The 122,158-nt window shown below is 38.0% G+C and overlaps 6 protein-coding genes across 8 annotated transcripts in view; 4 read left to right on the forward strand and 2 right to left on the reverse strand.

Moving 5' to 3' along the window:
* LOC139121683 (aldehyde dehydrogenase 1A1-like) overlaps positions 1 to 11,937 on the forward strand; it is a 12,876-nt gene extending 939 nt beyond the window's left edge. The window contains exons 2-13 of the mRNA XM_070686765.1: positions 1,559 to 1,663; positions 4,557 to 4,697; positions 5,083 to 5,209; positions 5,936 to 6,126; positions 6,489 to 6,602; positions 7,429 to 7,531; positions 7,795 to 7,979; positions 8,379 to 8,543; positions 8,739 to 8,896; positions 9,855 to 9,929; positions 10,341 to 10,380; positions 10,920 to 11,937. Of these exons, the coding sequence (XP_070542866.1) occupies positions 1,559 to 1,663; positions 4,557 to 4,697; positions 5,083 to 5,209; positions 5,936 to 6,126; positions 6,489 to 6,602; positions 7,429 to 7,531; positions 7,795 to 7,979; positions 8,379 to 8,543; positions 8,739 to 8,896; positions 9,855 to 9,929; positions 10,341 to 10,380; positions 10,920 to 10,949 (1,434 nt within the window). The 3' untranslated portion in view covers positions 10,950 to 11,937. The remainder of the gene's footprint in view (positions 1 to 1,558; positions 1,664 to 4,556; positions 4,698 to 5,082; positions 5,210 to 5,935; positions 6,127 to 6,488; positions 6,603 to 7,428; positions 7,532 to 7,794; positions 7,980 to 8,378; positions 8,544 to 8,738; positions 8,897 to 9,854; positions 9,930 to 10,340; positions 10,381 to 10,919) is intronic.
* Positions 11,938 to 18,678: 6,741 nt separating this feature from the next.
* Positions 18,679 to 24,965, forward strand: LOC139121686 (uncharacterized). The gene is made up of 3 exons (XM_070686767.1): positions 18,679 to 18,762; positions 20,370 to 20,568; positions 22,214 to 24,965. Exons 2-3 carry the CDS (start codon positions 20,380 to 20,382, stop codon positions 22,448 to 22,450), a joined length of 426 nt encoding a protein of 141 aa, XP_070542868.1. The 5' UTR covers positions 18,679 to 18,762; positions 20,370 to 20,379; the 3' UTR covers positions 22,451 to 24,965.
* A 3,756-nt stretch (positions 24,966 to 28,721) lies between these two features.
* On the reverse strand, positions 28,722 to 38,171 carry LOC139121684 (G patch domain-containing protein 3-like). Its single transcript, XM_070686766.1, has 7 exons — positions 37,735 to 38,171; positions 34,618 to 35,156; positions 33,135 to 33,342; positions 32,161 to 32,220; positions 31,738 to 31,856; positions 30,331 to 30,458; positions 28,722 to 29,354 (listed from the first exon to the last, which is right to left on the reverse strand). The coding sequence occupies exons 1-7, from the start codon at positions 38,147 to 38,149 to the stop codon at positions 29,135 to 29,137; spliced, it is 1,689 nt and encodes a 562-aa protein (XP_070542867.1). The 5' UTR covers positions 38,150 to 38,171; the 3' UTR covers positions 28,722 to 29,134.
* Positions 38,172 to 39,167: 996 nt separating this feature from the next.
* On the forward strand, positions 39,168 to 43,052 carry LOC139121687 (cAMP-regulated D2 protein-like). The gene is made up of 4 exons (XM_070686768.1): positions 39,168 to 39,643; positions 40,119 to 40,308; positions 40,506 to 40,636; positions 41,724 to 43,052. Exons 1-4 carry the CDS (start codon positions 39,287 to 39,289, stop codon positions 42,753 to 42,755), a joined length of 1,710 nt encoding a protein of 569 aa, XP_070542869.1. The 5' UTR covers positions 39,168 to 39,286; the 3' UTR covers positions 42,756 to 43,052.
* A 1,433-nt stretch (positions 43,053 to 44,485) lies between these two features.
* On the forward strand, positions 44,486 to 87,056 carry LOC139121688 (stimulated by retinoic acid gene 6 protein-like). The gene is made up of 17 exons (XM_070686769.1): positions 44,486 to 44,884; positions 51,785 to 51,848; positions 52,304 to 52,389; positions 53,095 to 53,231; positions 53,928 to 54,106; positions 72,715 to 72,840; positions 73,584 to 73,666; positions 73,849 to 74,020; positions 75,575 to 75,719; positions 76,241 to 76,316; positions 77,286 to 77,361; positions 77,644 to 77,692; positions 78,397 to 78,514; positions 80,583 to 80,684; positions 81,823 to 81,986; positions 82,913 to 83,089; positions 83,727 to 87,056. The coding sequence occupies exons 1-17, from the start codon at positions 44,649 to 44,651 to the stop codon at positions 83,906 to 83,908; spliced, it is 2,172 nt and encodes a 723-aa protein (XP_070542870.1). The 5' UTR covers positions 44,486 to 44,648; the 3' UTR covers positions 83,909 to 87,056.
* A 1,877-nt stretch (positions 87,057 to 88,933) lies between these two features.
* On the reverse strand, positions 88,934 to 109,404 carry LOC139121689 (major facilitator superfamily domain-containing protein 12-like). 3 transcript variants are annotated; one of them, XM_070686772.1, is made up of 13 exons: positions 109,214 to 109,353; positions 108,810 to 108,961; positions 107,680 to 107,894; positions 107,338 to 107,471; positions 106,092 to 106,299; positions 104,665 to 104,797; positions 102,279 to 102,449; positions 100,459 to 100,551; positions 99,712 to 99,804; positions 98,287 to 98,454; positions 97,137 to 97,231; positions 96,585 to 96,712; positions 88,934 to 92,903 (listed from the first exon to the last, which is right to left on the reverse strand). In XM_070686772.1, the coding sequence occupies exons 3-13, from the start codon at positions 107,826 to 107,828 to the stop codon at positions 92,797 to 92,799; spliced, it is 1,479 nt and encodes a 492-aa protein (XP_070542873.1). In that variant the 5' UTR covers positions 107,829 to 107,894; positions 108,810 to 108,961; positions 109,214 to 109,353; the 3' UTR covers positions 88,934 to 92,796. The 3 variants fall into 3 exon arrangements, with proteins under 3 accessions (XP_070542873.1, XP_070542872.1, XP_070542874.1); XM_070686771.1 differs by lacking the exon at positions 108,810 to 108,961 and having other exon boundaries at positions 109,214 to 109,404; XM_070686773.1 differs by lacking the exons at positions 107,680 to 107,894; positions 108,810 to 108,961.
* Positions 109,405 to 122,158: the final 12,754 nt, after the last annotated feature.

Genomic DNA, 122,158 nt, shown 5'->3' on the forward strand with positions numbered 1-122,158 from the left:
AGGCCTACATGTATATGATATAAACCGTGCCTAAAACGTCTGTATTGCAACGCTGCATTCGAAAATCTGAACACATTTACATAAGGATCTTACTGCACCGGTAGCATGGAGGCATATGATAAAATCTGTATACTTTAAAATATTCGCATTTTCGATATCGAATTAGAAGAAAAGCAGATAGCCACCAAATGCTCAATGAAATGTACAGTAGTCACGGTCATCAACCCACTTAAATGTGAAAAATTGTAATCAAATGATTTTATGAATGATTGGTGGTTGATCATTTGATTTTAGCTGAAAGGGACCTTCCGTACATGTATGTGGTGTTCAGAGTAGTCTTACTAATTAATATCGGTGATCAATTCTGTTACATGGTAATCGATATAAGAAAAATGTACAAGTTGCAACAGAATGAAGATATTAACCCTTATTCAAGGAAATGGGGCCAGAGAGGATGTGGTGGTTCCTGTTTGGCGAATTGGACGAACACTCTGGAGATATCACGTGGAAAATAATTTGAGTTTTTTCTAGCAGTTTGAAGGAGAACTGTTTCCATGTCCGGCAGCATTTTACAAGTGTTATAGCCACAAACTGATGACGTCAAATCGCCGTACACAAAACACAGACGCCTTGTGTGTTTTATGGACTTATTTTTAAAGCGTTTTGAATATTTCAAAGCATATGCTCAAATAATTAACTCCTATATTAAGGGAGGTAGAAAGAAAGATATTTCTTTCTACCTCCATACTATGTTGAAAGTACAGAAACAGCAATAGCTCATTCTATCTTAAGACCCAATGATCGTACCTTTCATCTTACTCCTTGAACCAACGTGAGTAGTCAGAATATTCTGACCTTTGACCGCTGTAATCATGAATTGTTTTGTATTTTATCTCTCCACCTTGACGTGCTGGAGATCACGAGGCAAGGGTCACAACAACAACCAAGCCACGGAAAATTTGCATCTATCGATACCTTCGACCATGGACCTAAAAATAGATTTTACGTCCATACTTCGACACACGTACTGAAAAGCCATCTTTGAGTGAATTCTTGAATTTCTTAACAGCTGTGCTCCGTAATGACACAGTTATAATGCCATTTTCAGATAAGTATAGCACTTAGCTATGTATTCAGGCTGGCGATCGAGTACTTTGTAAGAGTCAAGTAGTAAAGGTAGAGACAAAGTATCGCGGTTGTAGTCCAAGTGTTATTGTATCTTCTTGATCCTTTGGTCCCCGTGGAGGGGTTCTTTATATTTAGCAAAATGCTATATTCATCTTTGAAGCGAAATAAAGCACAGAGCTATCTATGTAAATAGAAGTGCACCCGCCGGGACTATTTGTTCTCGATTTTCAACACACGTGATCCAGGTTCTTTATTTTCACATGGAGTTTCTCATCGACTGTTTTCACCCAGCTGATTTCAAGTGCATGCTCTCTCTCTCTCTCTCTCTCTCTCTCTCTCTCTCTCTCTCTCTCTCTCTCTCTCTCTCTCTCTCTCTCTCTCTCTCTCTCTCTCTACATATGTGCATTATACGATTTCCTTGTTCCACTAGATTTTCATTAACAACGAATTCGTAAATTCTGTGAGTGGAAAGACTTTCCCTACGATCAATCCTGTAACTGGAGATAAGATCTGCGATGTTCAGGAAGGCGACAAGGTGAGTATTTATCGCGACTTTGCACCGCTTCCAGTTAATTTAGTTTTTGGGGTTGGGATTTATGCCCAGTATGGTCTAGACGCCCTCTTCGTTGCTATATAGGCAAGTTAGTTTAGTATTGTTATTTTGTAACTTTTCGTGTATTAATTTTATTTTCTATCTCTTTTGTTTCACATTTTCGAAAAATAATCAAATGTAAGGAAAATAATAAAATACATCACTGCACGCATGAAAATCATGAATGTGCCTGCATTAGTGCACGTGTGATTCAAAATATCCATATGGAAACCAAATGCGCAAACAACCATTATCCATGCTCGCCATTCATACCGAGATATTCAACAGAGTGGGCATGGCCGATAAAGGCCTCACAGTGGGATCATGGGAACAGAATTAGTTACTTTAAAATATCGTAGTTTTTTAACTTCTTGCTAATTTATCACAAGCAGCACCTGCCTTATTTATGTTTACTCAAGTGCTCTGTCACGGCCACGTCCTTGGAAGACTTCAGTCAGTCCTGGCCGCTAAACCTGTCAGGACTTTTATCGCAGAGATTGAACCACAAGTGACACTTTTAAACGTATTTCCCTTTGCGAGACTCGTTCGATGTTATTGATGTGGACTATCATCAATCAATCAATCTTTTATTACTCGACGCACACTAACAGAGAGTGTAGAATGGTACATTTCAGATGAAATAACAGCATGTTCAAAACTGAACACCATCAAATGGATAAATCCAACAGGCGCGTGTGAACTGGGTAGTTTTAATAGCATTAACAGTGAAGTGTATAGTTTATGCTACATTCTGACGTTCTGATACGTAGATTTCCCGTTGGGATTCTTAAAGCTTAATATTTAGATTCTCACTAACGTTCATTCGGGCCTTTCAAATTATCCAGTCACCTCTCACGTGACGTGTGAGTTTGTACAGTAACTTGTGTAGCCACAGGGAAATGTCTAAATGTCCGTCCCCAGGGGTGGGTAGGTGTTTCGTTGTATCGCTAATAAAGATATATTCTACCAACCCTTGGTGTTTCGGTCTTAACTTTAGCACTGCCCTTGACAATCTTGCGTATACGTTTTATCAACATGCTGCGTCTATTATCTGATGAGTTTGAGTGCCTAATTAGCCAAAGTAATCAAGGGTAAATTACTAATCTGTGGACGCTCTCACCAGATTATCACCGGATTAAATATGACAAAGTCAATAACGAACGCACCAGCAAGGTATAATCTTCAGTTATACCTTGCTGGTGCGTTCGTTGTTGACTTTGTCAAATTTAATCCGGTGATAATCTGGTGAGAGCGTCCACAGATTAGTAATTTACCCTTGGTTACTTTGGCTAATTAGGCACTCAAACTCATCAGATAGGCCTAATAGACGCAGCATGTTGATAAAACGTATACGCAAGATTGTCAAGGGCAGTGCTAAGTTAAGACCGAAACACCAAAGGTTGGTAGAATATATCTTTATTAGCGATACAACGAAACACCTACCCACCCCTGGGGACGGACATTTAGACAGTCCCCTGTGGTGTAGCCGAACAGAAATGTAAATACGCGTTGTCGTGTGCTCGGGTCGTCTTGGTTCATGAGCTGTAGTTTAGATCCAAGAACGCAACTAAACACAGTGCCAACTGTTTATATCTCTATTTCTCTTTCGTACCCGATTATAGTCCTGATAGTCTCTACTTTGCTGAATGTCAATACAACGCATTTCCTTCCAGTGTTACAATCACCCTTCTGTGACACAGCCGATCGATCATTACCAATATAACATTTTGGGGTTTTTTTTTACTGAGCTTTTACAGCCAGCCTCGTCTTTCCCGTAGAACTATAAGCTTACTAGGCCTATATAGCTTACGATCCGACCACAGACAGGTTAGAGTTACGTACACTGTGCGCGGTCGACCCATGTGTCGTGACCTAGATTTTAGCTTGGTCACAGGGGCCGGGCCGGGCCGTCGTGTACATAACCCACAGGTTATCGTAACGTTGCTTTGATAGTCGTTCGAGGCCCGCCTCGAACGACTATCCCAGCAACGTTACGATAACCTGTGACATAACCCACCCCACAAGCGACTGTGCCATGTTTGTGCACGTTATTGGGTTGTGTTAGAGAGTAGAGCATTCCACCTAGGCTACGGATCACAGAAACCAGACAATGTAGTTACCCAGTGAAAGTGTTTGACCCAGGCTATGACTTTTTGTTCATAGAGAAAAAGAAAGTACATGGGATAGTATATGAAACTTGATCGATTGACGCTCGCTGCAACCGCAGTAGCCAGTCGACAATTGTCAAGCTTTCGACCTCGTTTCCTCAGATATCATTATCATCATGTCGTAAAGAAACGGGGGGCGAAAAGGACAGCTGTTGATTAAAAGAGAAGTAATATTAGAACTAACTGCGAGAGAGAGAGAGAGAGAGAGAGAGAGAGAGAGAGAGAGAGAGAGAGAGAGAGAGAGAGAGAGAGAGAGAGAGAGAGAGAGAGAGAGAGAGAGAGAGAGGACTGTGAAATCCAATTTTAGATATCAATAAACTAGCGCTTTATGCGTTGAGTGATTAATCCAAATTAACACAATTATGGTCCAGTAGACGTGTGTGTGTGTGTGTGTGTGTGAGAGAGAGGAGAGAGAGAGAGAGAGGAGAGAGAGAGAGAGAGAGAGAGAGAGAGAGAGAGAGAGAGGGGGGGGGAAGGGGAACTGAGCGTTTGTGAAACCTTTTTGTGTTAAAAAACCTATTACGTCATGTTGAGTGATTGATACGTCACCATTCACTACCACTATTGGAGATGAGTCGAATTTCATTTGACGTGGAAGTTCTACATATATCCCCAGGAATATTCCTAACACTTGTCCAAGTTTTCATTCTGTTGTATCGTAATTCCAGGCTGATGTCGACGTGGCCGTGAAAGCGGCCAGGGCAGCATTCAAGCTCGGGTCTCCGTGGCGATCGTTGGATGCGTCGGCCAGGGGAAGCCTACTGTACAAGCTGTCGGAGTTATTCCTGAGAGATGCTGAATACATGGCCGTGAGTGAAACGATTGATGTGCAATCATATACCGATACTTGACCTAGAGTTGTGACTATCAACTCGAGTGTGATTTAATCGTTTATCGGCTGACAAGATATTACTCATAAGTTTATCTCTTTCCCAGCGAGGTTGAAAGGCAGTGCACGTACTCTTTGCAGTCATCCAATGAAACACGAATTAAATTCAGACGCGGAGATTTCCCATGGTATCATTATATTGGTTTGTAGTACCTTAGATTTAATAAACAATTTCGAAGAAAAGAAAATTCGAGTGAAAATATTCTTGATTGACTGCTAGAGTTTGGTAGATTAATTGCTGTTCGGAAAAAAAAGAGAAACCATTTTGATCACACAAAAACTTTGTAACTTTTCCGTTTTCACAGAAATTGGAAACACTTGACAACGGAAAACCATACAAGTCTTCCTTTAGCAGTGTAAACGGCGCCGCTAAAGTATTGAGATACTACGCTGGATTTGCAGACAAGATCCATGGCAAGACAATTCCCGTTGGTATGTGTCAGTTCGCATCCGAACACTAATCATAATCAATGTGACATCCGCGACGGAAAGTCGAGACAAACAAATTTTGCTTGCGCAGGACTGCTTAATTGGCCGCAGACACCTGTGTTTTAGGGTTTCATTTATTTGACTCAGGCTTGAGAAGGGGATTTTTGGTTTTAATCATTGTTTTCATTAATGCTCAGACAACTCCTGTTTTTGCCGTAGCTGGTGTATAACAAACACACAAATAAACAAACAAACAAACAAACAAACTGGCAGCGATCGCAGCCAGACGAACAAGAAGACACAAACTGGACAGTCGCACTGAAAAGTTGGACACAAATGACAGAGTAATAGGTAGACCCGTCAACCACCATGTTGAAGACCCTTTGTATAAACAGTTAGCAGAGTGCGTGTCCGCAACGGTAGAAAAACATTCATCACCAAAGAGTTGCCTCGTCTCCTTTTATATGCTGTTATTATTTGATAATTTGAATTTGCTGCTACCTTCTGTTGTATAACTATTAGCTGTAGTATTTTTGTTACTTATTCATCACGTTGTTTGTTTTCTGCAGAGAAGACATCGCACCCCCAAGCCTGACAAGCACCATAAAAGCGCCCTCGATTTGCTTTATCCACTTTTCCGTAGGTTAAAGATTGCAACTTCTTAAATACTTACCTGCCTTTACATCATAATTGATTTATCAATACTAATCAACGTTTGCGTTCCGTCAGACGGACCATTCTTTTGCTATACGCGTCACGAACCTGTCGGGGTATGTGGTCAGATCATCCCGTGGAACTACCCGATTTCACTCCTGACTTGGAAGATAGGACCAGCGTTAGCCTGTGGATGCACCTGTGTCGTCAAACCAGCCGAACAAACGCCGCTCACGGCGCTCTATGTCGCAAAGCTTATCAAAGAGGTAGGCTACTCGACAACAGCTGTTCATTTGCTAGTTTTACCAAGGTACTAATTAATGAGTAGGAAGGATAAGACTATTGTCAGTCAGAATTATTACAATAATAGGAGACAGAATGATGAAAAATTTTTGAAAGGAGAGAAACGTACCTTTTATTTACAATATTTTTCTCTCTTGTTCACATGTGTTTGTTTAGCTTATTTTCTTCGCAAACCAAAAGTGTCACGAACAGTCATCGTCTGATGTATGAATATGAATATGAGATATTTCAAACTTAAAGGCTGGAATTACAAAATAATTTTGCTGTAACTAAGCCCAGCATGGATTAATCTGCAGTGAAACTTTCGTTATTTCCTTTCACCAAGGCTGGGTTCCCGCCAGGTGTTGTCAATATCATCCCTGGGTACGGACCAACCGCCGGAGCCGCAATCTCCGAACACATGGACATCGATAAAATTGCCTTCACCGGATCCACTGAGGTCAGTTGACAACAATGGCAGTCGATTCCAACTTTCCCCTGCTCCTGCTCCTCCTCCTCAGCATCATCACAACCATTACCACCACCATATCATTATCAGTACCACAAGTTTTATTCCTATGTTGCATTTTCACATAAAATGTCTGCATTTATGTTAAACATTAGTATACAATTATGGCGACATTTCAGGGTATCAATTGACCGCAAATTATTGGGAACAATTTCCAGTTTGCCGTAATTGCCTACATGCTCTCAAACTTAGTGATTCCTCTTTTGCAAGTCTTTTGCAAACGATGGACAAAGAAACAAACAGATATCAAAGTTTGTGTTTCCAATGCATTGGTGAGGCATGCCCTCTATACTTTGACGACGAGAAAGCCGATGTCTATCACATGGTTGATTACAGGTATGACCGTATGACGGGACTGGTTGTCGGAATTCCTTTGTTGCGATGTTTGCCCTGGAAAATTGGCCAATATACTGGCATTATTTTATCTTCCACTTTCAAATTGACAAATCCAACCTGACAAGCGCAGTAGTACACAGTTATCGATAAGAGTTTGACACCACTCTTCTGTTGTAAATGCGACAAGAGTTCTAACGATGTCATAGTGTATAGCATCTTCGCTAGCCAAACCATATTTATTCGGGGATCTCACTTAAACTGTACCACGCTGACCTAACAATCCCATGAGGATCGGACGGTTAGCATTGGGGTGAAATGACGGCCAAAACCGACAGCTTTCATTTAAATACACCTATTTTTACCCATGACAATGTTGACAATATAATTGAGACTAATTCTCATTTGGTTTCGTCGTTTCAAGGTCGGCCGCCTGATTCAAGAAGCCTCCGGCAAGTCAAACTTAAAGCGAGTTTCCTTGGAATTGGGCGGAAAGAGTCCACTCATTGTTCTGACCGACGCAGACAGTGAGTATTATAACCCAACTTTAATATCATAATTAGAAAACAATGATATTTTAACAGAAGGTCATGGTGCATTCGGTTAATGGCCATGTGCAATGCTATTACAATTCACCCTTAGTGTTCCAAATGCAATTACAATTCTCATGGAACTCGTCCTTATGGATAACCATAATGTACACGCTATTACTTTCTGTTTCCAAGTGGTTGTTGCTTACATTTTCCTGGTCAAGCCTTTCTTACTTATAAAACGACTACTTTTTACACAGTCGATTTTGCTGTTGACATTGGTCACGACGGGCTTTTCGCCAACATGGGTCAAATTTGCTGCGCTGCGTCGAGGATATTCGTCCATGAGGACATCTACGACGACTACGTGAAAAAGAGTGTAGCCAGGGCCAAACGACGTACGATTGGTGATCCCTATGATCCAAAAACTGAATCTGGTCCACAGGTTTGTTGGGTCCCACACTACCATCGAATAGCTTTCCTTTTTCATCTGATGTCAGCGCCCTCTACCAAAATGTTGAAAGGTGGCAACTGATGATGTACTCTTTGGACTTGTTGGGGGATTGAGCCAGGTGGAAAGCCACCATTAACAATACCTGGCGTATATAATGTTGAAGAAAACGGTCATTTTTAATGACAACTTGTTCCTAAAAGCGCATCATAATTAGTGCCAAATGACGCCTTTTGTGTCTAAGATTATGCTAACCAACTATGTGAAATATCTTAGTTCTCGTTGTCATCTGTAACGTTGACAAAACTCAGTCGAAGTACCCAACATTGTGCCCACGGGGGCATATGTGAACCAAAACTGCTCTCACTTAATACTTCACATTCTGTCTGCCAGATAAGTCAAGAACAGTTCGACAAAATCATGGAGTTGATCGATAGCGGCAAAAAAGACGGCGCTAAACTGGAATGTGGCGGCGGTCGTTTTGGCGACAAAGGGTACTTTGTCCAGAGTACTGTCTTCTCCGACGTTACAGACGAGATGCGCATTGCAAAGGAAGAGGTAAGCTATTAGTCCCGACAAAGCTGAGCGTCCCTTGCTAGTATGCTCGTTAGGGAAGTGATATTGATAAAGAAACCATGAATATTGACCATCCGTCATTTTTCCAGCTAAAATTCTAATCAGAGGAAAACAGCGAGCTATTCTTCCTTCACTAAATCTAAAATCATCTGGCCTTGGAATTTTCGTACCCGACAGATTTTCGGACCAGTCCAGCAAATTTTAAAATTCAAGACCATTGAAGAAGCCGTGGAAAGGGCCAACAGGACGACCTACGGCCTTTCAGCTGGAGTGATCACCAAGGACATCGACAAAGCCTTGTCAATCGCCAACAAAATTGAAGCGGGAACAGTATGGTAAGAGCTCATCTTTTAAAAGTTGAAACAAAGTTATTTAGTACGACGTCGACTGCTCCGCTATCGCCGGGTCATTGGTTTTCGACCCAACTTTCCACATCGGTACTTCGCATAGGGGGCCTATTGGATCCCACGTCAGTAGTGGTATACATCTGTACAAGCTGTCCCGGCCTCGTTCAGTGTGGATAGGTGAATGTGGTTGTAGTAGTGGTGGTGGTATTATGCGTTGGCGATGGTGGTGTGTGTTAAATGTATATATAATGGTCTGATGGTTTTAAAGGCCTTAAATTCAATATGGCATAAAAGTCTTAAGTTAAATCGGAGTTACGACTTCCCTGCATCACTGACTTTTTTGGACATCGGTTGGAAATGGATGATTTGTTTGATGAAGAAATATAATCGATGTTAGTACGCACCTCAAAAGCGAAATCGTAAACATCAGCAAACGCTTTACCCCGAAAAAATTTTAAATTAGTTTTTACTTGATTTAAGGTGGGATTTGGGATTACCATGACAATTTGGTAAAGAGAACTAAACTGTTACAAATTTACAAGTTGATTCTAATTTTAATCATAATCTATTCAAATCAGCTGCCACTTCCTGTGTGAGACATACGAGGTCATGAGAAATTGAAGTGGGAGGCCTAATTTTCTGTAACGAAGTGATCAGCACCCTAATTTGCAGATCAATCCCCAAATCTCATGTTTAAAGGACCTTCCATACTATCCTCCAGGTGTTTCATACCCGGATTGACAAGCAATCGATGAGATACACTGAGTGAGAGTTGTTCTTACACTACTTATTATGGATATCTTATTTTGAGTTTATCGAGTAAATTTTTCAAATTCAGCATTACAACAACATAAACAAGTTACAAACACACTGACCTGTGAGAACACTCAGTCTTTGTCATACAAGCAAAATATCTGTTAACCCTCGTGTTTCTTTGTTCGCACAGGGTGAACACTTTCACAGTCATTCCCTGCCAAGGTGCCTTTGGTGGATTCAAAATGTCCGGCCAAGGACGTGAACTGTAAGTTTATGATTGTTGTGCTTTCCATTCCACGGAAATAGCCAAAAATTTATGGCCTATGCATTGTCCTGTAACAATATATGGTACATGTAGTTTGAACATTTTCAAATACACAGAATGGATTGCCAAGTTCCCAGTAGAGAAGCTGTAATTGATCATTTTAAATCTTGTGGTTAAATTGAATTCATCTTGCCAGCCCTTAAAGCATATTTTTTCAAGTCTTTTGCATCGATCGTTACTTTGATCACAGGATTAAGTTTGTTCTACCTATCGAGATGGAAAGAGATATTTACGCAATAACTTTAATCTCTGGTTATTTTTCTGTCTGTCTGTCTGCCTCTCTCTCTCTCTCTCTCTCTCTCTCTCTCTCTCTCTCTCTCTCTCTCTCTCTCTCTCTCTCAACCACCACAGAGGAGAGTATGGCCTCCAGGAATACACTGAAATTAAAACGGTAAAAATGTTTGCAAACTACCCAGTAGTGAAATTAATTATAAATGATCTGTCCATTTGTAAATTATATCGACAATAGCGCTGTAAAAGGAGAAGGACCATGGGAAAGTTTAACAACCATACTCTTTTCTCACAGCTATTAGTAAGTTAAGGCAGGTAGAATCATGGGATATGGAGTTCTGCTCTTGTTGTTCTACGATGTATTTACATCTGAACGACAGTCCTGTTTGTCAACATTACTTGATGCAAATATCCGTGGAATTTCTTCGAAATGCAACCACACTTGGTCGTTTTTATCGTGAAATTTATCATGAAATCAATGTTGACGTCAATTTTAATAGTTCTGAAGAAATCTCCATCAATCTATCATATGACGAAGCCTTTGAATAATAATGGTAGTATTGACTTTACATGACTGGGCCATGTACTCTTCAAGGTGATGCAAGTGAATATAGAGTTACGCACCGTAGCTCATAGGAAACCGTCAGCTGTATTCACGATTAAACGCTTTTCTAATTTTCAAACATGGTTTCGTTCCAGGTGACCGTGAAAGTGGACGGAAACTTGTAGAAGTTCGTAATAATCAACTCGGCGAGTGGCTACCAGCCAACCAATCTAATTAAGTCGTTTAATTTCCTTCATCGGTAGAGAAACAGTAACAATAGTCGGACCAGTCTCTGAGTTTAATGTTCTCATGGTTGCTTTTGAACAGTAGTACTTGACGTTAATGCGATTGTTTTGACTATTACCAGTTCTGCGCAGTATAACAAGGCTTTCCTTCTACTCAAATTCATGTAATGTTTAAACCTGTTTAAATTTTGATCTTAGTTGTTTTCATGATCATTTTAGGTTTTTACTTCAGCTGGGGATTATTTCCCAAATTTCAGGAATGTATCCAAACCATATTTTCTAGGGAAAATGTTGTTGGGAAGGTGGATTTATACACTTGAATGTGTATAGTTGTTGACCACCAGGATGAGTCTTGTGCTCTACGCATTGCAGACCGATCAGTTTATTTGAACGATGTAAATGATGAAAAGACCCTGTTCCCGTTTAGTCTGGTTCCTGACCCATTTCCCCGGTAGAGGGCGTTGGGAAATATTTTTATCCATGCCCTCTACCGGGGAAATGGGTCAGGGAACCAGACTGTTCCCGTTGTGAATTTTCAACGTTTGGTGGCCAGTTTAGAGTGACTGGAATCTTGTTCTGCTCACCAAGTGAACCGAACAACTTTTGAAGGCGCACACAAGTACCCACTGACAGTGGGTTCAGTATAGAAATAACTTTTCGAACCCACTCTGTTGCAATCCATCTCTTCTGCAGACATATCGTCCCACATGCTGATATTAAGGTCCTTACATTTTTGATCTATTCGTCAGACCTCGCTCTATTCCGTGATCGGTCGCATCGTATATTGCCACCATCAAAGCTTGGTTAATATTGTCTCTAATTTCAGCCGTTAATTGATACCAAGTTTAAATATTTTTGCATACATTTGCATAAATCCGTACTTCTTTCTTACCAACTTGCAACTGAAGTAATAAAGGAATAAAGGAAAGTTGTGCCTAATTTGTGTCTCAAGGTTGTTTGAGCATGTTTAACAGTGTGAAAATTCTCACCAGTATACCTCCATAATTTCTATCGTACACTTGTGGCTTCTGCAGGTAGCATCTACCTTCAACACGATCGGAACTAATTTGGGATAATTGAAAAGTGAAGAAGTGTTGGTATAATCTGCAAATGTAAGCTCATCTGCTTTCCTTTTTAGGTTATACACTTGTTTTTATAAGTTATTTGTAATATTGCAAGATTCAGCTATAGCGCACCTAACACTTTTGAGAAATTTGAACAACATGAAGATCCAATTATCCCAAATTAGTTCCAATCGTGTTCTCCGCGATCACATTTGATGAACAATGTATGCGTGTACAGTTTACTACAGAGAAAGTGCTACGTATACTATGGAGCAAAAAAAAAAACAAAAAAAAAAACCCTCCAAAATGAACAAAAACAAAACAAAAACAAGCTTACGAGCTTTCATTGACAATAGTGAGAACAGTTTCTTTTCAAAAGGTACCAGGCGACTGCATTTTCATTTCTACCTTGAAAAGAGGACACTTTCTCTTCATCGGAGATGCATGATTATAATTTCAGTGAAATTTACCGGTGCCCTTTGATTGAACAACCGCCACGCGTGAATCATTTTTTTGCTCAAGTGTTGACACACGTGAGCATATGTCGCAGCGATGTTTGTCTGTCTGTGTGTCTGTCTGTGTGTCTGTCTGTCTGTCTATCTGTCTGTGTGCTCAATATCTCAAAAACGGCTTATCAGATCAGAATCAAATCTGGTACATAGATTCAGTTTGCAAATGGCAAGAACTGATTAGTTTTTGGTGAGTGTGGCTTGCTTACTTTTTGCTCATTTGCATAATGAATGATTTTAGAAAAAATGGATATATATTGACAACGACGGCACACAATTTGATGAGATTTGCTACAAATGTTGATCTTACCAAGATATATCAGCTGTGAAAGATATTAAGGGGTGACATAAAAGATAATGGATAATTTGCATATTTAATGAACTTTCCTAATTAGGGATATATATCTGATTTGACTTGATCAAAATTGACAAAACTTGGTATGTGTATATTGAAGATACTATGATTTAACATTATTGAAAGTCATTAAGCATTTTTACTTCATCAAACTCTTAATTTGCATATTTAATGAACTTTTGAAATTAGGGATATTTATTTGACCAAAATTGATGAAACTTGCTATGTACTGTTTGTGTGCTCAATATCTCAATATCGAGCATATGAACTGTAAATGCTCACGTGTTTCATTATATATTGCAGTTATGTGTAAATTTGAACATTTGCCACATGTTTGCAACTTCATTGAAAGTATTATGATCAACATAATAAACAATATTCACCATAGATTAACTCTATAGGTCATTAAGTATTAAAATATGTAATTAGCTGAAATGAAAATAATTAATTTCTTTGACTGCTATAATTGTATCACCACTTATATAGCAAGGGTAATTGCCTTTGGTCAAGTCCTTCAAACTATATATTCCAAACTTTGAAAGCTCATTAGATATGCAAACTATTAATTAGCTGACATGAAAACTTAAGTGCGATATGACTTCCAATATTGGTATAACCTGGTATAATCATCAATGTCATACCGTGTTATGCCAACTTTGATCAAATAAATCCAAGTATATATCCCTAATTAGGAACGTTAATTAAATACACACATTAGGAATTGGCTGAAGCAAAAATGCTTAATGCCTTTCAATAATGTTAGCCTACATAATAGTATCTTTAATGTACATAGCAAGTTTCATCAATTTTGGTCATGTAAATTCAAACATATATTCCTAACTTTAAAAATTCATTAAATATGCAAATTAGGAGCTGGATGAAGTAAAAATGCTTAATGACTTTCAATAATGTCGTATCGTAGCGTCTTTAATGTACATAGCAAGTTTTGTCAACTTTTGATCAGTCAATACAGATAAATATCCCTGATTATGAAAGTTCATTAAATATGCAAATAAGGAATTGGCTAAAGTTCAAACGCTTAATGATTTTCAATAATGTTCTATCATAGTATCTTTAATGTACATAGCCAGTTTCATGAACTGTGGTCTTGTTAATTCAAATAAATACCCCTAAAGTTCATAAAATATGCAAATTAGGAATTGGCTGATGTAAAAATGCTGAATGACATTTAATAATTTTCTATCATAGTATCTTTAATGTACATGGCAAGTTTCATCAATTTTGGTCATGTAACTTCAAATAGATATCCTTAATTTCAAAAATTCATTAAATATGCAAATTAGGATTTGCATGAAGTAAAAGTGCTTAATGACTTTCAATAAGGTTAAATCATAGTATCTTCAATATGCATACCAAGTTTCGTCAATTTTGATCGAGTAAATTCAGATATATACTCCTAATTAGGAAATTTCATTAAACATGCAAATTAGTAATTATCTTTCACGTCACCCCTTAATATCTTTCAAAGCTGATATATCTTGGTGTGATCAACATTTGTAGCGAATCTCATCAAATTGAGTGCAGTCGTTGTCAATATATATCAGTTTTTTTCTAAAATCATTAATTATGCAAATGAGCAAAAAGTAAGCAAGCCACACCCACCAAAAGCTAATCAGTTCTTGCCATTTGCAAACTAAATCTATGTACCAGATTTGATTCTGATCTGATGAGCCGTTTTTGAGATATTGAGTACACAGACAGACAGACAGACAGACAGACAGACAGACAGACAGACAGACAGACAGACAGACAGACATCGCTGCGACATATGCTCACGTGTGTCAACACGTGAGCAAAAAATCAGACCTCTAGCTCTATTGGCTCGCTCAAAATTAGATATGCGCATAATTAATGAGGTACAATATGTGGCGTTATAAGGTGTTTCATCATACCATACATGAAGGCTGTAGCACTTGTGGTTACTGAGTTATGGACAAATATGTATATTTGAGGTCAAAGGTCACCGAGGTCACGTGACATTTTGTCAAAAAAATTGTATTGCTAAGTTATCCCTATATACCAAAAATCAGACCTCTAGCTCTATTGGCTCGCTCAGAATGAGATATGCGCATAATTCATGAGGTACAATATGTGGCGTCATAAGCTGTCCCATCATACCATACATGAAGGCTGTAGCACTTGTGGTTACTGAGTTATGGACAAATATGTATATTTGAGGTCAAAGGTCACCGAGGTCACCTGACATTTTGTCAAAAAAATTGTATTGCTAAGTTATCCCTATATACCAAAAATCAGACCTCTAGCTCTATTGGCTGGCTCAAAATTTGATATGCGCATAATTAATGAGGTGCAATATGTGGCATCATAAGGTGTCCCATCATACCATACATGAAGGCTGTAGCACTTGGGGTTACTTAGTTATGGCCATATATGTATATTTGAGGTCAAAGGTCATTGGGGTCACATGACATTTTGTCAAAAAAATTGTATTGCTAAGTTATACCTATATACCAAAAATCAGACCTCTAGCTCTATTGCTGGCTCACAATTAGATATGCACATAATTAATAAGGTACAGGATGTGATGTCATAAGGTCTCCCATCATACCAAATATGAAGGGTGTAGCACTTGTGGTTACTGAGTTATGGACATATACTCATATTTAAGGTCAAAGGTCATCGAGATCACATGACATTTTGTCAAAAAATTTGTATTGCTAAGTTATCCCTATATACTTATTTTCACTTTGTTCAGTGTGATTAGATATTATTTTAGCTGAAAAAAGGGTCCAGGGAAAGTAAGGAAAATCCAGTATTCCACAGTGTAACAATTGGCTGAAAATATAAAATTTCTTTCAGTCTCTAGAATCCGAAACCGAATCCGAAACCGAATCCTAAAACCGAGTCTAATTTCAGCATCGTCTAGCCAGAGTGTAACGTGGGGATAGCGCCCTCAAACCACAGATACCGGCTTCCCATAGACTACCATGTATCAGAAAAATTAAAACTGTGATAACTTCATTAATATGCAAGCCACGCCCACCAAAACCTTTTCAGTTCTAGCCATTTGAATTCTGAAGATGTCTACCAAATTTGACTGAAATACGTTCAGCCGTTTTTGAGAAAATGACCAACAGACAGACAGACAGACAGACAGACACACAGACGGACAGACAGACAGACATCGCTGCGACATATGCCCACGTGTGTCAACACGTGAGCAAAAACGGCTCATCAGATCAGAATCAAATCTGGTACATAGATTCAGTTTGCAAATGGCAAGAACTGATTAGTTTTGGTGGGTGTGGCTTGCTTACTTTTTGCTCATTTGCATAATTAATGATTTTAGAAAAAACGGCTATACATTGAGAACGACAGCACACAATCTGATGAGATTTGCTACAAATGTTGATCACATCAAGATATATCAGCTGTGCAAGTTATTAAGGGGTGACGTGAAAGATAATGACTAATTTGCATATTTAATGAAATCTACTAATTAGGCATATATATCTGAATTTACTCAATCAAAATTGACGAAACTTGGTATGCATATTGAGGATACTATGATTTAACATTACTGAAAGTCAATAAGCATTTTTACTTCATCCAAATCCTAATTTGCATGTTTAATGACCTTTTGAAATTAAGGATATATATTTGAATTTACATGACCAAAATTGATGAAACTTGCTATGTACATTAAAGATACTATGATAGAACATTATTAAATGTCATTAAGCATTTTTACTTCAGCCAATTTCTAATTTGCATATTTTATGAACTTTCCTAATTAGGGGTATTTATCTGAATTGACGAGACCACAGTTGACGAAACTGGCTATGTACATTAAAGATACTATGATAGAACATTATTGAAAGTCATTAAGCATTTGAATATTAGCCAATTCCCTTTTTGCATATTTAATGAACTTTCATAATCAGGGATATTTATCTGTATTGACTAGACCAAAGTTGACGAATAAAACAACTTAAATACCAAAAAAAAAGTTGACGAAACTTGCTATGTACATAAAGATACTATGATACGACGTTACTGAAAGTCATTAAGCATTTTTACTTCATCCAGCTCCTAATTTGCATATTTAATGAATTTTTGAAATTAGGGATATATATTTGAATTTACATGACCAAAATTGATGAAACTTGCTATGTACATTAAAGATACTATTATGTAGGCTAACATTATTGAAAGGCATTAAGCATTTTTGCTTCAGCCAATTCCTTTGTGTATTTAATGAACTTTCCTAATTAGGGCTATATACTTAGATTTATTTGATCAAAATTGGCATAACATGCTATGCATATTGATGATTATACCAGGTTATACCAATATTGATAGTCATTTCACACTTAAGTTTTCGTGTCAGCTAATTTATAGTTTGCATATCTAATGAGCTTTCAAATTGGAATACCGGTATATAGTTTGAAGGACTTGACAAAAGGTATGCAATTACACTTGCTATATAAAGTGGTGATACAATGACAGCAGTCAAAGAAATTAACTATTTCTATTTCAGCTAATTGCGTATTTGAATACTTAATGACCTATAAAGTTAATCTGTGGTGAATATTGTTCATTATGTTGATCATAATACTTTCAATGAAGTTGCAAACATGTGGCAAAGGTTCAAATTTACACATAACTTCAATATATAATGAAACACGTGAGCATTTACAGTTCATATCTGGTATTTGTACGGGTTTTTGGAGGCCGCTCAAAAGTCCACGAAAACACATGACGATTCATTAATACGAATGGTACTTTATTTGGCCTTTTCTTGTCACAACAGCGAGAAAAATAAGCTCACCATCATCGTCAACAGTTGAAGATGGTTGCAAGTTTATTTTTCTCTGACGTGATGTGTACATTGCGAAAACACTGATCATCAACATCTTGATGTACCTTACTTGTCAGTAACTTTTATTGTCGAACGAACCATGATGGCCCAAGATATACGAAGAAACAACGTTACCCTCTGCAGTATTCATTATTCCCTTGGAGGGAGGGGCGGACTGTGAACAAAATATTAAACGACAAAACCTATTACTTTTAGGGTGAGGTTTTTTTTTAAAGCGGCAACAACTTTCTTGATCTATCGTTCAGAATTCCTTAATTGCATCACGACCTTTCCATCGAAGGACCATGATTCAACGCGGCACGGGAGATACCTCGCGATATAATTTTCAACTCTATGAAAGGGCCGTGAGAAGAAGCATGTTTTACCGTTTGAAGTTTCAAACACTACGTGATTGTGCAAAAGAAAATCCGTCGGCCCCCCGATCCCGGCTGAAGAAAGTGCAAGTGTCGACCGGTTCTACAATTCGGGGAAGTGTTTGCCAGTGTTCCAAACATTCCGATTGTCTTTGTAATCTATCAGAGACTAGACTCAGTTTTGTTCGATATTCGTAGACTGAATAATTAATAAGGTGTTTACCATTTACATTTGTATATAGCATCAATTAGCATATTATTAGTTTATTTCACACTTTCTTATTAGTAGGATTATTCTTACCATCTTTATAATCATCATTTGTCCCACTCATGTGATATGATATGATATTATGACATTAAATGATATGATATGAAGTGATATGACATGATATGATATAATGTGATATAATATAGTAATTATAAAATGACACAGATCACAATATCTGTAGAATTCAAGGCTCATCTCCGGGGCTCCAATCGCATCCGGCAACTGTAGGGCGCCCTCATACATAAAGTTGTGAGGCCACAGGGGTCAAGCTTGAGGTCAAGAAGGTTTAGGATGATGTGAACATTCACCAGAGAGGTGGATTATACTATGCAGGAAGAAGGTAAGAGAATATTACACTTGCTCCACAAGATGATGTAGGATATACGAGTTCCATTTCTATCATGGGGCAACTTCGAATGAGAAGGCGATCGTTTGCTTGCTGCACGTCCAAGGCAACTGCAGGTCCGCTTGTCTGCAGTTCTAAACTCACGGTTACTCTACCCCCGGCTACCCCACAGACCGTGTGTGTAACTCGAAGTTTTTCCTGGCCATGTGTGGATTGGAGGGTAAAACCAGATCTGGTTTTGCTGTGCAACTCACATACCCAGGCAAAACCCCGAGCTACACAGTACTGCCGCTACAGCCCGCTCAAAGCTGCATTGATGTTGCCCAAGGCAGGATTATTGCTCTACCCATGGAGCCTGGAGGTATAAAGTTTATGCCTCCATTCTCTACCCCACTACTAACCATTAACCGGGACTGACTGACTGACTGTGCTCCAAATCGCAGGACCGCAGTGCAGCCAGATACAAGTTGAACTCTGAATGCAGAGCTACTTTAAAGCTACATAAGCTGTATCTTTTGGCTATATTTTCAGAACTTTTGTTTTGTGGTTTCCCTACACTTTCTGCATTGAATCCCTAAACTGTAATTTAATGCCAAGTATTTAGCATATGTACACAACCTATATGAGTATAATCTATATTGTTATTGTTGAAAATTTAATTCAAGTCCGGACTAGAATTCATTTGTAGACAATAAACAATGATCACTACACACATACAAGCTGTCAAAAAGAATACTCAAAATTTCAGCATGACAAACGGATTAGGGTCAGACATGGTAGTTGATGTTACAGAAGCAGAATACTGAAAAACTTCAAGTTGCCGCAAGTTACAGCTTATGTCCCTTTAATATGGACCGTATGTATGCATCAATTGGCATGGTCAGTGGAGCAGAAGATGGAAAAATTTGTTCTCCTTGTCATTTGGTCAAGTGTATGCCGCTCTTATGTTTGTAGTTATGATTGATGTCGGAGGTGCAGCCGGTAACAATACATAGCCCCTGCCACACAGAGCTTTATCATGGAGCTACATGTGAAATGGTACTTTAAACCCCTTTCCTGCCATCACTTCCCCATCTCCAGCGACTCAGACTGAAAGGACAGAGAGCACAGAACACTGAAGTGAAAGACAAGAAATTGCAGTGACTGAATAAACAGAACATTGAACTGAAACAAATACACATTTTTTTGTACTTAAAAATTGTAGAGACTGAATGGACAGAACATTGAACTGAAACAAATACAGGTTTTTTTTTTGGTACTTGTTTTTTTTTTATTTCGACTGCCCACCCTGCCCGAGTATTCCTTTGGAGATGAGAAACAAAAAAATAAAAGGGTCACCCTAAGGGGTGTGTTTCACTAGTTTTAACCAACTTGACCTGATGTGAAAACTGAACTTGGCAGGATAAGGGATACAAGGTAGCTTATGCAGAGTAATGTCTGTATAGTTGAATGGAAGATTTGTCACTTTGGGCCAATCCTTCTGTTCTCTCCATCTCACTTTAGGAGGGAGGGAGTACATGCACTGTCTGTGACTAAAAGACAGGTCTTTCAGTCTACAAGTTATCTTCTAATTTTATCAGTGTTTTTCATTTCAATTTCAGTGCTAGAACAATGACAACTGACAGCGTTCATTCAGCTGGTGGTATGGCATTTGAAGTCTCATTTGATGACGACCATGAGAGGCCCAAATCAGCAGTCCCTAAGAGGTTATCAAAGCTGATGGACAAAAAAGACTGCAAAAGACAAATCAGTTCTGAAAGCTTGGATGCAAAACAGAAACAAGCAGAGGAGAGAAGAAAGGTTAGATTTCCGGCATTTTAATTATTATTAGTTGTTGGAAAAGGTGTAATTATCTTTTTCTTCCGAGCATTTTCTTTCTGCGGATTGATGACTGTTTCATCCTGTTTTACATAGAGCACATTGAAACATTAAGAATAAGCCCTGTTTGTTTGTGGTTTGTGGCTGTCTACAACCTTAAACCAGTTTTGTAGGCATACTCAGAGGGGTAATAAGCATTGAGATTTTCATGGCAGTCTTTCAAAACTGGCTTGCTTAAAGGGACAAAGTCGGTCAATTTTCATGAATTTTGTTTGGTGCAAGATACTAATATTGTTTGACATGTTGGAAGATACTGAATGAATGGGGGACCATGCATATATTCAACCCCAGTTTTAGACAAATTTATTGAAACCATGGCGAAAATGAATTACCAGTAATGGTCGTGACCATTAATTCATTTTCGCAACGGTTTCATGTAATGTATCTAAAACTGGGGTCGAATATATGCATGGTCACCCATTCATTCAGTATCTTTCAACATGTCAAGCAATTACCTAAGTAGTATCTCGTATCAAACAAAATTCATGAAAAATGGCCGACTTTGTCCCTTTAACAATACTATTGTAATACCCAATCACAAAGTTCCTGTAAGTTTAGACATTCTTTGGTATAACTTATATAGGTGTACATTGGCATGGCTGATGATCAAGTCCTGACACTGAGTCAGTATATACACACATATTGACTGGCCATGAGAGCAAATGCATACATCTGTACCCCGAGGGACTGTGAGTAAACCTGTTTCCAGAGGCGAGGGAAACAGTCTGTTTCCTTGTGGGCAGTCAGTACATGTGTTTTATAACACACCTCATCCGCAGTCATGGGTAAGAATGTACCACACACAAAACTTGTCACATGTAATACATTGGAGTGGTTTAGCAAGAATAACGAGTTTTTCCCACCAGCGTCGCAATACTTCTGCAAAACGTTCAATGCACCTTTGATTATCGTTTTCGTCTGTTTCAAGTCCTTGTTCAAAACCAGAGCATTCAGTCCTTCAGAATGTAGGATAAAGGACGTACATGGATCAGCGCAAAAAGAACGCATCCCACCTGACTATTAATTTACGAATTAGGACACTGACTGGGGTCAGAAGTGTGTTATAATGTAAATGATCGATACAGGCTGTGTTGATCAGCGGAGTACTGTGAACATTTCAACTTGCTTCAGCGAGTTGACTGAGAAAGTATTGATGAAACACAAAATAAAAGCACTGGAAAAAGAAAATCAAAAGTCACAATAAAGCCTATGGACAACAGCTGTACTGTTTCCATTGTTTTTCCCTGGAAGCAGGTTCATATTTTGCTTATTTTACCCAAAAACATGTTGAAATACAAAATATTAGCCTTACAAACACATTGTATGCAATAAGAAAATTGAATGTTACGGTACTCATTGTTGACAAATGAATTCCAGCGCAGACAAGATTCAGCTGTCATCAATGACATATTATTCTTACAGGCTTTGCTTGTATGTTGAACACCTGATTATTGGAGCAGAACAAAAAGCTGTATTTTACAGACAGAATGAAAATAACAGAATGTTATATGTACACCTGAAGTGAACCGCTAATCATTTCTGTTTTATCTATGAACTCAACATACAGGAGCTAGAAAAATGCCGGCTGGAAAGGATACATGCAAGGCAGGAGGACTGCCGCAAACTGGCACAGCAGGTAGAGCTATTGCTTGATCAGGATGCCAAGAGACATGGAGTTGAAGGAACTGAAAATATCAAGGCAATGTCGAAGAAAGAAGCAGCCAGAGTTATACATAATGTAGCGGAGGATTTCAGCAAGCTAGGTTGCGATGTAAAACAAGATTTCAAGCAGTTATCCAAGTAGAAGTGGCTGACCGGTGCTGATCGTATGTGCTGGTGTTGAATATTCCATCGACTCACAGGTTTGGATTGGTAGAGTAACCTCTTTAGTTTGGCAAATGTGTTTCTTTGGTAAACAGGGTATGTCCGTTGTTTCCTTTTACTTTTCATTTTTAATCGGATGCAGCCAATTACAAAGTAGCAAAGTTTGGCAAAGTCATGCATAATTTTTTGAAATTGCAACAAAAAAGTTTACGTTTTGATAGTTTCAAATAAAGCTGTTACCAGAAACACATATTTTTTATTTGGCCATACCGTCCTTATTGTAAAAGATATTATTTTACAATTTTATAAATATATGTATTATCTACAGTAACAATGTCTGTAAGAGAAACTTTAAATACGTTTTGCCAGCCAGGTTCATCTATCACACTGAATCCAGTTGATTAAGACCAGTAAAGCATAATATGTCCCACGCAATGCATTTTGAAAGACTTTACTGTTTGAAGACTCCTCAAAACCCACATTGACATTGACTTTCACGGACTTGCTAAGACATGTGGATAAACATGATCACATTTTCTGTCTTGATCTTATAGAGTTAGTGTATGTGACTGTCATCTTCTGTGTAATAGTTGTGCTGATTTTGAATGACTAGATCTCAAAACAGATCAATTAAACTGCAGAGAATTTTCCTGCGGATTTGATATCAATCACATTTTGAACTATTTATTTATTCAAAGCACATATTTGTCGACTCTTGCCTGTGAAAGAGGGTTCTAAGATGGTAAAATTATTTCCATCAGGAATTCCATACAATGTCAGTTTTGACATGGTAGTGACATTTTTCATGTTGCATGCTTGCATTAGGAGTATACAATACTTATTGATTGGTACATTGTTTGAGTCAATGATTGAAATTCTTCATTAACCCTTTCACAACCATGGTTTGGCCTGAACCCATTGTTCTCATGGCGATTGTGGATCTCTTCACAGGGAAAGGGGGAGGGCAGGTTAAGAAAGAAACCTGCAATGTCTGAGATAGACTGCACCCACAAATGCACTTTTCACACTGTCATGGGCCATCAAGAGAAGTTTGAAGAAACACCCTTTGTTTTTCTTCTCTGCACAGCTGGATATTGCCAGTGCTGTGAATACTCTAAGGTCATCATTGCCTGTGATCTGCTTTTGGTCATACAGGGCATTGAATTTTCAACTTGTTCTAAAATACAACTTTGCAATGCATTACTTCATACTCTGTACAATCTTTCATCACTGGAAACTTGGAAGTTCATAGGAGTCCTGGTTGTCTATTCAATGCTGACAATATCAGCTCCCTTTTAATGTTTGTGTTCAAGGATAATACCCATGCACCTCTGCTTCCCTGTAAACATGTCCACACTTACCTTGGGTAACAATAAGTTTGGGCAAAACCAAGATTGTGAGAGGGTTACAGAAGAGGCAACAATTTTGTACTTTTTCCAGAACCTAAATAGATCATCTTTATTCTCAGATAGCTTTGTGGAATTTTAACACAAAATCCACAGTACTGGTAGTTCTCTTAAAGATTGAGTACTATAAATCCAGATGGTAAACCATAAAACTTCTCCTCATATTTATTGCATCTTAGCAAGAAAATGTCCAATGCACTCATGTAATCTCATCACCCCATCATTGTATGGTACGCTTCCTTCACCTCTATGCTGTGGATGGACTTCTGCACTGGCGTGAAAGTCGATAGGTTAAAATTACTGCTGGTAGTGGGATAAATTTTTCCATCATTCCTCTTCCTGTAATTATACACAGTATGCAGTGCAAATTATGGTGGCATTTTTGAATGCTTTCTATGTGTTGAAGTTTCTGTATATTTTAAATTTATGCTTATGTACATGCTATGGCTGTCCTTACGATTTCTGTACATATACATGAGTAAGTAATGTTAGGGTCCTTGGATAGTTAAAACGTGTGCAGAAGACAAAACTCATTGCATTTGCCCTAAAGCCCCTTCCCCCTGGGTCTAATGGAAAGTTTGCGACTAGGAAAATCCTACAATAAATTTATGATTTTAACTCCCCCCCCTTCCCCCCATGATAACTTTCCTGAAACATGATACAGTGCTAATATGTTTTTGATAAAATATGTCAAAACAAATCCGATTATATACCTGGACTACATGGTGATAGTGTGGCATGTATGGTAATTTGTACAAATTTGCATAAACAAAAATCAAAAACTGAGCTACACCCAGTCCTCCTGTACGCAATAAGTTCTGTCGTGTGCGTATTTTTGATATCCAGTGCCCCTTATATAGTAATATTCTGTGAGATCTACATTGCAAGCTGTACTGGCATTGTTGAAAATTTCATCTATTTATGTGAGTTGAAGTGTTTGTATATTTTGTAATTTTCTTAAACATTTTGTATATATTTCTCACTTCATGATTGATATTCCTGCCAGTAATAACCACTTGTACATTGAAGAAAGTTTTTTTTCAAATTTCGTATATGTGTTTGGAAATAAAATCTGAAGCATGCATCACACATTTCTTTGTGTAGTATGTCCATAATATATCTCTGGAGTTAAATTAGGACAGATGTCTTGTGGAGACATGCCGCTTGCATAACTGTTCATTTTATGAACACTTTTAGCAGTGCAATTGTCGGCTTCATTGATGAGAGCTACTTTATCCCTCACTCAATACGTTTTGAGGGCCAACCACACCGCGGTGAAATAATGGGAGTTGGGAAGGCAGGGTCAAAAGAAGCCTGGCCTTTGAAGAGACACTTAGTTCACACACCTTTCAATGATTGAGTCACTTGTCATGTGACTCTGTTTTGGCTCTCGTTGTGTGTGTGAGACATGATGGTGTACAACAGCTGATGGCTGATTATATTTCAGTTAGCATGACAACAAAATTATGCAAAAACTACATGTGAAACATGTCTCTGAGGTTAAATGATAATTTTGTTCATTTACTGGAAAAGCAATCAATCTTCTGATGCTATTTAAAGTGCACATTTTTTACTTGCATATGAGAGAGTACATAAGTTCCCACTCACTGCAATACATCCAAGTCAGTAATAATAATAATAATAATAATAATTAGTAATTAATAATTTAGGTAGACATAAAAAAATTCAAAAATAATACAAAATAACTCCGTGAAAAGAGTATAATTTAAACCAATCAATAAAAATAAGCTAGCTAAAAGCTACAAAGAAGTCCAACCCAAAAACGGCAAAGAAAGTATTTTAAAAAATCTCACTAAAAATGATAAAAAATATAAAATGCAGGGAAAATTACATCCATGTCAGCAGTAGCATTGATGAAAAATAACGGTTTAAGAGACTTCTTAAAAAGAACGAATTTCTTAATCATCTGAAGCTCGGGTGGTAAACTATTCCACAGTTTAGGGGCATACACACTAAAAGCTCTGTCACCATATGTTCTAGAAAGTTGTTCCCCGTGATCGTTGACAGAAAAGGGATTCAATCTTACACTGACACACCTCGAATTATGTACTAGATGATCAGTTGTTACTATTTCTGATAAGTAATTAGGGACTAATTCACCTTTATGGACAATTTTTAAAAAAATAGCGTCAATGACACTGTAGTTCCCATCCTGGACTATTTAGTGTTTGTTCTCTGGTCAGATATTTGAACATGTGTGAAAGGGATAAAGTGCATGAAGTGAAAATACTTAAATGTAATGTACTTGAGACAGTGAAATATGTTTAATGTATTTATTCAGAATATAAAATGGAAAAAATACAGAATTAGAAATATCGAATACTGTGATACAACCATTAACTCAACAAGTCATTGACAATGACATAGTCCCCACTTGTAATAGGAGTATTAGTCTTGATGGGGCAGGGATGTGTGGTCATTAAGAAGTATCACTGGAGTGTATATGTTGAGATCTATGGGCACATAGATCTTTGGGCACATGTCGTTGTTCCCAATTTGAAACACATGAGGCATGTCTAAGTTGTGGTTCTAAATCGGGAAAAAAGATCAGACCTCTAGCAGTATTGGCCAGCCAAGAAATACATATGTGCATAATAAATGAGGTACAAGATGTGACATCTTAAGGTCTAATATCCTATCAAAATTGGAGGGTATAGAACTTGTGGTTACTGAGATATGCATATATATGTATAATCAAGGTCAAAGGTCATTGAGGTCACATGACATTTTGAAAAAAAAAATTATATTGCTAATTAATCCCTATATGCCAAAAAATCAGACCTCTAGCTCTATTCGCTTGCCCAGAATTAGATGTGTGCATAATTAATCACGTAAAGCGTGTGTTGTCATAAGGTCTCCCATCCTACTAAATACAAAGGACATAGCACTTGTGGTTACTTATTTATTGACATAAACATATATTTTAGGTAAAAGGTCATCGAGGTCACATGACATTTGGTCAAAAATTTCTCTCCTATAGTTATCCCTATATACCAAAAATCAGACATAGGCTCTATTGGCTTGCTCAGAATAAGATATGTGCATAATTAATGAGGTACAGTATGTGGTGTCATAAGGTGTCCAATCATACTAAATATGAAGGGTGTAGCACTTGTGGTTACTGAGTTATGGACAAATATGTATATTTGAGGTCAAAGATCATTGAGGTCACGTGACATTTTGTCAAAAAAATTGTATTGCTAAGTTATCCCTATATACCAAAAATCAGACCTCTAGCTCTATTGGCTTGCTCAAAATTAGATATGTGCATAATTAATGAGGTACAGTATGTGGCGTCATAAGGTGTCCCATCATACCATACATGAAGGGTGTGGCACTTGTGGTTACTGAGTTATGGACAAATATGTATATTTGAGGTCAAAGGTCATCAAGGTCATGTGACATTTTGTCAAAATATCCGAGATACTGCGTGAACGGATGGACTCACGGATGGATGAACAGACAGACATGACCCAATCTATAAGCCCACTGGACTTCATCCGTGGGGACTAAAAATTGTGTCACTGCATCCTTTTTGCAATATGAATACGATGAGAAACTAAATTTTTATTTTTCGTGGCCTTATACATGGGATTCTACGGAGATCTGCCTTATACATGGGAGTCTATGGACGTGTAAACTAAAAATATGCAAATTTCACCACGATTTGCCCAAATTTGGGAAAGGTCACTCCTATGCACTTCCATACCAAGTTTCAAATCAATCGGACTTGTGGTTTCAGAGAAGAAGATTTTTTGACCAAAAATGGGAGAAAATTACAAAAAAATTCATGAAAAATAGCAAGTCCAAGATACTGACCCAAGATGTGCACAATCAGGTCAGCCAAAAGTACTTACATGCTAATTTTTCATGTAATCTGCTCAGTGGTTATTGAGTTTTTCAATTTCGACTGTTTTTACTTTTTTTCACTTAATTTGCATATTTTTGGCAATGACAACTTCATTTGAACAAAATCTCATCTACAGCCCATCATCCATGTACACAACAAATATCAAGATGAAATGTGCAGCGGTTTTGGAGTTTTTGATGTTGACGGACAGACATACAGACATACAGAAAGTTCCCTAGCCTATAAGAATAGCTTCCATTGCCATATATACATATGGCTATGGGAGCTAACCAGACAAAGAATTTTAAAACGGATTCGTTCTTCTACTGGGTGCTAATGTAACTCCTTTAGTATTGGTGTCATATCAATCTGACGGCCTATGTTCTGTCCAGTTACCAAACGAGCAGCAGAGTTCTGAATGTGTTGACGCGTGCTCAATTTATATGCAGGTAGACAATACAATAATCCAACTTTGACATGAAAGTAGCATGAACTGTGTTTTGACGACTAAGTATTATGCACAAGCTTCAACATTTTGTACACTTGCTCATATAAATAGGTTGGGAAAACTTGTCTGAAGACCAACCACTCAAGCGAGTATGACAACGTATCATACAATGTACAAGAAAAGAATTCAAGCAACTATTACATGTACCTGTTCACTCCCAATTTCCTATAAACAGGTCCATAATCACCATTGAAAACAATATGTTTGGGCCAAACCATTGTGGTGAAAGGGTTAAATTATCTACTATGAAAAATGAACCATACCTGTAAATTGTAGAGATTTGTTCAGGACGTAAAGGCAATGGAAAGAATGTACCTACTGATCTCTCTTAGTGGAAGGGCATGTAAGAAAGAAAACAATTTGAAAAACATACAGACGCCACTCAGACTCATCATATAAGCTCTTTTTGGTATTTATATATAAAACCAAATATGAGCTAAAAATTGAAAATTGAGTGAGGAAGATCTTTATATTGGTATATAAATTATTTTATTGTTCACAAAGTACGATAAAATTCACAAGGTACAGGTAATTCAAGAAAATAATATCTGGCTTGGATCGTGTATGATAAAAAGATAAAATGTCACCTTGTTGTCACCAGGACAATCTCAGTTGTAATCGTTGAATAATTTGTCACAATATCAAAGCCGAGAGTTGTTGAAGAAATGGGTGTTTAAAGCTGTATCTTCATATATACCTCTCTCTTCTAGCCTCTTCATTGCAAAGGATAGGAAAATCTGGTAAATGTGTTTTTGAGACTCTGGTAGCATTCTTCCAGTGTCCATAGTTGACTGCTAGCATACATAAATGGGGAACACTGGTAAAATTTACCAGCCCTACTTGTAAATGTGATCTCTACCCTTAAAGTTATCTCCAGTTTCATAACACAGAGGAAGATGGGCCAGATTCATTCTGCTCATCATCCGTGTTTGCTTTCAAAAATTGGATTTCTGGTCTGTATTTGAGAGTCCATGGGTTCTGTGATCTGTAGAGAGGTTCTCCTGGACCCGGTTCATCGGGTTTGTCATAGACTGTAGTGATAATGCCACGCTCTGTTTTCCTTTTCTTGACATTCCTGTTGAGTTTCTCTCCGTAGTACCTGCAAAATGAAAATACAGACACACACAGTGAATCTTGGGTTGTAATCGTAATTAGGCTTAGCTAAACAATAGCATGGATGTGTCATGTTATGAATGGCAAAGTAACAAACATAAAAAGTAAACAAAAAAAAAAGGAAAACCAGATAAATGTTGAAAAATATAATTATGAAACTATTAAAAAAAGGATGCAATGTGGATAGACAAATCCGAAACTCAGAAAATGTTATCAGCCTGGATGGGCTAAATTTTTGCATTTTCTGCTTTTCAAAGATATCATTCACTTTTATGCTTACTTCTACTCAAGCAACACACAATGTAGGCATGTCTCATTTATCTGTACAGGTGTTGTAACATTACATGGTAAGAAATTAAGTTTGAACTGTCAGTTTCAAAAATGTCAACTTCACAGCTACAAAGCTGTAATGAACATCATCATAAATGAAACTTTTACTGTAGATTTGTTAGTGAATATAGAAAGGTAACTTAATCATACTTATTTTGTATTGGTTTCACTGACCATATTTATTATGTCCAAATTTCTGAAAATGATGTACAATGCAGAGATACTCTGGGGTGTATCTGCAGAATTTATAAATTCATTTCAAATTTAGCCAGACATTCTTTGTACACAAGTATTATGTTGTCCATATACAAATCTCTAAGTGAGTACAACAAGAAACTTTCGATTGGAGCCAAAGTTGTGAGAAGTTATAGCTACTAGGTTTCATAACGACTAACGAGACACATGTCTTTATGTGGGAAGGAAATAACCCATTTGTATCTGAATAGCTCCGGCACTGGAATGCTAACAAACTAAATGCTCACAGCAAAACATACTGTGCATATTGCATATTTGTCTCTCATTCAATGCATAGATTTGAGAGGCCTTACCCTAATCCTGTCCTTTGAGAGGCCTTACCCTAATCCTGTCCTTTGAGAGGCCTTACCCTAATCCTGTCCTTTGAGAGGCCTTACCCTAATCCTGTCCTTTGTCGTGGATTCTGACCCTCGTTGGTCAAGGCTTCTGCCTGACCCTTCACACTACTTCCAAGTCCTTCTCCGTCTGTCCATCCTTGCTTCTCTAGGACTTTTCGGCCGATTCCCTGAATGAAAATATATGATGTAAATCATTAATTGCCTCAGAGATATATAAATATATATATATATATATATATATATATATATATATATATATATATATATATATATATATATATATATATATATATATATATATATAATATATATATATATATATATATAATATATATAGATATATATATATATATATATATATACACACACACACACTACAGCCATTTTCAATAAAAGTTTTCATGATGAGATGCACAAATACCTAACCTGATCACCTACCATAGATATATACTTTGTACATGTACACCAAAGTGATTGAAAGCTCAGACAGAATGTCATGGGTTATGGAACAATGTGAGTAAAAGCAACTTCTTGTTATATGTATACAATCAGAGAGCACGGTAAATAAGATACACATTTTGACAGCCATGGTAAATCAGACAACAACGACTACATCATTACAGTTATTATACATTTACTGTACATACAGTACTACTCTGATGTGTAAAGATTTCTTGTGTCATAGACAACTCTCATCAGTCTGATGCATGTAAATTTTTCTTCAGCTAAGATGCACTTTGAAAATCTGAGAATTAATCTCTTTCTCAAATTTTTCTCAAAGGAAACTTTAAACCATTTCCATGCAAATCCTGGTACTAGAAAAAACAAATTACATTCAATTTACAAACATTTGAATCCTAAATGACTACTATCCCTGTGTCAACTCCATTGGGAAAAAATCATAGTTTTTGTTTTCATGAAAAGAAGTTGGTACAAACTTCATTCACTCCATACACAAGCAAAGTATTGTAAAAATTTAGGAGCTTGACTATCTATCCCCCAGAGGTGCACCCTACACTAGTTGACCCTATTATTGTGTTACAGTGCCCTACATTAATTGAAAAAGTGAAACTTCACCAAGCTTGGTCATTTTTAAAACTTATTGCTTATGTAGAGTTAATTGTGCCAACTTGTATGAAAACAGTATTGTCACTTCATTTCAATAAAACTCAGCATTTCAATTTTGATCTCACGTAGGGGCAATACACAGAGAGCATTAGTGCTCTGTTGAATTTCAAAGATCACACAGTCCACACACACAGCAGTTACAATTTTGAATTTCATAGGTCAGTAAATTCTAGGCATTTTGATTCTTTCATTCAAAATTTTGCACAAAAACTAATCTATCTTTCCCTCAGTTTATATACTTTCCTTGATTAAAGTACATACATATATTTGATAACACAAGATATGTAGATACACGATTTGTTACAAATGTTCACGTACCTTGGTGTATGATTCAAATTGTCCAATTTTGTCAAAGTTACGACTGTCTTCGCCTTCTCCCCTTCTGAACTGATGAAGTCTCATTTCCATTAGGTCTCTAGCATCTTTATCTCCACCATCTGCGATACAAAAAAATGTCTGAATAACTAAAATTTTGATGACTGCGGCCATAATACTGTCTTCTCAAACGTATTCCAAGCATTCACAGACCAGTTCAACCACACAAATCTGACAACACATTACAAAACAGGAGCTGCAGTCATTATGGGTAAAATTCACCATCTGCAGCATGTTCATTAATTGCAGCTGCTTCAATATATAATATTTCTTATGAAGGATGTCCCAAAACCATCAGCGATTTGACAACTTTGTAAAAGTAATAGTTGATAAAATTACAAATACAACGTGTACATATTTTATTACCTGGTTCGTAGTATATGCTCATGTCGACGTCCCAGTCATCAGCAGTTCTTTCATCAAAATCTGAAAAGTGGACAAAAGACAACAGAATCCAATATGATGACCTGCATATTGAACATGATGTACTGACAGATGTCATTTAATCAATGCGGAGTACCAAATAACTGTCTTCCAATGTGCTAAGCGCAGAAAATTTTTATTCTGGCAGGTGAAATTTTGTAATTAACTGCCTAATGGATGGATTTCTGATTCTTAGTTTGTAAAGATTAGAGGTGGGGTAAATCAGGTATACAGTGTATTATACATAATTATGAGAGCAGGTACATGTACTGTTTAGCTAGTAGCTCAGGTAACTTTTCAAAGTTACCTATCTGGATGTCTGGTTACTATTCTCTACAAATTTACTGCACTGCTGAATGCATTGATACTTTAGAGTATTTTGGGAAATATGACAAGAATGTAAAGTACTCATGTGATAAGCCATGTTGATCTTGTTAACATGACTTCCTTTGACTGTCAGAAATTTAACCAACTTCCATGGCTGTTTTGAGTGTAATTTGATCAACATACAGATATCAAGAGATGGTGAAAATTATAGTCAAATACTTGTAATTAGATCTAATCTTGCGCTTTCTTGTCAATGTAGAAGTACATATATGCATGATCGGAAATGAACAACTTGTATGAAAATATTATCGCTCTATTTCAAAAGATATCTGCATGGCATACATGTATGTGATACTGTGAGGTTGGATTATTGTGTCCTTTCAACTGTTACATACATTCATGGGCCCAGAAACAATGGAAGCTGTATCAGTTTATAGTTGTTGATCCAAATACTGACAGTTTAGCTCGTTGTCAATTGACAATGCTTCCCGTTTGTGGCAAAATGTTTTCACCAACTGTTGTGAGACCGATCTGAAAAATATTTCTAATGCAGATTTTATACAGAAGTCCAATGTTTGGCCGTGACTTACCCCCTTCTTGTTCATCCCAGTAATTTGCATCTGTATAAAAGACCAACCCTGAGCCTCCCTTTTCCCACTTGAGTTCAATCTCCTCTTCATATAGTCTTTCCTTGGTTCTACCTTGCTCTGTAACATCGTCGTGTAACGCTTCATGACGCTCCCAGTCTTCACAGGTGTCATTGTCACCATCATCATCATCATCATCGTCATCATCACTCTGCAATCAAAGAGCATTTCAATGTCAGGGATGGACCATTATATCTCGAGGGGTGGTCAGAATGCCAACATGCAAATTTGTGCTTGCCTTCAAAAGTATCACAAATTTTTTAGACTTGCATCACGTGCATGCTTTTTTCCAAAAACCTTCAAGGATTATGTATAAATGAAAATCAGCATGACCACGACATCCTTTTCAGGAATTTTTCCAAAAGTTTTGTCAAGCCCTCTTCAAAGACCTTGGACTATCTAATTATTGTCTTTGCTTTACAACTGACGGACAAAACAATGCTAGAAAATCTGTCTGAGAATAGGAATGGAAGAATTCTGTTTCCCACAACCACTACTGGTATTTGCAGACTGGAAAACAGGCTCCTAAACATGAACCACCATATTATCGTACAACGCTATTATTGCATTGGCAAACATTGATTTTTGCAGTGGGAAAGATGATAGGGTTTTAGTAATTGATGAAATCACCATGGTAATTGGCAATTCAGATATTGGGTGCTTCCTTGCTCTTACTCATATTCTACAGAAAGCTTGGTTCAGAATCACAGAAAAGTTGGATTGATGGAAATGAGGATGGTTACCCCTTGATATTTACCACCCAGTCATAGTTGGAGCTGGGGTTAGGGTTAGGTTTTGGGAAAGTGTCCAGGGAGGAAATGTCAATGGGGTGACTGTCCTAGAATCCACTGATGATCAGGGCCTGCTTTTGGGAAAGTGTCCAGGGAGGAAATGTCAAGGGGTGACTATCCTAGAATCCACTGATGATCAGGGCCTGCTTTTGGGAAAGTGTCCAGGGAGGAAATGTCAAGGGGGTGACTATCCTAGAATCCACTGATGATCAGGGCCTGCTTTTGGGAAAGTGTCCAGGGAGGAAATGTCAAGGGGTGACTATCCTAGAATCCACTGACGATCAGGGCCTGCTTTTGGGAAATTGTCCAGGGAGGAAATGTCAAGGGGGTGACTATCCTAGAATCCACTGATCAAGGCCTGCTTCTCAGAATGTTAATACTGTCTTCTCTGTACAATACTTGACTCCATGATAGAGCAGCCAATGTGTATGCATGTCTCCAGGTACCTGGAAGAATGGAGGGACTGTGTAACCTTCGAAGTCAGTTGGATCATAGATAGCTCTGCGTGGTAGGGCTGTGTGTTACTGGCTATAGGTCTCTCATAGCTGGTAGCACACAGCCCTACCATGCAGAGCTAGGTCAAAAAGACAGTAGAAGTAAGATGGTTGGGTAAAGTTTGAAAACTACAGACTTACCTCTGTCTTCTTTGATTCAGAGATTCTAGTACTGTACATCTTTTCACTTTTCTTGCTCCAAAGCATTGACTGCTTTTTCATCTTTCCTGAGCCCCATGTTCTACCGGTACATGAAATATTTGATGTTTTGGTTTGATTGTCATTCTCTACTTGTGATTCGTCTGACACACCGTCTGACACGTCTGACCTTTCCTGTGAATCAAAAGACACCGGCAAATCTTCTTCTGAACAGTTCACACCTCCTTCCTCCCCTTCAAAGTGAAGTCTTCCCCCATAATCAAAGGGCACATTTCCATACCTCCTCATGGATCGTGACTTCGGAAAAACCAGTCCCAGCTTTTTGATGAGCGAAGGTGGCATCCGACAGGTACGGATTAGTTTCAGGAAAAAAGACGTGGGTGTTCCAACATTGCCATTGGGCATGACAGCCGGAGGAGACAATTCCGGAAGACCACGTAAGTCTGTTTCAGTAAATTTCTCTCTATTAGTCGGTATCTGCTGCACCTCTTCTCTGGTCTGATATCTTTTATTTTGAATTTCTGGAATGCAAATATTGGAAAAAATTAATATAAAGTTAAATTTTCAATTACAGTAATTAGGAGTATACAAACTTTCCAGCTGCTGTAAAGTATGTTAGCCTTCTTTTTTATTCCAACAAACATAGCATGTCCGTAAATATGCTTCTTTTCAATATACACAACAATCAATTTCTTGAACACAAATTTTTCATGTTATAATTTGAATGTAATATCATGTTTGTACAAACAACACTTGTTTTTACATTCCAAAAGTTATCCTCAACAGAATACTTTTAGACTTACAGTACTGTAAAATAATTTATAAGGACAATTATAATATGCTTAGCTGGAATCTGATGTCTTGATTGTTAAATGATGTCTTGGAATCTGATGTCTTGATTGTGCAGCTCAATGAACTCACAAATGATGAGTTTGTACAAGCAGTAACAGAGATGAAACAACAACATAATAAACTTTCATTTCTTTTCGAGTATTTTTAAGTAATATTCTTCAAGTTCGACATGAAATTGTTGCTTTACTGTATTGCATGGAATCAATTCTGCATGCATGTGCATTTTGACACCTTTTTGCAGTTTGTGTTGAGACTTAGGCTCCTGAACCCTCATCCCAGCTTTGTGTCCTAAATAAAGACATTATTGTCCACTTTGTAACTTTATCATATTATAATGAGGTTATAAATGGCAAGTAAGGGTATTTGGTTGGGGATATAAGACCTCACCGGTGAAAATTAGCATATTTGACGGATAATAATCATCAAGCGAAGCAAGGTGATTATTTCACCCAAATATTTCACCCTTCTTTCACTGTGACTTGGTAATTTTCATGAAATACACTAATTTTCACCCAGTGATATTATATCCGCAACCAAATACCCTCAATTGCCATTTATGATGTCTTAATATAAATTTAGAAATCATCAGGGTAATTTCATTCATACATGCTTAAGAAAAACTATGTTTCAGCATACCGGTACATGTACCTCTTTGAATGTACACGCATGTGGGCATTTGTGCAGTTTCTGGTAAAGCATGCTTTACATGTGCGTCGGGCATGCTGGGTGTGTGGGTAACTGCATGTTTGTGCATTTATGTACTCATCTATTTACGGGCAGCCTATATACTCTGCACACCTCATCTTTGATGCCATGCTGGAAGTGAGTGGTTTAAATGGTTGAAGAATAGAGGTACAGTCAAACCTGTGTACAATGGTCACAAATGGGACCAAGTGACCACTACACAGAGGTGACCTTTCTACAGAGGGTGGATGTGGCTTTACTTTTAGTGTAGCTGTAGACTAGAACCTTTCCAAAATTTCGGTGTATACTAACCTAAAAAACTTACAAACGTTTTGGGGGCAGCATACACCAAAACTAAGTGGAGAGGGTCTAGATTACTGTACTTAGTGTGCTGAAAGGTGAATTTCGGAAAAGATAACAGAAACAATAAAATTCAATATTCAATTCTCCTTAAATCATGCATGATCCTTGTTTCATATACAAATTGTGATGTAGATAAAGTTAGTCAAAATAGACTCATTTCTTGCTATTCGTTAAAGGTTATGAGTCAGTGTATGTTGAACATTATGAACAGGGTTTTGTGCCGAATTTGAGCATCGAACGATTACATTGATCACATAGGAGAGAGGTGACTATTGTGTGGAGGGCCTTTAACTTGTAAAATATTACAGGACTGCCGCAAGGTGACCACAATACAGAGTGACCATTCTGTAAGGGTCACCACAATGACAGGTTACCTCCATGGTCAGCGCTGACCTTAGCTGCAAAATTGTAGCTCTACGATGAGGCGGTCGGTGAGTTTTGGTTTTTGCGACCTCGCTGCAGTAGAGCTACAATGCCGAAGGCCCTGAAGCATACAAAATAAGCACGCTGCACATGGCACGGCATTTTGATGTAAAATCCCATATATTTACTGCATTTGGTCATACTGATTTATCACTACTGAAGATTAAACACTATACTACACTTACCTTGTCTTGCATTGGGTTTGGTATTTGTTCAAATACGTCGATCGCGTTCCAAAAACATTTCTTGGAGCCGCCATTGCCAACTTCCGGTAATGGCGGCTCCCAGAAACACGCTCAATGTTTATGGAACGCGATCGACGTGTCTGTGCTAATACCAAACCCCATAAACGACAAGGTTAGTGCAGTATAGTGTTTAGTCTTCAGTAGTGATAAATCGGTACGACCAAATGCAGTAAATATGTGGGATTTTACATGAAAATGCCGCGCCATGTGTGGCGCGCTTATTTTGTATGCTACAGGGCCTTCGGCATTGTAGCTCTACTGGTGAGCGATGTCGCAAAAACCAAAACTCACCGACCGCCTCACCGTAGAGCTACAATCTTGCAGCTACGCTGACCTATATACTAGCCCGGCCTATAGCTATGATAGCTACAGTACATTAGCTCGAGGTTTTGCCTGGAGTTGTGGGTCGGACGACACAACAAATTTTGACTGCACTGTACTGCAGCTAGGCCTAGATTTGATCATTGAGGTAGTCTTTCTTTCTACCTCCATGGTTTTACCATTGTCTATGGTTTGACGACTGATTACGTACCAGTGACGTTTTGTCCAAATTTAATCCTCGAAATTGCACATCTGGAGGACATTGAAGAACCGTCACGGCCAACCCAAAAATTTCTATTATACATTTTCATAAACTGTTCCATTTTCGATTCACTCAGTCTCACAATACAGCACAAAGTTTTTTGTTTTTTCCTGGGCGACTCGGGCCGTGTCTGTGAACTGTTGCTGTCGCTGCTGTCGACGGTCAGAGTTGACGATTGCAGGTTTTCCTCCGCATGCTTGGATTTCACTTCTGGACGGTGTTTGAAGTGGAAACATTCGAATCCCCTTGCCTCTACGAATTGAGAGAAATAGTTTCGTAAGTCCGCTGAGTGAAAATTTGGAGGAATATTGCCAACTATACCGTACACGGAACTTGTAGAACTCCCTTCACTGGAAGCAGCCATTTTTCCTCTGACGTCAAAGTATACAACCTCGATCTGAAAACGAAACGCAAAACTTCCGGTCTACATGACTAACTTCATCTTTCTGGTTGGACCCCTGTGGAGGGACCGTGGTTGGACGTAGAACTTTGGTTTTTGACCAATGTTCAGGTTTTGTTTTTTGTTTTGAGAACTTACGTGCGTTACATTACTTCACTCTACACATGGCATCATGAACTTTATGTTTGCTTCTCCTATAGTCCTAATATTTTGAACGCAGAATGTTGTCCGGTAAAAGTGTTTCGCGTTTCAAGCGGTACGCTGCAAACTTACAAGTTTTAATGCGGCATAGGCTAACCATAATCATTATGTTTCAGTTGGTAACAACAGTGTGAAGAAAATTCCACATCAAAAAAGTCAAATGCATACGAAGGGCGCTTCCTTGTCCCCATAGAATGATCGGGTGGCCGCCTCTGGTTCACTGTCCCTTGAGTTACTTTGCTGGTCGATCCAAACATGGATTTATCATAATGAATTAGGGAAAACGTTTATATGTTATGATGCGAATTAATTTCACGACAAAGAAGACATGGAAGGCATTCCAGAGCAATAACTACTGCTCTACATGCTATTTTGTTCAAGCTAAAATGTCACTTTTCCTTGTTACCTGCAATCCTTTGAGGATACAGTCCTTCAAAATTGTCCAAAATCCCGACTTAGGTTCAAATCATTTGTGAAACAAATTTTACCCTAACAAATATTTGACATTGACATGTGTTTACGCTTGATCCGTTGATACGACAACGGAGGAATCATGCGACCTAAATAATAGTGCTCAGGCCTAAAGGGCGTTTGTGTGTCCAAAGTCGGAAGTCAACAAACTTTTCAATTTTTTTTGTCTATTGAGAGTGACCGATTGTAATCTGACAGTTTTGGTGTGTCATTTTTTTTGCCCGTCAAGTACAGGCAAAATACAAAATGATGAAGTAGGCCTATAACTCTAGAATTTGTGGTTTTAAGAAGTCATGTGGGATGTATATGTAATTAGAGCTGGCCGCACATACTTTGTCTGCATGCTAGCTGTCATCGCAATGGACATTGATCGCTTAAAAGGTCAAATCAATGTATTTTGAATAATTAAACCGTTTCTCTGAAGTATTTATGCTTAGGTCTAAGCCGTCTGTTGCTAGTATGTTCAGTTTGGCGCTCCGGTCTGAAATGTTTCCATTGATTGTCATATTCACGGTGACGTGTCTGGGATTGCCGGCCAGCGAGGCTGGGGTTGTCCGTGGAGATGGACCTACTGTGGTAACGCCGAACGGACCTATTGAGGGATTGTACCTGGATGAAGCAAATGTCTTTTTCGGTATTCCCTACGCCGTGCCACCGGTTGGCGACAGGCGGTGGCGCGATCCTGTTCCCGCGAAGAGCTGGAAGCCAGACGTGTACAAAGCCGTCAAACCACCCCCGGGGTGTTACCAACATTGTGGCACACCTCCACATACCTGTCCTGCAACGGTATGTGATGTCATTTTCATTATATGAAGTGTAGCAGTCTCTTTGACACTGTTCTCTGTTAAAGTCACCGTTGATATTACAGCCTATTTTCAAAGTATGACCGACGACACCCCTTGAAAGATTGACGTCACAATCTACGTAAATATGACTGCGTATTTGTTATGTCAATTTTATGTTGAAAAGACAATAACCTTCGGCGAAAATCACAAAATACAGTCAATGGTATAATATCAATTTAATCAAAGTATTTTTGCTTTGAAACTCTTCGCAGATCATCGCAGTTCAGGGTGGTCGGACACACCCACCGCAGAGTTTTGACCCCTTGCTAAACGGTACCAAATTGTTTTGCTTGTATAATTTCTGTCACAACGATTGATGTAACAATTGTAAATGAATTTTTGTGATGGAAAAAAACTATATGGATTTTTTTTTTTTCAGTCGTGGTAGTTGAAAATGATTTTTTTTTAAACTTTAGGTTAGTGAGGACTGCCTGTACTTGACTGTCTTCACGCCTCGCAGCGCCACCACAGGTTCAAACTTTCCAGTCATGTTGTTTTTACACGGAGGTAACTTTGTGGAAGGCAGTGGTTACTCCGATCTGACCGATGGCAGATACTATGCAAATAAAACTGATACGATATCAGTTCTTATAAACTACAGGCTTGGTAGGTGAACGCTTAAATAACGAGAGAGAGAGAGAGAGAGAGAGAGAGAGAGAGAGAGAGAGAGAGAGAGAGAGAGAGAGAGAGAGAGAGAGAGAGAGAGAGAGAGAGAGATGAGGAAGGGAGGGAGGGAGGGAGATAGAGAGAGAAGTCTGTGCAAGAGCTAGTAAAAAATTAATATCAACAATTTGAATTTACAGGTGCTTTTGGTTTCCTTGTGACCGGAAACGGAAGTGAAGACGCCACCGGTAACTATGGGATACTGGATCAGCGGTTGGCGCTTGAATGGGTGCAGACAAACATCGCTTCATTTGGAGGAGATCCAAACAGAGTAATAACATATTTCAAAACTTTCCAAGATATTATTAAGTTCGATTAAGCACATGAACAATTTACACTAATGTGAACTTCTCTCAACGGGACCAATGCCTCGAATTTAGAAAGTAGCAACTTGATTTGAGACACACAGAGAGTGTCAAATCCCTCTCCTCTAATTTTCATGCAGCCTCTGGTGGTTAAACAAAGTTAAGCCTTTGTAGACTAGAATGGGACTGATGTGGTTTTAAAATCCGTCAGTCATACACTGCGCCAGATATCGACCAGCGCATATAGCACCCTCTTGCTGTGTGAGCCTAGTTATGGTGTGACACATAAGAAAAACTAAATGCAGCTATTGTTTTTAAACAGCATATCAGTATACCACAGATAATCTGTGCGATCAGTTCAAAAAGGGTTGGATCACTGATCAAAGCAGAACTTCATTGGAATACATCCCAAACTTAGTTGTTCCTCATTACTATGAATACCTCAACTATGTCCCTTTCTTGATATATACACATAACTTAGTGACATGTGACTGTTCACCTGTAAAATATATTTATAGTGCTGTTAAGAGAAATATGTTCGTTGATATTTGCTGTTAATTGCTATTAAAGGTACACTGTCACCTGTTCCAATTTTGCCACAGTTACCATGGAAAGAGAAAATCTAACCAATCACAGATTTTAAGCGGATGGCCACTTTTTAAAAACAGCACCCTCACATGGACATTTTGAATACCAAGGAACGCCCCTTTGACCATATATGGGCATATTTAGATTACAGGTGACTGTATACCTTTAAGGTGACATTACAAATTAAGACTCTCTGACTCTGTAGGTTGTGTGTTTAAACTAATTTCTATCACTACACTACGCATGGCGGAGATAAAATATCAGTAATATGAATCGGTGTAATTTGGCCTTTGGCATGCCAAGCACCAACGGATAACGCTGTGCACCATGTTACTCGCGATTCAGGCAATAACATGGCTAAATATACAATTGAGGCGCAATGATAGAATAAAAGTGGTACATGTTCTTTTCAGATCTTTCAGCAGATTTGTTTCAAGTTCTCAATTTTCTTCCACCCGTATACAGGTGACACTGTTCGGACAGAGCGCCGGCTCCCAATCTGTGGCCGTTCATGTGACTTCGAAAAGGAGCCAGAATCTCTTCCACAGGGCTATCATTGAAAGTTTCCCGTTCTCTGTACCTTTCAAGAAATACTTCGAAGCTGTCATACTGGGCAACGATTTCGCGGAAGCTCTGAACTGTTCTCACGGCGACCTGAAATGCATGCGTACGAAATCTCCAGCGGATGTGAAAGGCGCCCAAGACAAAGTTGGCGGGGTAATCATAAACCCGCTGCGACTGTTTGAGATGTTCGAGCAATGGGGACCATACATAGACGGAAGAGATATTACCAAACAGTCTGTCGACGCTTTCATGTCGGGGGATTTCCAGAAAATGCCGATAATAATTGGTAGCACATCTGATGAAGCGCGCATCAATGTCATAGGAGCGTTTCCGAAACCGATGGACGTTCTCCAAGTTTATGAATACCTTTTGGCTTTGTTTCCGACGCATTTCTTCCAAGTAATGGCAGAGTATCCTCCTGATCCACCGGGAAGCGACCAGCGAGAGCCAATGATCGTCGCTGCCAACCACGTAGTATTTGTCTGCCCCGAACGGGCAGCCTTGCGCGGTATCGCCAAATACGGAGATGGAAACGTCTGGATGTACCTATTTGATCATATCCTGTCATTCGACGCCTGGGGTCCCCACTGGCAGTTCTGTGTCAACCACTCGTGCCACGGAGCAGAGCTGGCTTTCCTTTTTCACTCTGCGCCTCTCGGTGGATTTAAGTATACCGCGGACGAGGATGTTCTGTCGAGAAGTATGGTGTACTATTGGTCCAACATGGCGCATACTGGCAACCCGAATGACGACACCTGGCGGCGAAATAATCCACGGAGTGATTCAGTGGGTGAGTTCGTCGAATGGCCGAAGTACGGAAACTCAACGGGTTGGAGCTATATGCATTTAATGACTCCGCGTGACCGAGCAGATAAAAATTATCTTCAAGAAAAGTGCGATTTTTGGGACTCGTTGGATGTATATCCACGATGAACTGAGTCACGTGACATTAATTTGCCGATTAATCTCACTGATCCAAATATCCCACTAATTAAACTGAGATCATAAATGAAAGATGTAGGCTAATTTATCGCTAAGTTCGTGATCGGTAGATAATGTGATAATCGATACTGAAATAGGCGGAGATCCTCGATACCATCATACCGAAAATAGAATTATTCTTCTTATTAATGATTAATGCACGACAATAACTTGACAAAATTACCCTTAGCTAAATATTGCTTTCAATAAAAGGTGGAAAGACGGTACCTTTTCATCAACGAAATCGCATTGAAGACAGCAAGATGTCCTTTGTTCGATTGTATGTATGTATGTATGTATGTATGTATGTATGTATGTATGTATGTATGTATGTATGTATGTATGTATGTATGTATGTATGTATGTATGTATGTATGTATGTATGTATGTATGTATGTACAGAAAAGCTACTATGGTTGATTGCTTAGGAAAATACACAGAGTAGAATTATATGTTTTCTGCATTGTATATTTTCTTAAACAATTCAACCATTGTAAGTATTCTGTTCGTATTTTGCATTGTAAAAAACGCCTGAAGAAGCTCTTATTTTAGGGTGAAACGCTGTGTTTGAGGTATAATAAATACGTTTGAACCTAACAACCAGGTTTGACAATGTGCTTCACGCATGTATATATAATACAGAGTAAATCATAAAAACACGTATATCTATTCGTCATACGCATGCAGAATAGGCGCTTACAGTAATCAAACAAATGAACAGACAAAGTATGCCACTTGATATTCTTCGTGGCTGCCCTGGGTCACGCGACAAGAAAAGAAACAAACAGGCTGTACATGTCAATCCCTTTACGTGTAAAAATGAGAAGATTAAATGATCAGACATCTCTTTTTATGCACACAACATAATTTGACAAAGAAAGAATGTAAAGTTTCACTAATTGGCGTTCTTCGACAAAATTAATCGACGTGTTTTCCGTTTTAAGGGCGTAGGGTAGACAAATACTCGGTGCCAATCACCATTAATTCTCTGAGGAGCTATTTCGATCGCTTGCAAAACATCGCTCACGATAATTTTTCGCTCGACGCCATTGTGTGTCCAAAAATTAATTACAGAGAACAAAGGGATGGGCTTATCTTTTTAAAACGATATTAAATGAAAATTGAGTCGCAATGTGTTAGCCTTTAGCAACTGTTGTATGTACCCCGTACTTTACCATTGTAAAAATACAAAAAAGCTTGATTTTAACATTTTCAGTCGTTAAAGGGATATACATGTAATACGGACATGTTCAGATGTCGTCTGCGAGAAACATGCATAAACAATGGTCTTGCTACAGATAAAGGTTTCAAGTGACGAACTGCACCCAGTGTAATTTTTTCACAAACTGGCGAATCGTTGCGAATTTCGGCATCGTTGAAATTTTCAAGATGACGTTTTCGCAGTTTTGTTTCTGAAAGAACAAACGTTTTCAAGTTGGAGTATAAATTGTGTATTTTTTTAAATTGTGAATTTTCACATCTTTTATTTTCGTGCGCATTTCCACATTTTTCATTACCTTTATTGACCGACATGGGTCAGTCCATTTTCATATGATTACAAAGCGCCGCTCATCAAATTAATATGTTTTCTATTCGGCGGCAGAGCATTATCATAATAAATATATGTACACGTCACCGGTTGCCAGGAGATCGGAGGAATTCAAGCGAAACTTTTTTTTCGCCTGTTGAATATTTTTTTCCATTTTCGCCATAGATCAGCAAGTGAAGAGCGCGAAAGGGTATTTTCGTCGGCTCCCTTCAAATTATCCGCGAAAGAGGAAGACAAATCGTCGCGAGACGACGTATGCGAGATCAAGTAGAGTTTGAAAAGCTTCTCGGGTAACCATGGTGAACGTCATCAAGGTTTTGTGGAAAGGAGTGTTCCAGCTTCTGCTTAACTATGGCTTCATCGTCATGGTGTACGCTATCTTTTGGGGGATTTGGGATTTTCTATCCAGCGTAGGGAGCTTATTCGTCAAAGCTCTGGAAGACGAGACCCTTTGGACTGCCGATCTCACCAAGCAGCTCTCAGAGGAAATCAAGAAATGGAAGAGTGATGATGGCTCCGCAGATAGTGATGAGTAAGTTTCATGATATACGATGACGCAGTCGTTTTCACGGCTCGAAATCATGGCAACCCTGGCTTTTCAGGCGACTTGTGAAAATACCTTCAGTGTTTCTGGTTAACTTATTTCGCTGTGTGTTTTTTTTTATGCTTCAGACCAACCTCTCTCATAGAAAGCTCTCGACAAATGTACTTCCCCACCTTTCACAAACATCCGTGATTGACATTTCACAGTTCATCCAACAACTACATGGGTTGATCGAGCTTAAAACTTGCACTATTGCAAAAGGTTCATCATTTTGTAAATTTATTCGATAACTTTGATAACATGAAGCGAAAATGATACAGCATTTGCATTTCTATTCGCTCTTATTGATTCACGGCGAAATATGAAATCTACACTGTCGTTTTTTGATTGGGTCATTTTTTCCGATGTATGGCCTGGTGAGTAAGGCTGTTTATAACGTTGATTGGTGGCTTAAACAATGTCGTCATACACATTGCGATGCCTTATCATACTGTGTCGTCAAGTCAACCAGGATATTTTTTTCTGTTTGCGACCAACCTGTTTTAAAACATTTCTACCTTATTTTCTTCGTTTTACAAAAATAAAGAACTCGATTTTATTAAATTGTCAGTTTCTATTTGGCTGACAATTTGTAAAAGACGGATGGACAGGTGGGGAGATAGATAAATAGATAGATAGATAAATAAATAAATAGATAGATAGATAGATAGATAGATAGATAGATAAATAAATAGATAGATAGATAGATAGATAGATAGATAGATAGATAGATAGATAGATAGAATGATGTTTTCGCACGAGATACCTATTTTTCGGCAGCACGCTACGAGGGAACAAATATTTTTTGTATGTGCTGACTTTTTTCTTTTCCAACACTTCCGAAACGTGATGTTAATTCGTGTATATGCTGCAAAATATTATTTTATGATGAGCTAATATGTCTTTCATGGGAAGAAAGATAGAGCAAGTTCTTCGGTGCAATACTTCCAAAATGTGTTTCAGTCCTAGGTTCCTTGGGAGTTTTGTTTAAGTGTGCAAATCTTGGGTTATCTTCATAATCATCAAACCTCTTACTTCGACGTAATTGATTCCCCATTTCTTGTGTTTCTCTCCGACCGGAGTCTCAGATTGGCATTCTCGCCCGTGTAGCGTGAACTATTTGATTTCGTTCGCGATAACGCAAGTAATCTCTTTGGTTGTACGCCCTCGTACAAGCGTTACCAATGTGTGCGTACTGTGAGACGATATTTACCAAGTTTTCGAAAACGTACCGGCATAACATATCGGCAAACAAGGCATAGAGAATAGCTCTACCACAAACCAGGCAGCACGGCCCTTTGCAGATACCCGACGTCGACCACAGATATTGACAGCGCCAATAATCCACCATCGCAAATTTCATTAAAGAAATTTATGCGATCTCGGACTTAACTACTTTGTTTTGCCAATATAAGTGTTTAGACAAGCGCATCACGACTACAGGAAACAAATTTATAAAATCATAACTGTACAGGGAAGTCTCTTGACTAGGGAATTCATCGGCACAGAAACTGAACAGACCGAGTCTTGTTGCCATGGTGACTTGAACGACCTCTGTTATGCAAATAAAATCATTTTAATTTGAAAAGTGGTTCCTTATTATTTTTACACTCATGCATGTTTACTTATTCCAATTACATAAATAATTTCGCGATTCGCATGGCACAACACTAATTTCTGTTTCTGTATATTCCAAGTAAACTGAAAGACAGGAGTGTTCGAATTCAAGTATCCAATTTCATATTCTATATTCATCGACTTGTACAACTTCATGAACAATAGTGAAGGTGCTTGTTTCTCGCTAATTGCTTTTTTGCTCGTCAATTATTCATCCGGACTGCAGACATGCTCTGTCAATCGCTGAAGGAGAACCAATTGTCGCTAATGGGTTGGCTAGCAGCATTCTTCATCTTCTGTAAGCTCAGAGGTAAACGATCTGTAAACCAGCTACATCCTTAATAAGTTGTTCATGCCACTTTAATATTTACATATTCTTGCAATGTGTTTATCAATTTTTACGTGTTTGTGTATATATTTATTTCATTCTCAGACTAAATTAATAATAAAAGCCGCATAGTTAGACAGATAGATAAATATATCGATAGATAGACGGATAGATAAATACAGAACAACACGATTGGAACTAATTTGGTTTAATTTGATGGTGAAGTAATGTCTGTTTAATCTGCAATTGTAATCTCATCTGCTTTTCTTGTTACATTACACACTTGTTTTTATGAGTAATTTGTAATATTGCAACATTCAGCTATATGGCACCGACACTTTTGAGAAATTTGAAAAATATGAAAATCCAATTATCCCAAATTAGTTCCAATCGTGTTGAACGGTAGAGGCAGAACAAGAACATGCTTTTGATTTTAAGACGTGTTTTATTACAAAAACCTGTACAAAAAAGGACCTATCAAACAAATAGGATAAAATACGCTACGGTGCGGACGAAAATTTGACTTTTCGTGGAATGATCAGGAATGATCGGAAAAATAGCAGTGGTCTCGAGTAAGGGGAGGTACTTAGTGACTTCTGAGAAGACGGCGTTGGGTAAACACTCGACGCCGACGAGGGGAAACAATCCTGATGATTTCTTGAAATAAACACAATATAAATCCCTGTCACCTTCACGCCGATCATGCAGGAGGAGACCGGCCTTGAACAACGACGGTGCTGGTACGAGATACAAAGATCACATCATTTTCATATGCTGGTTTTGACTCGGGCGACTTTACACGCCGAAGACGAAAATCCACCAGAAATATCCGCCATAGCTGTGGACCCACATTTAGCAGAACTTCAAATATCTCGCACGGAGTACGGTGCCCAGGGCATATATTGGGCGGTAAAAGCAGAGGGTGCATGTGTGTTAGTACAAGGGGAAAAAAAGGAGGGGAGCGGGGGGGGGGGGGGGGGTTAGAACAGAATAGTTATCAATCATCAGTTTTCCATTGGTGTCAACTAAAACGATGACATTTACACTCCAAATATTTGTGAAAGCACGGAAGATATTTCAATGCGAGTTAAAGTAGTCGTATTCGTCTAAACTATATGAACACACTCGAAGTTTAAACATCAGAACAAGAGCATTACTAGCAACCGGATTACTATCAATTATTGCATTTTCGCATTAACTGTAAATTATATATTTTTGGTAACAATATGAGTTTGAAAGCGCATGTGTTCGTTTGTTTGAGTTATTTGTACACGATTTATCCTATGGTGTTTGAAAACTCGTCTCTGGCACTACAGCAAAAACCAGCAGGAGATTTAGGTACACCGGGTAACGAGAATCGAACATAAAAGAGCCTATTGCGATGGCACAACAGGCTAATTAGACATTATTTATGTTGATTTTTCCAGTTATGATCAAAAATTAATTATTAATATATACACTGTGTTGTAACTTTCGCCGTAGACTGAACACGGGTAATGGTGTCACTTGTATATTTTTGCATAGATTGTGAACTAAATAAGGGTTTCCAGAGGGTTATAGAAGATTACAATGTGTAAAATATGATTTTATTACTCATATAGTAATTTTTAATAATCATAATTTTAACAACGATTGTGTTTCCAGAAGGTATTTACACAAAATAGACGTCATTTTTTGCAAAAAAGCAAGATTTTATTATTCTGTAACATTCATATTAATAATTTATCAATATTCATAATTAATTTTTGATCATAACTGGAAAAATTAACACAAATAATGTCTAATTAGCCTGTTGGCCGATGTAGTTACACTTGAACGTACGAGGTTTTTTACTTTCAGGAAGGAAAAGAAGATACCTGTGAACTGCTTTCCAACGCTTGTTATGAGGTTTGCGCCCTCGCGCGCCAGGGTTTTTAGATGCTTCCATGAAAAATCGTTACACAGAATACCTAAATAAGACTTTACCGTGTGGCTTTCCTGCGTATTAATCTATGTTTGCAAACATTGTAATATGTATTTAAAACAAGCGAGGCGGTCAAAATGAAGTTTCTGCGATGATTCTTTAATAGGCACTCATATCACATTAATCAAGTAAATCCATAACTTACAGGTGTAAACATTTCTGTGTGTGTTTTTGAACCGCCTATCCAGGCCACAATTTTGAGCAGACGCGAAACAAAATTTTATCTTTCTGTCTAGGAGGAATGGAATGGATTGATGATGATGATGATGATTGATGATAATGATGATGATTGATCATGATGATGATGATGATGATGATGATGATGATGATGATAATGATGATGATGATGATGATGATGATGATGATGATGATGATGATGATGATGGATGATGATGATGATGATGATGGTTGCCATCTTTGTTATTGTAATTATTGTTGCTTCATGGTCAAAATAGGCCTATGATTGTATTGCTGTAATTCATTTATTAATTCATTATTGTCGAAACAGTATCTGCTCAAGTGTAACTTGTTGGTTTTTCTGGGGTCAAAGCAGCTCATTAGGGAGCGTTCACTTATTATGACCGGGGGTGGGCCGGCAAAATCCAGGGGGGGGGGTTCACCTTAAATTTGAAAACTGCAAATGGGGTCATGTATTTTTCAAACAGCTCAGAGGGGGGGTCACTTAATTTTCATAAGTATCCGTCCCGTCAAAAAGCAGTTTCAGTGTTCAGAAATATTCTGGGAGATAAAAATGATTTGCTCCATGATTTCATTCTCTGGAGTCAGTTAACTAAATCTGAACAAAAGTATAATTATCTGTCACATGAACATCTTGACTTGGCAATTCCGAGGCTTGTCTTATTGTAAATCAAGCTCACTGAGGGCAATGAATAATTCCTATTACTTACATATTAGAGATATAGCAAGTTTTGTCAGGGAAATTATTTAACAGTTACCTGTAGACTAATAGTACCATGAAAAGTGAAATTATACTTTTAGGTGAAATTCCAATATCATACTTGTTGTCAACATCTGAACTTTCAAATACCCAATTTGAATCAAGTACATTTATATCAATTATCAAACACCTATAAATGCACAAATTAATTTAGTTTAGCATTGTAAAAAATTATTCATAGTTTTCTCATAGACTCCAATGTATAGTGAATCTACATTTTGGTGAAATTCCAAAATCCAATTTCTGGCGAACAAATCCATTTGTTACCACCCTAGTCTAATCAAGTACATTAATATTAATAATGGAGAGTACATAAATACACAGGTTTACCTATATTTGTATTTGAAAAAATTGTTCATAGTTTCCTCATTGATTCCCTTATATAGTGGATGAACATTTTCAGTGAAATTCCAAAATTAGATTTCTTGTACACATAACATGCACCTTCATATTCTAATCAAGTAAAATTAAGTTAACTATTAAACATCTGTACATGCAAAACTATAGCAAGTCTTCAATTGGAAAAAAATTATTCACAATTTTATCATAGACTCCCATGTATAGTGGATGAACATTGTTTGTGAAATTCTACAGTCAACAGCAAATTTTTGTCCACATACCAGTTGTAACAACCCTATTCCAATTATCAATAAGTACAATTAGGTCAATTATCAAATATCTATAAATGGTAGATATAGTTTTGTATTGAAAAAGTATTACTTAGTTTTCTCATAGACTACTATGTATCGTGAATCAACATTGTCAACAGCTGATAATCAATTAAATCGAAATATCAAAATTTTGTACATATATGCTTGCGCAAAAATATAATGCGATCCACCAGTAATTTCTGTACGAGCCCTCTGAGGGGTAATTTCAAATTTATAGCAAGTCAGAAGGGGAAATTTGAACATTAATAACTTGTGAGCTTGCAAGGAGGGTCATTTGAAAAAAATCTGAGTATCTTTTTTTTTTTATTCTATCATGCCCCCAGAGGTGTTTTTTGTGCAGCTTTACTCAAGCGATTGGGGGGGAGGGTCATCATTTTTTTGGTGCAATGGGTCGGGGGGGGGGGTTCACTTATTTTGACCGATGCGCTGGAAATATTTGCCGGCCCACCCCCGGCCATAATAACTGAATGCTCCCTAAGATGTACTGTTTTTGTATTCAGCGAATAATTAGCAACATCGTGAGCTACAGAAGGGTCTCATGTACCTTACATCAATTTGGGTTTTTGTGGGAGTTCGAGATGAGATATTAAAACGTTTGGTTACTTTTTAAATTCAAGCGTGAATTCCCAAAAATAAATAGGTGTTTTTATGTCGTCTATGAAACGTGTTCTTTTCTCATGCACGATATGCATATCGTCATATATGATTTTGAACAGCGACCTCAACGGTAAAATGATCGCAGCAGAAATTTTAGAAACATAGCAGACTTCATGATGAATTGTATTTCATGCACTAGTTTCGAATTCATCGGTCAACTAAATTCGAACATTTTCAGTTATCACAAAGGTTTGTTTATTATCTTAATAAGGTAGAATGCGCCTCGGGGGACAGATATTCGGATTTTTAATTTCGATCTACCACATGCGGGTGATCATTTTAAAGCTTTTAGATGAAGAAAATCACCGTCTTAGTTTTTGGAAATTGAACGTTTTTTTTCTTTTCCTCATAGAGTTTACTCAAGGCTAACGGACATTTTGAATTGCAAATATCGGTAAATGTTGGAAAATTTGTTTCCCTAGTACTAAACTGTGCACGACGACCCCGTAATTTTATTTTTGATTTTGTAAGAGAATGGTTTGAAGGTTTCATTTAGGAAAGTTAGAGCAAAACTGAAGTCTTTCATAATCGAGGTGCATACTACTTAAGGCATAGTTGGAGCAGTAAAAACACTTGAGCCCCAAAAGGATCATTAGTAGACAGCACAACCATATACACCATCTTTATAAAATCTTGTGTTATTTTTGTTTCACAGAACTGCGTCGGATTTCTGTAGTCTATCGTTCGGTGATATGGTCCGCTATCTTCTTGCGCCGGCGGTAAGGTCACCACTTGAGTTTTTACCAGTTACAATGAGAACATCTACCATCTCTGTGCGACGTGAGAGAGAGAGAGAGAGAGAGAGAGAGAGAGAGAGAGAGAGAGAGAGAGAGAGAGAGCGCTGGAGTGGAGAAGGGCGCAAGCACCGGATAACTTCCATCAAATGATGTAATTCTTTTCATCAACCTTTAACAAAATTTTTGAAAAGACTTGTATTGTAACATATCCTTAGATTATACGGTTTCTTCCCTCTAGGCTTTCAAAGATTGGTAGGTTTCAAATGCATTTCCATCACATTTTTTCTGCATTAAAGGGGGTTTAATTTAATAAATCAATGAAAGGTTATAATGCTTATCTCAAGGATGGAACGGTGTACATTTCTTCCATCCATTCTTTGCGTTTTCACAATCACACGACCAAACACCAATGCCTATTTGTTTAATTTATCTTGCAGGCACTGATCGTAATTCTACTAGGATTTCTGACCAAACGCAAAAACAAGTTTCCCAATTTATTCGGGGGACGACCCGGATTACCTATGTAAGTAAAGTTAAAGGTCCATGTATTATCTTAGCGAATACAACATCCAATATTTTAATATTTTGCAGTGTGCTAAAAAGAGAAAGGTTTTGTTTGTCAATCTAAGCCTATTAGAAAAATGATGCGGTGACGCGGTTTTAAAAAGATATTTTCAAGATCAAGCTGTCGACATCAAAATAACAAAAGCAGAAATGTGTACATGCAGCGGTAATAATTTTACTCTCCAGGACTGTACAATGCGCACAGTTCTGCGTCAATATGTGTAAAATGCACTGATGTTGTTTACATTAAATTCTTGTGTGGACCAGAATTCATACGTCAACAACGACAATGCAGTATGCACATGTGCAAGTACTGTATATCTCAACATGCTTTGAGGATTATAACAAGAAAGTGTACTTGACAGAGACTCGCTCCAAGTCTGTAGTCATGTAGATATAAAAATAGAGTAAATTGAAGGAATGAACTTTAGCAGACTGTCACGTTAGTGGTAGGCTGTTGCATGAATCATGGAGTGAACGCAATGGCCCACTGGCCAGCCAGTAACTGATGCCGAGAAAAACCATTGGGACCAGTCTAGGCTTATAGTTGACATTAAAAAGCGTTCGGACAAAGAGTCTGAAGCTACCCTTTCAGTGGAGATCCCCCGTCTGAAAGACAAAGGAGGAGAGAGCAGAACAGAAATTTCACTTTGTACGCTTCCAGAACCGTCAACTTATTGGACGAGACAAGCAACAGGCTGTCCTTTGTTGCCGCATTCGGTGCGACCACCACAAGCGTCATCGATCTATTCAAGGGTGACTACTACTTCAAAATTGACACAACGCAGTCATGGGTCACGGGTGAGTAGCCATCATCATGTCCATCAGATATCCCATCCAAAATGCCATGACCGACGGGTTAATAAAAGAACTCACTGACCATTGCCATTTTGTGATTTTGTTCACCTTACAAGCTTTTGGGACCGCATTTTCATAGGTCTTTGAATGTTTGAGTACACTCCGACCTGTATTTTTCAAACCCTCCTATTATGAGAGGTTGAAAAATTCGGGTTGGAGTGTTCCCAAACATTCCAAAGGGTAAAGACAGGATGACTTAGGCTTCATCCGGGTAACTTACTTCAGTGGGAGAATACGCAATTTTATGTACAGGACGAAAAGTAAAGTTACTGAATTTACGGCTAAGTTTCCCAGAGGTGAATTCTAAAGGGAAGACTCTCAATACCTTGGGCTGAACCCGGATGTGAGCATTCTTCACTTACTAAGGAAGTTTTTCAATGGTCAGTTTGTCTTTTCAATTGCAAAACTGGGCACCGGCAGTACTTTGAATTCTCTTAAGCTTACAATAAGCCATACCTTCAGTTATTATATATGCAATATTATCAGAAGCCATGTAATAATATAAAACTTTCCTGAAAACAAAATTTAGCCATATTGTAAGGATATTTAAGGTTAAATGTGCCAAAGTATTTTTAAAAAAGACTTGAGTTCGTTGTGATCTGTGTCATACCTGTGAACGTCTCTCACATCAACCAACAGTTTTCGTCGGTATGATCAACGTCGCGGGCATTGGCTTGGTCTTCTACCCTATATTCGCTTGCATAGCGACCAAGGCCAAGGTTGTCGGCTCGTTCATCGGGTTTTTCTACACAGCTACTTGGGTTGTGTTCTGGTTGTGGCAGAGGATATCATGCAGCATAACGCCTGGTAATGTGCCGGTGAGTAGGTCACGACAGAACGTCAACTACAATAATTAAGGTAGAATGCGCCTCGGGGACAGATACTTTGACTCTCAAACTTATACAATTCTTTTCTGATCTACCACTTGTTAGGGTTCATTTTAAAGCTCATGGTGTAAGAAAACTTTTTATTGGCTTAGTTTTTCGGAATTCGAAAATTTTATTTTTCTCCATAGAGTTAACACAAAGATGGCGGTCATTTTGAATTTCAAATATCGGTAAATCTTGGGTAATTTGTTTCTTTAGCACCAAAATTTGCTCGATGACCCCAATTTTTATTCTTGATTTTGAAAGAATATGGTTGAAATATTCCTTGAGGAAATTTTGAGCAAAACTTTACGTCTTCCACTTTCGAGGCGCAAACTACCCAAAAAATAAACTCCAGTCGCTGAAATTCAATACGCATTGGAACTGGTTCACTCGATCGTCTTGAATATATAATGATTAGTTAAGCATGAATTAGCATAAATATAGGCATAAATAACTTGATCGTGCATTCAGCAAATACAAAACAGATAAATTGATAGGTAAAAATATATATAAATTAAAGCTGCAAGCAGTCTTACCGGGACCTAAGCTGTTGCCATGGTTGACAGTAATTGCATCGATGACACTAAGGGCACAATTTGAGCTGAAATGGTCTTTTTGTTCTCGTAAAGAAGAATTTTGAATATATCTGGTGGTTATTGTTGATTTTTACGAAAACCAATATTGCCGCCAAACCACGTGACCAATCCATACACCTTTGGCAAAACTGGAACGTGCTCACCCTTAGGGAGATATGAGCAAAGTTTCAGTTCAAATGGTGCATTGGTCTGGAGAAGATGATTTTTTGACATTATTCGCTGGTTATCATAGCTTTTTCGCAAAAACCAATATGGCCGCCAAACCACGTGACCGATCAATGTGCCTTTCGCAAACTTCATAGTACCTACACCAGTTACGATATGAGTAAAATTTCATTTCAAATGGTGTGTTGGTTCTGGAGTTTAAGATTTTTGTAGATACAACTGGATTTTACGAAAAATCCAATATGGCGGCAAAACAACGTGACCGATCCAAAAGTCTTTCACAAGCATGATAGTACTCGCAGTAGTACTCACTCAACTTTGTATTAGAAACTCTGTATTGTATTTAGTATCAGATTTTTGTAAGGTACCAATTATTGACTATATTTGTAAACAAACAAACAAAAAAATCATAAACAAACAAACAAACAAACACCATTCCACCTGACGGAAATGCAATCCGTTGAGCCACGAGAAGGATTCTTCTTCTAGATCTTCTATTAATCTACTCACCCCGATTCCCTGTGAACAGGTCAGTAGTAAAGTAAACGTGGACAACTGGGATGAAGTAAGAATTTTACACCCCATTTTATTCATTTATCTACATGGAGCGAAGGAAAATTTAACCATCCATGTAACTAAAGTGTAACCCTGACCTATATATGAACTCACGCGCAGCAGCTTGCGCAGCAGTGCATTGTCCTGAACTAAGCAGGGAATTTCCCTGCTGAGTCAGGCGTGGACTTGCGCAATACACTCACTGGGAACCACTGATGCTGGTAGTGATCCGTGACATGTAGAAACTCGTTCTGTCTGACCTAAATACATAACATGTTTATACATGTACGGGAAATTCCGTGTGAGTCATCACCATCAAACTAGCCTATATAAAGGACCTGTGTTGTCAGTCCGGCCGGCCGGTCGCGGAGTCTAGCTGATGTTGAACACGAAGTTCCTATCGGTGCGAACTTGTTCACCCGATAGATAAAATTTTAGTAATTTCCTCTGAACTTAAAATATGTCGGAAGACCATTACTTCAAATAATATGAGACGTTTCAGATGAATGGTACTGATATCTAAAGTGTTCACTCTTTTATCTCTACGTACAAATGTAGTTCCTAAGTCGTTCTCTATTCTATTCCCACCAACAAAACATTCAATACTCATTTCCCCTCCCCGATCTTTATCAATACTTATGATAATATCACAAGTTGTTCTGTTATCTGTTTTCATAGCATAATATCCAACCAAATCGTCAATTCATCTCCAGTAGCTAACTTTACACATCTAATGAGAACTGTACCATGTTGAAGTATTTTCATATTATCAGTCATCTGTTGATTTACAGTCTGTAAAGTGAGAACAGCTGCCTCATCACCGACACTTTTAAGACCCAGTTTCTTTAAAGTTGTGTCCCAAAATAATCTAACTGGAACTCCGCTAGCTGTATACGAGCAATAATTCTCCCCCTCGTTTATCCACCTTCTTAGTGTATTATCTGCCTTCATTATTGTATTAAGAGGACTAATTTAAGGTGAATCGGTATACCAAGAAGTGCAATGTATGGATTCGTAGGAGTAAGCCAACTACGAAAATCTAACAATTTATATTTGTTTACATTGCTATCAAAATAAATCACATTCGGAGTTCCTGGTGGTTCAGCAACACCTCCTGCAATTTCACTATCCAATATATCTAAGATGTTACGCGGCACATTATAAGGCATGAATTTCTGACTAGCCGAATCCCATGTCAGAGCAAAAGGAGTAGAATCATTCGAAGCCTTTGTGGCGTCAATTACAGTTTCATCAATGTCTTTAAGTTCGGAAAATTCTACAGCATGCTCGTGGGGTGGCGCCGCAGCATTGGCTAAAACGAAATATTTTTCGCGGTCTTTATAACGAAGGACGTAATCCTTATTATGATTAGCAGCCATCTTAGTATTATTGTTAACTTTAACATCACTCAGATCTTCAAGCTCAAGATTTTGCATACGAATTGTACCTAGACCGAAGCCACTTGGATCAGACATACTCCGTAGGGACCTATATACAGTGAAAATTAAATAATACCTTGTAATATACAATACACAGTCATGGCTTCAGCTATAGGAATGACAGTTCTCGGTGCTGTATTAAATGCAACGGCATTCACAGGAGGAAATATTATCGGACAAAAGCTTTCTGGGAATGGTGACGCTCTTATTGAAGAAAAGGTCCGACATGATAAAGCATTAGAAAAATTTGAACATGATCGCAACGTCTGGTCAGAAAAAAGATTACTACAGGCTGACTGGGAAAGAGAAAATCAGGCAAAGGATGCGCATGCTGCGGCAGAATTAAGAGATACAGATGCAGAAATCCTGGAAGAAGCAGAAGCGGTGCAAAGCCGTTCCGAAGGGGCAGTTCAATTCTCAGATTATTATCAACCCAGCCCTGAGCAAAAGAAATATGAGATGATCTATATTGCTGGAGGATTAGTCGTGGGATGGTTTATCTTCCGATAGGGTTCCTTCGGAACGCACCGGCCCCGCTTCGGGACTACTACAGCAATTCAATACAAAAGCTAATTGGCCAGTTATTGAAATCGATCATGTTCCCATCCTGATCTGTTATCCAGATACGCATTGAATTCATGTAATCTCCCCCTTTTCTCAATGGCATAGAAATTGCTCCGTTTTTAAAATCGTAAGTAACCTTTTCACTTATTTCTCTCGTATCCCGGATGGGAAGTATTTGTAAACAGTTCGATACTTTCCCCTGTATGTATCCTCCGGAGGCACCCGAACCAAATGAAACATAATTTCCAGTAACATCGACTACATCTGAATGAACTATATATTTAGTGACTGTTAAGAAATCCACTTTCTTCGGACTCATAGTACTTTTTATAACTGGGTTGTCCTCTGGCTTATCTGAAAAGCCAACGACGTTGGCGAAGCTACCTGTAGGCATTGAAATAAACTTTAACATCTTTAGCCAAAGTTAGAAGAACATGGTTTGTCGGCAGATGTTTTTCAAAATTAATTTTTGCTTCAACCCGATTGCTTTGTTTAACGTATCGATATTGTAGTTACCTGGACGTATTGATTTAGTCTTCTTCGGTTGGTCACCTTCTTGATATTTTATTACATTATTCGTCGATGTTATGTTATGCCATGAATTATATAGTCCGCACTCTAGCAGTCTTATCTTCGTAAACTGTGTCGTGTCAATGCAAGGGTAAAAATTAACAGTGACTGGTTCACCTGTTTGGCTTTCAATCCAAATGATCATTGTTGTACGTTGTATATATTACTAAGTATAAATGTTCGATGAATATTATTATTCCGAAGTATAAGGTTCTGCAGGAATAATATTTTTCTGTTCAAGGAGATCTTTGGTTGCACCGCAGCAGCAGTCGCACCGCCTAATTTTGCCAATCGAGTCAAATTTGGTCGACTTGGATCGCCAACCTCTATTTTCAGAAATTTGCTGGAGATCATAAGATATCCCATCGCAAGTCCTGCGATTACAATACCATCGTACATTGTGTTTACAACTGTTTTAATATCCATGATTGCTGACTAGTATATAAAATAAAAAATAAAAATAAAAATATGGGGAGTTAATCCATCTCATACAATGTAGAGGAGCTGGAAACCTCTTCCCTCCCCCTCCCCTGTCGGAACTGTTCCGGAGGGAGCTGCTACGTGCTCTGTTTTTTTCGCTTTCTGGGGAGGATCTTTCGAATGGGACAGGGGGTATGTCGAGCACGCCCCCAATATAACCCTAATGCAGTCAATGAAACTCCCACAATTCCTAAAACAAGATAACATTTATTATACCAGCGTGAATTATTATCACACTGTTCTTTCATTGTAGGCGGTAGGTCTGCTACCGCATCATTCCCCTCCCCCTCCATTGCTTTTAGTTTCTTCTCCCTGTTTTGCCTGTTCCATTCCGCTAATTTCTTGCCCGCAGCAACTCTCCCTGGATGCTTCGGCGGTAACGTCACTTTCTCTATGTTGCGCTGTGTCGGTGGTAGAGTCGTCCCTGACGGAGTCGTTTGCGGTGTGGGCTCCGTCGGCGGGGATTCTGACGGAGTCGTTTGCTGAGTCGGCGAAGTTGAATCCATTTATTTCAGGTACTATATTAAACCCGATTTTTTTAAAATTTAAATGTTTACCCGTAATTAAACCGGTGGAAATTAGAGCAATCAGGGGCCCCCATGTGTACCCTATCCGTCCTGATAATCGTTTTATTTCACTGTTTAGAATAAAATCCTTTTTAAGATCAGTGGCATAGTTATCTCGGTCATCGATTGGAACTACCTGACTGATTGCACGGGCTCCTAGATCTATGAAACTTTGAGTGAGGTATCACTTATAAGAGAACTGTATTTCGCTTCGTACATTTTGAAGGCTTTAACCACCGTTTCATCTTTCCATTTTTCTACGTCAGCAACTGTAATCTCCTTACCAAAAATAACTTGCTTTGACCACTTGCGATGACACAGAGTATTTTTTCACGTTTTGTCTCTATTATGGATTGATTATTGTCCGAAGGCGCCGAAGCCCCTTCGGAACCGTTCCGGTAGGGCGCTGCCATATTTGCCGCTGCCGATGACTTTATTAAATTCTCCATTGTTTGCAGTATGTTATCTATTCTTAGTAAAAAATAAAAAATTCGTTTAAACCTGAATCCGAAATAAAGTATTAACATAGTCTGGAATGTTAGTACCCCTAACAGAACCGTACCGACAGGGATTCCGGGAAAATTCTCCTCCATTTAAATCTATCTGTATATAGAAACACGAATAATGAGTACAGACCTATTCCCAGTTGCTTTTCAATTGAATAAGACGAGCGTACCGACAGTACAGCATGCTGATACCCCCCCTTCCAAACCGGACGGGGGAATAAAACCTATTCTCATGGACTTAGAAATATATGTAACGCCGACAGATAAATTTACTTTTCATCCACGGGATATATTTAAAGATAACGTAATCACTCATCGATCAGCGAAAGAAAGTAATGTCTGGCTGGGCGGTCCAAACATGAAATATTGGGACCAGCAACTGAATTTCGCTGTATGGTGCAGCACTACTGGTTGTGGTATATCATTCGCCCATCTCTTTGATAAGAAATTTCCTCCGCAAATACGATCATTCTGCCGTTTCCATGTATACTTTACAATACGTCGGATCCTTCATGAAATGGGCGTTGCACTTCCAGACGATACCCCCACCTTCAAAGCGGGCGACAATCCGTACAATCTCGTCCAATATGAACTTCTATGTACAGAATTTGGAAATATAAGTCCAACGAAGTCCGACTTTCGTTATCGAAAAGGTCAAAATAAAGGTCTTGGTTATGGTTATGAATATTACACTAATCGTGGTCCCGTTCGACAGCCAAAAGCGATATACAACGGTCATGACTTTTTCCTCTCCGCCGACGGAGGCGTTTTCTATACACATACAATTTTGAAAGAAAAAACATGTACTGTCCGACAAAGACAGACCACACTATTATTTCTTCCGAAATGATGGATCGGAGGGACAATACAATAGTTTCATTCCTCTGAAGGGAGACTCGGGACTAACAAAGGCCGGTCTCGCCCGCCTCAATGAAAGCCTTGAAGCCTACGTATATTGCATACTCGGCGCACAAGCGAATATTCGTAGTACCATTGTGGGTGATACTGGCAGTGCACAGCAAGTAAGAAAAGAATTCGGCGTTCTCCTCGAAGATGAAATTCGCAATACCGACAAAGTAATCAGTTATCGGCGATATCAAGACACAATAATGAATACTGGTGTCAAACTTGATATGGCAGTTTCACCCAATTTACTTCTCTTACCGTCTGAGATGGTCATTCTTTCGGGCCCGGCAATCTCGGGTTATAATAATGAATTGCAATACGCAACAGAATCTATGGTCTTCGGGGTGAATGGTGATATAAACACGGAAGTTCGAGAAAGTGCTGTACACGAGATGGAAGGAGGGGAGGAGGGGAGGGATCCTGTGAAGTGGCAAGACGAGCCCGGAGAGTCACCTCACAATGACACGACTCGGATTCGGTCCCCTCCACTCCCCTCCCCGGAACGGGCAGCAGCCGTGACCAGCGTAGACCCTATTCACGAATATGGTAAAATTGGTTTGTTATCTTTAGCATATTCATTACTATTGTAGGTACTGGAATAAAGTCACTAACTATATAGTTCATTCAGATGCTGTCGATGTGACTGGGTTTTCATCTAACTCGAACCAGTAACTTAAAAGAACTAGAAGAGATTCATTAATTTACAGTATATAGATCCAGAGGAAATGTCAATATACGTAACCCCACCATTCAACATGATTATAACTGGACCGACATATTCTGGCAAAACAGAATTTATGTTGGACCTCCTCACCGTCCGTACTTAAGGAAATTCGAATATGTGATATTCATTTGCCCAACATTCATGAATAATAAAGCGTATAATAGAAGATTCATTTTCACCGATGATAATGTGTTTATATTTCCAGTCGGACTCGATGCAGTGGATGATACATTAACCTACGTGCATAAAGAATGGGCTGGAACGAACACTTTAATAATCCTCGATGACTGCGCCTCGTCCAAAGATATGAAGAAGCGCAGTAACATTTTAGTTCAACTTGGTTTCAGCGCAAGGCACGACGGATTATCTGTCTGGGTTCTGACTCAACAATATACTAGTATTAGTAAACCATTCAGGGAAAACATACAGATGTTAGTACTATTTTACACACCGAACAAGATAGACAACAAAACTATTATAAAAGAATATGGAATGGAGGTGTCAGAACGGGAAGCCGTGGGCCTAATCAAGCAATTGAAAAGTAGGCCATTCAGTAAACTAGTATTTCGTTTACGGAATCCGTACGACATAAAATTATTCGTATAATATAGCAATTATGGAAGCTGAAGCCGAAGGTGACAACACCGAAGGTACTCTTAGAGAATTATATTACAACCCGAAAACTGGTTTTGGAGGTGTACAAAAATTGTATGACGCAGCACGGGCCAGCGGACTCCACGTCACTAAGAAAGAGGTGAAGGACTGGTTAAAAACTCAGCTAACTTATAATCTACATAAACCGGTACCTCGTTCTCATGCTACGGGCGGCCGACGCGTTTTTGTAACATCGATAGACTCTCAATGGCAAGCGGATCTCGTGGAATTCCCTCCCCCGTTCGCAAAAGAGAATCATAACATTCGATACATGCTAACAGTAATCGATGTGCTCAGCAAATATGCATGGGCCAGGCCGATACAGTCAAAAACAGCGGATGATACGTTGCAGGCGCTACAAGACGTGATTAAGAAATCCGGGAGAAGGCCCGACAAACTTCAGACAGATGAGGGACGGGAATTTACTAATCAGAAATGCAGGGGTGGCTCCAGGAGTCAGGCATTCATTGGTTTCACACCTACAGTGACAAAAAGCTAGCGTCGTTGAACGTTTTAATCGGACCCTCAAGACGATGATGTGGAAATACTTTACATATAAACAGACACGTTCCTGGCTCCCCATTCTACCCCACCTTCTCGAGAATTACAATAACACCGTTCATGGAAGTATCAAAATGAAACCCAGGGACGTAACAGAGGAGAACGATTGGCAGGCATTTTATACACTATTCGGTCCTGAGTTGGCAGCCGGGGGAGTTGACCCTGAATTCAAGCCGGGAGAACGGGTTCGAATTACAAAATACAAGACCACTTTTAAGAAAGGATATTTACCAAATTGGACAGAGGAGATTTTCGTAGTTTCAAAAGTTGTGTACGCAGCTGGCTGGGAACGCCACCAGTTTACAAAATAAAAGATCTGAATGGAGAGGAAATACTCGGCACTTTCTATTCTGATGAACTTCAGAGCGCCCGGGGAGCCGACGAGCTGTACAGAGTAGAACGAATTTTGAAGACGAAAAAAATTAGAGGAAAGAAATATTATCTGATAAAATGGAAAGGTTATCCAGAAAGTTTCAATAGTTGGGAGCCGGAGGAAAATGTTATTAGTACTACGTAAGTACTTCGTAAGTTCCTGTGCTGGTACTTACAGTACTTCGTAAGTTCCTGTCCATGGTACTTGTCAAGTACTACGTAAGTACTAACGTAAGTATTTACGAAAGTTATTCAATAAGTACCATGGAAAAAGTCTTAATTTCTTGAAAGCCGAAAGTGTCAGTTTACCACCCCACTTCCACCCCCCACCTGGCCAAGTATTTATCATGTACTGTCGTAAGTAATGTTCACTTACTGCATCTTTTCGGCCGTATGTGGATGAGGTGGGGGCCCCTCAGTTCCTCCGGAGGCACATATTAAGTTTGCAAGATCTTCAAAACGACTTCTCATGTTACCACAGTCCGTTCTTTCGAGTCCCCCTTTTTCAGCTTTATCGATAAGTTCTGGTTGAAGTATAATGTACACAACTGACATGAGCCATAGACAAGTAACTTCAAAGTCCGGTGTTACAGAACCGTAGGGTTTCATAATGTCAAGTGCTCGTAGGTCAAACGAAGCATTATAAGCACACACAGATTCACAAGCGTTAAGAAGTTTGTGTAGGTTCTTTAGTGAGACTCGAGGTTGTTCTAGTTGTTCTTGACCAGGTGGGAAGTACGCTTTTTCAAGTTCCTCCTCCTTGAAACCGTCTATTAAAAATCCCTGGCTGCCGCTATCGCGTGAGCTGCCCCATGCAATTCCAAAGTCAAAAGCTCGTGGATATTCTACTGGTCCGACTGTCTCGGTATCAATTGTTGGATTAAGTATATTCTTGAGAACGAGGGGGTAAGAGCGTTCCGAATTACCAAACATGGAAGTCTGTAGTCGTGGCAAATTTCTAAGAAAGTCTGTTTGAACTTATTGTGAATCTCTTCTAGTTCTTCTAAGGCGGTGATTTCGTACGACCTGGCTCGAGTCAACACATTCCGCCTGCAATAATCCCAAGGCATATCTTTGAATATGATAATGAAACTGGGTAAATGGTCAAATGCTCTAGAAACAATCTTTTTTTCTTCCCACTCCGTGGAAACGCCCCGGATTCGAGAAAAAGTCAGATGTTGAATTATGGAAGAGTCACAAATAATGTATTGTTCTGAAGGGCCGCCCCCTCCTCCCTCACCCAAGCCTGATATTGTAAATTAAGAGTATGTTCTATAAACTGTTTCTGAAAATCGGCAATCGAAACAACGACACGCCCATTATAAAAGTCGGCAATGTTGCTGGAAAAACTAGTGTCAAATTCTGGTACGTGATACGGATCCAAATTTATTGCATCGTAACTCTTACCACTTCCAGTTGTCCATTTATGAATATGTATGACATTTTGGGATACTATATCATAGAAAATTTTTTTTAAAATTATTTTTTATTAAGATATATACGATAATACAATGACAATCCTTTCTATTTCAACTGCAATAAAAATACTTGAAACCGGAGAAAACATCAAAATTGATGATGGAGGCAAATTAGTATTTGGTGAATATGTAGATCCTTTCATATACGTAGACAGTGAGCTAGAAGTAGTTTTCAACATCGGACCTAAATATGGTTCGGGAGGAGATCCAGCTACATGTGATGGGGTGTGTGTCAGTTGGCAACTGAGTCTTCAAAAGTTTACTGATTTAATAATATTCCGTACCCTAGGTGAAAGTTTCGATGCATCTACTGCTAAAAGTTATGCTCTAAGCCTGGCCGCTCACTCCAAGAATCCTATCGGAACGACCTGTGGATTTTACAATCCATCTAAAGTGTATCAGAAGCGAGGGAGCGAGGCACAGCCGGGCATGAGGTATTTTAAATTTCAGTTTAAAAGCGCTACATGTATTGATATGGTTCAAGAAATTGACTGCGGTTTTAAAACAGTGAGTCCGTTACTACCAGTCCGAGAAAATCCTGCTATTGTACCTCGTAATATCCGAAAAGGTAGTAAGATAGAATTCTTAGCATTTAAACCGCGCTTAAGTAAGCGTGGCCTTTCTTTCACTGTTGAGAGATTAATATTTTGTGCTGCGCCTAATAAACCAGAAATTCAAGATGTGGAAGAACTAGTCGACTTAGAAAGATTAGGTGAGATATATAAACAAATAAATGCTGACAAAAATATTATAGTGGATTTTTGATGACCTATCATAGAATAATTATTTTTCATTTTAAAATTTTTAGGATAGTATATATCATAAAGATTATTATGGCCCGTCGATTACATACAGCATTCAAGGGAGCAGTTTTACAAAAAAAATTTCCTGAAGTCAAGCGAGTCAAGGATATCGGGGAGCTGGTTGATATTGAAGGTATGGTCAAAGAAACGGAACGAAAGATGTACTCTGTTTTTACCGAAATGGAAGTCAAATTATCGGATCCGAAAACTGGTAATACACAAAATCGTACATTGCCTGTTAAATTAAAAGATACATACACAAAAGATGTAAGAGGATCGGGATCGGATGTGGGGCAACAATTAATAGATCGCTACGATCGTATGCTTGATACAATTGAAAATGTTGAGGGTTCTGGTCTCGTTCTCGAGGAGATACTTAATTTTGAAGTAATTCTAGTAGAAGTTTTACTCGGGGCTGGGGCTGGCGCAGTCCAACTTCCCAGATGGTTAAAAAATAAGCATTGTGTGAGCGATCTGGTGCTACCTTCGGGCAGCGAGAACTGTTTTCAATACGCCATCGTAGCAAGTTTAAAGTTGGCCGACCCCGAGTTTCGTGAAAAGAAATGTGGTCAGGTAAGGAGAAAATGGAATACGTACGCCCCATTTATGGCTGACTACTGTTGGGAAGGTATTCCCACGCCCACGCCCGCCGATATGACTGTATTCAGGCGCTTCGAGCAGCAAAATCCAGGGTCAAACTTCAAGTATTTCAGATCTACGAAAATGATCCCGCTCCCCCGTCTGACATAACTGTGTTATATAGTGCCCCTGGCGGAACGGAAGGTGAAGCCCGTTCCGAAGGCGGAGCCGATAGGAATCAAATAGCAAATATCTTACTGATAGTTGGCGAAGACGGCGGCCGTTCTCACTTCGTACCAATTACTGCGGAAAATCGCCTTCGTAATTCTCGTACTAATCGAAAGAATGAGCGCAGACGGAAGTGTATTTGTATGGTTTGTAAAAGAGGTTTTAAGTCAACAGAAGAATTAGAAAAACATCAGGTATACTGTGGAACAGACACTGCCCAGCCAGATTTTCCTAAGGAAGTGTGTCAATTTGAAGGACATCGGAAGAAGTTCCTTCTCCCTACGTCGTCTATGCAGATACTGAGGCAATTATTGAGAAGGGGACCGGCCGACACATTCCAATTTGTCTTTCGTATGTTATGGTGGAACGGGGGTGGGGGGACCCACTGTTTATGGTAAAAGAACATTCACGGGTCTCTCCTGTGTTACAGACTTTCTAAAGGATATGAAAGAACGGGCCGAGTATTATTCTAAATCGTATTATTGGAAATAATACCGATGAGGGATCCTTCTAATTACCGGCGCGACGGATGTGATCCAGTCTGTATTGCATGTGGAGAGCCGGCAGGATACCGAGTAGTGAAGGAGGAGGCGACCTTCTATTGCGAAGGATGCCGGCCGTCGAGAACCATTCCTATCTACTTTCACAACCTCAAGGGATACGATGGTTCTTTTATTTTGAAAGAATTACATGAAATCGACGCCGGAGGGGACCAGAGCCTAAAATTATAGCTAAGACGAGCAATGGAGGAATTATGGGTCTCTCGAAAACATTTATTTTTCACGCCTCAATTGTTGTTTCCGGAGGGAAGAGGGAGATAAAGAGACGTTTCTTTTCTATAAGTTTATGGACAGTGCTCAGTTGATGATGGGGTCATTGGCGAAGTTGGCAACGACTGTGCCGGACCACGGATGGACGGCAGTACCACTTACGTACCCGGACATTCAAAGGGCGAAAGGTTTCTTCCCTACGAATATTTAGACTCGGTTGACAGACTGGGAGAGAACCAGCTCCCGGAGAGGGGGAATTTTATAGCGAATTGACGGAAGAGGGGATTTCTGAGTCTGATTACGAACATGCATTAAGAGTATGGGACGAAGTTGAATGTAAGACGATTCGTGATTATATGGAATTCTATTGTGAGACTGACGTTCTACTTCTTGCAAATATATTTGAAAATTTTCGCGACACATGTTTAGAAGCATATAAGTTAGATCCGGCCCATTACATGTCAGCGCCTGGCTTGACATGGGATGCTATGTTACTTTACACGGGTAATAAATTGGGCTCATTCAAGATGCTGAGCAGATGACTTTCGTACAACGGGGAATTCGAGGCGGCATCAGCCAGTGTAATATTCATTATTTACAGACAAATCATCCGGCTTACGCTGGCCCCGCCGGCGGAATTACGATCCGGAGAAACCGGTGACCGAAATAAAATATCTCGATGCAAACAATCTCTACGGCTGGGCAATGAGTCAGGCAATGCCTACGGGCGGACTTCATTGGATGACGATGGAAGAGTGGGAGGAATGGGAAAAAGGGGGCGGAGCCGAGGGGGGAGCGGGGGGCGGAGCCGGCGGAGCGTGGGGACCTGGTTCCACCTTTCCACCAAGTTTTCTAGAAGTAGACTTAGAATATCCCCCCGAATTACATGAAGAACACAGCGATTTGCCATTAGCGCCGCATCACTATGAATTTCCGAGGCAGGGCGGTCGACTGATTACAAGTGTGATGGATAGAGAGTCCTATGTCTTACACTACAAGTTGCTGGAATTCTATCTTCGGATGGGAATGCGGTTGAAAAAGATTTATCGGGTGCTTGCTTTCGATGAAGCTCCATGTCTCGCGAAATATATCGACTTTAACACTAAAAGAGGGCAAAGGGGAGGACAGATTTCGAAAAGAATTTCTATAAGCTGATGAATAATGCAATGTTCGGTAAGACAATAGAAGATGTTCGAAGTACAGAGACTTTAAATTTGTTTCGGACTGGAACGGCACGGATAGTGGACGTAAAAGATTCAGAAGTATAATCCAAAGATGAAACATATAACTTTCATAACTTCCGAAGAGGATGGCGATTCCTGCGACAGTGCCCTACTGGAACTGAAAACGGATGAGCATAGATATGTAAAACCAGTTTTCATCGGCGCCGCAGTACTGGAACTTTCTAAGCTGCTTATGTATGAGACGCATTACAATTACTTTCGAGCCCAGTTCCCTGGAATACGATTAGCCTACATGGATACTGACAGTTTTGTTTACAGTGTACCAATACCCTCCCCGGACGTAACTTTCAATGATATAGTTCGGGAAGATGTGGAAAAGAATGGTGAGAAGTCTATATATGATACTAGTGGGATGAGTGGACCCAACTTTCCGAAGATTAATAAAAAGTGATAGGTAAATTTAAAGATGAGTTGAATGGTGAACCTATTCTTGATTTTGTTGGCATACGCTCGAAAGTGTATGCTTTTCGAACTCCAACTTCCGAGACGAAAAAAAATAAAGGGGTGAAAGATGTTTGTGTTAGAAAACATTTGAACTTTGAAGATTATAAAGATCTGTTTGAAACTGGGAAGAAGCCGGAGCCGGCACAGTTTGTACAGTTTGTACGGAAAAGGCTGGAGAAATCCGTAGTGAAAAGCGTAGTAAAATCATGATGGCGCCAAATGATATCAAACGTGTGCAGTTATACAATCCAGACACGGGCGAATGGCTGGCAGAAACATGGCCGATAGGACGGACGACGGGTTTAAAATTGTAAAGACATTAATCTACTATTTTCAACAGTGACCTGGGCATCACTGATAACATAAATGTGGGCAAATATATTATCATTGTGAGTGTCATCGCCAGATGACGCGGTATCTTTCTTCAGGATCTCAAGTTGAATTCCGTCCTTTGTGTTAATTACTTTTAAGCCATTTCCATGAAACTCAATATCTTTAAAGCTACGCAGATCGATAAACAGACAGAATTTATTCTTCAAATAATCGGCCTCATCTATATCAATTTCACACCAATCTTTATCTTCAGCAAAATACCGTCGCACCTCTCGCCAAAATTGTCTTGGTATCATCTTCTGAGCGTACACTTTATTTGCAATGCCTTCAATCATTACAGACACAGATTCAATGGATGGGTTAAAGAAAAGTTCACTGTTCAGTTCTGACTGATTCTGATTTTTAGTGAAGAGTATAGCGATACCTCTAATGCTACGTCGTGGTACATTTATATTTTCATTGATAACCGTGTCCGATTCTTTGAATGGGATTGTTCTAAAATAATGTATATGCTCGTAAAGGTAACTTTTTCCACCGTTGTAATAACCAGCAGTTGACCTCGCGAGATTGAGGTCAGAAATTGTCTCGTATTCCATTTGAATGTTTTTTAATTTATAATTGGTTGTAATCAGTTTATTACTGACAAGTAATTGGGGGGCGGGTGCCAACGTAATTTCCCATTCAATATGACTCCCTAACGCTTTTGGATATGCAACTCCATGACCTGTCACGAGGGGATGAGTGAGACGAATAGCATATTTTGTTTTATATGTGTCAAAAAGTAAATTATCACCCACGACGGCAGCATCTGCATCGGCCGAACCGCTTCTTAATTTTCTTAGATTTTCGTTCTGAATTCCGTACAGTGTCATGTTCGTTCTCTCCTTTTTATGTTTGAAGAGATCGCGATAACATTCAATAAGGTTATATTTATTCAAATCGAAAAGTGTCTGACCCTCAAATGTGAGTTTCATACGCTCCACCAAATTTTTTGCAACATTTTGTACTACACGGGTAGTTCCACCTCCCATTACTTCGAGATCAAAAACCAGGTCGAAAGTATCTGGAACTAAGAGTACTCCGCTTTCTAACTTCGGACATCGTATGATAAGTGTCTGGCCTGGATCTGCCTCACTTGGATTATGAGCAATCACGTGATGAGTTCTTTCTGACTTCGTTCCATTCGGTATTCGGTTGGTGAAAGTCGGTGATAATGTTCTATCGTACCCCATTTTTCGTGTAATGTATATAGTAGAAGAAAAAAGAAAATTAATCACATCTTAAGTTTCACTTCGTGTATATAAATTACTTAGAAGAAAAAATCACATCTTTACGTAAATATTTCCGTCTGCCTGAAAGATAAATCGATTGCCTGTGTCGCGAATCAATCGAAGAACCCAATATTCTTGGAGATGATGAGCCTCTTGGTCATCCTCAGTATCCTGGAATACAGCTATGAATTCTAGTCGCTTAAAGAAGTTAGTCTTCTGACATTCCTTCACGAAAGCTAAAATGTTATGATATAGATTATCATCTTTGAGTCGGACACCTGGATTTGCTCGAAGGATATGTCGATTTACCCGCCGGAGTTTGCACCATTCCAATTCGACAGAGAAACCAAACAGGTCTTTATTTTTGGAAAGAAACTTTGCAATATTCTTTTCACCAAACATGTTGATGCCGTAGGGGTGTCATATATTAATACATAATTTTATTTATAATGACTAATGTTAAACCAGTTAAAAATATCCATAGCTGTTCTCCGACAAATCCGACAACCGATCCTGCTGTTTTTAATAGAAAACTGACGAGGGAGCCGATTAAACCTGGTATTGCAGCAGCACTTTTTGCAGCCAATGTTTTTAACCATTCGCCAAATTGCTTTACAATTTCTTTCGCTTTTGTATATACTTTGGGCGGACCTGAACCAGACCCGCCAGTTCCTGCTCCCGCTCCTCCTGCTCCCGCTCCTCCTCTAGTTACAGCCAGGGCAATTGTTGATATTGTCATTCCAAGGGCAGTCAGTATTGCAGCGATTGTAATACCATTTCGTTTAAATAACTCTGTCAGCTTCAGTCTGAGTGATAATTCTGGATCGGAAATTACATCACGAAGAGACCTAGTCGTAGCCAGACTTTCACGTGCCTCACTGATCTTACCATTTTCGTATTCAATTCGATTGTCAACTTTAGCTTCTCTTGTTATAAGTTCAGCTAGTAGTTTCTTGGCTTTTTCTTTTCCTTGGGTGTGATCTTCAGGAATTTCCTTTAACTGTTTTTCAGCTTCTCTTTTCAATAGCCTTATTTTAACTTTTTCGTTGTTAAGGTCGCTAATACGCATATTCGCAATCCTTAATTCATCATTAATAGCTCTATATTCTGGGTTTAGATTGTTCCATTGTTCGATTTTATTTTCAAAAGCTTGTATTTTATCTGCATTACCAGAAGCATCTTGCCGTAACTCTGTCAGTTTATCTTTGTATATACCCATGTCTTCTGGCGTCATCTTCTCAGCCGGTATTTTATCGTTTTCCACATCTTTAGAATGCAATGCACGTCCCACAAATTCGGGCTCACTATAATTATATACTTTCCTTACAAATTCAGATCCTCCTTCTTTTCTTTTTACTGTCTCGAGTGATCTAAATCCACGTCCTATATCTTTTGATAGTCTGAGTTCTTTATAATACAGCTTTCCATCCCTAATCTTTGCATTCAAAAATAATTCGTTTCGTGCTGCTTCATCAGTAATATTATTCTCATCTAAGAATTCTTTAGCCATTTGTATTCTAAGTTCTACTTTATATCTAGTCGTAGGATCTACCTGCGGGCTCCGCGCACTTGAGACGGTCTGGGAAGAATCGGCTTCTGCAAAGGTATCATCATCATAGGAAAAAGTTGTTTCAGCAGTAGCATCATCATCGTCATTTACATTTGCATCATCTAAACCCTGGAGTGGTATATCTTCTCCTCCTTCTGCCATATTGTATTTCTATATTACTACAATTATTTTTTATCACCCCTTACATATACAGTAAAAATGCACATCTCAGTTGTTGAAAGCGTTGAACAATTGGCCGACTATATAGAAAGAACAAGTGCTGCATATCGACGAAGTTATAAATTAATGGGTCGAATTGATATGGCTCTTAATATTACTAAAGGAATTCTTGTAAGCTCTGCTGTAATAGCGGCAATTCCAACAGTTCCGGTACTGTTAGCCTTAACTCCTATACCAGGTGTTGTTATTGATGTAATACAAGGGAAAACAGGTGTAGCAAAGAGACGAGAGAAATATAAACATTATTATGTTCAATATAAACAGCTGCTTACACAAATACAAGAAAAAGGCGCAACCCTTCGAACGAGGAGGCTCCGGGGTCAGAACTTATTCAGGACATATTTCATCAGGCGCTAGAAATTCAAAACAAGAAGGATTTAGTCCACCTCTGGAGCGATATCTACGATATTATGGATTGAATGGATATGAAAGTTAGTTCGTACCGATAGGAACTTCGTGTTCAACATCAGCTAGACTCCGCGACCGGCCGGCCGGACTGACAACGCAGGTCCTTTATATAGGCTAGTTTGATGGTGATGACTCACACGGAATTTCCCGTACATGTTAAACATGTTATGTATTTAGGTCAGACAGAACGAGTTTCTACATGTCACGAATCACTACCAGCATCAGTGGTTCCCAGTGAGTGTATTGCGCAAGTCCACGCCTGACTCAGCAGGGAAATTCCCTGCTTAGTTCAGGACAATGCACTGCTGCGCAAGCTGCTGCGCGTGAGTTCATATATAGGTCAGGGTTACACTTTAGTTACATGGATGGTTAAATTTTCCTTCGCTCCATGTAGATAAATGAATAAAATGGGGTGTAAAATTCTTACTTCATCCCAGTTGTCCACGTTTACTTTACTACTCAGGTCCACAATGCCCATTGATACCGATGAGTTGGGACAAAACCATTTTTGTGTAAGGGTTAAACTTGACCAACAACTTGCTACTTTTACAGAGTATGGTTGCTGTTTACTACATGACTTACCTGCCGATATTCCTCTTTCTGTCGATTCTGTTGGTGAGATTTTTCATCACAAGCATCAAAGGTATAAAAGAAATGTCTAAATCAAGATCCATCACGGTAAGATATATGTATGTATGTATGTATGTATGTATGTATGTATGTATGTATGTATGTATGTATGTATGTATGTATGTATGTATGTATGTATGTATGTATGTATGTATGTATGTATGTATGTATGTATGTATGTATGTATGTATGTATGTATGTATGCATGCATGCATGCATGCATGCATGCATGCATGCATGTATGATTTCCAATTTTAAGGTCACTATAGAATTGTTGTCACGCGTTTTAAGTATTAAAATGAAGAAATATAAACCTAAGTTTTTCTCTTCTTGTTGCACATTTTCTGTACAATTTACCTTCATGCCACATTGTATTTTGATGTTTGTTTCCCTTAACGGTAGATCCGAATCATTTTGGAATATAGCTGGTTGTTATATATGTACCTTTACATTGATCCACGCAATCAATGTCTACGGTATACGCCATGTACCCTTTGCCATTGTGGGAAGTCCGCACACGGTGTTTCCCAACAGAGTCGAAATCATTCAGTAAAACTTAACGTAAATCGTCATCAAGACGAGGGACTTGGTCATCGCAAATTCAAGTAATGTCTATAATAGGCAAAAGAAGAATGTGATCCATGTTTACCCATGGAGCGTCAGAAGTGCTATACTTAGTTTTGTCGAATGCCATTACCCCCAAGTGATAGCAACATTTTACTTCTTAGACCCTGTATACCTATCGATGAATGCACACATGCCATTACTTTTTAAATGTCCATTCTCACTAGGATGTCCGTGACGATAAAATGAAAATGAATTTTTACCAAGCCAAATACGTGAAGCATCTGCTGACACCAGGCGAAAAGATTGAGTAAGTATCGCAAGTTTTTTTCACATATTTGTCTTTCTCGTTGGCGCTATATATTGTGTGCAAATTTCACTATCGTTTCTGCTGCTAACTGACGACTTTGGATTATTGTCATTATGAGTTTCAACAAACTTAATGCTGCACCAAGGCGATTGAGAATCTTTCGATTCTTTTTCACAACGAAGTGGATACGACAAGACGAAGTTTGAATTGTCTGCGAAGTACGGAATTATTGCAAAAGTGTGGGCTTGGACGTGGGAAGTATTTACTAAGTACATCTACCAACCAGTTCCCGGATTCCAATACTCGCTTCGGGCTCTGTGTACGTTTTCAGTGGCCTGGCAAGCAGTGTATGCGGTAGGTTTCACAATTTTGTAAAAACAAAAGTTGCTGCCTATAGAGATTCTTGTACGACAAGAAAAACGAGAGAAAAATTCTGAAAGTTTTCTGTGGTCGCATGAAGTGATGATACAACGAATGCCGAAGTATAGCATAATATTAGGAAGACTTTACGATTTGCAAGATAGAGAGACACCTCACGTTCATCAGTAATGTGGCCCATTGTTCAAAAAACCCCAAAACTGAACAGCAAGAAGAGTGTCGTGATCGGGCTCGGTATACACTGTCCGGCATACAGATATAGACGAGGCCAATATTTAACATGGATCTACTCATATTCAGTGTCCTCGAACTCTGGAGATTAAATAATTTAGTTTGGTCAAGCAAAATCATTAATGCCGTTTACTTGATTAATATTCAACAATTTACGATTAGAATGGATGCATTTTTTTAGTTCCGTCATTCAGGTCATTCTTTTATTTACATTTAACGCACTGTCATTGGCCTCATTAACCCTTTGAGCGCTGTAATTTTTTCCGCCAAATTTTAGCGCAACATTTTTACCAACTTTTATGAATTTTTCTGTAATTTTTTGATAAGTTTGGACCAAATGGACATCACATTACACTTGCTACAGTTTATTATCAAAATTTTGACAAAAATCTGAAAAAATTAAGTGGAGTATATTTTCATTAGGTGAGAATTATTGAATTTGGCGCTCAAAGGGTTAATCTGACCTTATCAGCCAGTACATCACCTGTCGGGAAATTTAACCAACCCTTTCAATAGTACAAAATAAACAAGAAATAATGGCAAGATCAAACGGACAGATAAGTTTCCCAACATCTAGATATGGGACTGAGTGGTGTCAGTTTTTGGTCAGGAGTTCACCTTGATTGGTCGAATGACACGCTATTCTGATTTATTTTCTTTGTCCAGGGGTAAAATGACCGTGTCCTTACAGATCTACATACGCCTAATTTCTTAATGTAGAATGCGCCTTGTGGAAAAATATTCGGATATTCAAATTTGTGCAACTGTTCTGATCTACCACTTGTTTTTTCGCCCATTTTGAAGCTCACGGAGTAAATACAGTTTTAAGCGTCTTATTTTTAGTACATCGAATGTTTATTTTCCCCACAGAGTTAACACGAGGATTGCGGCCATTTTGAATTTCAGGAGTGGGTAAAATTTGAATAATTTGTTCTTCCAGTAATAAAGTTTGCTTGGTGAGCCCTGATATTTATTCTTGATTTAAAAGGGAAATGTTTAAAGTTTTCCCGAGGAAAGTTTGAGCAAAAGTTTTGGTCTTTGAATTTAACGTGAAGATAAAACAACAGAAACTTAAAGCACTAAAAATTTCGCCCTGGGCCATATCATTTTATGAAATATTAATGAGAACATCAACGAAGGTATTAATCTCTGGTCAACAGCTAAACTTGTTATTTGTAATGCCCTACCGGTGTTATTTCTTCTCGGAAATCCACCTACGCTTCCGCTATGTACTTGTGAACACAGCCATTAATGCTATTCATTCAATAAACTCCTGTTTTTTTATGGTCTCCGGTCTAGTTTGCTTGCAATTATATCTACATCGGACAGAGTGCTATGGTGAAATACACCCAGTTCATTGATATTATAAGGCCGCTGATGAACGCCACCAATGACACCGATAACTTTGAGGAGACGCTGATGTTCCTGACTGACAGTGTGAACGGTAAGAATAAAGTACTCAAACACAGTCCCTATACCCACTTTGGTTCAAGCCAATACGAATAAAACAAACAAACAAACAAACAACACGCATAGCGGTTAACCAAAGTTGCAGTCGCACAATTCATGATTTGCAGGGGCGAATGCATGGAAACACAAACCGGCCAATGATAGAGAAAATGGAGATCTGATTTGTGATCCATTCTATTTTTGAGACCATTTCTTTTGAGATCGATTGTAAGTCGACAATTTCATTTTCTGACAGGATAGATTGGTAGGTCGGGAGACATGAAAATTAAAAAGACAAGGAAAATACTAAATATGTCCCTGATGACGTATAAAAAACTCATCAGCTTTATCACTTCCATGTTCTTATATGCAAATCACTCTAGGCCCTGTGCATTGCCTATGCCTATGTACATGCATTTTTCACCCTGGAAACAAATTTTAAGGGAAGAAACCACAATCTCAAGGAAAGCAGTGTGCGATATTTTCGTAACTGTGCCTTTTAATTACTCCCAACAGTTGGTTTCTACATCTCGTCCATATTATCCTTTCTCATGATGACCATGTTCATTCTGCGTATGATGGCGTCGTACAGGTCTAGTATCGGCTAAATTCTATGCTGCCAATTCGATATTTCACTTCACTGAGTCTTGCAATCACTTCGTTTAAATCGAACCCGCACGTTAAATTTTGCTGTACCGAATGATTTGCACAAGTAGCATATGATGTTCCTAGTTTTAATACGCACTACTATATGCCTTTCCGATATCACAGCTGTGTGCCGGTCTGTTTTGAGTGAAATACCATTAAAGGGACTGTCTAACTTTTTTGATCGTTTTTGTGGCTCAAGAAAACGTGGAATACTTGCGTGACGTCACTATAAGTGTACATGGCTGCAAAAGCGTTAAAAATTACCCCTTTGCTATCTGCAGATATTTCCGTTTGTGACCTATAGACAAATTGGATTTTTCCTATTCCGACTTGCTTTCCCATAACAAACAAACATTGCCACTATGTAAGACAAAGCTGCTATCTGTATCTATATGAAACACTTTTCCGATTAAGATGACATCGCAAAAGGGCCAACCCTACTGTAAGTTTATGTTCAAGCATTCATGGTAAGAGTTGAAAACTTGACTTTTTGAACGGGATTTTTTCGGTACAGACCGTAAAATGTTTCACTGAACGTTTAATCTTGTGCAAGCAGAGTTGAAATTGTACACGGTTGACCAGCATTTCTGCAAGTTCCAAGAAGTCAAACGACGCAAACTCATCATACCAAACAAAATTCATAAAAAAACTCTCAAAAGAGCGACTTTGTCCCTTTAATTCATACGACTATTATTTCCTAACTTTTAGAGCATGTACAAGAATTCAGAAAATATACTCCAGGCATAATTTATCTTGGGTTTCGATGCACGCGCTACAGTTTATATTTCCTAACCGCGCACTTACTGTATTTGAGTTTTCCAACTTCTCATGCGAGTTATGCAATCGGCAGTTAGATCAGGAGTTGTATTGAGAGGTATCTTCTTAATGTTATATATTGTTTATTTGTTTGCAGAAGCCATTTCATGCGTCTTTGCAAGGGCGATACATCGTTTCTAATATCGCGTCGGTCAGCTCCAACAAGCCTCATGGTATATAAAGATACATTGATTCATTAATTCCCTGTCGAAATGAGCGACTATGGCGAAAAAGATGGGGGGGGGGGGGCATGATCAACGGATATCAACGCCAACTACAACTTAATGTTATTCTTAAATGCTGATGTTGATGTCGTCGTTCATGATACTCAGTTCACTCATGGGCTTTCATCTCCCCACTTCAATTTTGCAACCACTATGTTCCTTTGTTTGGTTCAATCAGCAGGTTTTCCGGGGTCACAAAAATAAATATAATGACTTTTTTTGCTTTCAAAGGTCTCCTGTCTTCGGTATGCCGGATATCAGATAGGTTACATCATCTGGGGTAAGTTAACAAAGGTCAAATCACACGTGGTATACTGAAGGAGAAGTACTGTTCCATACACCCACTACCACTTGGCCTAATCGACGAACGCATTCCATCGTTATGTGAACTCAATATGCTGTTCTTACGCAATATAACACTGAACCATATACGTTTTTATGGTCTGTGAATGAACCCAACATGTAATGCAATCATGAAGAACGCCAGACAGTGCATTGCATTGAAAAGTAATGTTTTGATGCATTCTTTATATGAAGAAATCATCTGCAAAAAAACCCCGAACCCCTAAAAAAAGAAAATTTAAAAACTCCCAAAAACACACCATAATGTCTACTTTGAAATAAAAACATAAATTGCCTGACTGAAATATATCTTCTTAGCACTGTTGATATTTTTAGGGATATCAACGCCAACTACAAATGCATTATTTAGAATAAAACATAGAGCGTAAACAAGCCATTCACAGTCGGGGAATTTGGACATCATTGGTAGTCACCTGCACCAACATATGGACAGGATATAAATAATTTCGTTTATTTTGCCGCTACTTTTATCATAAAGGAGTTATAGAAGCATCGTTCTTGAAGTCGTTACTCTGAGCTGAAGTTTCCAAATGTATGGTTACGCTATAAGATTCTTTTTTATATCCGTGTCGTCTTCAACTCATGCTATCAGTTCATGTTCTTCGTTTGTCAAATACGCAGGTTTTCTGATTCTGGTGGCGGGTCAGCTTGTCGTAACCGTGGTTATTGCCTACCAAGTCATATATCCTATGAAAACCGGCAATAACTCAGAATTCATAAAGCAACTGGACATATTTTGGTAAGTCATGAAGATTTATTCTTGGTAAAGCAACGTAGCTGTACAATCTTTTACAAAATAAAATTACAGGGACAATGTGGCTTTTCATAAGCGTGATTTCCGTCGCTGTTGCATTATTTTGGAAGTTGATGACATCGTGGGTAACTTAAAGTACCTTAAACAATCATGGCGTATAGCAGTAACACACGAAAATAAAACCATGGTTGTATCCCTGTATGTGTCGGAAATATGCAAATCAGCCAGGGGCGAAAGAACAAAGGCAACAAAAAACCCCAGGTTTGTTGTCATCGGTCAGACTAACATGAAGGACAATGAAGGACGGCGAAGGATGATATTTCTAAGTATAGGAAGAACGAGAAGAGCACCTTCAGTGCGGAATTGAGTGAAAACAGCGTAATCTTTCTAGATTAGGTTAAGGACAGTTATCAGGACCAAAGGGTTAAAAGACCAGCATTTTCACTACATAATAGGGCGAAAGATAGTATTTTCTATTCAAAATAGGGCGGAGGGCAACGTTATTTGGGCAGAATATGGTGAAGGACACTATATTCACCACAGAAGAGTAGGGTAGAGTAGAGTATTTTCATGGCAGTATGGGGTGAAGAACAGTATTTTCACAATGACATTGGACAAAGGGCAATACTAAAATGCACAATATGGCGAAGGCCAGTATTCAGGTGCAGCCAACGAACAATGCACTTTAAAAAAGGTCCTTACTATGATAAGATATATTGTGTATGACGAGTAATGTGAACTGATTAATTTTAAGTCAAGAGGGTAATTAATTAGCTGTTCATAATTTGCCCTCCCACAGAAAATTTTTCGACTTACCCTCCCACATTCAAACCTTATTTTTACCCACTCCCCACTTATCTTTGCCTGTTTCCCCTCCCCACTGTGAATTTTTGAAGCTCCCTCGCCCTGTGGCGAAAAAAAACTTGACAATTTCCCCTGCCCTGGAAACAATTCCCCTCAAAAAGTTTTTCGCCAAGCCCTGTCCCTAGACAATCAACCGATATCCGCCCTGCCCTACAAAAAAAACCCTAAAATTTGCTCCCCTGTCACCTAAAAACATGTCCCCTGCCCTAGCAAAATTAAAGTTTCCCCTGCCCTCATAAATTGCTCCTGGAATAGCTTTTTCGATGAACAGCTCCGTTGGCTGCACCTGAGTATTATCACTGCAAAATTGGGCGAAGAACAAGGTCATCATTAAAATAGTAAAATATAGTGTAAAATACGATGAAGGACAATATTTTGATAACAGAATAGGGTGATAATACTGTCCTTCATATTATTTTGCACTGAAAATTTTCCCAATCGCCAAATTACGTACAGAAAATGTTTTGCAACTTAATTAGGTTTTCTGTTCGCCTTTCTCTGTCATTGTCATTCGCTTTTCCTTCTCTATCCTTCCTTTTAATTTTTGCTATTTTGGGGCGTACTTTCATACATAAAAGATGCAATGAGATTTTTAAAAATGTAGTCTGAGCTATTATACCCAACTACCAACATTAAAAGAAGAAAACGGGAATGTTTGGATTGGCAGTGATTTGAAAGACATCGAGATGACGACAACAAGTTAAATTTTCATAAAACAGCTGAATTGAAATCCACACTTATCAGTTCTATTCACAAAACAACGACACGTAAAATACACTTACAAAATACACTAAACGCAAACAACCAAGATATGAACGTTGCGTAGTGTTGCTTTCCCTTTATTACATAGATAAGTATTTTAGGGATAATTCTTCAGATTCGATGACAATGTAGATTTATTACATTTAGACCTACGGTTGATAAGTATTACATTCATTGGTGTTATATTTATTACTGTAACATTTATGGCTACAATTTATTACAATTATGGTGGTGTTTTTATCACATGTATGGTTGATTTTTATACATTTACGGGCAATATTATATTTATTGGTGTATTTCATTGCAATTACGATTGATGTTACATTTGTGGAAATTATTACATTTATGGAGGTTACAAACGAGCACTAAGGTTATCAAGTTATTAGGCGGATCAGGATTTTAAAGTGAGGCAACATTTTCTCCACAGGCCGAGTATGGTGTTCGCTATTTTCCTCTTCATTGTGCAGTTTTTCCTGTCGAAGTTTGTGTTCCTTCAAGAGAAAGGAGCGATGTTAGCCATCACTAACAGGTAACGTCTTGGATCAGCTTTGAGTATTCTTAGGCAAAGCAGAAACAGCATGGCTGCGACCGATTTAACTTTATAATAGGGGTATTTTTATTAGACAAAGCGCGCCTGCCGTAAAGCAGTACATTCAGGCATTATTTGGGGGCATAAAGCATTATTAGTCATTACAAACTTGCAAAAAATTATGTTATTAATAAATTTAAGTTAATATTTATATATAGAGACTGCTGAAGGAGTACTGTGACCGCACATTACTGTGCAATGCTGCAACTATAACTATATACTAAATTTCTTAGGGGGTCTGTACTACAACTGCGTGCATTTAGCATAATTTAATGCTGATGATCATTCAGGGTTCGAGTGCAGTAGGGTGTTTTTGTAAGTATACAATAATGACAGAAATATCAAATTTTGCTAACAACATATTCATAATCATAATTTTATTAATAACACTGTTTTTACTCATTATACTAATAATTCCTTATGATCCTGTTGGGGTATGTTAAATACGCAGGCGTAAGCCGAGTCGACAAACAGAATAGAACCTTTCTCTTACAACGGCAAGAAGTGACGTTTGAATTGATTAATGCAGTTGATGCTTTTGTCATAGCCCTTCACTTCTCTGAGTGGGTGAAATTAACATACTCGTTTCATCTATTTGACTCTTGTTTAGTCAGCATATATAAAAATCTCTAGCACTCATTATGGTTCTTTTTGTCTCGTAAAATCACCAAAATATTTTATAATTTCACACGATATTAGTTGCAAAGAAGAACCGTTGCTTTCAGGTATTGGAAATCATATGTGGATATGCAGATATAGGGGCCCAAAATTCAAACGTTTAACACTCTGCAGCCATCTACAAACCGATAGATACTCGATGTCGACCATGTTTACTAACGTGACTTATAACTAGTGAAAATTATTGATTGGTTGTCACAAATGAAAGTGATTTGTTGTGGTTCGTGTTACTGCGGAAGCGATGAAACATTGCAAATTTAGTCAGTGGGTGACGAGCGTCTATTGAACCCAAAAATGTATCATCTAGAGAAGATTTCTACACATTGATAAATTCCATGCGAACCATTGCCTGACTTTGTTCGTCAAAACTTACCATATAAGTTTAATGTTTCCTTTTCAGACGTTTTTTCCACATCATGTCATATTTCCTCTTCTTCTTCAACGTTATCCTCGGTCTGCTGTCCTGTTTGCTGAGGGCCATCAAGGGTATGGTGTTCGGAACACTGTTTCTGTCAAGAATCGACAAGAGCACTCTGATGAGAGAATACGAAAACTTAGATCGAGGTAACGTGTGCTCACACCTTCCTCTCTTACACTCAACAGCGAATGACAGGGCGTGTAAAGGGAGGATAGGTTTTCAAATCTACACAATGATCACAATTTAGCAATTATATATTGCTTCTCGTACTTTAGAGTCAATTTACTAACGTACGGATAATTTACTTCGACATAATTCTGGACTTACAGCCTTTAGCAGAGAGCTACGTTGATAGGTGGTGAAAACTTCTCTAGTCCGCCGTGCGTCCGGGATTCTTGTCAAAGTGATGTGGGAGCAGCCATATAGGTCACATTTAAATTATGACTGCCGCCATTACGGCGCTCACTTCTTCGTATGTACATCGAATACATTCCCAAAGTTAGAAGGACAAATTCTCCATGTGATTAAAAAGCTAGCTAGCTAGATAGCTAACTAGCTAATTTACTTAGCAAATTAATAATTAAAATAAAATTATTACAATTAACAAAACTACACAACTTAGCGTATTAAACAGAACATCTCAGTACTGGTACAAACCAACAAAATAATTAACAAAGTAACTTGCTGACTATCAAGCCAACTAATCTGCTAATCATATGACTGTAGATAAACTACCATAACTACAAAGCAACGTATTTGAAAAAAAAACAACTGAAATACGTACGGGAACACAGTAAGTACTAACAAACTAAAACTAAGTGACAAAATAATAAACAATCTATAACAAAATCACTAGAAATAAACAAATAGCACTAACCGAGGTACTAGAGCAAACAAACAGCAAACTAACGAACATTCTGATATTAACTAATAAACAAATTACCTGTAACTAGGGTGTTAACTAACTAACTAACTGACTAACTCAATTACTGACAGTCTGATTGACTAACTGACGAATTAACTAACTTTGAATTGCAGGTTTTTCACTTTGATTGTATTCTTCAATTATTAGGTTACGTTGCATATTTGTCATTCCTGCAAATCGAGGTTGCCCATTGTCACCCTGTCTTGGTCACCTTCTGCAAGATTCTCCTTCACGACCAGATGATGGGCAAAAAACGAGGCTTTGAGGAAAACATCGTGTTGACTGACGCTGCAACTTCAAAGCTACTGAAGATGTCTAAGAAAGGTAAATTAACGTCGCAAGGCCAAGATTTCCGTTAGTTTGAGAATACTTTTCAAGGGGAGAGTGTTTTATATCAATCAATATCTAAAATGGTGCAAAATGACAAAGGCCTTATGATTTTCGATTTTTAGATGAAAAAACGAAACGAATGTTTGTTTTCAGTGTATGTTGACAGCTGGCACCCAGATAATTTAATGAAACATGCTAGTTTCATGGTAAACATGTACCACACGTGGATCGGGATATGCTCACTCTTTTCAAAACACGTAGTACCACTTTTTGACTTAAAAACTCAACATATCTTTCTTTCATGGAATCGACTATGTGTGTGTATTATTGTAAACATTCTACGGTAAAACAGTTCCACTATAACAACAATAACTAGTACCGTTGCTGCAGTTCTTCAAATAATCCTCGAGACGAGAAGAGCAAATGTTATTTGCCTGTCAGAATTTTTTCGTGTAGGCATACTTTATATATTAAAAATAACAACTCATATTCTTGCATTTATCTTTATTTCAAAGTAAATTTCAGCCCGCGCTGTATAACTCCTTCGTGTCTGTCGCCATGTTTTCTTTCTTGTGGCTGGCCCGCTCCTTACTTATACTTTTCGCGCGTTTCTCGCTTCTTCTTTCCACAGATCGTCAATTCACACTCGTGACGCCGCTGTTAATCCAACGACCGAAGCTGCATCGGAATCGCTGGTGGCTGGCAATCACGTTGCACAACAACCCGAGTCTGTCTGTGTACAGAGCTCCAAAGCCCGAAGCAGGAGCAGGGGAGAAGGAAAAAATAGAGGACGATGACTGGATTGACTTGTAAACGTCATGCTTCGGTCGTGTAGATGACGGCGAAGACATAATCTTTGTCTTGTATTCAGTGTATACCTCCTCATGAGATTGTAGATCCTTATAGAATGAGTTGATTTTGCAAAATTGATAGCTATAGCATCAAATCAAAGAGGTAAGAAGATTCAAAGAATGATACGGGGACTACTGAGTAACTGGCAACAGTTCCACGGTGTTCAATCAAACCATGATGTCCCAGTGTGGCAAAGTAGGGTCAAAGTCTGAGGCTTGTCGTGTTGTCTTGATCGATATTATCATTTCATTTGACGTAATTATTTCATTTTGAAGTATGGATACATATTTATTGATATATCTTAGGTTACTCGATCAACCAAGTGTACATATCTTGTTAGGCTGTTGTAAGGTCAAATGAAAATATGTCCTTCCGATAACCTGACCTACCCTATATCTAAAACCCTCCGACCCGAACTTTTCCTTGCATATCAAAAATAGTGCATGGTTTTGCCAAAATTTTCTGTCTTTTTCCCTGATCGCACCAAATTAAAAATGAAAAATAAAGTTCCCGACCGACTACTCTGTTTCCTGAGAATATGTTAAGGGAAGCACACACATTTTAACCTTACATAGGATTTTGCCTAAATGTTGCTGTTTTTATGATTCGCTCTCCCCATTGAAAATGAAAAATGAAGTGCCCTACCTACTTACCCTAATTCAGGAAGGCAAGTTAACGGAAAGACATTTGGTCAAAAATAAGCTTGTGTACGTAGATTTACGTATCGTTTACGTTTAATGTTGTGACGACTACTTTTCACGTGGACGAAAAGCACCAATATTTTTTCGTCATTTGTCAATAGACTCTTAAACTAACTAATATTTAACGTTTAAATTTTGCAATTTGCATGTAGAACATGTTTAAGCAAGAGTTTACATCCCCCATATATCATTTAGAAGTCTCCACCTGTCGAGCCTGCGCTGAATAACGCAGAGTCTGTAGAGTGGACGTAGAAGGATGTTTCCTGCCGATTTCAAACTTAATGTTCATATACATTTGCGTAATATGAAATAAATTGTGAAACAGACGACTTTTGATCATGTTGGCCGATGGTTTGGGAAGGATGTGCTGTCGTAGAAAATTGTAAAATAGGATAATGGGTCTTTTGTCATTCGATCGGCCAATTGATTGGACAGGGATTGGGCAGCAGTCGCTGAATATTGAATGCGCACTTGGTCCCCACTGATTGGAGACAGACTTAATTTTGTTTGTGTGCGTATTTAGGAATGTGCTTCTTTTACGGAAAGAAAAAAAAAACACGATTGGAACTAATTTGCGATAATTGGATGGTGAAGTAATGTCGGTTTCATCTGCAAACGTAAGCTCATCTGCTTTTCTTTTTAAGTTATACACTTGTTTTCAAGAGTTATTTGTAATATTGCAACATTAAGGCACCTAATACTTTTGAGAAGTTAAAAAAAAATATGAAGATCCAATTATCCCCAATTAGTTCCAATCGTGTTAAAATGAAAACATCCTCAAAAAGGATGAAGACGTTCACGTGTGTTAATGTATTATTTGCCGCATAAGAATCGCTAATTTTCTTGTGGTCTATACACTACCTTCTCGTTACTTTGAAAAACAGTCACCATTCTTCCATCACAGTGTGTACGTGCATGGCATTAAAAATTCATTTTATATATCGATTTGTCACCACTACACTTGAAAACAGATTTTCAAAGTGGACATTTCGTCCAATTTAATTTGGAATTTAACCGTTACACAGTCTTAAATAATTTTTCTTTTACATGTTTTACTTATTTGTAGTTATGAACAGCCAGATACATATGGTTTTGTACATAGAGTAATTTTGTCTGTCACCAATCGTTCAGTATCTTTTCATAGCTATAAAGTGTGTTATATAAAATGTATAAGATTTAAATGTAGCCTAAACTAAATGCTCTGCAACCACTCTACAACCCTCACTTCATTGATATGTAATAGATAAGAGACCAATGGATTTTACTCCAAGGGGAAGAGAAAGAGCGGCACGGAATTATCTAAATTGTAAAATATGAAATAAAGGCATCTAGAAGTACAGTTTGAACATCTGGTTCGCTGTATATTACAAAAGATGTCACAATTTCCCACAAATATTAATGATTCGGAACATAAGCACTTAAAGACATCCCTAAAATCCAATGGTTTCAATCTTACGATATATGCTACCAATACCGCAATTATCCGAGAGGTTCTTGCCTTACTGGGGCTCATCAATACAAGGCGTTCACCTAGATGTGCCAGTGTGATTTAACTAGATTACTATAGGTTCCATTAAATATAATTTGAGACATTTGCTAAATACAAAGATGTAAAGACGTAATTAGATGCTTTCCATAAAAAGTGTTCTATATTTTTCAATCTTTGTCAGTAGATGTGACACAGTGTATATGATGTTTCGTCGCAGAAGATATCATGGCCTTAGCCTGCCGGGGAATGGGATAAGCTTCTGGAAGTTTCTAAACCGGGAAATGAATACCATGAAAATATTAACACACAGAGCTAGAATGGAGACAGATGTTCGACCTATCAATCGTAACAATTCGTTTCCGGTCTGCCGCTTACGTGGTGTAAATGAAGTCTCCTTTGCGAAAATTCCAAAATTAATACCCCCAAAAAAGGGCGATCACAGTGTGTAGCAGCCAGTTTGAATTTCAAAATATAATCGTTAATTTTAGGTAACTTGTTATCTTTATCCTCAAACTTTCCATGGTAACCCCTGATATTTTATTCTTGATTATGAAAGTGAATGGTCGAAATTTTCTAGAGGAAGTTTGAGCAAAGGTTCAAAAAGTTCCGTTTCGAGGCGCGCTACCTAAAAGGAATGATTTAAAACTTTCAGACGTTACAATAAAATACACTGGCTCCATTTGTCCCTTATTTTAAAATCTATGCAGATATTGTGACGGTTTCACTGCCCTGGCAAACCAGGCAAGCTACGGTCATTGATGTTATACATGATCGATGGTAATGGCAGGGAATATATCGAAATGTAAGCTTCTTTATGAACGACTTTCGAAAAGAAATGTGATGAGTTTGTCGATTATAGTTTGTCTAATACAAGTGACTTTTGTGTAACTAATAAATTACACCATTCTGTTTGCCAAAACATTTTCGTCCGTTTCGTTCGTTATAACGTTCAAAGTTAATCTGAGATTTGAAACCATTTTTGGTAGGGAAGGCACAGGCCATTGGAGTTTTTAGTATTTGATATACTAGATTTATTGCATTCATTTATCAGATCTTTAAACGTAGGCAACGTTCCTTTCGTTATACGTGCGTTGGTTGATGAAATTAAAGCAAGTCGCAGGACTTTACTAGTATCAAGTTTATGATGACATTTACTCTTGGAGGATGGTCTCAGGGGACATATGAGTGACTTCATTGGCACGAGAAAATCAAAGTTTGCGTTATAGGCTGACAATGAGCCAGTGACAGGTGCTGACATATGCAGACAGCTAAAAAAGAGCAGAGATCGACTTGGGAACGAGCACAATATTAATGCGGAGAAAGGGGTTGAAGAGAAAATGGACCTGGAGGGGGGGGGGGGGGGGGCTGACTGTTCAGTGGGTCTCGAAAATTCCAGAGTACCATGAGGAAGTCCGCTAGCTTTCCACTCAATACAAATCATACCGATAAACCACTCTTGACGGGGCAGAATACTCTTTCATAAACCAGTTTTCTGTGGTTATTCCATGAAACAGACGCGTCAATTACTGACGATCATAAGAGTTTTGTGCTTGTGAACACTGTAATGCTGACTGTAAAAGTGTGGGAATGAGAAATGGTAGCAACAGTTGACTATCGTTGTGGTACAAAAAGATAAACAGTGGGTAAAGGAAAAGGATAATCAGGCAAATTAATCAGTTTAACAGATAGAGCTAGTTTCAAATCGATTTTTTTTTGCCCGTAAGACTATGTACAACACATTTACATATTTTGATGAAATTTCAATATAACATTTGTTGCACACCTAAGCACTCCTAATCACCTTGTACCAGTGGATTAAATTTACATCAGCTGTCAAAATGCACGTTGAGCAGGAGATTTATCTAATAACATCGCTCGGGACTTTTATACCAAATTACAAAGCTATCATATCAGACAGATAGTTTTTGAGAACAAGTTTTCTTGACCAATAATGACAAACTTGTCTTAAAAATACAAATTTGCATATTTCAGGACAATTTCCACACATCCAACTAATGTCATCCCTGGGCATCCGTACACCAAGTATAAAAGTTGTCTGTCCAGTGGTTTTGAAGGAAAAAGATTTTTAAAGTTTTTTTGACCAAAAATGACAAAAAATTGCCCCAAACAGTAATTTTGCCAATTTCATCATAATTTCAACAAATTAGAAGGGTAACACACTTGCAAACATCCAAACCAAAATTGAGAGCAATTAGGCTGGTGATTTCAGAGAAGAATTTTTACTTAAAATTAGAAAAATAACCAAATAATTCGGCAAAATTACAAAATTCAAGATATCTTCACAATACACATAAAACTGTATAAGGTCCACCTAAGGTACTTGCATACTAATTTTCAAAGCAATCAAAAAAGCTCTTCTTGGGTTAGTAATTTTTGACCATTTTCACATTTTTTAAGCTAATTTGCATTATTTGGGCAATGCAAACTTCATTTGAACAAAATCCCATCTATAGCCCAGGATGCATCCATACACCAATTACCAAGCTAAAAAGTGCAGCGGTTCGTGAGTTTTTGATGTTGACGGACATACTATACGTACACACACACACACATACATACAGACACCACCAACTTCAGCTCAAATGATAACCTCACGTGGGTATACCAAATGTGAGCTAAAAATGAGAGCCTGGGCTTATTTACCTTAACAGTGCATAATAGGTAATTTTTCACTGTTGTGATATATCAGTTGAGAGTTCTGGACATTTCATAGTAATACTCATGATACAACAATGATGTTACCATGAAAACATGAAAAAATAAATGAGCACTTCATTATTCAATATCCAATACGATATTTATTTTGCTGATCTATATCAGATCATTAACATATACCATAACCTTTGACCAAATTGTTCCTGAGTAGACATACTACCAAAATAGGCAAGAAAAATATGTTTACTGGGGTGACAATTCATGGACAGAAAAATAGTACCTAAAAGATGCAATAGATTATTTCATTTGTAAATTTCAGTAAACAAACAACTCTTATAACTAAGCTGGCAAGACTTTATAGTATGCATGCACCAGCACTTTAATCCTTGACATATTTTTGTTGTAAATAACTTTAAAATATATATACAGTACAGTACATATCCGGTATTTAAAGTGCATTACATTTTAAAAGTCGATAAAATTGAAGACGGAGTAAAACTTACAACTGTGGCTTGGGCTTTTTGGTAATAATTTACAACATAAAGTTGTGAGAGTTCATCCTTTTGTGCGTACATTGTTTAAAATCTGTCAGGATACTAGAAGCACAGTAAATTATCAGAAGTTATGAACTTTCAGCGACAACTAAATATTCACTGTATTCACAATTGACTGGCTCTCTAGAGAGGAAGAGGAATACGTGGCCCTTGACCAAATCCTTTTGTGATGGGATGTCTTTGTGGCTTTTGAGCCGTATTGGCTCATTTCTGAACATTTGCTCATGAGTACCTACTGGATGTTATTTCTCTTCTCAGAAGAGATCAGCCCTCAACTGACTGTAGCTGCCTTGTTTAATACTTTTACCTCCATGATTTGACCCAAACCCATTGTTACCCATGGTGCTAGTGGATATCTTTGCCTGACACAGGGGATGAATAGGCTAAAGCTATAACACATTTTGTTTTGGTTAGCATGGCACATTTGCTTCTATGTTACTAAATTTGTCCCTCTTGCCAATACAGCTAATGCTGTGATTAGTTTTGCTTCAGTGAATATTGGTCTCTGTAACTAGGCTGTAGTGTTTGTGATCTAATGATCTATTAGACAGATGTGACAACACCATGAAAGATGATCGATGGTTTCAGATGCATGTAAGTTCATGCAAAACATGGACTAAAACACATTTATGAGCTTTCTTGAAAATCCATCTATCATGTGCACAGTTGTCACAAATATCTCTGACTTCTCAATTTATTGATTTGTATGTTTCTTACCACAAAAAAACATTTGATTTGTTTTTTTTCACAGTGAGTTTGCATTTCCATCCAACTGGCTTGCTCATCATTACTGACATTGAGATGAACGATCCAGTTTTCAAACACAATCAAAGATTTGGACACAGAGTCCATATACTCAAAGTCACAAAGCTTTACGTCTCCTTGAGGATTATCAAGTAAAACTGAAAACGTTTTAATGTACTTTTATTTAGCTGAAAAAGCACCCTGAGCCTCATAGATAGGAGTCCTTTAGTGAAAATCGATTATAATTACTGATTAAAAATGGGTGCAAACTAAAGACATTTTACTGTACTGTAATCTAGCTACAATCTCCTTAATAAATTAGACGCTTTTGCATGTGTTACCGACATCACTAATATAACAACGGCAGATCTAAGGCTAAATATACCTGGTCCTTGACAGATCTCCAAATAGTAAGAGATATCTTTTTAGTAAATTATCAGCTTGTGGATTGCATCACTTTATAATTCATTGTCATCAACATTACTAATCCTCCGTTTCGGGGGCTGCGCAGCATACACTTATAAAGCAAGGAGAGGTCCTAGACTACAACATTACATCATTGAACTATACTAATTAAATAAAATACCCTTTTGCTTCTTTAAAAACGACATTCACTTGTCACAGCATGAGCAATTAAATCTCTGTTTTAAATTTTGTACCATTTATAAAAGGCTGGTCGTATCACAGAGAAAAACAGAGTACAAAACATCAAAGTGAAAGACATTTGTCACAGTGTGAAAAGATGAAGATCAACATGTTTCTTTGCGGATCCTATCCTGTTCACACACAATGTCAACTATTGTTAGCTCATTTGCATAGAGGCGGCCATATTTGATCAACGTACTTATACACTTATCTTGTTCAAACTTGCACACACAGCTCAAGCCTGTGGTTGATAATATTTGAAATTTGCATTCTCCAGTAAGTACATTTACATGAAAAAAAATTTTTTCATGAGAAAATATTGAAAATAATGCAAAACCTTCTAGTTTTTTTGGCCATTGAACCTCTTTCCTTCTGTTAAGAAAAAACAAGGCTGTTGGGAAGTATCGGCAAGAGGGCATTGCATGAATCTACAACCATTAAATACTATACAGCAAATGTTAAAACTATTTGTGCTCATGGTACATCCTGATGTCATATCAAGTATTGCACCACAATTCAAAATGGCTATACCTGATTTTGTTATGTTCACAACTGACCGTATGTAATACAAATATACAATTTTTCCAAATATACACCTATCTTTGAAACATTTACAAAAGCGGCTCTTGCTGAATAAAAGTTTGATCTAAATCTCTTTTGCATTTTGTAAATAGTTTTATCTATTATAAGTCATTCAATTCTTCTTAAGGTTGTTTATGTGTTTCATGGAGAATTCCTTCGCCTGAGAAACATCCCAAATAATTGAGAACTTGATTTAAGTATGGATTTCATGTAAGGTTTCCCTAAAACCAAAAGAGTTATTTACAGTTAAAATGGGAATTATGTCTTTACCTTTCAAACATGTGGGTAATTTCACCCTGTGACAAAACAGTTTGCATCGTGACATTCTATGCCATGATACAAAGGGAATAATTCTGAGTTTCAGTAAGAAAGTCCACAAACCTTACTGTTCAAAATTGCACTATAAGACATTACTACTGAAATACTTTTGATACTTTTTTAAGTTAGTAAGTGGATTACATCATGGTATAAAATTTGTTGCATTAAGACATTGTCAGTTTGTATACACCACTTATGCTAAATAGCCAAATTTTGTCTGTAAAGAGTCTGACAGATAATAATTAAAAGTAACAAACTGTAAGATTCAAGTCTGTGCCATGAGGTTATAAAATTGATTCCAAAATCACATACATCCTTTATTATACTGGTACATGATTGGAGAACAGAACCAAAATGATTGCACATGGTGACAATTATCCTTCTCGGCGCTTAAAACAGTTGCCTGACCTTTGTAATGTTACTTGACCTTGGCAATGTTGGTTTATTCGTAAATTACGATCGGAATGACCTTGTTGTTAGATCTGTGGTATGAAAATAATATAACTTTGCAAAATGTGGAATTTCACAACTTCAGGAATTCTCCCATTCTATAATTAAATGAGGGTATCTGTCGTCATTCAACCTTTGGTTCTTTCACTTTTTTATCATGAACAGTGATCTGTATTCATTGAAGCTAGCTGGTGTATGCAAGCTGTCATTACATCTACCCACATTTTAATGTCACAACTGGAAGCTTATGAGCGTTAGTGTTGCCCCATGTGCCAAAATTTATGCACACAGGAACAAAACCTGCTCTGTACTAAAATCTGATGAGTGAGAATAATATAAAGGTGAAAATACCTGTCAAATTGAATGACAGGCAAACAAGTCATCAGTAGGAAAGCTGTCTATAGTGTGTAAAACCAGAAATGAAATTGTATGAATATTGAAAGGTAATTATAACCAGTCTAGAAAGACTTGGCCATATTAGAGGGGAAAACAGATTGCACTTGCTGATTTTCTTGTCCAAAATGTTACTTTTGAACTGGAAGACTTTACTGCTGCAAGGAATCTTTACCAATTACAGTGACTGATGATTTTAATCTTCAATGTGCAAAGAGTGGCACAAACCGACCAGGAGCAACCATTCAACAAATCTAATTTGTTGAAGGAAACAATCCAAGTAGGTTGGTTGCATTACTATGAGTTCACTGAGTAGGTGGGGGCCTTTTCTCCCTGTAACAGTCCCGTAGTTTCAGATTCGTCTGGTAGCTCAGCTTGTGCTGTGACCTGGAGCTGTTTTTTGTCTGTGAGAGAAATAGGAGGAGGAAAAATTTTATGTCTGCATGATTGTATCAGGTCAGGTGTACCGGTATACATCCTGACAGATGTTCAGCCACAAGATTTATAAATTTTAGTAAATTATTTGATGCTGAGGAGGTATAGGAGAAACAAGTCATTGAAAATGACATAGTCCCCACTTGTAATAGGAGTATTAGTCTTGATGGGGCAGGGAAATGTGGTCATTAAGAAGTATCACTGGAGTGTATATGTTGAGATCTATGGGCACATAGGTCTATGTCATCGTTCCCAATTTGAAACACATGAGGCATGTCTAAGTTATGGTTCTAAATCGGGAAAAAAGATCAGACCTCTAGCTGTATTGGCCAGCCAAAAAATACATATGCACATAATAAATGAGGTACAAGTTGTGAGGTCTAATATCCTATAGGTCTAATATCCTATCAAAATTGAAGGGTATAGAACTTGTGGTGACTGAGTTATGCATATATATGTATAATCAAGGCCAAAGGTCATCGAGGTCACGTGACATTTTGAAAAAAAAATTGTATTGCTAATTAATCCCTATATGCCAAAAATCAGACCTCTAGCTCTATTCGCTCGCCCAGAATTAGATATGTGCATAATTAATGAGGTACAGTATGTGGCGTCATAAGGTCTCCCATCATACCAAATATGAAGGGTGTAGCACTTGTGGTTACTGAGTTATGGACAAATATGTATATTTGAGGTCAAAGATCATTGAGGTCACGTGACATTTTGTCAAAAAAATTGTATTGCTAAGTTATCCCTATATACCAAAAATCAGACCTCTAGCTCTATTGGCTCGCTCAAAATTAGACATGCACATAATTAATGAGGTACAATATGTGGCGTCATAAGGTGTCCCATCATACCATATATGAAGGGTGTAGCACTTGTGGTTACTGAGTTATGGACAAATATGTATATTTGAAGTCAAAAGTCACCGGGGTCACGTGACATTTTGTCAAAATGTCTGAGATATCTGCGTGAACGGATGGACTCAAGGATGGACGAACGGACAGACATGACCCAATCTATAAGCCCCCTAGACTTCATCCATGGGGACTAAAAACTGTGTCACTGCATCCTTTTTGCAACATGAATACGATGAGAAACTAAATTTTTATTTTTCTTGGCCTTATACATGAGAGTCTATGGAGAACTGCCTTATACATGGGAGTCAATGGAGAACTGCCTTATACATGGGAGTCTATGGAGGTGTAAACTAAAAAGTCCTCTAACATGGCCAAATTTCATTACATCGTGAAACAAATCGACGTGCATCTGTATGGGGTAGGGTACTATCCTTGTGCAACGTTTGAAAGAAATTGACCAGGGCATGTCTGAGATATCTGTGTGAACGGACGGACAGACGGACGGACGCACGGACGGACATGACCCAATCTATAAGTCCCCCCGGACAACTAAAAAAGGAGCTAAAATGGATTTCGCTTCTCAGAGTTCGTAAAAAAATGGTTGTTTATTAAAGTATCAATTGGATAAACTATTGGTTTGCAAATATTTATGTATGTTTGAACTCACAGGATCATAAAACGCATGCATATGCTGTTTTACAATAGATTGACGTTGAACATTTTTATTGATTTGGATGCCAAAAAACAAGTCCATGTGCGATAAACTGGTACCTTGCAATTCCCCTTTAGAATGTCATTATTGAGAAATATAGTAAATATAATATTTCATGCAGAGAGGGAAAAGTAAGATAAAATGTCATAAACCCCTGAAAAACTATAAATAACCAGTGTTCTAGTTCTTGAATTATAATATTATATATTTGTTTATGTTCACACATGACCAATGCATGCTGTGGCATGTACAGTGCTACCAATTTTACTGTAATACGCATAAAAACCAAATATTTTTAGTATTTTTTTCATATGTTAGTTAAAAACTCACCAAACCTTAGGTTGTGTTATCATGTGCATATGCCATGATGGTGATGCTACAAGAGTTAATCTGACATATACAACGTAATCAATTGCAGCACACATGAAATAATTGTGACCATCAGATCATGAAAATTGGCAAAGGTGCTCTCAAGTCTAGAACTACAGTCATCAACAAAGTCTAGACCTGTGAACTTTCATACGGATTTGCATGGATTGAAATCAAGAAATTTATCAGCTTGTTTGTCACTATGCTTATGATTACAATGCTACAAAGCACTAATGGAGACAATATAAACTGATTAATTTTAGTGAACTGGAAAAAATTTCAAATCCCTTCATTGCCATCAAGTTTTACACCCAGCCATTTTATAGATCATTACTAGTAAAATATACTGTACAATTAAAGAATACAAAGGCAAAGAAAGACAGATTTTTGTGGATCATCTTTCCTAATGTTGATTATCTCATTGACCACTATGTCCAAAACTTGAGTTTAAACATTCACAGGAATGGATTTAATGTGTGAGAAACAAACTGAAAATCAAAAATCATAGAGTGTGATGTTTGTATTTCACATTCAAGCATGTTTACGCTTTATTCTGGAGTAATAGTTTGAAAAGACGCTATTGCAGGCCAAATATAGAACCACACCGGAATGACAACTATGTGTTGATAAATTTAAGTTTTTCTAAGAAGTTCACAGGAAATGATGATAACTTACTCGAAACATGCCAATCAATGCACCAAATGAGGTCTCATTGTGGTTTTCGAAGTAATTTTAATTCATAATTCTCATACAGTAATGATTTCAAAATGGAGCTTTGTTTAGGGTGTTGAGCTCTTTTTCATAATATGGCAGACCAGCACTGATAGATGGTCAGAGAGAGAGGAGAATGTCACAAAAATTGTAGCTTGTCAGAAAAACCTTGATGGGAAAATAGAAAGCCAAAACTTGTGAATTCTGGCATGTCTAGCCAAAAGATGAGTAATTTCATGAGCATTAATGAAATTTTTAGATGACAAAGACAACATTTCATTACTAAGACATCAACAAAGGGAGTAGATCAATTGAGTGACAGACAGACAGACAGACAGACAGACAGACAGGTAAGAAGAAAGGCACACTGATAGACATTGGGGATAGATACTCAGGCAAAGGAAAAGTTACTCATCAGTGTAGCAAACTTACAACGATTACACATAGATTAATGGATGAAAAATTTAATATTCAGAGATAACGATAGATAGTATTGGACGAGTAATTATTGAAAGCAAAACTTCAAATGTTCAGATTTTCAGTACATTTAAATCTCTGCTTGGCAAGTTTCTTTCAAAATGTGCCACTTTCTTGTACCGTTTTTCATCAAACTACCAATAAATTTAGATAAGCTGCAATTGTTGTTGATTGGTGATGACACAAGTATTTAACCCTTTCACCACCATGGTTCCACCCAAACCCATTGTTATCAATGGTGATCTTGGACCTGTATACAGGGAACTGGGGGTGAAAGGGTTAAATGATGCCCAACATAAGAAAGCCACAAGTCAATCAATGAAGTCAAAATACCCGGTATATGAACACATGCAAATAGTTAATCAAATAAATGAAACACCATCAGAACGTTTTGCACGGTCAAGAAAACTGTATTGTACTCTGTCACAAATTTAAATTTAATTCAAATACAATGTATATATTAAAATATTCAAATAAATGAAACAAATAAATAAACATTACAACATTTACAGTCTTACCTCTGCTTCTTTGTCCAAGTTTTTGAGGTGCAAGTAGCAACAGAGTCAGAAGTGATATCACAGCGAAGCTGCCAGGTACAAATACCATGATATCCCGATAATACCATTTACATTCAGCGCAGCATTTTCTGGACACATAAAAAAAACCAAAACCCGAAGTGTTTTCATTCCATGTATTTGAAGCCTTTTAGTGCCGGAGATTTGTACACGCAAAGTGTTGCAATATGTTAACAGGTGAACAAGATAATTGCACACTCTAATATATATGATACGTATACAAGTGATAGAATGATTAATTGCATTATATGACAATGTGAAGTACATTTAGCAACAAACGACAAGTTCCTTGACACATTTCATTATACACTATCAGTGGAAGTGAGAATATTGCATAACTCAACAAGACATCAAAACTTTTTGAATGCATACATAGTATACAACTCTACATTGTACAACTCTCAAACTACCGCAGTATTGACTCAAATATGTTTACGCTCCAAATAGCTGAAGAATTGACACTAATTTCACAGAATAACCCCGAATTCTACTCACATGCATGGATGTAAATCTTGAATCAAAGTGACCGCCAGGCCATTGGACAGTTTGTCAGTAAAACTCATTGCACCATAAACAAAGGCAGCACTCTCCTGTAGAGGAATTTTGTAATAAATATTGGGTTAGTTAACCACATGGCTACACATTGTCAAATGAGGAACAGTTAAAAGTTCACCTTGAGGTCATGCAAATGATTCTTACCAGTTAGTCACCTCGGTCTCTTCACGGAACAAAAGCTATAAGTGAAAATACCAGATTTATTTCCACTGCTAAACCTACATGTACATGTACAGTACCTCTAAGCAGGAGATAAATGAGTCTAGACTTTGCGATTAAATTTATGATTATACTCAAAATGTAGGGCTTGGACAATGTCTGCTGCATGTGTTTTATAAAATGTCTTTCACATTTACATGTGGAAACTCCCTGTACTGTAGATAAAGTGACATTCAGGCACTCATATTTGGTATTATATCATACCAGTATATTGATGGCACAAATACAGCAATGTGATTGGTCGAGACGTGAAAAGAACCATGATATTTGTGACATACCATGGCTGGCACACACATAAGCTCTCCGCTTGAGCAAAAATCCTATTTTGACATTTCACGCCTGAATTTCAATATACAGTTATGATATGATAGCAATAAATCACACCGAGCGAGGGTATACCACTTGGTTATGACAAGTTCACTTCATATATGCACTCGTTGTATACCGTCGCTGGGTGATTGCGTGAATGATAGCTGGCGTCTTATGGTACTGATTCAGTTGATAACAAACTCCTGTGTATTTGTGTTGGGAAAATGAACTTGACAAAGGAACCTTTCGATCTTGTCTACACAGTGAATCAATATATTATACATGGATGTGTGCCTCAGGTAGATTCTATCCTTTGTATAAAACTTAACCAGGAAAATCAGCACAGATATATCACCAACCATGTTGGCTGTCATCAACAATGAGGCCACCAGTACAGTGGATTTTGTCCTTTGTAAACTTAACCAGGAAAAACAACAAAGAAATATTAAACATACTGGTATTGTTGCCAACCATATCAGCTATCAGTGACAATGAGGTCACCAGTACGGTGGATTTTGACATTTGTATAAAACTTAACAAGGAAAAACAACATTAAACCTACCGTATTATCACCGACCATGTCAGCAGTCATCGACAATGAGGTGACCAGTACGGTGGAGCCCCCAGCACCTAACAATACTGCTGACAAGTAGATGAACTTGCCAATGGTCTTGAACCAGAGTGATATGCAGCATACAATTATAAGTGAGGCACCAAGGAAATATGTCAGCTGATGGATAAAACAGGAAACAATACAGAAAATTAAAAATTGCTGTGCTTGTATGAGGAAAGAAATCAACACGGCATACATACATTCAGAAACACTTCATTTTGCTGGTCATGTGACGTGGTTAGATGCAACTTTCAATGTATTTTCGGTTATTTTTGATATGTTTTGTAACATACAATATCTTGTTGTATTCCAAATATCTACGTTGAAATGTCAAGTTTCAACTCATCAACACTGCCTGAATGTGTACTATCAAATGTTATAGCTGACTATTGGGTTTTAGTCAGGGCTACAATTCGTTTGTCCATGATAACATTAAAGGTATACTGTCACCTGTCCCAATTTTGCCACAGTTACCATGGAAGGAGAAAATCTAACCAATCACAGATTTTAAGCGGGTGGCCGCTTTTTAAAAACAGCGCCCCCATATGGGCATTTTGAATGCCAAAGAATGCCCTTTGACCATATATGGGCATATTTAGATTACAGGTGCCTGTATACCTTTAGGTAGTAGGTGCCTCAAGGAATGTTCAACCATTCTCTTTCAAAATGAAGAATAAAAATCGGGGGGGGGGGTCACCATGCAAATTTTGGTACTAGAGAAACATATTACCCAAAATTTTCTGATATTTGAAATTCAAAATGGCCGCCATCCCTGTGTTAACTATATGAAGAAAAGTAAATTTCAAATTTCAAAATACTAAGCCAGTAAAAAGTTTTCTTACACCAAGAGCTTTAAAATGAACCCCAACAAGTGGTATATCAGAAAAGAATTGAAAAGTTTGAGAGTCTGAATGTCTGTCCCCGAGGCACGTTCTACCTTAAAGAAAAGGCAAATATGTCACAATGAAGGACCTTCCACTAAAAGGCAAACCATCAAACAAACCATGCTACGTTTCATTCCCTAGAATAACTGATCATTACACAAAAAAAATTAGGAAATTCAGTATAAATGTATCCTCATAGCTGTGTTGTCTATACATCTTCTTACGCACAGCACATATATTTTCTGGTGGGTGACATCAACACTGTACTTGAAAGTTTTATGAAATGAAACAGTATTTTAAATATTAGAATCTCTTTAAAGACCTTACAATCACACCAGCTCAAGATGTGTATATAATAGCTGTCGATCAGTACAACAGTTCCTCAGAATTGTAATATATTTATAGATATGCGTCTCAATTTTGTTATCTTCGTGATGATAGTTAAACATTCTGTAGGAATCAGAATCTAAAAGTTTAAGTTAAAACTTACCTTTCTGCCAATAAGTTTATTGATCAATCTCATAAAAATGGACGTCAAAAATCCACTTACGTAGACAATTAGAGGAATAATTGCAATTGAATCCTGAAAAGGAGAAAAATGGAAAAGTGAGAAAGAGAGTGCCCCATGGGACACATAGTTTTATATATCTATAGCTGGAACAATAAACAAAACTTTCTCTGCAACTACAAGCTTTTGCCTTGTTTTCATGATTACCCTTTTATACAATAAACTAAAGTCTTGCTCATGTAAATGTCCTTACTGAAGGTTGTGTAAGCAATTTTTTTTTAACCTTACAAAAGAGCTGTGCAAAGGACAAGACAAACAATGAACGAGTGTCCCACTGCCTGGATGTAAATACACAAACACTGAGGTCATGGTGATCATTTGCAACCTTAGAGAAACATGTTATTCCTCCATAGGAACATATAGCACTGACTCTCACAATACGGATGTTGTATTTTCTGGCTTTTTTAATAGACGTCTGAAAAATTTACAGTTAAATTATAATTCTTATCTCAAGTGAATATTATTGTAATGCAGTATTAGCCAATTTTTTATGTATACGTATTTTTATGTAAATAAATTACAATGAAAGATATATGATTTTGATCTATTGATAGCAATGCTGCAAACTCTGCTAACAACTCTTACTGGCCAAAACAGAATTATGAATATTAAACCTGATACTGAGATAGAGTGTACACTGATTGAGACAATAGAATTGCAAACACTTACAGAGTCCAGCTGCAAGGATTCTAATAAATACATGGGTATATACACCTGAGATACATTGACCATTAGTCTAGTACACATGTACAACAAGGCAATCTGTGAAATGAATAGACAATTACGGTAGTACACATCTTGAAATTGAAAGATTTACGCTTTCCTTAACACTTTCTGTACAGAAACTACAAATCATCCCCTTCAAAATCAAGGATAAAAATCAGCAGTCGCCTTGTAAAATTTGGTACCAGAGAAACAAATTACCCAATATTTAAGAAATAATGAACTCCCTCGAAGCCAATAATGGACGAAAGCAAACTTTGCACAACATAATGTATGTGGCTAAGCCAAATACATTAAGGAATGCAAAGTTGGCTTTTGTCCATTATAGGCTGGGAGGGGGTACATTATTGCTATTATTTTATAGTTTTGGCAATGCCAGTGAATTTGTAGATGTAGAAAACATCTGGGGCTACAATGTTGGATCAGTACTAATCTGGGGGGGGGGGGGGGGGGAGGGAGGGGGTTACATCACAAAATTCACTGGTATTGACAAAGTTATAATTATCAACGTTTGAAATTCAAAATGGCTACCATCCCGTTGTTAACTCTATGGGTGATGAATTTCTGAAATTCACAAAAACAAGCCATTGAAAACTTATTTACTTCGTAAGCTTCAAAATGAGCCCCAGTAAACAGTAGTGTCACAGGATGCATTTTTCTGCGATATTTATTTCAAAAATGACTATTATAATACGGATAGTTTTCAATCGGATTCGAACCCACAACATACGGCATCAGTCGCCTAGCTGAAAGGCCTGAGACAGAACCAGTCGGCTAAATCTCCACTCCCAAAAAAGAGTGGTTCAATAGCCGGCTAAGTTGTTACATTTTTCTGACTGAGACCTTTCAACACGTTGTAGAGTTCGTGAAGCACTCACGCACGCATGCTCACTATCATACATCGCACATACACACTTTATCGAAGCGAAGAAACGAATTTCATCGCTTTAACTGGGCGAACGATAACCTCGGGGACAATTCTGTCCACCAGCAGTGTTACCGACCCAGGATAGAAAATACGGATAGTTTTCAATCGGATTTGAACCCACAACATACGGCATCAGTCGCCTAGCTGAAAGGCCTGAGACAGAACCAGTCGGCTAAATCTCCACTCCAAAAAAAGAGTGGTTCAATAGCCGGCTAAGTTGTTACATTTTTCTGACTGAGACCTTTCAACATGTTGTAGAGTTCGTGAAGCACTCACGCACGCATGCTCACTATCATACATCGCACATACACACTTTATCGAAGCGAAGAAACGAATTTCATCGCTTTAACTGGCGAACGATAACCTCGGGGACAATTCTGTCCACCAGCAGTGTTACCGACCCAGGATAGAAAATACGGCATCAGTCGCCTAGCTGAAAGGCATGTGCAACATTGTTTGTAATCAATGCTTTGTGCTATATTTCGTAGTTTTTAAAATTCAAATCCTATGTTTTTTCAAAGTCCCCTACTCATTTCCAAAGTTCGGGACAAATAAAATCATACAAAACTGAACAGAATGACATGATGTATTTATTTATTTTCCTTTTGCTTAAACATCACTGGAGGCACATTGAGCATGTACATTCGCAACTACCACTAGGGACGTGTTGAGCTGAAATATTTATTTGCAATTTTTGATCTCATTGACCATCTTGTTACATTTGTGTCAAACCACGGTCCCTCCACAAAAGGAGGGACCATGGTCAAACACTGCAGCTGATGTGAACTTGTGAATGGATTCTGATTCAGATTCAGATTCCTCTGTGACTGAAACTTACCAGGTAAAACTGGTACTCCGTCAGCCAGTCTTTCCAAGTCATCAGTTCTGATTCTGACCTGACGTTCTCACCTCTCTCATCGGCTGCTTTTGCAGCTGCCTTTTCATTTGTACCAATGTGAAATATTATAGAAAACACAGCACCAACACCCACCACTATGAAGGCTAGCTCCTGTAAACAAATTGTAGTCACAGCAAAACTACATCACCATCATGTATATACAAAAATAACTATATAATAGTATATACTGGAAAAATTATAATATGAGTCAAATGCTATTTTTGAGATTTGAATACCTACGGCATTCAGCCTTGGCAGACTACTGTATTCATTGTTAGCTGAAAACTGGACAAATTGACAGTTTTTTCCGGATTTTGGAAGCATGGCTGTACCTTTGAAGATTTTCTGGTCCCAGTTGGCAATACACCTATTGTCATGTCTCACCTTTCCTTGATTGGTTTTCAAAGATATTGGGAAATATATTTTTCAAATGCACAGGTTACACAAATTCACAACTTACAAATGTTCATTGTATGTCTTCAAATGATACTTTTAAGGTATTAAATCCATATAAATAGGCATATGAGAAGGTAAATGTATGGTTATGATTTAAACAGTAGAAATCTACTTAGTGGTTTGTTTGTGAGCAGTAAAGGCTGATTCATACCTATGACTTAATTACTAAATAATGAAATTGTAAAGTTTGATTTGGAGAACAATGGAGAACATACCATCACATGATTAGACTTACACTCACACACCCTATCGATTTGACTGACAAGTCATCAAACCTGTCAACATTGACAACATCAGCTGATGCATGCCACTTTGACTATGTTGGGAGCAGGCAGCCATACTGTATGAAATACGTTGATTATCTTTGATATACTGACATGCTGGTGTTTCAAAAACAGTTGGCTGTAGAGTTGTGCACTGCATGCAATTATAAGCACAGTGTTAAGTTTAGCACAGCAGAAGCACACAGTACATGCGACAAATAAGAAACCTGATCAAGCTATGAAAGCTTTTCCCCACTAGATTTTTAAAATCCAGGATATCTATACAAAACTGCACATCTAAAGATCAAAACTGTTCAAGGGGGAGGAGAATACCGAATCAATCAATCAATCAACTGACCTCCCTTGCCTGAAAATTTACTTAGTGTACATTTGTGTACATATTTTGCAATAGATATCGGAGACGAGTGGTGACACGGTCATTACGTCACGAGTATTTTCCGAGCTGAACGAAGAAAAATATTAGGGAATAATATACTTATCACATGCACAAGCCAAGAATTCGTCATTTTTTGCAAAATAAAATAAGTTTTCCATGACGATTCCGCGTTTAAACTTTTGAACTACTTTAGTAATAAATATCAGTACGCCATGCACAAGTTGTCAATCATTTCCAGTCGTCAATCGTGTGTGTTAGTGGTCACGTTCGTTCGTGTGTGGAGGAAATGACATTGACAGCTCTCGGTCTACACGTAGGCTACCTTCCGCAAGGTTATACTCTATTTCAAAGATAGCATAGTCCTAGAAATTTATCACAGACGAAGATACGCTATTTTTCGGGAACAAATATCGACTGAATCTCGACGGCGCGAACACTGTAAACGTCGCGCCTGACCCTGTTTGCACTGCGTACGGAACCCACGGTATACGGTATACGCGACCAGCTTCGAGTTCGTTGTTTCCGCAAATTATTCACTTAGGCCTAATTCCTTCGGAATATACAGGCGGTACACTCTTGTGTTTACATTGTTCGGATTAGTAATGTCGTAGTCTGTGAAAATATCGATTTCATTATATGACTTTTGATCGTGGGAGAAACATCGGTCGCCATGTTGTTCGTTTACATGTTTACGAGCACACCGAAGATGGACAAAAGAAGGTCCGACGCACCAAAATTGATGACATAGACGCGGGTTGTCGTGACGTAGAACGAACAGAGAATAAATCCCGTATTTTTTGTTCATAGACGACATTGTGTACCTACGCTCAAGTATTTAATTAATTTTGAGATGGAGAAACAGCTTTCTAGAAACTCCCTAAATGAACTAAAAATACTATTCATGTTATTTGATAATAATTTCACTTTCTGTAAGTTTCCAATGACAGCAGTAATAAAACAGAAGAGACTAAAATGAAAAAATATCATGCAGGTCAGTGTTAAAAACTTTCCTTCTTCTGCTCGGCAAGCTATGAGAGACAATATCACTGCATATCAAATATGTTTTTCAACATTGAAACATCTGCCTGTTCTCAACTGTCACATTTCTGTCTTTAAGCATACTGTTACAAAGTATGTTTTTTGATATCAAAAGTCACAAGAATTTTAATAATGGTGAAATATGGATCGAATATAATTATTTGCTGTATACCCGAAATTTTGAGGTGTCATCAGGACCAAGCTCTTCTTGGTCACCTTGCTTTTGATGTCCTGGCCGTGGCAAGTCTAGCAGCAACCATGTCACGCCGTACACAAATATATTTGCCAAGACAGTACATGCATATCTGGAAGTGGGGGAAAAAAAGAGAAAAACAAGATAAATCACATTTGTGTATGGTATAAAAATTGGGGTAATTGCAAAATTGTGCGAATTGAGTGTTAATTTTGCAATTTAGTGTTCCTAACTTTTATATAAGAGACTGTTCGTTATGTTCAGTCTACTGGTAAAACACACTGGCAATTTGAAGGTTGCATACTCAAATACTGTGTATATGGAAATAAATGAAAGAAAAAGTACACATCTTTTTGCAGGTACCAAATATTGCTGTGTACAGACAGCAAAAATAATTGTTGCAGATTTTTCTTGTTTTCTTGACTTAATCCCCAAACTAAAGTAACATTGAGAGAATATTAGTAGCATATATATATGCATGCATGATTCTATCTTGTCTTAATGATATTAAAATGGTGTGTCACTTTGGTGTTGTCACAAGTCACTGAGTCAGCTATTTTTCCAGATGGCTTGTGACATTTAATAATACAATGGTTCATGTGACCATGTGTCAATTTGAACAAGTATAATATTTGTTAATTAGAACATCAATAAAATATCACTATATTTCTTATGAAAATGATGATATATTTCCTCCTGAAACTGCTATATCTATAAAATTTCTAACATTTTCTTATTGTGTGGTTTTTTGTTTATTTGTTTATTTTGGCCTGTGCATATTGAGGGCTGTACAGTTTTAGTTTCTGTTATATTCTGTCAAATATTAAAATATAAATTAAATTTCACGAAGTGAAAAGACAAGGATAAATAAAAAAATTGTTTTTTTATGTTTGTAGTGTAACAGGTATCAAATAGCAGCTCAATACAGAATGATGATAAAATAGCGTGGGCGTGAAGTCAGTCATGTGGCAATTTGAATCAATCAACAAAAGACACGTTTCACAGCAAAGACTGCAAGGTAAAACATGCAGTATTCACACATCAAATGTAAAACCTCTCTCATTTACATGTACCCTAAGCCATGGCTGTCAAAAGTGAGGGGAATTTGGGGGAAGATCAACCCTCTCCTCTGACGGGAATCCATTCATGCACAAATGACTGTTAATAAAATAATAAATTTTAAAAGTCTATTCATGTGGAAACGACTGCGTAAAAATAATTCTGAATAGATGCAAAGTGATGTCATACAAATTAACAATACCCCCACAAGTTTGAAATAAACAGACTTGGTTTGACTTTTTTGTGGGTTTCACGCTAGTACTAAACTACCATACCATGCTGGTACTAGAATAATATACCATGCTGGTATTAGACTATTTTACCACGCTGGAATGGGACTAACTTACCGTATTGAATTTAGTTCTACTCTTATACTCTCATTTTTGGTTAAATCCGGAATCAGAGCTAAGTGAGAGATCTGCGTTGATGCCCATCCAAACTGGAATATCACCACAAAGGGGACGTAGTAAATGAATTTTGCCCATTCAGCAGAGTGTTCACAGGTTATACATGGATTGAATAGAAAAGGGAAGGCTGCCGCAACACATATTGTTCCTGAAAAATAAATAAATCCATAGATACTTGCTTTAGAAACTATATGTCTAACATATGGCAAAGAAATCTGTGTGGGTGTTGATGGCACTATCTGTAGAAAATCAATTAACATGCCAGATTAATGTATGTGGACCAGCAACAAAAATCACATGATAAGTTAACTGTTGGAAAACACGTTGATGCACAACTTTCATATAGGAAACCATGGGTTTGCTTAACAAAATGAATTAGTAAGAATAACATTTATTTGCATCAAATGTACGCGTGGACATACAGGAAATGGATTTTTTAAAAATGAACACAGACTTTCTGCAACTGTGTAATTTATTCTCTACTAGGCTAACTTGCGCAATTCAGTATTATTATGTTTTCATGTTAAAACACACTGAATACCTATAAAAGCAATATTTTGGACAAAAGCAGCACTATAAAAAGAAAGACTTGGTTCAGGGCTGGTTTCCTTGGATAGATTTTCTTTGCCAATTTGGCTTACATTAACTCTTCATGTGGCAGATTTAGTAAAAATTGCAAGTACGGTAAGCATCTTAATTTCAAAATGAAGATCTTTTACACATTGAAAAGCAGTTTAAATGGACAGGTTGGACATTACCCACAGGACAACCTGTGATAGACAATAATGGACACGCAAATGGAAGAAATGCTTTAATCACCAACAAACACTACAACTACACAAAACTTCAGCTTACTTGATAAATTGCTTTGTCTGTGTAATAAATTGACTGTTGAGTACTTATTATAAGTGCTACACCATTATAATAATTCTTGAATTTGCAATTTGACAAAGACTACGTACTCTATCGAAACACTTGCTGACTTTGGATGCACTGGTCAACAACCAAAGGTCAGTTTAGTATATTCACCTTCAGCGTAATCTGCTTATTTTGAATTTAGGGCCATCTTCTTGACCTCAACTTTTTTGGAATGGTAACAAAGGGGTTAACGATCAAACTCTGGATAAAGCACAGTTTCCTTATATTTGAAACACTCAAAAACAGTCAGGCTTTGGTAGAAACTTACCGACAAGATGCCAAATTTTTCGCTGTCCATAGCAGTTGTCTCTTGAAGTCTTATCGGACTGATATCCCACAAAGGGTGTACAGATGGCATCGGCAATTTGACCTACCAGCATCAGATAACCTGCCCTTGAATTACTACAGGGAAAAAATCACCTCATAAGACAGCGTTTTCATGATAATGAAAGGTCAGAGCTACCTAGTTGCAAACATATATTCGCGAAAGTGTGCACTCAATAGGCTATATGGCATAATAGTATATACTACTGCTAAACAGATAATTCATTCTCCCCCCTTTTTTGACCATTAATTTGATCGTATTTGTTGGAGTTTGCTAAATTCTCACCTAAAGTTCAGAACACTGTGGAAATAGATGAGCAGATAACTAAACCACATTGATGCGCATAGATCATTGAGAACATGGCCGACACCGTACGTATACCGTCTGATGATTGGCAGGCTGTCGCCCGAAGATGACGAAACCCTTGAAGGCATGGTTAGAAGGACTGTTGATGGTTATGTTTATAAACTCATCAATTCCTGTTGTACTTAAAGATTTCCCTGGAAAAAAGATCAGATACATATGTCAGTAAGCCAAAACAATATTATGATAATGTTGATGACAAGTAAGAAGATAATTGTGTTGTAACTCTAACATAAAACTTGCGATGTATCAAGTGTAAAGATCAATATCTCATCGAATTAAATTATGAGCTCTATAATTTACCTAAGCTGTCCATAGTGATTCAGGGGGCTAAATCAAAGCTGGATGTTGAATATCTCGGTTTTATTCAAGTTTTATGCAGTGAAATTAATCACATTAATATGTTGTCCGTTATTCAATACAATTTGCACCAATCTATTTTTATGTTGAGGTTGTACATAGAATGCATTAATTTACATCTAGTTATATCGCAGCTATATCAGCCATTGTACAATTTTGGTATGGCTGGGTCGCGCACACATATAGCCATATCTTTTTTATTTGAATCCCTTGACTGCATATGGATGTAAAAGTTTATGTGTTTTCAAATTTAATTAAACCAAAATGAAATTGGCCAAGTCAGAGATAAAATGCAAGCATGAATACAAGCATGAACATTATATAAATACATTAATAACTGTATCATCATGTTATGCGTAATCTGAAATAGTGGAACTTCGTTCGGGGCAATATGGGGAACAGAGCTCTAATTCTATAATATGACAAAAGAAAGTTTTTTCTCGACTGCAAAAATAAAAGGTAGCATGAACATCAAATATATACAGTATACATCTGTTCTTGACTGTTCTGTCGGAAAAAGGAGAAGTGTTTTGCGAGTATGTTCACAAGTCAAGTTGACTCAGTGAGTTGTTCAATGTTATCGTGGCTGTATATCGGCATTATTAATACCATGGCATGGACAGTGGAGTGATAATCCACTCCACTGTCTCTGGTATACATTGTTCACGACACCGAGTATGATCGCTGCTTACCGTTGAGAGACTTGAATGTTGTTTAGATGTGCCAAGAAGAAGTGGGATAAGGATATATTGTTTCTAACTTAGCGTCCGGGTAATTCCAGGTTCAGTAGGTATATTTGAGGACTTTCCCTGCCACATGTAAGCTTACGACACAACTTAAATTCCTGAGAAAGAACACGGGGAAAATCACAGGTCTTTGGGACTGAGAGGAGACTTTCGCAGGAAGGGGCGTTCACGGTGACGTATACTTTCACCTGTGTCAAATTTAATGGCCTCAAACATGTTGTTGACAAACTTAATTGCATCGAGCGGCTGGAGTTGGTGTACATTTACACTAACAGTAACAGAGCTGTAAATAGATAGTTACTGAACATGTATTTCATATCATATGTGTATGACATAGGAACAGTAGTTACCTTATGGTGACGGTTTTCTCTCACCACGAAACCGTCTCATCGCAGGACTTCCATAAAATTCCTTCGGGTTTTGTTGACAGGTGATTCGCTATGATCACGTATTGTACTCTGTACTGTTGACTACCGTCGCGGCACGATGTACTGACAGGTCACGTTTACGACATGATGAAATACGACGGATGTCGCATCATATGACCAACCGGGGTACCCACTCTGGGGCACATCATGTCACCATGTTGGCTATCAACATTGACAACAGTTCAACTTCCTGTCACGTATCTTTCTGATAGTGGGCATGTGGTTGTAGAATTTTAATTGTCTTGCCCTAAGGTTTGGGTTTTGGTCAAGCTTGACAGGAATAACGTACTAATGAAAAATTGTGATTGCTTTCGGGGGTCGCATCCCCTTGTTTTAATCACGTGCCTCAGATCACCTGACTAATACACCACTTGGCATTGTTCAAGCCGGTAGCGGACGACGCTCGCCGACGCCAAGAAAGCAAAGCATTCAACATAATTCATACAATATTTTGCCCATATCAACGTGGAAAGGGGTACTAGAAGGTGGAGACATTATAATCTTTTGCCGTATACGGTACGGTCGCTTATGGTTCAATACACGGCGAAGGCCACTGTGTAATGAACAGCTAGTGACTGTGATTATTTATAGGGTACCATACTTGGTACCATCATACGATGCGTACAGCCACAGACTTCCCACACAGGATGTCAACAGCTGCGTGGAAGTTGAATGTGACAGTCTTAAGGGGAGAAGCATTTTACTTCTCGGGGGGCGGATGAAATGAGTATGTCAGCAGAAATTTTTCCCGTCACCGTGAGAGCATTTTTCCCATTGTCAGTCCTGTGCATCAAATTATTTTTTCTTTGCAGAAGCAATGCAACATTTTTTCGGTAACCAACTTTTAATGACTATCTGTAGACAGGCAGCATGGACATTTTAACATGCCGTTCATAATTAATTCTACTTACATGTCACTTGTTCAGATTTGTACTTATATAGTTTTCTGTGTAAGTAGCAATGAACAGCAGTTTAAAATCCATGCTTCCACCTTATACATATGTTTTAGAAGAGACAACCGGTAAAAACTCCATTCTGAGCTGACTAATCCATGGAGTGCTGTATTCCTGATCCCTCTGAGTTACTTTCCTTCAAGCCATCAAAATAGTAACAGGAGCTGGAAGAAAATATCTTGTACTTGTGATCCATTCCAATATATTCAGGAAATATAAAAAAATTGAATGAAATATATTTAGAAAATAATATATTGCTTCTAAACTTGTCATTGAATCCACAGGTGCTTGCTAATGCTTGGATAGTCAATCAAAGGTACGATATCGAAGAATGACTCTGAGGCCGAAGGCCAAACCTTGGTGGTAGTAAAAGAATAGCAGGTATGACACAATTCTTAATACTACCACTGAGGTTCGGTGTTTGGCCTCACTCTGTGATACCGGGCCTTCGATTAACTATCCATTCAACACTCCAAGCACCTGTCATTGAATCCTTTCATGTGCTTTGAAATTTTCAATATTTATCGAGCAAGTCAAATAGTTCCTTGATTGTGTGACGTGAATGTTTATTGCAAATACGGAGGCACGGTGGACCAGTGATTAGGATAACAGACTCACTATCAAAGGATGGTGAGTTCATGACCTGGTAGGTCCAGAGTAATGGACTCAGTGTCGGAGGATGGCGAGTTCGAGACTCTAGCACTGTGATGTGCCCCTGAGCAAGGCATTTTACTCCTCAGTGCTCCATTGGAGGTTAGTGGGTTATGTGTACCTCATCCTGTAACTGGGCTAACGCCTGTTGGATGATGGAACTTTTTTTCTTTAGCCACTACAGGATCAATTTTATTTTCTCTCCTTCACCTACTGACAAAGTCCCCCCCCCCCGAAATCAAATGGTTCTCCCCTAAGGTGAGGAATCATCCTGTAGAAAGCTATGTTCCTAAAAGTACTGAAGTTAGCTGATCTTGACATATTTAACATGTTACTAATCAAAGTCACACAAACTGCGTCATGTGTGTATCTTCAGTCATTTATTACTTGCTCCATTTTCACAGAAAACAGCTTACCCTGAGACTGGAAGTTAAGAAATGTCATTTTCTCTTGTAATTATGTAACGTGTGACTATACTACTAAAATGAATCATTTCCCTTGGCTGAAGGACAGCTTGAGGAGGAGTACATGTATATCTGGACTGTCAATGGGTAACAATAACTGTACAGATCCAGACTGGGTAAGTGAAGTATGGAAAAGGTCTACTAAATATAGACATCCCATTTTCAAATTTCTATGAAACCCATTGCACACATTATAGAAATAACGGGCGACGCGCTGACCACTAACGTTTATTTGTGGGCAAGGGCAAAAGGAAAGCCAAAAATTAACGGGCGAGGCTTGCCGACCCGTTAATTTGGCTTTCCTTGAGCCCGCGCCCATAAATAAACGTTAATGGTCAGAGCGGAGTCTGTTATTTCCATTATATTATCATCGAACCCAAGAAAAACGTCAAAATTTCCAAAAATTTCAGGAGCGAACGACAACTGGGCCCCAGAAACTGAGCAATACGCGACGCACTGTCATGCGGGCTTAAAAAATTGGCAAATCCAGAGATGTTTTCAGAGAAAAAGTATCTCAGCTTGACCTACAAGTGCTTCATTTTATTTTGTGATTGATTATGATTTACGTTTGACCTGTAATGTTACGATACTTTGAGTTGTTAATCTTATTATTCATATTCACGGGGGCATGTAAACAAACCATTACTGTGTATTTGTGGTCAGTCACATGATCAGCTCGACCAATCAAAATGTGACGGGCAGGGCCTGGTAATATAATGAGCGATAATGTGCCCTTTCACCATTTAGACACATATGTAGTCTTATGAAATTCCTGACAATTTTATACATTGCAGTCTGTTTTACGGTTCAAAACCGTAGTATCTACTAGTCTGTGAGCTTCACAATTGTACAGGCCAAGTTACCAAGGTCCATCACTACAAGGAAAGTTCAAGGACAGATGTTTGTTCTCGCAAGTTTTTACAATTCTTTTCTGGTCCACCACTTGTGGCAACTCATTTCAAAGCTCTTGGAGTGAGGAAAATCAAAAGATGAATTTTTCACCACAGAATTAACATGGGGATGGCAGCCATTTTGGCTTTCAAATATCCGTAACTGTTCGGAAATTTGTTTCTCAACATGTATTACCAAACTTTGCACAGTGACCCAATTTTTATTTTTGATATGGTAAGAAAATGGTTGGAAATTTTGAGCAAAAGTTAAGTTGAAGTTTTCTCTTTTGAGGTGCACACTACCTAAATAAATAGTTTCAAAGAGATATTGTCTCCCCACACAGATATGAATCAGAATCTTTGAGGTGAGAATTCTATTCTTGATGAAATTCAAATTTGCTCTTGGAGGAATTAAACTCAAATAGGTGCAGTCATGACTGCACTTTCCACCAGTATTTCAAGAGGTTAAAACCAGAGCAGAATAACTGTGTCTATATTTAGGACAATGTGGAAGTAAGTACCAGGAATATAAACAGATATATGTACCTATTTCTTGCCCATTTACGATATGTTATGAATAATGCGATTGGAATTTTTGGTCACAAGGAGGATAAGAGAGAAATTTTAAACATGTGTTAAATAGGTGTACTCCAATGCCTGTGAAATTACATGGACAAAAATTCTTTGAGCATTTAAAGTTTACAGCTCAACAACATGATGGTACATTAGATTTGGGCAGCGAGAGTCTACCGGTAAAATAGAAAATAAAAATCTGAAGAGTAAAACTATTATTTTTTTATTATATGCATCGTGAATGTATTGATTTCTGGAAATATCTTTACAAGTGGGTCAGCCGATATAACAGTATATATGAAGAAAACTTAAAACGATACTACACATACAGATGCCACACAAAATCTGAAAGAAAATCAAATTTTGTAATGCAGACAAAACTTGCCCATCAGCATAGTGACCATACCTCCTACGATCAAATGGTCTAGCCCTAATATTAAGAGTGGTGACAAGGACACCAGGAAATCTGAAAGGCTCTTGTGTATAATTTGATTACGTGAAGCACAGTTAAAATATTTTCCAATGCAGTATATCCGTGTATAATACAAGGCATGCACACATTTGATTTCACTAAAGTATGCGCAAGTCCCTTCTGCTCACCTTACTGGAAATTATGCAAATCAAAATCATAGGTGATGGTCACATCCATCAACAAGGGATGCAATTGTGGAGGTTGCAACAAACTCCTTCTTTCTGCAAAAGTTTCAGAAACAATGGCTTGGATCATTGTTTACTGGTATTGCAAAAGGTTTGCTGAAAGTGGAATTTAGGGATTCAGTGACATGGCATTGCCCTATTAAAGTTTTGCAAACAATCACATCTTTTGAATCAATTTCTGCAAATTTTGCTTGTTTTGCAAGCCATACTCATCAATATTTTGAAGTCTACACTTAAGGTACTTGGTAGTTACCTAAATTGCTGTAGCTCCTGGTCATTGCTTCTGGAAATGTACATGTAGTATATATGTTTGTAAGTGAACAAATAAATAAATAAATCACTTTAAAAAGTCAAATGTACTGCACCATTTGCTTTGAGAAATCTAGATTATCTTGAATGTTCAATGTTGATTAAAATCTCACAAAAATTCTCTAATTTCTGAATTAATTTGCAATCCAAATGTACGTACACACACATTCACACACACACACAAACATATATATATAGATACATGTATATATATATTACTTCAATATTAAAAGTTGATTATCCTCCTAATAAAAAGTCTCTCATTTGACTTCATTTATGATCCAAACTTACTTAAACATGTATATGATCTAAATTTACATCATGTGTGGGTGTATGTGTACATATGTATGTATATAAAATATATATTCAGAGTTGGTTTCAAAACATCACCACCAAAACAAATATTAAAATATTTTTTGTAAAACATCAACACCACCCAAGATTGAAGTATAATGGTATGTCCTTACCATATAAATGAGAAAAAAAAGAAAAGCCAGTCTGTCCTGAAAATGACAGATATAATTTATATATATTTTATAGTTATCATTGGATATCTGCAAAGGTTTGCCACAAAGATTACTTTCTACACTCTACATATTCTGTACTTTCAAATATGACGGACAGAATAAAAACTGAAGAAGTTGTAGCAGACTTTGTTTTTCTCTATTTAATGTTTTAGAACTTCAATCAGGCATGTCAATTAGTGTCGATACTATATACAGAACAATTCAAAACCATGTCTTTTCATTGCATTGCAATGATACACACTAGTATTCAGCCAAACTGTACATTATTTCCAATCTTCAGTGGAGCAATATTTTATTTATTTACCTTCATTGACTGTATGGTGACACCAAAAATACATTAGTTTCTGCCAGACAATGTGTCTTTTCATGTGTGCGATGAAAATTGTGGTTCAGAGAGAGAGAAAAAATGCCATTAAAACAAATTACCTTTCAATGTTTTGTGACATTTTCATAATTGCAATCATTAGAGTTAATGGTTACAAAGTCACATAATTTGTTATTTTGACTGGATGTTGAATTATTTTATTTGATAATATAGTGATGACAAGAGAAGTAAAGGCCATGCCATACAGTGAACCACCTGATGTTCATGAAAAGGGTGATTTCCACACCCTTCATGTCACTGACGGAGGGGCTTACATTTGAATAATTAAGATGCAGCTACAGTTGTCCTTTAAAATGGAGGGCAGCACATAAATTTACCATGTTAATTTGTTGAAGAGGACAGAGAAATGTCATGTCATTGAAGAGATGTCAGTATTAGAAATAAATTTTTTGTATTCATATTCATGTACACCCTTACATAAAATTCTGGTAGTGTGCAGAATTTGACGTTGTGTTGTCACTACTTCTGTCAGCAGACACGGTACAGAGTGTCCTGCAGAAAATAAAACATTCTTGCTCTTTGAGTCAAAGACAGAATTCTGAAATAATCTTGAATTTTCTATCTGGAAAGTGTCTAAAAACTAAGCATTTCCTCCATATTCATTAAATGTAACAGGAAATAACCCTTGAAAAGCTAAGTAATGGAGTACAATAAATATGATGCTGGTTCTTTTTCAGAAATTAATAAATAATTTTTCAAAAATTGTCCATCGGTTTATTCTAGTGTTTGTGTTCTAATGCTTCGTTGGACTTTCAGTCGAGGAGCAATAACTGCACTCTCATTGTTCTGATGATTGCCACATCAGCTATTTATCATATGTGTTCATCTAATTGCAAATGTCACTCAAGCAGAACACAAAGCCTGTACTCTTGACGTGCATTTTACTGTGTCAAAATTATTCTGTCATCAAACAGCCGATGATATCTGCCTCTGTACTCGTTCCATCATGTCTCTCTCCATTTTTTTCCTCCTCAAGAAAACCATGGTACAGGCACACGCCCCTATTATCAGCATGATACCCTCAAACGCCCAAAATATTTTCTCCTCTAGCCAGCTTGGCTTTGGACAGCTTTTGTAGACCTCTGCTCCGGACTCCAAACACTTGACTTTTTCTCTGTAGCCTGTCGGTGAGCAGGCAGCACTGAACAATTTCTAGAAGGATAAATTGAGAGAAGACTTTGATGCGCACTCCAGCAAAGGAATTATGTACAATGTTGGCATCACATTTACCTTTGAAGACAATTGCACTGGTGCATGTAAATAAAAAATGTTATCTTTTCAGTGTTACATCTTGACAGGGGAATGGGGGATTCACCCTCTGTTGACATGTTGACACCCCTAGTTATTTGTCAAGGGGGACCAGCCTTTATTGGATACTAACAGTATATTATGCTAGTATATTGAGTGTAATGTTTTCATTAGAAGCTGGCAGCTGGCAAAATTGGATGGCTGTAATGTTCGGATTTGGGAGAAATATCATTGAACAGCATGTCTTCAAATTACCACAAGTGATTCGTGTAACAGCTGATGTTTTGGCTCCAGGCAATATTTTATTAAATTGTTGAGAATGTTACTCCCTGTGTATAGTGTAGTGCTCTAGCTATTATGAATGACATCAGTGGTTGAAAGTAAGCCCATCTTCTGTGAGTGACAATGCCATTGGGTATATTTTGCCAGGCCTGAACACATTTTTAGTATGTGTTTGTAGCTTCATGGGAACCGAAAAGATGGTTAGTGGTCAGCAATCACTTTTAGATGAGTGTTGGGATGTGCTGAGTAAGTCATCCAATGGAAGAAATTACCATTGTTAGTATTTCTGCTAGATTTGAGAAAGTGTCATGGACGTTTTTTCATGATAACATTTACAGCAGAATTTTGAAACAATGTGTTTACTACTATGCATTGAAATCAGAACAAGGTAAGGCAATGTCAATGTAAATTCTACAGTTAACAATACTTGACTATTGTTGCTTTAAGTTTCATTATGATATTTTAGCAAAAATTGCGGTCACAAGAAATACAGTGAAGACAGCCATTTTTCCTTCTCTTGTAATATTCACCAAAAACTGTATTCACACCATCGAGATCAATGTTGTTTTAGGCTCAATATTAGGCAAAAATATTGGTTTACATATCAGGGTCACCACTCTATTTCTGACGGTAACATACAGCAAACCGCAGTTTGTTTGGAAATTCTGTAACTGTAAGCTCTTATTTTACTTATTTTGGAGTTCACTAAAACAGAAATTTTAACATCAATGGTCACCCCTGTTGTTATCTTGTTTGTATCACACTTCATTCACCAAACTGAAATGAACTTTGTTTTAAAATATCAGTAAGTACTCTAGTCTTTGTATTTGAAACATAGCATACATAACAGTAGTCATTCTCAGATTGCATCTAAGTGTATCAAAATTAGTTTAGCCCTTTGAGCGCCAAAGTCAATTTTTGTCGCCTATATCAAAATATACACCAGTCAACTTTTTTCTAAATTTTGCTGAGATTTTGCTGAAAATCTGAAACCAATAAAATGTGACGTTCATTTGGTCCAAAATTGTCCAAAAAATTACAGAACAATTCCCAAATTGGTAAAATGTTCCACACTATAATTTTGTTGGGAAAAATTGTAGCGCTCAAAGGGTTAACTTTTACTAATTGGCATACGAGAGGGTGATACCTCCTCTTATACTCCAAGTAGGTTCTTTTGGTTTGGTTTTTGAAAAAGGTTGAAGTTTTGTGAGAGCTCTCAGCTAGAGACAAATCCTTTTTTAATGTTTCAGGCCAGAACATCAATTTACTGATAATACAACAGCACAAAAACTCCTAAGCAAATGGTAAACCACTGGGTTTTGACCATCACACTCCATACATCCACTCGCTATATAATCACTTGTGTACATGTCATGAACTGGTCAAAATTTTGTAGTTACCCATCCCGAGGGTTGGTTGATTGCCTAAAAATCCTATCATTTCTAAGATAGAGTCTAACACCAATGGGTGAGGTTGTAGCAGGCTCAAAGTGATGTGTTATTGAATAATATCTGATAAATTATTAATATCATCCAATTTCTAAACTAAAGTCATATAACTAGAAGTGGTGGATGGTGACAGTGTAAGAAGTGCTGTTTTATTGGATAATGTAGGATAAAATTGATAATATTTTGTAACTTATCAGTTACAGTCTTGTGAAGGGGTTTGGTGGTTAATGCCTGACTTATTGCTCTTTCAATGTCAGACTCTCAGTTACAAGTTGATGATATCATCGATTTCATCCTATATTCTCTGCCAGCTTTCCCTTCTTAAACAAAGTACACTCAACTTTTAACTTACCGACTAATATTAGAATGGGGATATGCTGGCAGGTACCAAACATGCTGTTTTATTGAATAAGATAGGATAAAATTCATAATATTGTCTGAGGTAGAGTGCATGGATTCTTGTATGCTTGCACTTTAGCTTACACCACTTGCATAAAATTATCCAATAACAAATATAATTCCAATGATGCACCATCATGGGATCATGAAGATTGTTAAAAGACTGCGGAAAGCTTTTGGCTCATATCTAAAGATCTGTGTTGACTAATCTTCACTGGGGACAGTTGCATTGGAAATAACACTATGGACACAAAGGATCAAAAGACTTACATAGTCCAGGGATTTGCAGGGACGGCATTTTTCTCCCAATGCGGTGTACTCTTCTGTCATCCAACACAATGGTTTTACTATTTCATCAACCTTTGGGAGTGGATCATCTGCTACGGCTGTGTAGCAATATATGATGCTGCAGTAGTGAATTGAAAAAACCTTATACGTTGTACATAGTTCTGGATATCGTAACATCTATTTCTTTTGATGAGTAAAACTTTGATAAGAATTGAATACTACCACCTTAATTCATTTATGGTGAAATTCCAGGATTCTCCTGACAGGGATGTAGAAATAGCCGGCAGCCGGCAAAAACAACTGGCTGTAAGCTAAAATTTTCCGGATGTGAAAATTTAGTTTTAGTAAAAAATCAGGACATTTTGTACAAACTTAATGTGCACACACACTACTTATAACCGCCTGTACTTTTATTTTTGCCACCTGTAACCAAAATTTTCTACATCCCTGCAGGTCCTGTAGTGTTTCCATGGTAACCGGAGAAGTCGGCCAGTTGCGAACTCGGCCAGCGCCGGCGTCGACCAACTCGGCCAGTTGGAGAAGTCGGCCAGGAGAAGTCGGCCACTCGCAACTTACGCATTCTCTTCACAGTTGAATACTTAATCGGCACATGCCAGTTTTAACTTCCTACAACCATAGTTTTTGTTATTTTGTCGGTTTAATACTACTACGAACCTTCAGAAAACAACGCGAAGAGGTCCCATGTCCACCCTGCAAAACACGGTCTGCCTCAGTGTTTCTGCAGATCGCGCGCGTACCGTATTAAGTTCAGGCAAACATTATGCCATTTCTTCATTAAAATCCTTTGCTTGACTACTCTTAACTAATTTTTTTCACCATCTCCTATGACTTTTTAACGAACTTCAAGTGTAACTATCAAAAGAAACACTATTATAGATCATATATTCTAATTGGGTGCATACAATACTGGCCGAGTTCTCCAACTGGCCGAATTCTCCCACTTGCCGAGCTCGCAACTCGCCGACTTCTCTTGTATTCGTTTCCATCATTTGACATTTTGGTATTCTCATATCTCTTACTGCCCCTCGATGGCTACGCACATGTGTGGCCTGGCTAAGCACAAGTCAATGTAGTGAAGCCAGCAAGGCTGCACCAGCTCACCGAGTTAGGCTACACCAGCTACGGTGTATAGCCAATGAGGGGTTGTGAGAGAGTCAGTTTTCATACTAGTCTTTTTGTCACATCCTCTAATTGTAATATTTGGACTTGGGTACCAACGAACTCGAGCTTGAATGGATCATTTACAGGTGCTTTTGTTAATGAGAGACCAGTAGTACGTGAAATGAGTAAACTGTTGACTCAAGTATTGTTTGGCTACCTACAAACACAGTTTGGTGATACCCATGGAGGTAGGAAGAGACCTTCTCTTCCTACCTCCATGCTGATACATATACACAATACACTGATGGTATTGCCCTGGGGTCTACATTCAATTTTCCGCAATTGTAATATTCTTTGAAACTGAAATGATTGACAAACTTCGGAGTCTGAGCTTGTGGTATTAACTGTAACGTAATGTTTTGACCAAAAGTTCCTAGTAGTAAAATGCTGAGGGCAATGACGACTACTGCCACATACCCTAGGATCTATGCTCTTACATTTAATCATAGACCCTCCAGAAAGTTTTTTTTCTCGAGGGTCTATGATTTAATCTCATCATCTACTACCTCCATGATCTCATGTTCATGATCTCAGCGATAAAATAAGGTACTGACTCGCAGCTACTTCCGGTTTCCCTCAGAAGAAGAACCCGGTGTGGACCGGATAGTTTGTTAAAGTGTAGTTTATGCATGTTGTGAGTTTCTGCTACGTTCCGACTTTACGATACGTAGCCTTACCACCTTGGTGGTAAGGCTATACGTATCATAACGTCGGAACGTAGCATAAACTCACAGCATAAACTTACAAAACTACCCGTACCCGGTCCACACAACGCCTGTGGATATTGGGCCACATATGCGCCAGCCCCTAAAAATCAATACTAGTCTGACAATGACAATGTTGAACTCTACACGTCCCACCTTGATCAAACACTTACCATAGTGTTACAGAAGTAAATAATAAACGATAGACGTCCATTCCCTAAATCATTTACTGCCTCTGTCTTCATAGAGTCATTCTCATGATTACGTCGTCTGCTCAGTGGAAGTTGACGTCCTGTGCATATGAATCATCATTGATCGTCGAGTCTCCTCGGTCTCGACGTGGAAGTTAAGTGTGTCACAGAGCTTTACATCATCACTTAAAAGGCACGTTCTGATTGGCTCATAGATCGTCGCACCAAAGAGGTCAAATGAAGTCTTTTTGTTCCATGAATTTGGATACCCTTAACTACTGCTATTACATATCAGCATATGGTACATATGTGCATAAAATTACGGTACGAAGTGCCACGGCGTTAAAATTGTTCCGAGTTGAGATGTCATTAATCTCAAGATGTCGATACTAGTGGCCAATCAGAGTGTGTCATACATGCAAATATATCGCGTATGACGTCTCGGGTTAAATGTTATCATTTCATCTTTACAAAAACCTCAACATATGGAATTACCTTCTATGACTTCATATTTGAGTCTCCTCTTTTCACGATCTGAACTGAATCGAGGCAGATTTCAGAAAATGTCTCTGTCAATTACATTGCCCGTACATTATTTAAATTATTTAATTCAAGTAATTTGGTCAGCCGATAGCGCCATCTAGCGCCACATAAAATGACAACTTCTAACGTTTCTTTTCAATGTATTTGCTTGGAATATTCGTTGGCTTGAAATCGGTGAGGGGTACAGGTGAGTCAGGCGTTAATTCTGTAAGCAAAAGATATAAATAATTACGAACTATGAATATTATAATAAGGAAGCCGTCATAATGTACGGCCGGGGGGGGGGGGGGTTGGATGAATGTGGGGGGCCGGGCACTCAAAGAATTGAAAACTTCATGGGGGGGGGGGGGGATATGCTCAAAATGTGGAGAGGAAGAAGGGAGTACTCAATTTTTTGTGCAAAATAAATTTAAGCACCTCTAAGATTGCACCATTGCAGACATCAATTTCTCAAAATTTTCAATACAAGAGGAGGGACACCCCCTCTCGTGCTATCCCGGCCTTGGGATCCAGTGTTCTAACAGTTTTACTAGTAAAAGACAAATTGAAAAATACCTCTCAGATTGCACCAGACTGTGCAAATGCACGCATCAATTTCTCAAATTTTTCACAGGATCCAGGACAAAACTGAACAGTTGTGAATTCATATTTATTATCACAGAAACCTGTAGTTTAATTGACTTCAGTTCAACAACCCTTTTTGACATTTAACCTTGCCATGTGCAGGCTTTTCATGAGCAGCTGGTAGCTGGAGAAATGACACATGAAGGTCACAGATTTTCTATTCCTACATATTCTTTGGTCTTCAATCTTTGGCAAACTGAGAACTGTTTTTCACAAAATGTGTTGTCACTCTTTGGTTGTTGAATATTGTGACTCGATCAGACACTGATCATGCAAAAAATGTAATAAATATATCAGTGTTTGATGCCATTTTCAAAACATTTTACCGAGTGCAAAATAAATTGAAACATCTCTCAGATTGCACCATTACATACACCAATTTCTCAAAATTTTTGACACCAGAGGGGGGACCCCCCTCTCGTTGTGCTCTCTCCCTTGGGGTGTTCTAACAGTTTTACTTAGTAAAAAAACAAATTAAAAAGACCTCTGAGATTGCACCAGCCTGCACCATTGCACACATCAATTTCTCAAAATTTTCCATGCAAGAGA

The sequence above is a fragment of the Ptychodera flava genome, chromosome 21 (genome assembly GCF_041260155.1).
Source record: "Ptychodera flava strain L36383 chromosome 21, AS_Pfla_20210202, whole genome shotgun sequence".
Classification (NCBI taxonomy): domain Eukaryota; kingdom Metazoa; phylum Hemichordata; class Enteropneusta; family Ptychoderidae; genus Ptychodera; species Ptychodera flava.

What these genes read in the sequence shown, in the direction of transcription:
- LOC139121686 (XM_070686767.1), top strand. Translation starts at nt 20,380, where the DNA reads ATGACAACTGACAGCGTTCATTCAGCTGGTGGTATGGCATTTGAAGTC. An exon ending in AAGCAGAGGAGAGAAGAAAG is followed by an intron (nt 20,569 to 22,213) that starts GTTAGATTTCCG and finishes CTCAACATACAG; the next exon opens with GAGCTAGAAAAATGCCGGCT.
- LOC139121684 (XM_070686766.1), bottom strand. Translation starts at nt 38,149, where the DNA reads ATGGCTGCTTCCAGTGAAGGGAGTTCTACAAGTTCCGTGTACGGTATA. An exon ending in CTGAATCAAAGAAGACAGAG is followed by an intron (nt 33,343 to 34,617) that starts GTAAGTCTGTAG and finishes CTTTGATTGCAG; the next exon opens with AGTGATGATGACGATGATGA. An exon ending in AATTTGAATCATACACCAAG is followed by an intron (nt 30,459 to 31,737) that starts GTACGTGAACAT and finishes ATTTTCATTCAG; the next exon opens with GGAATCGGCCGAAAAGTCCT.
- LOC139121687 (XM_070686768.1), top strand. Translation starts at nt 39,287, where the DNA reads ATGCTTAGGTCTAAGCCGTCTGTTGCTAGTATGTTCAGTTTGGCGCTC. An exon ending in TCTTATAAACTACAGGCTTG is followed by an intron (nt 40,309 to 40,505) that starts GTAGGTGAACGC and finishes TTGAATTTACAG; the next exon opens with GTGCTTTTGGTTTCCTTGTG. An exon ending in TTGGAGGAGATCCAAACAGA is followed by an intron (nt 40,637 to 41,723) that starts GTAATAACATAT and finishes ACCCGTATACAG; the next exon opens with GTGACACTGTTCGGACAGAG.
- LOC139121688 (XM_070686769.1), top strand. Translation starts at nt 44,649, where the DNA reads ATGGTGAACGTCATCAAGGTTTTGTGGAAAGGAGTGTTCCAGCTTCTG. An exon ending in AAGCAACTGGACATATTTTG is followed by an intron (nt 78,515 to 80,582) that starts GTAAGTCATGAA and finishes TTTTCTCCACAG; the next exon opens with GCCGAGTATGGTGTTCGCTA. An exon ending in ATACGAAAACTTAGATCGAG is followed by an intron (nt 81,987 to 82,912) that starts GTAACGTGTGCT and finishes TTCAATTATTAG; the next exon opens with GTTACGTTGCATATTTGTCA.
- LOC139121689 (XM_070686771.1), bottom strand. Translation starts at nt 107,828, where the DNA reads ATGCCTTCAAGGGTTTCGTCATCTTCGGGCGACAGCCTGCCAATCATC. An exon ending in AAAAATTTGGCATCTTGTCG is followed by an intron (nt 106,300 to 107,337) that starts GTAAGTTTCTAC and finishes TTTATTTTTCAG; the next exon opens with GAACAATATGTGTTGCGGCA. An exon ending in ATAAACTTATTGGCAGAAAG is followed by an intron (nt 98,455 to 99,711) that starts GTAAGTTTTAAC and finishes TTTATCCATCAG; the next exon opens with CTGACATATTTCCTTGGTGC.